Source organism: Scaptodrosophila lebanonensis, unplaced genomic scaffold, assembly GCF_003285725.1.
Source record: "Scaptodrosophila lebanonensis strain 11010-0011.00,11010-0021.00 unplaced genomic scaffold, SlebRS2 tig00000001-arrow-pilon, whole genome shotgun sequence".
NCBI lineage: Eukaryota > Metazoa > Arthropoda > Insecta > Diptera > Drosophilidae > Scaptodrosophila > Scaptodrosophila lebanonensis.
This window is the reverse complement of record NW_022060529.1, coordinates 12,881,114-13,022,359: the sequence shown is the minus strand read 5'-3', so window position 1 is coordinate 13,022,359 and position 141,246 is coordinate 12,881,114. Positions and strand designations below refer to the sequence as shown.

Sequence of the window (141,246 nt, the reverse complement as noted above, 5' to 3'; positions counted from 1 at the left end):
CTTGCCACACATGGATGCATGTTAAAAATCCATTAAAACACTTCAGCATACCAGTTAGGCAGACATGCTGATGTAGCCGCGACGCGCCGTAAGCTGCTCTCCAACAACAACAGCAGCAACAGCAGCAACAACAACAATAACAACAAAATGCATTTCCGATCCCAGTGGCTGGAATGGCGGCGGCAACTGTTGCAGATTTGAAGCAGCAGCAACACTTAGACTTTGCCTTTCTTTTGGGTGCAGCAAGCACTTTCCTACTTCTACCCTGCCCTTACCCTTACCCTTACCCCCCTTAGTTCTACGTTAAATGTTATTGATATTGAAATTTTCAACATTTTGTAATTGACGCACAAGTTTAGGGGCTGAGAAAAATCTCACATAGCCATCAATTGTCTGGCTAAAAGTCAAAAGGCACGAGAAGGACGATGATGATAACGATGGCAATGTTGTTGCTGCCAAGCAGATAACTGTCTAAATGACTTTTAAGGATGTGTTTAAACATGCTAAGCACTTGGCTCACTCGAACTATGAAGCACACACACACACACACACACACAGACAGCATAAATACACTTGCGTGTTGACAACGCAGCCGCCAAAGTTAAGGGGATTTTTAACTCAAAGCAGACGTGCCCTTTTTTCATTGACGCTGTTTTTCTTGTTGTTGTTGCTGATGTTGCTGATGTTGGTGTTGGTGTCACTGTCGATGCGTTGATAAGTCTTTGACTCAGTCTTCGCCTGAGTTTCGTTCTCGGTCTTGGTCTCGGTCTCGGTCTCGCTCTCGGTCTGGTTCTAGTTCTGGGTCTCCGTCTTGTGCTTGTCTCGAGTTGAGGTTGCATCGAAGCCAATGTTGCTTGTGAGCTCATAATTGGAATTAATTATGCATTCGCACTTTGTGGCATTCCTTGAAGAGGTTGGAGTGCCGTCTAGTGTAGAGCACAGACACACACACACACACACACACACACACGAGTATACTATAAACGAGTATGTGTGTTAGTTGTCTGTAATTGCCGAAGGGCTACTTGTGCACCACAAAGTTGGAGTGGGAGTGGATGTGGATGTGTGTGGCATTTGACTTCAGTTGAAGCCCTAAGCACACAAGACAACAATGCCTAGAGACAGAGCACGCACATGGCAAGAAAAACCGCTCGAGACCGACGAATTTTGTTGCAGTTCATTTGCACGGGTTAAGTGCAAACTGCAGTTATCGTTACTTTTTTTCTCTGGAACCCACCATCCCCAGCCAGCTTTGGTGCTCATTTGCTGTGGCACAATATCCTGCCACTTTGGCTATTCACATTTAAGCTGGCTAATTTATCTTTGTGCTTTTTTTACATCCTTTTTTTATGCTTACGCAATCTTGTTCGCCGCTTCTCATCCTCATTTTCTTTGCCATGCCCACACCTGAGGCCAATAATTACCAAGCACTTTAGAGACATGTATTTAGAATTCTATAGTGTTCGTATGCTTGCCTTCTGCTAGATACTCTAATTATTATTAGTTTACAAAAGCCAAGGTATTCCTGCAAGTGACTTCGATTTGTAAATGAAAGTGTCGGCCAATTGTTCACAGATGCTCCATAAAGGCTCAAAATTGTGACACACAGCCCTTGAAAAATACGATCAGGCAATTTGTAAACACGAACTCAATTAAAAACTTATTTATTTCTTGCAACAAATACTACTATTTTCTCAGTGGTTTTATTAGGTTTTACGCACACAGTATTCGCGAAGATATTTAACTAATCATTATCAACGCTTTATTCCTGTGTTTTGTTTTATATCTCGACCTTCTGAAATGGTTATTCCTTATATACATAACTATACCTTATTTATGTTCTTTTATTTTTCATTTTTATTAAATCAACAAAATATATGTGGACTAAAATATAAATAAGAATTATAAAGAAATGATTTGTTTTTTAATGAAACGAGGAAAATGTAACACTTTCTTCTGCCACTTTTTAATTTTTGTATTATTGCATTTTATTAATTTGTTTAATATTTAATATAATTATAATTATTTGATATTTTTTAAATATCTTTTAAATATCAATTTAATGACATGGTACTTTGTCGTAGCAGCCACTAATATAGTATGTGCGACTGCCACGATTGTCCGTCAAAGCTCTTGAAAATACAACCAGAATAAATGGAAATATTTGAATAATAATAATAACGAGCACAATGCAATTACAGAGCTTCAATTGAATTACAAGTTGGCGTGACAATGCTGTTATTACAAGCTTCATAAATGCCAAAAACCAATGATGTCGATGCCGCGACGAAGAGACGGGAACGGCTGGCAGTCGTCGCTGGCAGTCATTTCAACGCTTCATTTCGTTTGTTTTGACAAGTCAAAGAATTACGAGTAAATCACAAATGACTTGGGAAGACAAGAGAGAAAAAAGAGCAGAGACGAAGAAAAATTACAAAAACGCACAGCCAAGACAAGGCATAACCAAGCAAGCAACCAAGCAAAAGCAAAGAAATTCATTTTGCGCAAGCAAGTGAGTGAAATGCCAAAGCTGGACAATGCCGAAGCCACTAAAATGGCCAAATGGCTGACTAGATGGCTGGCTGCCTGCCTGCCTGACTAGCTGGGCGGCCATGAGGCGTGTGTCATGAGCAAACAAGGTAATGTTACAGCAGTCAGCGCAAATTGAGCAGCGCGATGGGCGATATGGGGCGGGACGCTCAACCGACGCAACTGACGCAAAACCGCATTCATTTATTTTTTTTTTTTTTTTTGCCATGGAAAGTTGCACGCCCCATGCAGCATTTTCGATTTGTACAAAATGCAAATGAAATTTCAAACGTCTCAGCTTACGCCCCGACTTGGGTTGCCCGTATGCGAGTCTGTTCTGCGAGGGGAGTGTGTCAGGGCAGTCGGGTTGGTGGAGTGTCGCTGGTGTCTGAAGACCAGCTTAATGAAATCGCCATATCCTCCACTCGAGTGTTTTTGTGTGCTGGTGCCAGCCTAGGGAAATGATTGATCACAAGCATCAATTTTCATGTTTATTGCTATGTTTTCGACAGCTCTTCGTTCTGAGCGAAGTTGGGCAAAGTTTACTTTAACTTTCCCCCATTTCAAGTAATACTCGTACGATTTTATAGTAATGGCAAGTTGTGGCCATGTGGCAATTAAATCAATTCTCAATCTCCGGCAATTTATGCTGCATTCACATCCATAGCAAAAACCTCTCCTGCCGTCGACTGCAGCTGAGCAAAAACGTTTATGAAAATGTCTGCTACATGTTTCGCTTACGCAAATAGAATGTTCGGCAATAAAATTCCATTACATGGCTCCAACAGTTTTATTTTTGCATTTGTGCAGCTTTAAAACTTAACCAAAAATTTGTTGCACACGCTCCAGGCGCAAGTGTATTAAAAGCCAGGCATCACGTGAGTGCATTTGTGTGTGAGCTGCTGCATTTTTAATGAAACTGGCTCGCTATGCCAGGCATTTAACGTTTACAGCCCACACTCACACTGCGTATGCGCAACGTAGACGTTGCAAACTCATTACTTGCTACCTGAATTTATTTTGCACTTAAACAGAATGTTTCAGGGCAGGCGCCTTATCTGCGACTCGCTCTGCTGTGTCTTGCCTCTGCAGATCCAAAACAGTTTGCCCGCACACACATCACCCATTTAAAGCTCTTCTGCCACAGCAAAGGGAAAATTGGGCTTAGTCTGTGGTTTGTAAGGCCAGATCCCGAATTTGTAAATAATCCTAAATTATCTGCAAATGATCCGAAACGAATCATATTTGTCTGCTCTGCAGTCCCTTGCTGTAAGCTGATCTCTTAATTTGAAAACTTGTTGCAGAATGTATTTGAACAGAAACGAACAACTAGGAAGACTCCTTGCTAGTAATTACCAAAATTTAATTGGTAAAATATTGAGAGATAGATTAGTACTAATTGATTTCATTTGATTTCAATTTCCCCGTTTTGCCTTTTTATTTAATAATCTAAAACCTTTAAATAAATGCATTTTGCAGCGTAACATTTCTCGGCTTCGACGTCCGTTAGGAACGACTTCGATAAGCAAATGGGGGGGCCACCTTTCCTCAAAGACGGGTACATATTAGTTTTTATGATTCTTTGGATTGGTTTGCACGAGAATGATTATAAAACTGCATATATATAAGGATACAAACTTTTAAAATGTCATACTACACAAGTACTTAATTTATTATTAAAGATTTAGGAAACAACTAGCTCCAATTTAAAGGTTTTGCGATATATCCACAAGCCAGAATAACATCCATTTTGAGGTAAGTTAATGAATGCTCAGATTAAAGCTGAAAGATGACTAACTGATGAGGCATAACGACATCGATCATGCCGCTGCGGCACGCATAGGAGCATAGGGTTATTCCCTCGTCCTGCATTAAGCAACCGCTCCTTTAAAATTTGCGAGGAAGTTGTAGTCATGGCGCTAGGAAAGTCATCATTTGGCACGAGCTGACAATTTTCTTCAAGACTGCTTGATATATCGGCATGGTGCCATCGTCTATTACAGTTTCCATTTGTATCTATCGAGCTGCAACTATACTCCAGACAAATTTCGGGTAGACATGACTTGTCTTGTGAATGTCCATAGCCACAATGTGCACATAGTTCGGCCTCGTTCTCATGAAATAGTTGTGTCTCTGAACTATCATCTGTGGGATTTCTAAAGTCCAGATTTGGTAATGATTGGCCGTAATTTGGTGGCACAGAGGCGACTTTAATGCAGCAACGCGGGCACTTTGGCAACGCCGGCTTGTTTTGCCTTTTCTTTTTGAGCCGCAAAGAGGTATTATTGTCGTCCACATGATTACAGCTTTCCAGCTCATTAAGGTACAGAATACTTTCCATACGCTTTGTCTGACGCGGAGCATAATACAATTGGTCAAGTTTTCGATGCCTATGTTTTCGCACTGTTTGCCTGCCCTCTCCCTGCTGGACTTTGCGCTTTTTCATTTCACATCTCAACTTGGCTTCTAAGACCCTTTTCTCTCTGCCTTTGAAAAACCAAGTCCAGTTGTCCACAATTTCATTTACATTACCCGTTGAGTAACGTGACTCGCAATCGAAAGTTGGCGGTTCATTTATGAAATGGGAAGAGTCGGAGAGTGCAGCATTGGAAAATCTATTTGAGGCTGAATACCCGGAAGTTAAGGTCGCCGACTCAATCGACTCGTGCTTCATAAAATTGTTGTGCTTGCAGCATTGGTCTGTCTGAAGCTCATTGTTAAATTGATTATCCTGCTTTAAGTCCCTGCCAAGTTGACTTACTAGCGTTATACCTCTCATCCGCGAAGTATAAGTAAAGTGTTTTGCTTGATTTATGACAACTTTGGCAGTTTCCAAACTTTCCGGTTGAGTGCATTTGTTTTGATGATCCCTCTTTATAACCGAACGTTTTTTAAGACCCACATAGTTTTCTGACAATGTCTTTTGCTTTCCATATTTATCAAAAGTTAGCTCCTCATCAACGTAATTTGGGTCAAAATATGTCCCTATTTGATTCATATCTGAGGTTTGTTTTGCAGGTCCCCATACCCATGTATTATGCACAGCTATTTTGGAGGTCTTCACATAGCTTTTCTCGCTATAATCCATCAGTTTACTTTTGATATTGTTGTAATCTACAAAACCATCTTCTGTCCCAAGTTGCTTTTTTGTGGAGTCATTATTGCTATAGAACGCCTCGTTGGTCTCTACAATTGGCTCTTTAAGTTGTTCCTCTAGATCCTCGCTAGTTTTGTTTTGAGCCGTTTGGGATACTTCAGAGATTTCTAGAGCTTCAATATTTTTAAAATCTTCTGCATCCAGCGCTGCATTTGCTTCGTTAATATCAACAAGTTCTGTTATTATGTTGTGGTCTTTCATGTTATCGCCTTCTTTCAAACAATTTTCTTTATCTATTTTACAATTTTGTTCCGCTCCTTCCACTGTAAAATCTCTGCTTCTCTTTAATACAACATTATTGGTTTGTGGTTTGTTTTTTTCGTTTAATTCCGAAACGCTCTTCTTTAATTTATATTTGGATGTTATATTTTTCTGCTTTATACCTTTCGTAATTTTGTTTTTATTTTTAAAAACTTTAATTTTCTCATTCGGTAGCGTTGGTTCTGACTTTGCCCTTTCCCTTCCAAGTCTTTTGCATGAAGTGGAACTTCTAATAGTTTTCAAATAATAATTACCAACCATTGGTCCAGCTGACATAGATTTTGATTTACGTGTTGCAGCTAAATTTGGGTTGTAGCTAACGCTAAGATGGTTTCCGGAGCTTTTTGGGGAAACAGCACAGTTTTCATCTATTTCATCATTTCTAAAAACAAATGAAGCCAAAGAAACTGTTTTAATTGTTTCTTTTCTAATGCCGAGCTTGCACTTTTGCGATTTTCTTAACTGTTTGGACTTTGTTTTTTCATTCAGAACTTTAGCTTTTTCCACCTTTCCTTTGGGCTCTCGCTCCACTATTTCTGGAGACGTCGATTTCATTTTTTCGCCTTTCCAAAATTGGCTTTTTGTTTTCCCTCCCTGGTCAGCAGTTTTTTTCCGAAGGCTTCTTGGCTTTATAATTTTCCTACAATGTTCCAGCTGCTTTATTTGTTCTTCCAATGCGACAGACTGACTCTCGAGCATTGTGTCCAATTTGTTCAAGACCCTGCATTGAGAGCTCTGGTGCAAAATTCGAATAGACCGGTCAAACTTTGTTGCGTACTTATCGACTATGTAGCGAGAAAGGATATGTTTGCCCTTTCGTCCTCGTTGTAATTGTTTTAGTAAAAGGCACAGTTTTTGATTTAAATGTTCCTTTTGCCGCAATTTTGCCGCTATACAATGTCGCTGTCTAGACAAGAATTTAAACCAATGTAAAAGCCATCTCTTGAACTGCAGAAGCATTTTCGCAACCGCTTTTAAATTGCGCTTATTCTTCGTTGCCTGACCTGTCTTTTCATTGGAGAATAGCCGATTTTGGATGTCCTGCAGCATCTTCTCACGCTTTTGATACATCAGTCGCAAACGTTCCAACAACTGCCATTCGTATAATTTCAGCTGCTTACAATGTTTTTTGATAATTTGTCCATGCGAAAAAATCTGCGCTAAACGATGCTCCAATGATAAACTCATTATTTTATGTACAAAAATAAAATGGAATTTCGACTGAGATTAAGAATTAATCAACGTACGATTTTTTATTACAAGTAAATGTTACTCGATGTGTGTTTTCTAATAAAAAATTGTTAAAATTGATGAAAGAGTCGTAGAGTAGTTTTTAGACAAAATTACAAACGATAAATTAAGCGAGAGTTTTCTCACTCTCTGCCAAGACCGGTTTGGCTTAAACGCAGACCGGCCAAGCGCAAACAGTCTTAGTCATATTCGAAACAGAAACAGCAGAAATAATGGGGCGAACAAACTTCATGAGGAAATCACCTGTGGGATTTTTATTCACAACACACAATTTTTAATCATTCACCGAATGCTGATAAGACAGACATTTGGGCATGAGATTGACCCAAAGATCCCGCTTTGTAAATCACTCGTCGCTTGGCACGCACGGGAACCCCAGCACAGAATCTGTTGCATTATCGCTACGGCTATATAAAACATCTGTCGAGCACGAACAGCATTATCAGTCTGCTTAGAGCTCAGAACAAGTACAATACAACATGAGGAACCTATTTGTTGCCATTATCGTTAGCATTGCTGTGCTCGGAGCCGTTGCCACGGCCATGCCACAACGTGTTACCGCCCAGCACCTAGTCTACTATCCACCACCACCGCCGCCACCAACCTATATACGTGTACGACGCCAATCGTTGGGCGGCTCATTGACTTCAAATCCTGCCGGTGGTGCCGATGCTCGAGTGGACCTGACCAAGGCTATTGGCACGGAACAGCACAATTTGGTGGGACAGGTATTTGCCGCGGGCAACACATTAGGAAAGGGACCCATTACCACCGGTGGCACTCTGGCCTACAATAAGTAAGTTGGGCAAGCACTCGATATTCCGGCCTTAGCTTAACCAGATCGATTTTTCCATATAGCAATGGCCATGGTCTGCAGCTCACCAAGACGCACACGCCCGGGGTGCGGGATAGCTTCACCCAATCGGCCAACGCCAATCTTTTCAACAATGGAGTGCATAAATTGGATGCCAAGGCGTTTGCCTCTCAAAATCAACTCGCCAACGGCCTTAAGTTTGAACGCAATGGCGCAGGCTTGGACTACTCGCACATCAATGGGCATGGAGCCAGTCTGACACACAGTAATATTCCTGGCTTTGGCAAGCAGCTGGAATTGGGTGGCCGAGCTAATCTCTGGCAATCGCAAGATCGCAATACCCGACTGGATTTAGGAGGCACCGCCTCGAAGTGGATGAGTGGCCCTCTGAGCGGACAAAAAGACTTTGGCGCCAATTTGGGCCTAACGCATTATTTTGGTTAATTTATTTATTTAAACTCGATTTATTTATACTTGTAAAAAACTGATTAACAATTATAGGATACTAAAGATATTTTGCAATTGCACTAAATAAAATATACATAAACAAACGCAAGAAGAAACATCTCAGAGCATATCCATAGGTTTCTGCTGCTGCTCCCTAAACAGTTCAGCTGTCTTGAGTAATTTGATGAACCGGGGCGAGTACTCTTCAGACAGACTGTGCTCAAATTCTGGATCGTTACGTGTCCTTAGCAGCACCTCCTGCAGCTGAGCATTGCGACGATTTCGTTCGACAGCATCTGCCATTTTTCGCAAATAGATAAGCTCCATTAGCAGCTCGTCCCGGACGCCGGCCACTGCACTCTGGTCCTCTTGAGGAAGGTCGTCGTACTGTCGCAACAACTTTTTCACAACTCGTGACTTTTGCTCGATTTTATTAGGATCCAGTGCCTGCACATCCTGATCGATATCCTCATCCAGACCACGCAATGAGTCCTCCCGCTTCTCGCGACATTTCTCTTGCTCCTCCATTGTCTTGACAATAAGATCGTAAAACTCCATGAGATCGGGTCGAAGAGGAATACAGGCACGTTGGTGCATCTGCTTGTCGATGATGTCACTGATGGCTTGCATAGTTTGTTTAATCATATCTTCGGCTTGTTGCATACGCTGCTCGTTGCTATCGCCACGTATCTGATATAGATTCTTACTTTTCTTGCGCATACACTTGCGATTCTTCTCAAGCACGCCCATCAAACGATCGAAGCTGGGATCATTGTTAACCATTTCAAAGACAGCTTCTACAATTTGGGCAGACATTTTGCCCGCTATCAATTTGTCAAAGCTGTCTGAGCAGGGCTCCTTCATGGTATCGTCGCTGCCACTTCGATGGGGAGGGCTAACAAAGATAATAAAATGAAGAGAACACTGCGCCAATGGCAATACAAATAACTTACCAGACGGCCATATACTTGTCCTCTTTAGCTGCGCTTTTCTCCTTTTCCTTAGCAATTTCTTTATCCTTATCCACCGCCTCTTGGTCTTTGACATTGCTTTTGGCTTTTTTTCCCTTATTTTTGGAATCTTTCTGTGTTGACTTTTTCGGCTTCTTTCCTCTTGCCTTTCGATCACGCTTATCAGATTTCTTGGACTTCTTAGGATCGCTTTCTGCAGCGCCTTCAGTCGCACGTGCCACTCTCTCCTCACCAGTCAGCTGGGCAAATTCCTCTGGAGTTACGTATAAATACTTACTGTCGCTGCTGTCGTCATCGCCAGAGTTCTCAAGACCCGGCTGCATGCTAATCGAGCCATTGCCAAAGAACTGTTTGGTCTTTGGATCTCCACAGACAGTGGCGTTCACGGTAACATTGAGCTTCATCATGTCCGGATTGTTGCACATATCATTATGGGGCTCAGTCGGTGCTAAACTACTGGCGGATCCGGCTGGCTTCGCAGTCGTGCTGGCATTTATTAAAGGTATGCAGTCTGGATTTATGGTAGTTGGTGATAAGGGTGAGGAAGTCATCTGTGACGGCGGCGGTGGGGATGATTGTGACGAAGGTGTCGACGCCGGCTGTACGTCTCCGGTGGCAACTGTCGATGTTGTGAGGCAAGGATCGGCTACCATATTGGGCTGAAAGGCGTTCTGAAAGGTCGAAATTGAATAGAAAGTTTGAAGATAAAGAATTTCTTAGCTACATTTCCATTATTCTGCTGCTTTCCCTGTTGCTGGGCCTTGTTGAAGAGTGGCTCAAAGTAACGATGGGAACCATACATGGTATTCTGGCGGTTGGGCAGTTGCACCTTATTCGCATTAAGATTGCCTTTATGGTTCATATTTAACTGCTGGTTATTTGGCTGTTGCTGTTGCACTTGTTGCCCCTGTTGCCCTTGCTGCCCCTGTTGCAGCTGCTGAGGCTGATGATTCTTCTGCAGCTTTGCGATCTCGTTTAGAAAGTTAGTCAAATTAAAGGTCGCCTTAAAATGCGATGGTGCTGCTTGCTGTGTTTGTTGCTGTTGTTGCTGTTGTTGCTGTTGTTGTTGCACGGGTAGTTGTTGCATTGGTTGCTGTTGCACGGGTAGTTGTTGCTGCTGTTGTTGCATTGGTTGCTGTTGCACGGGTAGTTGTTGTTGCTGCTGCTGCTGCTGTTGCTGAATCACATTGATGTTTCGATTATTTAGCATGGGGACAGCATGCTGAGCATTTACAAAATGATTCTCATCGTATCCACGGGAAAATCCATCCCAGTCATGCTCATCTTCCGTATCATCATCATAGCCTATCTGCTGTCGCTTCGGATACCCCGAATCTTCCACTTCACGGGCCACAACATCGTCTGCATGCATTGTCAGAAGCCCGTTCCCCAATGAGCCGAAAGGAACGCGATTGCCATTATGATCGTCCAATTCATCAAGTGGTCGGGCGATGCGTTTTGTTTTTGATTCACTTTCTGGACGTCTCTCATCAATGGATCGACGTTGACGTCGCCGCACCGAGGACCCACATTCTCCCTGGTTACTGTCCTGATCGCAGCTACAACGCTTTTGGCGGTGGAACTTACGTCGATATAACCGCCTGATGTGCCGTTTCCCACGCTCCTTATCGTTAAGGGAAATCTCATTTGCTAGCAACTTAACTACAGCATCAGGATTGAGCGATGTATTGGCATCCACTGACGTTTTGCCTAATAAAAGGATCTCATCCTTGTGCTCGAGTTTGGAATCCTCAACTACTGGCTTCACAACGTCCTCCTTAAGTTTTATATTTAGCTTAATAGCAGCATCAGAGTTTCCTTCGGAATCAACTTTCTCATGGTCCTCTGTCTTTGTGGCCACCTCACATGCATGAGCTTCGTCCAGAGATAAATTCTCATTCCCCGGCTTGATTTCATTTTCGATTTTGCTCATAGGCCCAGAAATTGGCTCATTGCTATTATTAAGCTCACTGCTACTTGACTTCCTTTCACCATCTATATTTTTGTCTACTGCCTTCGTTTTTTCAACCAAGTTGGCTTCGACCTGGCCACTCTCTTGTAGCTTACTTTCCGACTCCAACTTCACCGCAGAGTTACTATTGGCTATTGCTGAATCGTGTTCCACATTTTCTATCTTGATGTTACCTTCCAGCTTAATGGGCAACTCCAACTTGGCCGGATTTTCCAATTTGATGTCGTCAGTTTCTGATTTGACGTTTCTCTCGATTTCCCCCTTTATTTCCGGAGCTATTTTGCCGTGTTCTTCGAGCCCGGAAGCTGGCGCAGCTTCTTTACCTTCCTCCAATTTTAGGTCGGCTCTGGTGTTCGGCTCTCGCTTAAAACGCTCGAAGTCGGCAGCAATACGCTTAATACGAGCGTAGTCGGGAAGCTGTTGATTTGTCGGGGTCTTGAACTGTTCGTAATTTGGCATCAGAAAGTCATAGCCTTGTTGTATCTCAAAATCAGGGTTCTGCGAAGAATCCATAGAATTGTCTGGCATAGTGTCTATAGTCTGCATGTTACCCAAGCTATCGTATTGTGGCAACATTTGATCCATACCTGTATCTTCAAATTCTCCTTGCTGCTGTCTCTCATGCTGTTCTTGTTCGAGTGCCATGTTCCGTTCCCGCCTCTTAATCATATCATCGACATATTGCAGACGTCGGTTATCTATCAGCCCATTACTAGGCAGCGATGGACCCAAGCCTTTCCGCATTAGGCGATGACTGGTCTTCAACTTAATTTCGTTCATAGGGTTAAAGCCTGTACTCCGTTTGTCCAAGTTGCTTGAGGGAAAGCGGGCCATCTTTGTGCTTTGCTGCTCCGAAGCTTCCTGCTCCATTTTGGACAACTTGTAGTTGGCCTCGTGCGATAAATTGTTCTTGATTGGTTCAAAATTCTTTTGTGGCATGTGGGGATAGTTAAGTCGAGCCATTGTTTGCTCGTATACGCCATCCGGCACAACGCCATCTTCGAATGTAGGCGCATTCGATTTCTTTTCGCTTAGCTCCGTGTTAGTTCCTTTGTCAAACTTACGCGGCTTGTAATCGTCCGCATGTAGTACTTGCTGTATACGATTTAGCTTTATGTCCAAAGGGGAGGCGTTGCCATCATAGCCGCCTTTGCGATCCGTGGGCATTCGCATTACCATTGTGTCCACTGGCTGGTCCTTGTACTTTTGCTTCACCTTAGCCAGCTCTGTATTCTCCATCGCCCTGGAGTAGTCACTCATCGTATTTTTATTCTTTTTACATGCACGCTCCGACTTGTCGTTTGCACTCACGCCCGAGTCTGCAGCAGCCGCCTGAAAATTTTTAAACCAAGCATCGGCAGCGTTTTGCAACGATTTGTTCTCATCCTCTGTTCCACCTTCATTCGGCTGAGCAAAACTTGCCAGCATGTCGTCAATGGTGTTACGTCTGTGCCGAAATAGTTGATCACTTTCCCGATTCATCTGGCCATATGTGGGCTTAATACCGTGGAGCTCCAACCGCGCATCCTCAACAGCTCGCTGAAAGCTGCGTAGCTGCTCGCCATCGTCCTCTTGCGTGGGCAGCGAACTGCCTCCACTCAAAACCATCAGCGTCCACCACAATTGCAGAAAGATCATGACTAGCCAGCAAAGTTTTGTTTCGTTACAAAATAAACATATCTATATCAAAATCGATTGACTTAAAACCCTTGTACAAATTGTAACACTCTGGGGCATTGCGAAAGAAGTTAAGTTCTATACTGAGGATCATTTAAAATGCCTTCGAATTGAATGGATTTGACACCAGTGCGTTGCACAAATCCAACTCAGGTAGATAGTACGAGTACCCTTTTCGAGTCTTCTAGCACAAATCATTGTTAGCCAAATTTCTTACTTAATTCGAGATGTAAGAGAAGAGTCTATATGGATATTAATAAAAGTAATCAAATGTAGAGAAATTTGATCTGATGTGCCTCTCCGTTTGGAGATCTGTTGAAAAGACAGATATTATAGTAAGTACATACTTAGGTAGCCCACCTCTGGTTCTTGCTCACCCTGCATTCGAAGGGAAAACGGGTGTTATAAAATCCTTCTTGTTCAGCATGACCATTTTTTCCAGGCATGCTCGTCTTTTAAATTAAAAATTCTACCAATTAATAATAATATAAATGTTGGAGCGACTGACTCGCTTTTATTCTTTTTAGGGAAATAATATCTGTGTTTCTCTTTGTACATTAATGCGAGCTTAGCTGTGGAGGTGCACTTCATGTTAATAAATAGAATACATATCTGCTTTATCAACTCTGCGAAAATATCAGCACTGATTATTTCCCAATTCGAAGTATAATCAATGCAAATTATCTCATCTGCATCAAAAACAAAAACGGGCAACATGTCTTCTCTTCCATTAAAGTCGTTTCTCCTTCTGCCACCCGAAGGGTCTCCCCACAAGTTCCCTTGAATTTCATAACATTAATTTCATATTTAATTTAAACATATTGTAAATATTTCATTGTATATTTACATAGATTTAAGTGTTTCCTATAGATGTGTACCTATGGACAATATTGGTGTTCCATATTAACTTGCAACTAGCTTAAGCTGCCCTATTGATAGCAGAATACTAGTTTAATAAGTTGTAAATAATTTATTTTTTTTATAAAAAACAGTTATTTTTGCTCAAATATGAAGTATATACATACCCATTACATAATTAGTATTGAACTTCTTTTGGTATGGCAGCCAATAGTTTAATAATATGCTCTGAGTACTGTATAAGAGTATATTATATATTACATTATATATACAAGTATATTCCTCACTTTTGATTTAGCAATTTCTAGAAATTGAATTAAATTTGATCTTGGTGGCGCTTTGTTTTTGCCACCTCGAGTGCACTGATTGAGTTTTCATTGAGCAACAGGCGTCTGTATAGGATACCTGCACCTCAGACCTCAGGAAAAGTTGCGACTGACATTTTGTACGCAAAACTTTGACAAGGCGCTTTCGCTCCTGATAAGAGCGCGTTGTCTGCCTGCCAGTCTTGTTGGCTCCTAGGCCAAGCCATTGTGCAAGCTCTCCATGGGCTGCGCCGCCGACTTCCGACATGCGACGCCAACTGACAGCATTTGCTGTTGCCAGTACGAGGACGCGTATGTATTACAGTTGCTGTTGCGCATGTTTAACATGAAATGGTTTTTGTTGGCAATTCAACAACGGCCCCTGCTCCATGTGGCGCAAGTCTGGGCTGCCTGCCCCGGCATTGTTTGCGCGTGCCACGTTACATTTTCAATGTAAATCAAATTTTTGTTTTATGCGAAACTTTTGCAAAACTGTCGTAGGCGCTCCCGTACAAGGGGACGTACGTATGCGCAACGACAATAACATTTCCTATTTCCGACTGTATGTTGTTCTGTGGTGCCTGCGAGTGTGTGGGTCTGCGATAACGCACACACGCCCACACGCCCACCCACACACGAGCGACTCATTGTCAATGCAACAATGCGCTTCGCAGCATAATTGAAAATAATCAACATGCAGAGTTAACAAAACTAATGTTATTAGCTCGCTTTAGATTGAAAAGTTTTGCGGCTTAGCTGCCGTTTATATCTATAAACGATACATTGTGAACGTATAGTAGATGCTCTACAAGTACAATGCCTACAATGTATGTGGGCATTGTCTTTACCTCAAAGTTTGCAGCGCCCCAAAGTTGGTAGCTATAGTACAACAATATCTACTTTTTGCCTAATGCAGCCTTGTCACGATGTCTTCTAGCGAAAGGAAAAAAGGAATAATGAAAGGAACAAACAACTAAAAACAAAAACGATGCGACATGACAAAGAGAAAAACCTTTTCGGACAGATGTCTGTCGTCCGGCAGGGACAAACATGACAAGGCACGCGCCATTAGTTCGGGTAGTTTATACTCGTATTTCTTTCTTTTCTCCTTGCGCGTTTTCTCCTTGCGCGCTTTTGAGTAAAATATTATGTTACCACTAAACTTTTTCAGCATTTATTGTAGTTAATGCTTTTGTTGCAATTTTAGCCAGCGGCTGGACCCGAAATAAATATAAAATGATATGTAAACTTATTCAAATGCACTTCTGCTCATTTTTGCCTTTGCATATTCAAATAGATACTTGTATTTGTACGTCTAGGGTTGCCACACAAGCAATTCATTAAGCATGCTTCACCCCCAGCGCCAACCCTATCCTATCATGTGCAATGTTGCAATAGAAAATTACTGACAAAATGCCCGACAGTTTACGAGCCGCAGACGCAGACACAAAAGCGGCAACAAACGCCAGCCACCGACCATCGAGCAGCAACCACACGTTTTTTGTCGAGAGCCACACACGGTGAATGGCAGCATATTTACTACTTCAGAACATTTCATTTTATTGGTCTCGAAATGAACAAATGGCGCACACGCTTCGACAGAACACAAACTCACAAATACACAAACACACAAACACACACACACACACACACAAATAATGTACACATACAAGCAAAATGTTTCCTTGCAAATTTTTGCATAATTTATGAGCGCAACAAAACGGCAGCAGCACATGAAGCACAAGGCCACGACTCACAGTCCTGGCCAAGTGATTTAAATGCAATTGCATTGAAACTCAGAGCTGTGGTGGCAGAAAGACCAAACAATTTTCGAGCAGTCGAACCTGCTGTTCATAAAAATGGGCATTTGTGCCTAAGACGTTGCTGCATCTATCGCCGATGCCTTTTCGCTAGCTTGGTCATTTTTTCAGTGACCAAGGTGTTGAAATGTTATGTAGCATCAAATAGAAACTGAACACTGGTTTGCCTCTTATTGCCGGACTAATCCAAAATACTTTGTCGGGTCTGTCACCACCCTTTGGGTAGATTGTAAAACAAAACGCAACATCATTCAGCCATCGATACGCAATAAAAAAAATAAAAAATTAAAAAACAAGTCTCTCAGAAAATTAACATACATATGTATGTATGTATTTATTGCCTATAAACAATAGTCTTTTATGTTTCTACTACATATGTATATAATTATTTGAATCGCAAAATCTATTTGTACAATACAATACAATACAATACATTGTATTATATATGTCCACTTAAGAGACATTGCAATATTTTCTGTGGTTGTGTCAGTGTGCAGAGCATTGGTCACAAATGTCATTTATTTGTTCGCTACGTTTCCGAAAGACACTACAACTTCAGTACATTTTAAAAACGAAATTTATGTGACATGCTGCGCCACTTGATCAAATTAAATAATCATGAGCTCTAAATAAAATCGAATTTGCCTGACAAGGAGAACAAGGAAAACAGTGGACACTTTAAAGAACTTATAGTTGCAGATGCACAAGTCCAACTTCGATATCTTTATTATTAATTTTTGCACGTTGCAACAACCCTAATTAGTCAAATGATTAACGTTGGCTATAGTGCCTTCTAATAGTCTCGCACGTGCTCTTACTGCCAATTCAGTTCATCTAAAGCCCATAAACAAATCATATGCACTTGCACAACTATAAAAAAAAAGCATTTGTGCCATGCTTGTATGCACAATTTACTCCAACACAGGACAACTACAACCTTTTGCCTTCCGCTTAAGAATTTTTTGCTGCCTGTCCTGCCATTACCAACCATTGCCTTCTTTGCGCTTTCTTTGCTTGCTCTGCCTTTGAGTTTCTTTTTGGCAATTTTCCATATGCAACACGCAACAGACGTTTTTATGTTCTGTGTGCGCCGCACATAAAAAAATAAACGAGCCAACGTGAAGTCAGCCAAAAGGGCGGCAGTAAGCAGCCCAAATAGCCAGGACAACAGTCGGCATCAACAGTTGCCGCCAATGCCATGGCCAGGGGCCAAGAAGGGCGACAAAATAACGAATGCGTAAAAGTAGACGACGAAAAAATAAGCTGACCGACCAGCCAGCCAGGAGTGGAAGTCAATTATCGAATTAATTTAGTTGCTTGTGACCTGACTAGATGGCGTTAGGGTTTTTATGAGCGCATAAATGTGAATGCTCATAGAAATGGCGCATGGTGGTGTGTGGATGGTGTGGATGGTTTGGATGGCTGGCCGTCAATTCGTGCGACTAAAATGAAATTACAATTGTGTTTCAGAAGTGCCAGAGACTGGGAAACCCCTATTTACTGGTATACTCTGGTACATATGGATGTGTAAAGTGGTGAGGAGCGTGGCTGAGAAGGGGCTTCTTTCTGAATTCCCAATTAATTAAATTACTGTATAAATGACATTTTTTCCACATAAGGCATGCACTACCGCACACACACACACTCACGTATGTGTGCGCACGCAAATTAATAAACGCCCATCTGCATGACCAGCGATTGCAAAACGGCAGCAACACCCATGTTGTTGGCGTCGGCAGCTCTTGTAATTGATGCGTTAATCCGCATATTGACAGCGGTTTTTGTGGCGGCTTTATGGAATATGCCGCCGTTGACTCCCATGCCCATACCCTTACCCGGCCAGTGGCGCAGACGGCCAGTTAAAGGATTATGCACTGCGTGTTTTTGTCATGTTCGCCCCATGTTTCGCATGCAGCCAGGCTAAGTAATTTAATTACATTGCAGCCACAGAATTATTCCAATATATGCTTTATTGGCCGCCGACACTGACGCTGACGCCAACGCCGCCTCCGGCAGATGCGTCTGTTGTCAAAATTGTATTTAATTTGTGCTCGTGTTGTTGATACGTTAGATGTAAACGTGCAAGAAAATACATTTACTAGATTTTAGAAAATCGCTCTAAATCTAAAACGCAATTGAGCTTAGAACAATTTTCTGAAATACTACGCTTTGTAATAGTTTAAAATTGTTTAAAAATGAGTGCACAATAAATATAGATATAATTCTGCATCAAAATTACGATAAAAGAAAGAACTCTTCGAAACATAATTCCTAGTTTGATGGCTTTAGAGCGAAGAGCTCTTGCTTGGAATAAGATTTAGTAGCTTCTGTGCTGCCTAAAAGTATGCAGAGATTTCCTGCTCAGCTTGAACGTGTCTGTGCGGCGCATCTAACGTTTAGTTCGCGCTTCTGGAGGGTAACATTTATCTTATCGCCACACACATGCTGCACACTATGTCACGTGTACAAGTGCGTGTATGTGTGGCTGTGTGTGTGTGAGTGTGTGTGTGCTGCGCACTATTTTTCAATTTATTACGCGCACATAACAAAACTTTATTGTTAAGCTTGCCCTGCCGCAGTTCAATGCTCATAGGGAATTTGCCAATGTGACGTGCATTAGATTGCCAATGTGTGCCCCATATGAGTGGCTCCGTGTGTGTGCGTGTGTCTCTCTCTCTGTATGTGTGTGTGTGTGCGAAAGATGATGTATGTATGTATGGATATGAGTGTGGCAGAATTAGCTAAACACACACAGGCGATGCCTGGTAGTAATGTACACATCCACCTCCTGTTGTAAGCATCAGGTGCTTGTCGTTTGTTAACGGATTTATGCGGCAATAATAAAACTTGCCAACTAACTGCGTGCCAAATTGATTTATGTGAGAAAACAATGCGAAACAGACAGAGCCAAACACCCACAGCTTTGTATTGGCAAAGTTGCCTTACGGTAAAAAAAAAAAAAAAAAATAGCCGCGGAAACTTTTAATTTTCTAAATGTATCTCGCCCCTGCTCGAACCTGATACGAGTATTACGATAACTGCACACGCACATAAAAAACGTGTCCAACTGGAGAGCGCTAAAAAAGGCGCACTTTGCCGCCGGCGACTGGCCATGGCAGACAGCAGACGGCAACACTCAAGAGGAGCTGCAATTTAATGCTACACCAAACGTAAAAACGGCAAAATTATGACCAAAATGAGAATTTAATCGAAATACGTGAGCGGAAAAATGAAAATTTGACTGCAACTTGGGAACGAGATGTTGCAGCAATAGCGGCGAAAGCAACATCTTCGTCTATTCGCCAAAGCAGGCACTAGCAGGCAGCATCAGCATCAGCAGAAGCAGAAGCAGCAGCATAAAATGCGAAGTGCAACCTCATGCAATTTTCATCATGGCCACAAAGAAAGCGACGAAGAGCTGTTCTTTCATCCTCGGCATCATCAACACTGCCACCGCTGCTCATGCGTTTCTGTTACCTTGACGCCCGCTCAGTGGGCGTGGCTGACAGTCAGCAGCGACAGCAACAGCCCAGGCAATTGCACAAATTAATGTCTTTGGCGCTGACGGCGCTTACAACTCCACGGCTTTCGCACTCCTGGAGAACTGTTGCACGTTTGCCATGCGCACGGATCTACGCGGCAGGAGCAATGGTAGAGATAACACTGCAAGGAAAGTCCACAGGCCACCAACGACTTTGCAGCAGACAATTCTCAAATGAGTCAACAACAGTAAACTTGTTTATTTTATTAGCGCCGCATTCTGTTTTCTTCTTATAAGCCAAGTTCACGATATATTTCTATAAAGTGGCAGGCAGAGGCAATCATCATATTTTGCCAAAGTACAAACTTAAAATATTTAAGACACCCGAATCACTCTTGAAGTGGACGTTACATCATGATACATGCAAAGAGTGTTTTACACGTTCTTTAACTTTACAACCCTTTTTTAATTTGTTTTATTTTGTAGGTTTTATGAGCGTAAGCCTTTATGGCAAAACACATTTGCAAATAGTCATATTTTACGGCGAAACATTATACTTTCATAGATAATAAAAGCCCATCCAACTTACAGAATACAAAATCTAAGACAATTTAAATGGTTTTACAATAACTTCATTAGCACATCCAGTCGATTGGAGAAACTTTTTTAAAAATTAAATAAAATATTTTTATTTTTATCTACATATGTTATTATATACATACATGTGTAATACATTTGAGCAAATACAGGCAATTACCAAATTCTTAAAAATGTAAAATCAAGACTGAAAAGGGATATAAATGCTGATATACTGTTTTGTAGTAACTAACTGCTCCACTTTTCCAAGTTTAAGACTTGCAATTACTTATTAAACTAATTTTAAATAAAGTTGCAATTAAAAACAAAAAATGTGTGGAATCGTTTACTCCAATCCATAATATAAGTTTTGAGTATTTGTTTTATTAAAATTCACTTCATTCACTGATATTTCCATACGTGTTTTCAGCATCAGATATTATTAAAAATGTATGGCTTGTTAATATGATTTAAATAAACATGTCAAAATTGAAAACAAAATTTTCAGCCAACACATTAATGTGAGTCATTGTAATAATAACTGTAAAATTGATTCAGAAAAAAATAATTTATTTTATGTAACCCCCAAACTAATAAATCATCAGCCTGAAAATATCACTTTTACAATTTCAAAAATATATTTGTAAGGCTACGCAAAAGTTTCAAGTCGGCGGTTACTTTTGATAAAATGAATACTGCAAATCATCTGGCAACGCTTGGTTCAAAATCGAACAAGAGCGACTTGGGCGAAAAATGAGTTATAGCGAGCTGAGCGATCGATAGTTGGCGTTGACGCTGCGAGCCAACAGTCACGTTCCTTGTATAAAACATAAAGCAACTCTTGAAATGCAATCAGTTGGTTGCCGCAAGCCGTCAGGTGAACAAGAGTCCCGAGTAGAAGTCGAAAGTGAAAGAAAGCTGAAAGAAAACGCAAATAGAAACCCGAAACTCGCGTCGAATATTGACAAACAATTGCAAGTTGTTGGAGTGTGTGTGTTTAAAGTGCAGAACGAACATTGTCCAGCCCACCATGTACGCCCCTTCATTAAAAGTCTTGGGCATTGGCGGTCTATTGTTGTTGGCCCTAACCCTGCTGCTGGCGGTGCCACCAAGCCAAGCGCGTCCCATGGATCTGTATGACGATGTGAGTGACTTTTTTGACGCCATCTCACTGGACGAGGTAGCCAACACCGGTCGCAATACGCATCCCGAGCAGTTCTGTCTGATGCCAGCACGCAAGGGCGTCTGTCGGGCCCTTATACCGCGCTGGCGCTACGATCCGGAGCAGAAGAAGTGCGTCGAGTTCAAATTCGGCGGCTGTGATGGCAATGAAAACAACTTCCCCAGCTACAAGCAGTGCATGGCCACCTGCGAAGGCATGTAGGTTGTGGAGAATCCTCTGCTGATCGACCTCGTTGAGGGTCCAGCGTTGCCAAAGGCGCGTGTTTTTCCCAGACCCTTCCACTGGAGCTGGGAAGGCAGCATTTACATTTACGCCCATCACAATCATATAATTATAAATACCGATTTTTTTACAAAATAATATTTATACAGTTTTGTAATGTCATTCATCATATGGTTTAGTTTCTAAGGCGCACAGCTGTACTTACTGTGGTGTTCAAAACACACACTTAGCATTAAGTTAATGTGATAAATTTTATGCTGAAATAAAGAACTTTTATACAAGACCTTACCACTTAAAGTGATTTTGTTTTCTGATGTTTTTTTTATTTCACAATCATTCTTAAACATATATATACATATAGGACATGTAAAATATGTTAAGTTCTGCTCATTTCATTAATTCTTTCCACAGAAAGTATAATTTTTTTCTGAGTAAATCAATTTATTAAATCAAGTTATTTAATTCCAAACAAAATCATTCAAACAATATTAATTACCGGAATCATAAAAATCGACCTCTCCATGTACAATTTTATATCAAGCCTAGCTCAACACATTATAAATTTTAAAACATACGAATATGTATCGTCAATAAGGTTTTGCTGAAATAGGCTGTGAACAATTTATTTTGTAAAATAACTATAACATTTGCTTATAAGGAACAAACGAGGGATATATTTCGGTTCTGATTGCGCTTTTGGAACGGTCTAAGAATTGAATTTATATTCATTAACGGTTTTAACTGAAAAATTATCTTCAAAATAAAAGCTCTTGGTTGTGCTGTGTTTTTAAACATTATTATTTCACCTTCCCGGGAGCTGGTAAATAAAACAATAAATCAATATGAGAACCGAAACTGTTTCGGTTTTAATTAACCGTTTTCGGTCTTAGAAAATATATATTTTGGTTCCGGTTCCGTCTAAAATATTGAATTGAATTTCATTTTAAAAAAAATCATCTCTGAATAATCTGTGGACATCATGATTTATGTTTAACTGCAAGTATTCAATAAGATAATACATATGTAAATTAACTCAAATCTGAATCGTCACCTTCATTGCACATGAATGAAATAAATGTCTTGCTATGTACAAATATGTCATTGAGATTTGTATTTATTAGGCGATATTAAATATACAATTACATAGCCGCAGCCGCAGCCACAGCCAAGCCCGACAAATGCGTTTCATTCATCATCGCTCGCCCCGATGTCAAACTACAACTTTCATTATAGATTTCACTTGGAAATTGCCCAAGTATGCATCTAGAAATTTCCAGCATACATAGCAACCGATCGGCAGTAAACAGACTGCCCAATTGGCAAATCAACAAACAAATGCAAACAAGATCAGCATTTTGCAAAGGTCACTGACGATGACTACGTCAAACGGCGCCTAGTTGGGTCTAGGCAAACCACTATGACGCGAGCGGTAAAAATACGCACAAACACTTCAGGCCCACAAAAAAAAAAACCGGGCCAAAACTACATAGTATAGCCGACAAAAAAGATGAAATAATAATATAGTCAACAAGCAGGTAAACATAAACAATTGAAAGGTGCCAATTTATGTTAAATAGATATGCAGTAAAAATCACAAATTCGCGCTGGCACACAACTTAACAATATGCATAATTTTACTGCTATCTGTGTGTCTGGGTCTCTTCAAGTCGAATTGGAGACATAACGAGGGCCGCTGGGACAATAGCTGCTCAAGAGATAGGCTGGCATTTTTGCATTTTACCATTTTTGTCTTGGCTTCAGGCCAAGTCAAGTCAATTCAAAACAAAACAAATTTTTACTTAATGTGCGGGCTAACGTTTGATGTTCGCTTTTGTACGTTTGTATTTATGTACGAGCATATGTATCTATGTACTAGTGTGAGTACGTTGGATCAATGACCGGCAAGCCAATCGAAATGCGGGCCCACTAGCTGTATAACTATTGCCGTTAACAAATTGCAACATCACCATCTATGGCTACCGGCGACCGGCAGCTAATGCGCTGTTTTCTGTTGTTTTATTTTTTTGCTCTAAACACAAAATTTATGTCATAATTTTGTTGTTAGTTTTATTAATGCACAATGGGGAGGCAAACTTTGCACAATACAATTCGTAATTTGTAATTTGTAATTTAAAGATATCGAATGCGAATGCGAAAAGGCGCCAGCTTCAACATATTTGGTGCGCACGTTTTGTGCAAGCAGCCGTTAGTCTCGCATTTGGTCTTTGGCTTTGGGGCGCATGCGCAACATCGAAACAAATTCGAGGGAAGTCGAATTCGAAAACATTTTCGCACGCAAGCGCAGCGGCGCGTAATTGGGTTGCGAACTTGGCTAACCGCGATGGCGACGTTGACCGTTCTAGAGCATTCTACAGACTTGTATACTCGTACTTAGTATGCATACGTATGTGTGTATGTATGTATGTACATATATTACACATGTATGTATGCTCGTAATTTTCAAATTCATGCCATTCGACAAGCGAATGTTGTTGCAACGTCAACGCCTGATACATGCATGTATGTATGTGTGTGTATGTGTGGATGTTGTTGGGAAATACTTAGCCCAGCAAATGAAAAACAAATAGACAACAAAATGCAGGCGCTAAAAGTCAATAAACTTTTTTAACCTGCATATGCGCCGACGGCAACAACAACAGCCACAAGAACTGCAATAGTACCAACCCAGTCAGCATCGAATGCATCGAATTGCTACAAAAACAACAAATTTTGAAAAAATGTTGAGGCAAAATTAATTAAAATGCGCTAAGCGCACGCAGTCACCCAATAAAAACAACAACAACAACAGAAAAACAACAACAATAGCAACATACCGTGCGAAAATCAAATGAAAATTTTCCGCATTCACCAAAAGCAGCAACAACAACAAGCATACGCATCGTAAGCAGCTTCAATATATACATATACATACATATGTATATAAAAAAAAGAAATAAACAATAAATATAAATTAATTTTATTAGTTGGTATTGCTTTTCATTTTTGCTGCTATTTGGTTTGTTTATTTAAAGCACGTAGCACGCGCAAACTGAAAACTGCAAATTGCAATAAAACACCAACAACAACAGCAAGAGCAACAAAAAGTCAGCCAACCACAATTAAAAACCCAATGTTGTTGTTGCAGTTGTTGTGTTGATTGTGCCTCTATGTCTATTTTAAAGCCAGAGTGCTCGACTCCGCATCGAATGTCAATGAACCTCGCGTGGTAGGCAGTAAAAGTCCCTTCTTTGTCCCATTGTTGTGGGTTTGTTTTTTTTTTTGTCAGTCACCGCAACGGGGGGAAATAACACAACATACTTATACTTATTTTTGTTGTTTTTTCTGCTGCTGCTGTCCTATAGTGTGCACAGTGTAAATATCTGCCTTCATGAGCAAAGATCAATGGACGTCGCCAAATGGACACGATGACGTTTTAACTGTTCAGGAGCTGAAGACAACCTCTTGCACATATGCCATGGCATGGGCGTCGCTAGGATCTTATTTGCGAGAGTCAAGAATGTTTATATCTCTAATCTCCCTGAAATGGCGTCAAAATATGATTTGGGAAAAAGGAAACAAAACAAAAACAATTAATTGACTTCCCTTAACAATTTACCAAATTTCTTAAAAATTTATAATAAAATGATCGATATATCATATCATAACTAAATTGTAAATCACATAATCAGAAATTGTAAATCTGTTTGATAATTTTCTTCAAATCAATTTTTGCAAATCATTTAATATCTGAAATATATCCTAATAAAAATAAAATGAACATATTTATTGAATCAATTTATTTATTCAATAACTATTTTTTATAATCTGCGATCTGTTCAAATTCAGAAGAGTCTAGTCTTCAGACTATAATCGTCTAATCGTAACAGACGGAACGGTGCTTCTCCTACCCTTTAAATAAATTTTTCATTAATTTACGATATACTACTTCAAAGATAAGATAGTACGGAATCTTTACTCTATAAAGCGTCAGACTCATTATTATGAAAAATATTTTGATGTCAGATACAGTGGATGAGTATATATTCGGGGCAGCTGAAGATAATTTTATCAAGAAGTGAGGGTGTCAAGTCTCAGAAAAAAGGAGTTCTACTCTTATAGGCAGAGCTTGCATAGTTCAACATACTTGTATAATATTTTTCACGTTCCGTTCACGCAAACCTATTATACGAATAGTGTGTACTCGTTTAGCCTTTCAATAGTATTAAGAAACCACAAAGCCAACTCAATATCACGACTAGCCAGTTCTAGTAATCAATCAATAACAAAAAAGCAACTATAAATGCTGTGACTGACGATAATTAATGTTCCAAATCATCGACCATAAAATAATACTCTCCATAATGGTCCCTTATTTACTGCAGCACAACAGTCCAACTATTAAATACCCTCTACCCATCCTTTTCATCGCCTCAGCCATTTATCCAAAATAAACTTTGCTCTTCCAATCATTCCTATTGAAGACAGCATGATCGACTCAGTCATTCAGTAAAATACAAAGCCCCTGACTTGCATTCATCAGTTTTGTTAATATTTAATTTATGAATTTTCCAATTTCTAAATACAATAATAATTTATATATTAAACTAACATACACTGTGTAAATATATATATATATATAATATGTATATATATTTTGTTTATTTAATATGTTTTGTATAGTTGTTGATTATTACAATCGTTTGATAGGCGTTTGGAGCTTAACATTTTCTTCACTATATACTCGTTTGTTTGTAATTAGCGTAGCAAAATAATTATTTTGTTATTATCTTGAACATTTCCCATATGGATTTGTTTAAAACTATGATAGGTAATAAGTATTTTTTAACATGTATGTTTTTTATCGTCAACGTACAAGCTGCTTAAAGTGTGACCTTTTGGCTTCAATCAGTGTGTAATTTGAAAACAGCGCACAACTACCACGTATGCCAACTGTTAAATAAATATTTAGAATATAAAGGGCGCAGACTTAAACGAAAAGTATGTGTTTGTGTGTGCATGCTCCAGCAAAAAGCTGAACTTTTTCATATTGCAAATTAAAGTGAATCCTTCCGACCACAATCCGTGTATGGGGCCAATATTAGCAGGCAATATCTGTTGTGACACTTTTGATGCTCTCGGAGCTAAAGTGTACACAGCCGTACTTGCAGACCAACGTCCAGACATATGGAATGAAAAACTCCTCGGGTGCATCCTCCTCAACATATTTAAACTTAAGGTCGGGAAATTTCTGCAGCAAATTTTAAAATGTATTCGATTTAAAGCTATAGTACATAATGCCAGGAGCTTACTCTCAATCGATCGCTGGACCATTGGCTAGCGCCCTTTGATATCACTTCTAGCACTTCATTAACGCCAAGCTCTCCCCGTTGCTCCTGCACGCGTTGCAGTCGAGACGAGAAGAATCCAACAACCTGTAAGATATATACCACAATTTACAGATTGATCAGATTTTGGGCGCATTTCTGAGCAATGGGCTTCTACTAAGCCGCCTAACTAAGCAAAAATTCAAAACTAATGTATATATTTAGGGGAATTAATAATGCTGAGGAATCGTGCTTCTTAACAATATGGATTGGAAAATATTCTGGCTAAGTTTTCGGATTGTATTGCTTATATCTGCACTCTAAACAAATTTCTTACTTTTCCAATGTGACTTACGAGCATTTGAAACACGCAAATGGTTTTAGTAACAAATTTTTTAAAACAATAAACCATTTGGAAACGCTAAATTTACTAAGTTCTTAATCTAGGGTAACTTTTAATTGAATTCTACTCACCATGTCAATGTTCTGTATAACATCTTGAAAGGCATGATGACTGCGGAAGCCCTCGAAAACGCTGCGCTTGTACAACAATGTATAGACCAAATTGGGGCAATAGACAAGCTGGTTGGTCAGACAGGAATTTAGAATTTCCAATACCATGCGCAGCACCTCCTCCAGCACACTGAGATCCTGCATCATATCCTCAGGAGTGGTGGATACATTCACGAAGACGGCACTATCGGCAGGCTCCTTCAATTGCGCATCCAGGCGCGTATGCTTGCGTGCTAGCGTTTCAAACAGCGAAACTAGACGCTGAGCAACATACGGGTGAAGCGCTCGGAAGTGGCCGGACATGTTGGCCAAAGCGGCCAAGCAATTCGTATGCAAGTACTTGTCGCGCATTTTTAGCATGTTGTACTGTATGGTGCGTATGACGATCAAAATAAGAATGCCACCAAGCGATATTTCCGATATTGTGCGCTCTGTATACCACGTGATGTTCTTTAGCATCTGTAATGGGCAAAATGTGATAAAGAGAAGCGTATCAAATGTCGGGCAAAATTTATCACTCACAATTGTGTGCACGTTCTTGTTAAAGCCTTCGTCTTCGCTTAGAATTAGCAGTACAATGAGGGACATATAGATGTGATGCGAATTGCTGTCTGGTGCGTTGTATAGAGTTTGCAATATAGGAATAACTAACTGTTCCAGATCATTCTGCTGCATGACAAACCGATAGAAACGCTCATTGCGATGAAGCAGCAGGTAGAGCAGTAGCGTGGCCTGATCGATGGTAACAATGCGACAGAGCGTGTCATAGACTGCCGAGAAATCTATTTGGAAGGAAACAGCCTGACTGCCCTCCTTCGGCGAATCCTTGGAATCTGCACAGCTAAAAAGACTCGTGCGATAGGCATTATCTTGGGCCGTGTAGTGATTAGTGAGGACCAGGATGAGAAGCAGGCTCTGATTAGCTAACGGATAGTGTGTTCGAAACTGCTGTGAGAGCTCTGCGCCAGTAGCATTGTTCGCCTTAAGCACATCCTGCTGTTTGCGAAACGTGAACATGGACAGCAGTGACTCGGCAATGCCAAACACAAAGGAGCCTGCTGAACTGGACCCAAACATGGTGTGCGGCACCTCAACCATGCGCGACACAAAATGCAATAGCGCAGACATCAACACATTAGCATGCTGGCACTTGTAAATGGTTCGAAAGACGATGGACTTCTCCGTTGGCTGTTGTGCAAACAGATGAACCGACAGCAGTGTGATGATGGAGTTGACTGCCTCCATATGCAGGTGATAAGTGAACTCCTTGACAGGTATCACAACAATAAGATTCACTAGCGCATCAATAAAAGTCTCGAATTTCGCCCCATCTACAATAACCGGAGGCCCCAACTTTTCCGTAGCTTCAATGGCTATAGTTGCGCTTTCGGGTGGTGCAGACGGCTGTTCCTGCTCCGCCCGTAACATGTCCTCGCTGGGCATAGCCTCGAAATGCTGCAACAGTTGAAACTCCGAGCCCGTCTCATTAATATACTTCACGAGCGTCCGTATTATGAAGAGCGCATTAAAGGTCTGCCACACATGCATATTACTCTCTTGATCTGACAGTGACAACAGCTCGGTGGCCTTCTCTAGAAACACAGTAATCAACGAGCCAAAGTTTCCCGTCTTCAGATTATTGCTTATGAACGATTGACACAGCGACTCTAGCCGCGAGTCCAGATTCAGCTGATCTTGGCTGTAAAGGGCATAAATTGCGAGTCAGCCACCAACAATGCGAAATACAACTTACCTGTTTTCCGGCATGACAATGTTGTAGTTGAGCAAGCCGTTCCAATAGGGCTCGTCATCAGCAGCTATGTGCCTCCTCCCAACGAGGCGGCACAGCAAATCATTGGAAGCCAAATCGGCATTTCTGCTTACGTTGATGCCCATTTCCTACTTAAATGTGCTCGATGACGCCGACCACGAACTCTATGCACTCGGCTCCTTGCTTAGCAGATATGTATCCCGTTTACCGCATTTGTTGTGCTGTTCTACAGCGAGGACACAATTTTTTTCGGTTCAAAAACAATAACAATTCCCTGTCGGTGGCACGGGCACGTCATCCATTTGTAAGGTTTTTTTCATCATATGGTAATGTGGGTGCGTTCATCAACACTGGGCATGCGACAGGTGGCAACTCTGGACGTACCATATGATTACAATTTGTTTTGTTTTGCTTCGGAATCCTATCCATGTGAGGCGTGCGAGAATATTTAGAATAAAATGCTTTGTGCTGTTTCAGACTGTCTGAATCACTTTCAAGAGGTACCCAATTTGGGTACTTTTGAATTCCCCAAAGATCCGGAGGTGCAGGAACAATGGGTGCTTTTCTGTAATCGAGAAGTCGACACGGAAGTTGAGCGCGTATGCGAAGAGCACTTCACACCCGTCGACTTCGACCGCGATTCAAAGTGTGTTCTCCTTGCCAATGCAGTACCTAGTGTATACAAAGATGATGGTCAGGAGCATGAAGATGAGTTTTTACAGACAGGCGAATGTGATCCGGAACCTAAGATAAAACACTCGCCCAATAATGACATGGTCACTGGGATATCAGACTCTCCATTACCAGATCAATACGAAAATGGTCACGAAACTGCAATTGAAAACGAAGAATGTGGCTCAACACTTGCAGAGGAGTATGAACAGGAGCGACAGGCAATTCTTGTATCTAAAAGAAAGCAGATTGTCAATGCGCTCCTGGACGAGTACGATAGAAAGCAGGGAAAAACTCAGACTCAGAATACCTCCGGTTCCCATGAAGTCTACGACGAAGTCGAGAGTACAAAGACAGTTGTGATAGATGCAGATGCCTATCTCAGTGCACTTGAACAAGAGAAGTATGTCGAATGTGAAAAGAAGTATATCCAATTTCTCATACTAATGCTTTATTTTCAGCACTGAGCTAAAACGAATAAACTTTAAAATGAAACTCGCTGAGGAAGACAATGTAAAAGCAATGGGGAAGCTGCAAAAGAAGCTGGAGAAGGCGGAAGGACAGTATAGTCAGCTGTGTAATCGTTTGCAGACCATATTCTCATCAGCTCAGATCGATAAAATACAACACAACAAACGGATTGTTTGGCCAGAATCAGATTTGGTGGATGCTTGTGCCTTGTATGCAGCTAGCAGCAGGGTGTACGATATGTTGCTTCGCAAAAATTTTCCACTACCATCAATAAGGACGCTCCAGTTCTGGGATGCCCGACAACGAGAGCGTTTGGTTGACGACAACGATCCGGATGCCGATTGTACCATCCATCACTGGCGCTGCACACATCGTGCACAGAAGGCAGCACATCGAAAGGATTTACGCATGCAGGAGCAGCAAAAGCATCGAGACTCTCATAGTAAACCGTCATAATGATTCTTCCATAATAGATTTACATTATATGAATTAATTTATGTAGGCACAATATTTAAAGTAGGCAAGTGAGAAACAATACACAAAGTCAGGCCTTTTTATCAAGATACATGAAGATCAAGATACATTGCAGAAGACTGTCCCGGGTAAAATAGGCCTGACTTTGATATGCGAATACTTATTCATAGTCCGATTCTAAATTAAAGTAATAGCGTTTTTTCTTTCAATAAGTTTATTTTTGAATTCAACTAAAACTAAATTATTTGTTGTATACTGCGTACATTTGCTCATCGTACTCGACAGACTACCGCTCAGTTTTGTTATTGATTATGCTATTATGCTCTTTTGGATTTCCCCTTAGTCGTTTTCAGATCCTTCTCAAATGTATTTAGACTTCACATAAAATTCATAGCTAAGTATTTAGGGTTTGTTCACATTCATAGATGTACGACAAAATAAAACTAAAAAGCAATCACATCATTTTTGATTGCGCAGACAGTTGCAAATCGAAATTAATTTTGGCGTGTTCTCTTGTCACATAATACGTACACTCATGCAGAATTATCACAAATTTATTCCTTTTAGTTAAGGGCGTTGCGGAAATATGCAAAACCGATGCGTGTGTGCGTGAGTGTTTGTGGAAGTTATTAATAACTAAATATGCGTATGCAGATGGGAAACACAAATCGGTTTTCAATATTTCAAAATAAAATATAATGTTTTATATAAAACAAGCGCGGCAAGACGCAATGCTGGAGAGCTTGTGGTCACGACCCTGTAGTTGATTTTCGTAGCGTGTGTGTGTGTGTGTGTATGTGTGCGATATGCTGACCTAAACTTAAACAAATATACACTATAATGATTAAGATGAATGGATGTTATGCTACAGTTCATGACTACGCATCGACTTTTTCTGCGGATGTTGTGGCTTTGTCGTTGCTCGCCTGCATTTACCAGAGCCGCGATCAGTGCCGCTTAAAGTTTGCGGAGTGCATTGTGTTTGTTGTGCTTCTTGGCTAGCAGCTGCTTAAGACTGAACGAAGACAGTGCAATTCCAAAGAGCGCCAACATGGTAGCGGAACGCGTCACCACACGATTGGGCCTCGACGAATTTGTGGTGAAAGCATGGCTGCTGTGTGTGGAGGCCTGCGCAGCTAGGTGCGGCGTCTGAAACAGAAAAAAAAACGTTTTATTAGTTAGTGAGTAGTTATCAGATTTTCCAGTGTTTTCCATATATTAAAATCTTATATCTATTTGACCTTTTCTTTTCTTTGCTGTACACAATGATTTAGCGAGAAAAGTTCTGGGTTGTTGATAATTCATTTTAATAATCTCGTCAGACTCAATAGCCATGCTTTTTGTTAACTATACTCAGAGACCTATTCGTATAACCTCCAAAGCTCCCTCCCTACGATACTTAATTCCATTGTCTCAATGGATATGTTATGATTTATATTTGTTAATGCGCACTGAGTGTGTTTTCAACAAACGCACAACCCCAGGCAAAATATTTGTCAACAAATCAAAATATACATATGTATGTATAAACCGCATACATACATAGATGCAAACTATTATTTTCAAACTAAAAACACAAATTTAAATCAAAAACATACACTTTTCAGCACACCTAGATATGGATTGCGTTTAACTTTAGCATTCTGTTTATTTACAAGTTCTATTTTAGACGGATCGGACAAGGAAAAAACTTGGCCCACTGCCCACTTGTCGTAATTGCCGGCGACGTCAACTACGCAGCACATTTTGTGCTTAGCAACGGAAAGTGGAACACCCTCGAACCAAAGGGGTAATACTCGTACTGTCTACGTTCAACGAACTGTAGGCGATTGGAATTGATAAGATGTTATGCGAGTTCTTGCGCCACCGTCAATCATCAATTGATAGACGTACGCCTTTAATAAACGGCCTACTATACCCATAATATGGGTGTTGCATTCTTTTTAATCAAAGCATTGCCCTACGCACATAATAAAGTATGTATGTATGCACATACATATTTACATGCCATTGTCAAAGTCGCAATAAGTTTTTACGTCGGAATGTGTGACGTATCAGCGCACCGCGGTAAGCCACATTGTTGATAAGCCGAGTACGTGTGTTTTCATCCCATTGTGCATGTTTTGATATCTCATCATAACCAGGTAGATAAGGGTATTAGATCCTAGCGTATTCAATTTTTACATTAAGAGTCAATTAGTAATATAACTGTAACACCCGGGATCTATAGCTTAAATCTATTCGAACAGGTTGTCCCAACATTGATCGTGAATTGGTTTCAATGTCCAGAGCTGTCTGATAGCTTTATCTACGCAGCATTTATTTAAATCAGATCCGACATCATGCCATGGACGCGTGCCATAATGTACATATATGTATATATACATATATTATCAGTCGCAACCATTCTCTAATATATAGTACGAGAATAATAAACAGTCCAACTTCGATAACTCGAAATTCCATTCCATTCTAAGCACCATATCAAATTGCTCAGTAGATTTATTAAGTCTCCCAAGATAATCAATATAAAGCGCATTCTAAATTTGAAGGTATTTTTATTTAAGGAATGCTAACTAAACAATTGTTATGGAAAATTGCTCATTAATTTAAGTGACTCAATTTAATTAGGTTCGACTATTTTAAAATACAATTTCTATTTAATGTTCTCATTATAGAATTGTATATACTCACACACATTTAAAATGAAATGCGCGGAAATTTCTTTCTTTTAAATTAAACCTATTTTTGAACGCTCTTGGTCTGTTGGGCAGCCGCTTGTCTGGTACTTTCGATGTCATTTATCAGACTCTTTAGCGCCGCTGCGCCGACAGGATTGTTGCCTCTATTGAAGCTATGTTTGCGTCGATTGCTAATTTTACGACGGGTATTTTCAGATTGTCGATTTATGGCGGCCATAAAAGGCGTCAGATCGGTCCCAGGCATATCTGAAGGATTCGCCTTAGACGATGCCTCTGATTCATCTTTGATTAAGCTTACAGAGTCATCTCCTTCTGTTTCAGTGGGATTAGATGATTTCAACACCACGTTTATGTTTAAGTTATCTCTTGTCGGTTTTTTCTCCTTTTTTGTCAAAGTCGACGCCTTTCGCGGCTTTACGAATATGTTTGACCTAGAAGAACCGTGCCGAGGGATTATTGATGCCGGTTCTATTATAAGCTCTTTGTCGATTTCGGTTTTGGCAGGCGATGGTGGTTGTTTCAGGGGTGAGCTTGCCGTAAGCAGTTCTATTATATCTCGCAGACTTTCTTGATGATCCAGTGCGGAATTATCAGAAGACTCGGGCAAAGCGAGTATATCTTCAATGTCCAATTCTGTAATAGGAATGTCGTAATTTGAGCTGCTTTCCGGTTCCGGTTGCTTTTCGGCCGATAGGTTTGGATTTAACCATTTCAAATTATCTATTGATTGCTCCGCCACAGCCGTGTCCGCACATTCAGGTGTAGCTGATGTGGACGGCATTGCATATAAGGCTGGCAAAGATGTGGAAATGGGTTTAATTCGCTTTTCATCTTTACTTTTAGTAGAAGGAGAGGACGGCGAAACGCGTAAGTCATTTAGGGAACACTGCTTTCGTGATGGCGTCACAGGGAATGCTTTAGCAGTTTCATTGCCGGTTGCTGCAAGCAGTTCCATTATTTCTCGCAGGCTTTCTTGACGATCCAGTGAGGAATTATCAGAAGACTCGGGCAAAGCGAGTATATCTTCAATGTCAAATTCTGTAATAGGAATGTCGTAATTTGTGTTGCTTCCCGGTTCCGGTTGCTTTTCGGCCGATAGGTTTGGATTTAACCATTTAAAATTATCTATTGATTGCTCCGCCACAGAAGTGTCCGCACATTCATTTGCATAAAGGGCTGACAACGATTTGGAAATGGGTTTGATTCGCTTTTCATCTTTACTTTTAGTAGAAGGAGAGGACGGCGAAATGCGTAAGTCATTTAGGGAACACTGCTTCTCTGGTGGCGTCACAGGCAATGCATTAGCAGTTTCATTGCATGCTGGCAGAGGTGGTGAGATAAAGTTATTAAATACTGCAATCGCGGGTGATTCGTCCTCATCTGACGAGATTTCGTCGTTGTGCGGCCAAAGACAAGTTCTGGATTCGCATTTTAGAACCTGCTCCTCGAGACTGATGTAGAAGAAGCGTAGCTTGTTGTCTACACCTTGCTCCTTGCAATCCAAACATAAATCGCCGGGCTTATAATTATCTAAGCTGGATTCCATTACATTAACACGATCAAGCATATGCGTATTTTCACAAATCATTTGGAAAATTCCCAGTACTCACAAAATATCCCCAAAATTTCCCTGCATAATATTGCAGTTATGTTGTCGCTTTTTTATTTTTTGCTCACCTGACCGAAGGTTAAACGGAAAGCATACAATCCGATATTAGTTGTTTTCATGGTCCGTTCAAGCAAAAATTTACTGCAAGTAAACATATTTCGATTGATTTAAAATGTTAGCCAGCTTACATAATAAAAATTGATTATTCTTTTTCATTGTTTCATGTCAGCGGCGAGAAAGTTGATTGTGTTTTCTTATCACTTACGTTATTTGATTGGGGAAAGTGTTTGCTTTGTGTGTCTGCCGCTGCAGTTATTTATGTTCTGCGTAGAGAAATGTTACAGGTTTGCAAATAAATAAAATTAAAATATGTTCGCAAGAACGCGTGCCACACACGGACTGACAGGGCTGAAAAGAACGTTGGGCACCTATGGTTGCATGGCCACATGTTTACAAAAAAATGTTGATCTGGCAGCACTAACGTTATTTTGCCTGAACTGGCGATTTTACGAATTTATTGCTTTTAGTGTGCTGTGAAAAAGTTGGGATTTAAAACAAACCTCCCAATTGTCATAAACCTAATTTTTAAACGATTCACATATTATAAGAATCTGATATGTAAGTTTGTTTTATGCTCTGTGTTCTTGCATTTATCAACACTATCTTTTTAGTCCGTGCCGAGCATCGCTGTTGTGCATTTATTATTCCATAAAGAAATTGTCCAAGAGCACAGAATTACAATGGTTCTATCGGATGGAGTTAAGGAACGCCTTGGCGTTGTAGTAAGTGCTGTGCAAACAGTATTTCATTGGGGATTCGTGCCGATGGTGCTATACCTAGGTAAGTGTTTTCTTTTGGCAGAACATGTGCAACAGAAGAAGAAGCAGCTGCTAACTTCGTTTTTATTGATTACCCTATGTGTGTACATATGAACATGTGCGTATGTTTTATGTAATTTTAGGTTTCTCCAAAGGTGCCGAACCTGGCATGCCACCGCTTACCATTCTGAGCCTCCTATGGCAGTAAAATCTTAAGTCAATTCGTCATGTTGTGGATTCGACACTGAGACGTCGTGGGCTGCTGACTGGATGTGGTTTTGTTAATTCTTTGGCAGTTTCATAGTACCTGCAGTTATTGAAAATAAATTTCTGTCATATTAAAAAATAACGTTGTTGGCTTCAATATGATAAAAGTACAGTTCTTGAATTACGAAAGAGTCCAAGAACAGTACAGTTAGACCATATTCAAATAGATGTATTGCAAAATAATACATATAATGTGATTTGGATCACACTGAATTTAAATGTGTATATATTTATACAAATATCAAGATTGATTGAGGAATGCAGCATGTATTATTTCACTGGTGGATAAACTTCCTACTTTATATCATAATTTCGTTTAATCATCCTTAAACATATTAATAAAATTCAGTCAACGTGTCACGAGTCGAATCACGACATTCCTTAAAGTCAAATCAGGTGGCAAGCTTTCGTACGTTCGCGGCTGTTATCGAGGTATTGAGCTAGAGCGATAAGCTTTTGGTTCATTTGAGCTAAATCGTTCGCAAACTATACGCAAGTTCTGACTTATTTCGGTATGCAAAATTGCACATTTAACACAAAAATAAAGCAAAATAATACATATAAATTGGTGAAAATTGCAAATCAAAGTGCCGGGCACTATTTGAAATAAAAGTTTTTTGCCGAACAAACCGCTGAAGTCCAAATATTGCGCGATGAAAACCCTATGAAAAATTTCTGCCGTGCGTGAAGTGGGGACGAGTTTTTCCAATTGGGTGTATGATTTTATTGGTGCAAGAAGTAGCGAACAACGCGTAAAATATGTGCTAAAAGGCATAAAGTGCTCTTATTAATTAATAAAGAATGTACAAACAAAATGTAACCTTGTTGCTGCGCGAGCAGCGCGAGTCCTCAACATTAAATGCGCAATACAAAGCAAATTAGTCGTTGTTGGGAGCTCCGCCATCGCCACCACTGCCGCCGCCTCCTTTGCGTATTTTTGTTTGTGGCGTAAACGCAAGTAAATAAATTGCAACTCGTTGAGACGCCGCCGTCGTTGTCGTCTTCTCCTTTGTCGCCACTGCCACAGCTCCTAGACTTTGAACTTGTGATTGTGTGTGCGTGCGTGTGCATGGGTGTGTGTTGTTGTTATTGTAAGCGTGTGTAGTGCGGAAAATAAAAGAAAAGTCCCAAAGTAGAAGGGAGAATACGAAACGAATCAAATACATATACATACGTACATAAGTAAACAAGCGATTGCGATTACCAAAAACAATTAAAATGTCGCAGCACGTTTTAGAGCCTCTGTTGTGGCTGCTCTGCTTCAGCGTGCTCCTCAATGCTGTTTGTGGTAAGTTCATAGGCGATAAAGACGACGTGTAGCAGCTCTGGCCTAGGTGCGAAACTAACCTATTATTTTCAATTAAATTTAGGCACACCAATCGAAATAGTCATAAATACCACAAATGTGACTGGGCAAAGCTCCAAAGATGCATGGTTCCAGTCACTAAATGAAAAACCAGCTACAGTGGCAGCTGCAACAAAGAAAGCCGCCGAGATTGGCGCGCAACATGCCAACGAATCAGCTGCGGCTTATCTAACAACATCGATGTCGGCGCCACCGACTGATAACAGCAGCCATAGCACCTACAACAATAATAGTAATAAAAACAATAATAACAACAATAGCAACAATAGCAACAATAACAATAGTGCAGTTCCAATTATGTTGGCCCATTCCCAAGCGCCAGCTGCCACACAGACGCAAATGTCATCGCCCACATTTGGACCGACACATCTGAAAAAACTCGATAGTAAGTTGAAAAAAAAAAACCGCCACGAGATCAGGCCAGACGCTTAATGAATAGACAGACCAATGCTCGCGTGACTTTAACACCTCAAAGACTTTGAATGAAAACGGACTAAGCGTTGCGGCTCTTCCCGCCTCGTGTCGTCTCCTCTTGGTTGGTCTTGCCTGGTCCCGTCTTGTCGGTTCTGAGAACGTGTTAAAGTGCAGCCAGGCGGACCAGCCGGCAGCCGCAGCAGACGATGAGTGACGTCAGTGATGTCAATGTGCCAGACAACTCACAAACACACACACAAACAAAAAACGCATACACGAGTAAACATGCACCTAAATAGACACCCCCACTTGTATGCATTTTATGCACTTGTGGTTGCAAGTGCAGCTCAGACGCTGCCGCATGGTTCGACGGTCGTCTGGCAAACAAAACTGGTCTTAGTCTTATTGTCTTTACCCGCAAACGGCGCGCGCTCCGTCTGGTTTTCTGCCCTCCATCTCTATACATTTGTTTTCGTCTTTGCACTTGTTCGCTCGTCCGCTTTGTTTCTCCATGTTTTGTTTTTGCACGTTTCACACGTTGGCGGGCGCGCTTCAAAAAACCTGCCATATGCCTTGGAAAAAGCAGGGCAACATAACTTGTCAAAGACGATTTTGAAATTGGTTTTATAGATGAATGGGGATACCTTTTAAAATGACGATGTTTCTTATTGTACATTTGCATTTACTACAAACTATAGTGATAGACGATTATTAAACAACTTAAATAATGCAAATCTATGGTAAAGTTCATACAGAACAAGACTTCCGAAAGCCAGCTATTTGGCTATGTTTTTCAGGCCACACACATTTGTACGTATATTAATTAACAATCCCGAACAAATAGTTAAATATATAGGGAACATAAAAACCAAGTTTTCAGCCTTATATAAATTGATTTGAATATTAGAATGGAAGGACTTGTAGAACGTATACGTAATGTTATAAATTCACTTTAAGCTGGAATTTCATTAACTTTAACTACAGCGGTTTCATCAATAATTTTAGAACGAGAAGGCACCATATGTAATCATGTTTCGTTAAAAAATATTAAGCAAAGCGAGAAAAAAACAATTTATTTCAATGACCAAATCCTTAATTATTTTTAGGAAAAATTAAATGCCACTGCGACATTTGCAAGGATAGCAATCACATTTGCGAAACCGATGGCTATTGTTTTACGTCTGTGGAAAAGGATGTTGATAGCAAGATTCTCTTCAGTTTTAGGTAAGTTTCATAAAATATACTCTTATGTTACAATGTCCCGTTATAAGAACTCCGAACGACCAATCGATTAACAATTAACTTAATTTACGCGCACACAAAAATACCATAAAAATGTGATTTCTTTATGGTTTATGGTCGCCTTTGTGGCCTTGTGTTGTGCACACACGCAGCTGTCTCAACATGTCGCAGAGTTTTCCACCTGGTCGCTTCATTTGGTGCAACGATGGTCGCCATGGTGGGCCGACCGCAAGGCCAGCCGCCAGACGAGGTGGTCATGCCTGTTGCAATGATCGGGACTTTTGCAATCGAGAACTGCGACCCATTATTAAGTACTATGCGCTGCGCAACGCAACGTCATCATCATCGTCGTCGTCGTTCTCGTCGTCTTCATTTCCAGACCAGCAGCAGACCTACTACGAAGGTGCGCAAAAATGCACGCCAGCCCAGATCTCACTACAAAACATACATTTGTGCATACTACTACTACTACTGCCCCCTCTCTCCTCACCTATCAAATAACGCACGCCGTTGAAGTTTCTGCGTTAATTCGTTAGTTCGTTCGTTTGTTTGTTCGACTGTTTCCATGCTCGTTGAGTTGATAAAACAACAAAAGAGATCAACAATGAATTGTTTAACTTAAATGCAGAGCCTTACTAAACCCAACAACAGCTTGCAAAGTTTTTAATAATTTTGCACATGTTGATAAAAAAACAAAAAAATACCACCATATCCAACAACAATTTAAGTTTTATATATTTTTGATTGCTACTAACCAGACTGAATTTCAATTAGCGAGTAGTCAAAAAGCAGCAACAACAGAGGCTACAACAACAATAGCAACAACAACAAATTCTGTAGCAGTGTTCATGCATTTTTACTAATTTGTTTTAATTGTTATATTTTATCTCTTTCCCTCTCTCTTTCTCTCTTTTGTGCTACTCTTGCCACCCTACTTCTCGCTCTTTCGTACGTTCCAAACGATAAACGAACATATTACAAAAAAAAAAAAAAAACAAAAACCACCCACGACTTGCCCGTTCGCTCATGCGCTCTCCTTTGCTCACTGTTTCTGTATTTACCGTTACAAACGCCGCCTCTCTTTTCATAGTTGCCTCGATAAGAAATACGATTTGCATCGCGAGCCGCTCGAATGCCTCACCAGTCTCTACAAAATGCCCACGTATAGAATTAATTGTTGTAGAGATGATTTCTGCAATAAAGACGAGCTAATGAAAAGGATATTTGAAAAAGGTACCTATATCACAACATATCAATCAATCAATCAAGCAAAACAAAAACACAAAAACCCTAAAACCAAACAACCAAAAACAATCCCAAAATCAATCAGATGGACAAACTCTATGCTCCTAATCTATTAGCGCACTCTTTCACGCTCTTTAATTTTTGCTAATTATGCACTACAACAACAGCAACAAGAACACTCTTGTCTGGCCACAACAACAGCAACAACAACAAAAACAATTTCACAACTTAACATTAACTATAGCCTTTTTGGTTTTTACAGCAATTTAGTATGTGTACTATAAATTAAATATTATATTTTTAATTTTGATCTTCCCCCCACATGCACTTAGTTTGCTTTTACTTTATACATACATGCATATCTCTATATGTTTGTGCCGCCTCTTTCTGCTCTGCTCGGCCCCCTTTTGTTTGTTTGATAATCAAGGCTAATTTTATTTTAATTTAATTTTTTGCACGGCTTGCCTGCCTATTTCTGTCTTTCTAACTGCACATTTAGCTCAACAACACACAAACACATACACGTAAACACTAGTACGCAAACAATCACAATACATTTTTTGGCTATTAGTACGATAAAACAAAAAAAACAAAATTTTTTGCATGCAAATTATTTTTGCGATTTTTGGATTTGTAGTCACGAATTTTGAAGTCCATATAAGAATGTATGAGACGATATTTGGGCCTTATTGTAGATACATTTTTTCTTGTACAAAGTGTAGAAATGTGTACACTAGATGGAAAAAGTATTTTAACAAGGTATATTGATTGAATAATACTTTCTCCATATACTACATTCCGACCAGGGGTTGAATTCAGCCGTTTGATATGAAGAACAAGAATTAACAATTTTTAAAGCCATAATTGCATCAAAGGAAACTCCCAATACAAAACAAAACAAAACATTGCGCTATGGTTTTGAATTTATTGAAAATAATACTTATCTTCGATTGGTTCTAATGCTAAAGCCATCTAGTGTACAATATACGCTGAATAGTAGGGCTATTCACTCTTGTCTGGTGGAATTTACTGATTGGATTTTTATCGTTTCCTCATTTTGTGTGTAAGACTTCGTTTCTTTTAGTCGAATTTTTTGCCGAAGTCCAGTCCCCGGTCCTTGCCTCTTATGCTGATTCCCGAGGAATGTTTTTCTAAAAACTTTTTGAGAGTTGCTATAACTCGTCTCATACTCGATCTTTGGTGAAGGACAGATTAGGGAGACAATACACAGGCTGCCGAAACTGCTTTTCACTTGTAATATTGCTCGCTTATAGTCTTATACCCTCTATACACCATTCCCTGCAAATATTCCAACTTCTCGAACGAATTGTCGCCGGCTTTACAAATACACTAATACTTCCCCCGCCAACCCACTGCTCAAATAGCTGCTCAATATATAGCTACGATATTCGCTGCTTTCCAACTGCACTGATCAACAGCAAAACAACAGCAACAGCCACAATAATAGCAACAACTAGTGCGTCTTAATCTTGCTGCTATTTGTACTTTATTAATTATAACTACAACTACCAACTACTATAGTTCTACATAACATAGCTTATTATACTACCTACTCAAAATACTACTACTATTACTACCAACAAAACCAACAACAATAATTGTGTATGTAGATGCCTGCACCTAGAAAACCACTTACCACCCGAAGATCCCGCCTGGTGTCATGATAAAACACCGACCTCTTCCACAAAGTGTTGCGAAGATGATTTTTGCAATACGCGTGATAATTACAATGGTGTCATACCAGGTGAGAGTTGCTTACCACAACAAGCACAAAAACAACACCAACAACGAATACCCCACACACGCTCACACACACATCCCACATACCCATTACCTGCCACGCCCATGTCATTGCACCATTTGCATTTTGTTAAGCATTGCCAAAAAAGAAAACTTTGTAGCAAAACAAAGCCGCGCACAACACTAATGCGCACACATACGAACGCATACACACACACATACACATTCGCACACGCACAAATGCATTTGCGCAGTGCTTATCATGCTTTAACGCCCTTCCCCCTTACCATCCACTTTGGCGTTGTTCGTCCTCAAAACATTTCTCTGCCCTCCTTCGTGTTGTTTCTTGTTCTCTTTCAAAGGGTATCACACATCTACCATGATGTTTGTATCGCATGGATGGAAACAAATCCATGTTACAAGAATTGGTATTTCCGGAGAGCGCTCATACAGTTTATGAATTTGATTTATTTATCATTTTCATAATCAAACATTTGCATTACAAACACTTAAGTTCGAAGGAATGAAAAGCCATTAGTGATAATGTTTATAGGCGGTATACAGTTAAATGAATGGAATAAAATTGGCTACATTAGGCTATAAACTAAACTTGCAAAATTGCAATTTTTAAAGAGGTCAGTAATCCACTTGGCAAAGATTAATTTAGCCAATACTCACAAGCGTGAGGTACATCGAGCTTGTTCTAAGGAAGTATGGTGTATGGACTACATACATACTACTCGTATATAAACTATATATATAAAATTAGCTTGATAAAACCAGTCGAAATTGCAATGTCCATCCGTCTACTTTAATTACAATTTCTTCCAAAGCTTTAAAACTATCGCGGTTAAACATTGAACCAAGTCTTCTAGTATACGTGCGGGTATCCAACTTCTTAGCTCGTTTTTGAACTACATTTGTCAAATATTTTTCAGTACTCTTACTATGTATCATACGTAAGTGTTAAACAACTTACAAGTAAAACTTTTCAAAGTGGTCTCCCGAAAATTAATTGACAATTGATAATTAAATTTCGTTTGTAATAATATAAATTGCATTCCGTTATTAAATGCGCGATTCAGGTTTGAATTATACCCTAAATGTTTGTTTGAACCAATAACATTGCATTTCCATTAATTAATGAAAATATTATGAATGTTAAAATGAAGAGAGAAAATTAGACGTGAAAGTTTTAAAATAACGCACTGTTACAGACTGTAAATGTCTTATGTTTGTTTATACGGTAAAACGCCACAATATACGAAGAAATTGAAGAAAACTGTAACATCGTCCATCAACATTACTAACTCGCATTGTATGTTTGAATATCATATTACCAGCTAATTACGGAGCTATTTATGTTGAAATTGAACAAGTGATCGACAACATTGAGCAACAGACTAGTGTGGTATCAATGAATATTGGTCAGTTTATATTCAATATTTTTATTATAATTATTTATTTTAGTTACAATACAGTAAACGTGCATTTATGCATTTATGTATATAATTAAAATGCGATTCATTATTTTTATAGTCATGCCGAAAATATACTCGTATTTTGAATTCCTGCCATTAATTTGTAGAAAAGTTAAAGGGTACTGGATGGACTCAATAGTTATTTGTGATTTAACCCTTTATTTTGAGGATTATCCTATTTGGCGACTGCACCTAAAAAAATATCGCATTGAGAATCTAAAATCGCTCCTCCCATCGTCAACCGATCTCACCTGTCGCTCGTGCGTTTGAGTCGTCTGCTGACCTTTACCATTGACTTGTTAAAAACGCACAAAAATAAAAACGCGCAAAAACAAAGGCAGAAAAGGAAGTAGGCTCGTCTGGAACGGCACTTGAGTGCCATAGACACCAGCCCCACTTCCACCCCGCAATCTCTCGCTCCCTCCCCTCCCTCGCTCTTACAAAAAGCAGCGGGAGCACTGCAGTCAGTCAGACAGTGCAATGTATGTATGTAATTGTGTTTATAAGTAAATGTATGTGTTTATGCGTTTGTGCCTGTGTCTGTGTCTGCCTCTATTTATGCATCTCATTCATTCATGCCACTGCTGGTAGCCCCATTCATGTGCACTGCAGCGTCTCTGCCGTCAGCGCCGTCATCAACGTTTCATTCATTTATTGCGAAATTTTTGTGCTCAGTCGTCGTCATCGTCGTCGTCGCCGCTGACGCGACGTCTGAAGCATTTTTTCATATATTTTGCATTTTCATTTTTGCTTTGCTTCTTGTTTGTGCTCATTTGCATTGCACATTTTTCTATGTATTTGTGTGTGGGTGCACTTTACAGAGTGTATGAATGTATGACCATTTGGGCGCAATCAGAGATTTGTGTGTTTGTTTGTTTGCTTGCGTGTCTGTTGTCAAGTGCGTTCAAATTTGAGGCTAGGTTGTCTGGGCAGCGTTACGGCCATTGCCATTTGACTGTACTCTGTAGTATATATGTATGTATGTATGCATATTTTGTTGATTCCCTTATATAGCTATTTTGGTATTTAGTTATTGTGTCTATATATGTATGTGTAGTCCTAAGTTTATGGTGCGCTGAATGGTAAAGCGGAGTGCGCTGCAAAGTATGCTAAGGTTTGTAAATAACTACGCCGACACAACACATACCACGCCCGCACGCTTCTAGGTGCGCTGAGAGCTCATTCGGACTATTTCCAATGATTATATTTATATTCACTCTACCCGAAGCGTTTTGGATACCAACGCTACTAATTAGCAGGTAGAAAAGGATTTGGCATAGTCATGAGAGATCTTGAAGGCTATCACCAAACTTGACAAATAGACTCATCTCATCCATTCAACCAAGATTAGTTTCAAACACTGCATAGTTTAATTTTTTATATAGCTGCCATTTGAATGGTTTAATGATTCTTTTTGATTTTCAGATTAAATTGGCAGGTTTTCCGTAAAATTGAAAATCAAATTATTTTATTATATTAAGATAGAGAAACTAGTACATTTGTCAACATCTTCCATTAGTCGAAAGCTTTTCAACCACTTACGAAATTAGTTTTGAAGTAATATAAATGTTTATGCAGGTGTATTTATAGCGAATTCTTCTCAATAATATTTTCCTAAGCATAAATTTAGGATAATAGTTATTCACACAACTTAATGACAAAAAGTCTAGGTCGCGTCACGCTAATCCAAAATATCATAAGTATGTATGTACTTTTAATGAAATCTGCTTTTGCTTTTTTAAATAGACTTACACTTTTTATTACCTAGAGATAATTATGCTTAGGTTTTGTAAAGGCATAGCATTAGACTGTAATGTACATATAAATGTTCTGCACTTCAAACTAAACGCACGTAACTATATTTTAATCTTAACACCGGCTACCACTTGTTGTTATTTATGCTTTCTTTGGATGTGATTGGTTTGTGCCTTTTTATCATGATGGTTCACACATCTTGACACGCTGTATAATATTTTGCCTTGGCATGCCTCACACTCACACACCAACTAATGTTTTCGTATTCTACATTTTCAATTTTCCATTAATTTTCACTGAAATAAACACGCTCTCCAACGTCTGTAAATTAGTATTTTTCTAATGTCTCTCTTGTGTTAACGCCGCTCTAGATTTTCTGCCCAGTCATCAGCTTAATAGTTGGGTACTGGTCGCTATCATAGTGGGCGCCACTCTGATCATCTGCCTGTTGGGCACTCTCTCTTGGTACTATTGTCAGCGCAGGAAGCGTTTGGCCAGTGGTCGGCCATTTGCGAAGGAGGATTCAGTTTATGATCCCATACTCAATGGCAATACGACCATACACGACATTATTGAGATGACCACTTCAGGGTCGGGATCAGGTAAGTAATTAAGAACGTTTACGACTGCAATGGTGATTGAAATTTTATGAAAAAAGAGATTAAAACATTAAGCATTGCAAAATGTATAGTTCGAACTTTTTCGTTCGTTAATTGAAAAATACAATAATAAATACCAAAACGAAATTCATTTAGTGATATCTGAACTGTTACTGATTAAATGATAAATCTAATCCAAAATTCTGTTCTGTGTAGCTGGTCTGCCGCTCCTTGTGCAGCGTTCGATCGCCCGTCAGGTGCAGCTGTGCCATGTTATTGGTAAGGGTCGCTTTGGTGAGGTCTGGCGGGGTCGTTGGCGCGGTGAGAATGTCGCTGTTAAAATATTCTCCAGTCGCGAGGAGTGTTCGTGGTTTCGAGAGGCAGAAATCTATCAAACAGTCATGTTGCGGCACGAGAACATTTTGGGCTTCATTGCTGCGGATAATAAAGGTGGGCGAACTATTGTTAATGCCACAATTTTGGATGATAAGACTTGCAAACTACTTTTCTTTACAGACAATGGCACCTGGACACAGCTTTGGCTTGTAACAGACTACCATGAGAATGGATCCCTCTTTGATTACCTAACTACCCACACGGTGGATACGAAGACTATGCTGAATATGTCGCTGAGCATAGCCACAGGTCTGGCTCATCTGCATATGGATATTGTGGGTACACGCGGAAAACCAGCTATTGCTCATCGAGACCTGAAGTCGAAGAACATTCTGGTGAAGTCGAATCTGAGCTGCGCCATCGGGGACCTGGGCCTGGCTGTGCGTCACGTGGAGAAGGATGACTCTGTAGACATACCCTCCACTCATCGTGTGGGCACCAAACGTTATATGGCGCCCGAAGTATTGGACGAGAGCATGAATGCCCAGCACTTTGATTCGTACAAGCGCGCCGATGTTTACGCCTTTGGGCTAATATTGTGGGAGATTGCGCGTCGCTGCAATATGGGAATGATTTACGATGAGTATCAATTACCATACTATGATGTAGTCCAGCCCGATCCGAGCATTGAGGAAATGAAAAAGGTCCGGTTTAATATTTGGAAATCAACATATTTAAAAACTAATATTATGGCAGTCGTTTTCTTGAAAATATGTAGATAACATAGATCTATTTATGAGTCGTTATGTTTGTGATATCGATTGTCGGATTTTGATGGCAGAAAAAGCAATTAGTATTACGTGAAGGCACATTTTAATTCTTATATGATAAGTAATAAGAGTCTTCTAATAATATGTTGTCACTATGTTGCAGGTTGTGTGCATCGAGAAATGCCGCCCCAATATACCAAATCGCTGGCACGCCTCCGATGTGTTGCACAACATGGCCAAGGTGATGAAAGAATGCTGGTATCCAAATCCTGTGGCCCGCTTGACTGCGCTACGCATTAAGAAAACATTGGCGAGCATCAATGCCGAGGATAAGGTCAAGAACTGATTGTGACTCTAATGTGCATGCCACCTGATAGTCATCAATAAATTCAGCAGGAGGTCGAGCCTTCAGCGTTTGTTGTACATAAGTACCCTGTAACCTGGCCCCGTGTTACCTTAAACGACTTGCAACAAGCAAACCGCTAAAGAGAGCAGAAAAGAAGAAATACTGATCCCAACTATTCAAACACACACTACGAGTACTTTGTATATAACTAGCTGTAAGGTGCTCCTAAGCTTTTGACTTTGCTTCTTTTGGTTTGATTTGCGATCGGAAGCGGTCCCAAGCAGCTATCGTTAATTAGTTTAGTTTAGTTTTTGCCTTTTGTATATAACTTTCGTTGTACTTTCTTGCTGAGATTTTCCCCAATTCCCGAGCAGCCAGCGCGGGCGTGGCTTGCGTGTGCGAATGTAAACAAATAATAATATTAAAATAAAAAAATAAAAAAAAGACCGTTGCACTGCCGTTAGTGCTATCAATTAGGGTACTATACGTTTTATACATACATACTATTTTTATATCAAACTGTTCACAAATAATGGAAAACGATGAAAACGAAACGAAAATACAAAATACAGTAAAAGACTTCGACAAGACTGAGCAGCAGCAAAACAGTAAAAATAAATCTAGAAACGAAAAACTAAACTATAAAAGTAATATATTAAATAAAACGAGAATGAACGCCGCATGTAATATGCGTTGCCTTTTGACCTGTAATATCAATGTGCACCGAAAATAACAACACCAACCATATACATTAATGTACGATTAAAGAGACAAATTTTTAGGAATACACATCAATAACAAGAACTACCACATAATCCTCGACGTTTTATATGAAAACATCAACTTTTTCATTGACATGCGTCCCTTGCCACGCCCAAGCTGCTGTGTAATTGTTGTCTCCCTAGCCGAGCTATAATCTTTAATTGTATCCTAGTTATTTTTAGTTATCCTTTCGTATCGATCTGCATGAAACTCACAAATCCACACACATACACACACTGATTGCAGAAAATCGTCGTAAACTTGTCAAACACCACCCGCATAATTTCACACAAGCACACACACACACACACACACAACATATATTGCCAATACTACCTGTATTTGAAATAATATTCAGACCGCACCCCATTAACGTTCCAACTTTTGTTCTGTTATAACCAAAGCTTGTTCTTCCTATTTTACGTAGTCATAAGTGAAAGTATCTTAAATTAAAAGTCGTCTAAGGAATTACAAAGAAACAATTGTAATGAACATGGAAATTGTGTTCTTTTTAAAATAAAACATTCATTAAAAGGAATTAAAGGTTTATCAATATTTGTTATGTATGTATTGTAATAAACAAGCCAATTGACGATCAGAGCAAACCATATTCCGTATTCCATAGTTAAGCATAAAGGTTACTGTCAGTTTCCTTAAATTATTCTCTCACACACGCACACACACAACCGAGATTATCGCAATATTAAAGCAAAGCAAAACCAAAACCAAACATTCAAAACATCACACATTACAGAACGATTAAATGATGTGAGGAAGCAACTTCTAATTACAATGCCAACAACAAATGTGCGAGAGATTATCACACAATTTTCAAGCAACATTACTCATAGGTATGTTACTTTAAAGTTTAAACGCATTAACTACAAGTAAGCATTTTAAATTGCGTCGGCAAATAACGATATATATGTATATGTCTGTATGTATGTATGTGTATGCTGAATGTATTGTTATTTTAGCTTACAATCAACTAAACGTGCAATTTCGGCCTGCAAAATTGATTTTCCTATTAATTTAGGCAAACAAAACAGACAACATTAAGTTAAACCTAATTTAACGAACACGCATACGCGCCATTTCCTCTAATTTAAATATTTAAAAATATAAATTATATTCCTGTAATTGTAAACGATTGTAAATAGCATTCAATTCATTAATGTCGTACGAAAAATCTAACTGTAACGCGCTTAACGATAATGTTTTTACTTAGTTGGCCTTAGTCTCTTTGTACATCAACACGAAGCAACCTATTGGAAAAGTTTCATGAGTCAATGGAAATTTAATATTTACATAGATTCCTGAAAATTGTTTAACGGCAATACGCTTAAGCTCAATCAATATCTGAATTAATAAATGAATGTTTTATTAAGTTGCAGACTACGTTGAGATTAAAGCGCTTTTCGCATGGGCCAGCAAACTATTGATTAATTAATTAATTGATTGATTGATTTGATTGTACAACCCCAACTATAAATCGGAAATTGAATCTAATTGTTGAAAAGTGTCAGTTTCCAACCAACCATTATATTCAAAGCGCAAATGAATGAACAATGGCTATCTCCTCTCGATTAAGCTGGTGAACATATGTACGCTAAATATTGTGCTTTTTGTTTTGTGTAACGAGAAAAATATAACAGTTTAAATGGTTAAGTCATATGGCTCAAGTGTGGGAAACCTCTCTATTGGGGTCATTTTAAGATAGAAATGAGATGGACAGGCGGTAGATATATGTATACATAGATATGCCAATAAGAGAAAGGAAACAATTTTTGTATTGGGCAGTAATTGAATTTGAAAGGACGAGATGAAAACTTGGAAATGAGCATGGCAGGCAATAAGATTTGCTTTGCATGTGTTTGTATGTATGTGAGGTGTACTGTTAAAAACAAAAGCGTTGAAAGTGTAAACAGAGTCTAACTTTTAGCTTTAAGCAGCGTTTTTACTGGCACTTTAAATAAAAAAATATTTGTAAAAACATAACTTTCGGCGTTTTATTTCATAAAATTAATGGATGGATATAGGCATGCCATGAGGAGTACCTTAACTTTGGATCGTCGTTCTGATTAATCTTGTCGTTCCACGTAAAAAACATCTAATTAAGGCCAGTCTCTTGGTATAGCAGGGCCCAGACGGCCCATTTCCCGTTCATATTTTCAACTTAAGCTGCCTCTGAGCTGCGCATCTGAACAATTTAAAGAGTAGTACAGTCAAAGGATTGTGATCTTCGAATAAACATTATGGCTATAAATTCTTTTTGAAGGATCGTAGCGTTGACAGCTATCTAAAATAATACGGCTATATCGTTTGTAAGCCTAGCTGGATAAGAAGATCGCAGTGTTCATGCATAGAGGACAAGTGTCTTTGTCGATTTGTATCGAGCATTGGAAAAAATCGTTTACTGTAGAAAACAAGTAAACGTTATAATCATGTCCTCAACATATGATGAGCGGAAAAGGGCATTCAAATTAATTATTGATGGAGTCAAAATATCCTTTAACTAACTTCTTAGTTTCACATTGAGTACTAACAAGTAAACAAAATATATATTATCAAAAACGACCTTGTTATTCATGAAGATCATTAGGCTTTTTCTAACCTTCCTAATGCATGTAATGCAATAAAAAGATATCATTGGAAGCTACGTTAATTGGACGCGGTTAATCAATGATTGTTAAATCAGTTAGCTTTTTTACCTCCCCTCCAAAAATGAATGAGAATATGTTCGAATATATTTATCATCTTCATTTAAGGGAGAGGTCCATTTATTTCTTTTTTTTCCCCCAATACCTATAATTTAAGTCACTGAAAACATTTGGCACTTAAATGGACAACGATTTTGAGGTTTGAGTTTAATGTTGTTAGATTTTAACTTGAATGTTTCATATAAGATTATCATTACATGTATATTTAATGGCCTTTTATTTAATTAAATTTTTTTAGTAGTATCACATAAAAAGATTGTATACTGTTTTTTTTTTATAATTCTATGTTAGTATTCATTAAGTTTTTTTTTTATTATTTTTTTATTGTTAAAAAATACTGCGAATATGAATAAATAAAAAAAACTTGCGGGTAACATGATGCCATAAATGAAATATATTTATTTCAAAGTGCACTGCAGTTGCTTATAGTATAGTATACGTTTTGTTTAGCTGATGATTAATGTGTTTCAACAATGGCTTATTTTGTCTTACCTTTGTTTATCGCAACAAAAGAAATCCACACACTTATTGTTTGTTGTTTTGCGGGTGCTTACCCTTTGCACCTTTTTCGTGCATTATATTTTATTTATGAGTTTTAAAATGTACATTACAATAACATTAAATATCATGTTTGTCGGCTTAGCTTGACTTGACTTGATTTAACTGAAAGCAGCGCAACTCAAAGCTTACAGTTCTCTTTTGGTTATGGGCCTTGCTACATGATTGAATATTTATATATAGTACATAATACATTTAATAGATTTGCTTGTCGACAGCATTTGACATTTAGATGTGAAAAGCACATAATACTTTCTGTAGTAACATTGAATGCCTCAGTCAGTATTTAATTTTTGATTGCAATTAGTTTTCATCTTTTCTAAATAACATGTTTCTAAAAACACATGCGAGTAAAATATTAATTGAGATAAGTATTTATTGTTTAATTACCAAAATTTGATATGCACGTATATTGAAGAAAACCCATTTACTTATATTAATAATTTCTCCTTTTTCTCATTTCTAATATTGGTACAATGTTTAACTTTAAGAATGATATGTATGTTTTATTTGCACTTGAAATGTTCAAAATTTAGGTCAGTGTTCAATATTGTTGTCGAAATAAGTTTTTATTTTTTTATATATTTTTTTAGGTCGCTTGTGTTGCTTTCATTCGCAATTCGAGATTCTGGAGTCTCTGCCGGCCCTTAGTTTCGACGATGTTTAAAGACTTCCTGAAGGTGCTGGCCAACAAACCAAGTGGAATCTATTAGATCAAAAGGACTTCAATTTCTTACCTCCACACCCACCTCCAACATGTCAATGCAGTCAAAGGCATCGCGAAAATATGCGCAGCTAAACTTTGCTCTGACTCGATGATGAATTCGTTGCTGCTGGCAACACATGCCCCTGAAAGTTTGAAGAACGCATAACTAAGCTCTCGATGTCAACAATTTCACACTTACTTTGCGACTTGACACTCAGCCGAGCTACTGCAATCGCCGCCCAGTGGTCTCTTTAGCCCAAAAACGTCCTGCAGGAAGGATGGTGGTGCGGCAGAAGTGGCCTGACAACGCCAGGAGCTTCCATCTGGCATGCAGGCGCTACCAGGCGCGCAGTCCGCATTGTGCTGGCACTCATCTCGTTTGCGTCCGTACACGTAGATGCACTTCCCCTCTGCAATGGAAATAAGTGTTTTCAATTGGCAATCAACAAGTATTTGACCGTAAGGGTTAACGCACCACCATACGTATTGACGCAGACGCCCGTGGGGCAGCAATCATCGTTCACAAGGCAGGCTCGATTGGCACAGGGCGTGTCCTCAATCAGCGGCTCTACAATTCCGTACACTTCGGGCTGCTCCTGCAGCTGCGGCTGAAAAAGGGGGCAGAATACTATGCGTATGAGTATTATGTTGACGGAGCTCTTATTGACTGTTAGCTGGGCTTTCTGACTCCCTCTAAAAACCACACGTAATCAAACGTCTATTGTTAAAACGCTACGCGCAAACTTTGAACTTTAGCTGGCTTTGCGAAATTAATTGAAAACAAATGGCGACCCGGACACAACGCACGAGTTCATGGCACTTCCAATTTGCGCTCACAGCATGTGGACAGAAGTGTGTGCCTTTATATATGGCTCACATATACATACATACATACATACATACATATACATATACATATACATATACATATACATATACATATACATATATATGTATGGTTTGGATAATTGCAACTCGTTGGTATGCAAATGACACATTAAAAATGAAATGCCATTTGACAAAGTATTCATTAAGTGAAAACAAAATGCAAATGCTCTTAAAATTTGTATTATTCCTTTGAAGATAGCAAACAGCTCATTAAAAAAAGGACTCTGACAATTTGTTATTTCAGTCTAATTTAAGCATTACAATTTTTTCGTCGCTAAATGAAAATGATATTCACTTTTTTGTAGCATCGTTAGTGATAACAACATCGTGCAGTTTCTCGAGGCAAGCAGCCACAACGACATCAGCAACTTTATATGAAAAGTCGGGCGTATGAAAGTATTACCCTTTTCCGATTCATTACCCCACCATATCTATTCCACATTACTATCAGTAATCAAAAAGAGAAGCACAGTTTATGTGGAAATACTTCGGGAATAGCTTTCAATTGAATTGCATAAATATAGAGCAACTTTTTCTTACCTGCTTTTCCACTGCATATGGCTCAAAGAGCTCGGTATATCCATTGTTTTTCAAATTATCAGCGATTACTTCGTAGGCGCCCACATTGCCAGTCTCATCAGCATCGAACCCGCCAGCCACCTTTCCTGCCAAACTATGTTGTCCCAGAAAGTTCCGTGAATTGCGATTGAACAAGGCCCGAGGCCAGCTTGACGTTGAGTCACCCGGCTGTGCTGCAAGGCCGAGGAGCAAAGCAGCCCAAACCAAAATGGTTTTCATAATTGCAATGTTGCCAATCTAGGACTTCAGTACGTCATCGGGGGAGGGTCTGTGTGAGCTATACAAGAAAGCATAGCCTTTAATTAAAGTGCATTAAAAGGTAAAGCTCACGATGCCACAGCTGGAAGCTGCTTTAATAGCCTCATTTAAATTAAGCGTAAAACGCGTAAAATATTGTTTGATGCTTCATTAAAACGCGGTCGTATAGTCATCTTTATTACCACTGTGAGTTCACTTGTTATATATGAACGTAAGTGAATATTGCACTTTGCAGGAAATCGCCATTAAAAGTGCTGGCATAGTGTAAAGTGTAGCATACATTTTAGGGCACTTCTCTGTATGTATCAGAGAAGAGCAAGTGTCGACTCGTATTCGTTATGATTATACCATTTTGGTTGACGCACAAGGTTGGTCGTTTGAGAATGAGATCAAAACGAGGTAGAAGTTCGATTCACTACTTCCAAAATCATATATGATCGTTAATTATTGTGAGTTTTTTTACAGGTATTCATAAACATACATACAAACATACTCGCACATGATAAAAATGTTTGCTAGAGCTCGAGTCGGTCATGACACCAGAGCCAAGATCTACTCTGACCAGAATAGCTTGCTTCGTAAATTTGGTTTATAGAAATGGACATTTATAAGTCAGATATATCTACATACATTTAAAAAATATTTTGTAATTTGTTTAGTGGAGGGAATTTTGAAATGCACGGAAATGAATTATATAAGATATTTTCTTTAAGAAAAGGATTATGTAATTTAGTAAACAAAATTTGGAATTGTTAGAAAAAAATTAATAAATATATACTTTTAATTCTGAGCCTCTCTCTATACATTTAAAATACTTAAAAAGCTATACATATGTATTACATGTGTTTGCATTGCAAGCAAATCATGCACTCATAAATATGTATGTACTGTTCATATTGATACGAACAGACTCGAATACATACATAGAATCGAGTAGTATTCGATTTTGGTACTTTCTCCAACATTTTGGATTTTGTCACAGTAACTGATGCATCCATATCGCGATGTTTGCCAGCCTGCTTCAATAACAATTCCTCCCAAAATTTGAATGCGTTGTCCAGACCCATCGTGACGGATCAGTGCACCATTAAGCTGTCATTGACACAATGTGATTGAAAAATAAGATTTGGATAAAAAGCAAAATCAAAATCTTATTTATTTGTACAACAATTTCAAGCTAATGTCATATTGAAAGTGTTGTTGTCACACTTAACGAAGTTATTGTTTTGGTTTGAGTTTTTCCAAATGCTTTAATCGTTCTCTAAAGCGTCAACTAATTTTCGTTCTTCGATTACAGTTGACGTATCTAATGGATATTTTTATTCCAACCAACTAATTATTTTAAAAGCCTGTTTTGTCTTCATCAATGTCGGACAGGAAGTTAGTTAAAAATAATAATAATGGGAGTGCTTCGTACTATAAATGGTACCACGTTTGCCACATACTACAACTATAAATAGTAGCACGTTCGGTGGGCTGGCCAGCGACACGTATACCTACATCTTTATTTATAGAATGTTGACAAAGTGGTAAACAGTGCTGTAATAACGTCCCTTGTAGCTTAAAGTGTGCGTTGTACACACAACCACAATCTGCACTTCCGCGTCAAAATCCTGCCCATCACGTGCCTTCTGGCAAAGAAAATTACATTCATGCTGTGTATGTGTAGTACACGCCAAGAATATATTACTTGTGAGTACAAATTAGGATAATTAAATCTAAGCTGCAGTGATTTTGTCGACATTTTTTTTACTAGAATTTAATGCATACAAGTATAGTATTCGTTTAAGATATAACACTATGTAGGCTTTATACGAAATTTAATTTTTATTCTTCTATCGATTTAGTAAAAAGGAACACATTTATTTTAAAACTCTTCATAGGTAAATGTTGACGGCTAAACATTTCCAGTGAACTTAATTTTGATTATAAAAACTATTTTGAAAACATATCGTATCAATGACTACATTGTTATATCAGAGCAGAAAGTCTCTTTTTATACCATGTACCCAAAGGATCTCAGAATGTATAAGAGCTAGAATAAACAAACTTGGTATCCAGATTGTCCTGAGCTCGAAAAAGGACGAGTTTGTTAATTTTTTCTGATCTCACGCATAGACACGATTCTGCTGTAAATGTAAATGTATGTATGGTATATTTTATATTGAATTTAATTAATTAATTAAATTAATTTCATTTTTTTAATACATTTTTTTGTTGTGGGGTGGTACAGGGTATTGAAGAGTTGAGTCTGCTCGACTTTAGCATTGCATTCTTGTTCATACTTCGATTTTTGTTGCTATAGGACTGTGAAAAAGTTGTAAATCAAACAGAGAGAGACAGATAGGTCCATAAGGGCTTATTTAGGGTACTTTTTTCATTTCTACAGCATCTACAATATTTTTCTTGGTATGAAACGAATCGTAGTGTAGGCAGTCTTTTAAAGTAAAAAGTTAATTTGTTGAGTGCTCTTCGAAATGGATTATGATTAATAATAATAATGTTGCGAGAAAACATTCTCATTGCTTGGCCAATTATAAAATGTCAATTAATTACAATTTAAAATGAAACAGTGGCTTAGAACGCAATCAATTTCTTTGAACTCAACCAGTTACAGCCAACCTGAAGTCTTTTTTTTTTCTTTTTGGGTTTTTGGTATGCCGTTCAACTGTTGCTGCCTATTCTGGGACCCTTTGAACCCAAGCGTAATGAACAGGTCGTGCGGAAAATGTGATTTCTCTAATTTCGGTGGACGCCTGTTAAATATAAATGAATAAAAACTTCGCAATACTCTTATTTGTCTGCCGAAAGCGCCACTATTGCCATTTTATTGTGGCTTTTTATTATTTTTGCGTTTGCTTTTGAATATTAACAGTCTGTACTTAGACATCTCCTTTTGCTAGCTTTTAACTGTTTGTCGCATAACTTTTCCAATTAGGAAGTTTCTGTTTTCATGTTGCCCGCTAGCACAATTAAAATTGTTTGTGCCATGCACACTGCACCATTTTTAGTTTTTTTTTTCTTTTTTGTTTTGTACATAAAGCCCTAAATCGAAGCATGGTTATTATTCTGTATGTGTTAGTTAAGGGAATGCTGAAAAGTATACCTTTTTCATTTACCTTTCACATTTGACAACCTTCAATTGAAAAATGTCCGTCAATTATGCCTACCCGTCAAATATTGCTTTATGTAGAGTGCTTTTGATTTAATTAATATAGTTCTTGTTAGGAACATGCGAAACATATTGGAGAAATAGATTCGTGACTCAGAACTACCTTTTTTTTATGCCGAACTAATGCCGAATCGTGGACTAGCCAAATATCTATTAAGAGCTTTAACAGTGAAAGTTATATAATTTTCCAACAATCTTTAACATAATTAGCAAAGAAGTTATCTCTGTGTAGACGCATCAGACTCTAATTTTGCATAGCTTCTCAAAAACGAAATAAGTAGATTATTGCATATTATAAAACAAAAATAGTTATTGTACTCGTACACTACAACCACTATAACAATAACTTTCCTAATTTACATAAAAACAGACTTATATACTTACTATATCAATTGGTTTGATCACTTTTGTACATTTATCTTAGGCGCCCCATTTGGACGCTTTAACTATCAAATAAAACGATATGTATCCGTTGCAAGGGCTTAATAAGACATTAATAAAATACAAGTAGGACGTTCAAATTCATAGCCATAAAATGCAAGTATTTTCCTACGACATAATTAAATGCCAGACCTTCAAAGCTACTTTGATGGTGGCTTCTTTGGTTCCAGTCTAAGAAAGATAAAGTTGTGAGAAGTAGACCCCTCTCGCCACCATAGTCGTGGAAATACTTTTATTGCACTAATGGTTTTTTTTTGGCAGCAATACTTGTATAATAAAATCAAATACAAAAAATAGTATCATATGAGATACGTTATCGTAGTAAGCAAATAATTTGTTCAACTAACTGTGATTTTTTAAATGATCGTTCCTATAGCAGCTGAATCAATTGTTGAAACTTGGCAACAAAGTTATTACTTATTGAAATGAAAAACCACAAACATTTTCAATAGGCAACAAAAATGTATCTAAAGCTTTAGAGAACAGTAAGATGAAAAAATCAACAAAAATGTCATTTAATATTTACACCGCGTCATCGCAGATAACACCAATGATAGAATAAATGAATGTTAAATTTTATTTGTTTTCATCATTCTATGTGATGGTCCTTTTCTCTTCTCTTATTATAATTAGACTGTACAAGTATAAATTGCCATATTTGTGAGATAATGGCCAAATATCTATTGCAATGATGACTCGTTTTCACCTTAAGGGGCTTAAAGTTTCAAGGTACTAGAATGGGAGAACAAGTGTTGCAAGCTCAGTTGCCTTTTTTGGTAGCAGCTCTTAAGCAGCTCATTAACGCGGTTTCAGCTTTCAACGCTGGCAGTGTAATGGACAACTTAGCCATCACAATGCGAGCCTTAATATACCCGGCAAATGACTATGAGGCGAAGAAGGCGCTAACTGCATGAGAGCAACAGAAACATAAGGCCACACAGGCACTTCAATATTAAGAAATTGGATAAGTTTTTAAAAATACCTCGCAACTGTGGGCTGTTCATAAAATATGTATGTATGTATATGTGTATGTGTATGTGTATGTAGGCGTTTGGGTGCGTTTGTTCACACGCCCACATTGCCACATGTTGTGGGAAAAGCGACAGGAGGAAGGTTGCTGTCCACAAATGAGTTTTCAGTTGCGTCCTTCTGACGGGCTGTCGAATGAGTTTTCATTTGCAAAAGTTAATTGAGGCGGCTTTAATTATGAGGCCATAAGTACTCGTGTACTGCCTGACAGGTATTTGTGGCCATTGCTGCTGGTGTCGCATAAATTGAAGTGCTGGCTCTAGAGCGCATAGGCGTGGCATCGCCTGCAGCGACATACCCATCCACCACAAACAGCGTCCGCTGTCAGGCAGATGCAACACAGTGCTTGTTTTATGCATAATTATGCAAATGGATGTGTAATTAGGAACTAAATATGCGCACGTCAGCACTGCACGTGCATCCTGCGCGCACATACATTTAGCAGCAGAATAACTATATGGAGGGGGAGAGGGGCTGGGATACTCAATGAACGCCACATTCACTTACATGCTCGGCTAACTGTGCTAGGACAATAGCTTCCAATTTCACAAGCTGCACCCTTTTGATTGCTACACACAGTTTGTTCGCGTTGCGCGGCGCCGTCGGCACAACGGGTCAGAGTTCGAGCGTCAACACGTACCTTGCGCGTGCTCGTCCTTTCCGCAACTGCCACAGAGCACAACTGCGAGGAGCCAAACAGGCATACAGGCGGAATTTCGCAGGCAACACCTGTCGGCTGGCTATGCAAAAAGCTTTCGCGGCCAAGCTTTTTGCGCCGAACATTTTTATGAATTAAAAGCTTTACGCTTCTTCCTAATCTCTAACTCTTGCATTCCGTTTTCGGCCCACAATGATGTCTAAGTGTTTGTGTGTGTGTGTGTGTATGTGTGAGAAGTGTCGTCTGTGAATCAATTTAAAAAGGCACAAAATTTATGTACAAGTACTATATACATACATATACGAACCTATACTGGCTACTTTCTGGCTGACGTCACGCGGATTGCGGTTCGCGGTCGTTGGTTCTGTTGTTGCCGTCGCTGTTTTTATCCTTGAAGCAACAATAATATCAACAAAGTAAAACAAACTCGTGCTGAATACGCACATAAGGCATCTGTATATAAAATGAACATGCAGACAGAGCTAGTTCGACTCGTCTTGTCATGCTGATCAAGAATATACGTGTATATACTTTGTGGGTTCGGCTTTTTCTGCCTGTTACATTTTTGACTTTCCGCAAACCTAATGAACTCTTTCAGGTACAGGGTATAATGACAACAAATTAATATAATTATTTTGTAAGTTTGAGTTGTTTATCAAATATTTATATTTATATTATACTACTAGTTCAGTAGAACAAAATAATTCCAATTAAGTAAAAGCTGCAATGGCGAAGAAGGAATATTAAATGAATCTGCAGGGTTAATATTAACTCGTCGCCTAAGCGATAAATTGCGTTCATCAAACTAGTAAAGCCATTCGACATTCGTCTCAACTAATAGTACGCATTGTACAGCAATATCTTCTGAAAATGTTTAAAGGTTATTTCGATTAGATTAACCCCTTTTCGCCTTTTCAGCAGCAATTGCTACTATCAATTGAGACCGTTTGTTTAGCATTGAATGGGAAATATTCATAAAACAGATAGAATGGGGGTTTTAATGGCAATTCTATGACAATTGTCTACTGATAACGACCAATGATAAATTTATAATAATATACATATATAGATTACGATTTTTTCCAAAGGGTAGTGGGTTGTAGAAAATCCTGTAATACGCATAAAGTTGCTTGCATTCACCTGAGCTTATATCCTGTTAACCAAACTCCATTTCTCCCCACGGCGCATCTGTTTGTCAAACAATAACTGACCAAAGCGAAGCTACCTTGGCACGGCACTAACTAAAAACTTTTTTAATATGAGATGTAGTTGAAACTTTATTGTTGCAACTTTACATGCGCATTTTCAAAAGTTTATGTTGCTGTTGCATGTATACATACGTTGTATATATACGTATGCATAAAAGACATTGCAAACGACAGTGCCGGCATTTGCAAACCATGCAGAACATATTTATGAGCTTTTCTCCTGGTCGCCCAGCTGCGGAAACGTTGTCAGGGGATGCTTTATGAGCTGAAAAGTTGGCTGTTCGTGGAAACTGTTGCCCCAAGCCCATAAAAGTCGAAGCGATTAGTGCAGTGTAGCGCTCAAGGTTGTGCTTCAATGTCTAAAACTTTGATGAGGTATGTGTAAATAATAAGAGGTTTTTAAAGTTGTTTCTGCGCAATTTTTGCAAAACTAGCCATTTGATAGACATAACGCATACGCAACGTTGCCCAAGCAGAACAATGCAGCTAAAATCCGCACCTGTGCGTGTAGGGAACTACTTCCCTTATTATGACGCAGAAGTGAAGGTCGGAAAAACTGTAGCGCAGCGCATAGAAAATGCACGCTGTAGATGAGTTTCAGTGCTTGAGCTGGGGGGTCAGGAAGCTGCAAGAATGCAATTTTCCTGCTAACTAACGGATATTTTGACATTGGGAAAAGAGTTTGTATGAGACAAGCGGAAATTGTATAAAGTAGCTGGTGGGAAATTGCTGCCATGATACAAAACGCGAATTCCCCGACGCGTCGATATAACGTGCAGCGCGTGAGTACTTTATATTGATTTTAAGTTTTTGTTGCAAATGGCAATGAAAGATTTATGGTCCGACCACCCGCAGACCACCCGCAGACCACCCGCAGGCCACCCGCAGACCAACCTTGCAAATGAAATCCAACTCTATTTGTACATTGCCACAGAAGCAAAAATTGGCTGTATGCAATACATTGAAATTATCCTTTTACAATTTTGATTGTTCGTGTTGGACTGCCAGGCCATTTCAAATGCATGGCATGTACAATATGCAATGCAATCATATACTCGTAGTATAGATTTTGTTTGATTAACGTTGAGCACAATGTATTCTCCTTGTTTGATATCCTGTGCCCCAGTTACATACACTTATAAGTATATATAGATAAATAGAGGTTTAGATAGTTTACTAATTTACGTACATTTATTTCGGTTTCGTTGCTTATTCGCATTTTGATCGTTGCACTTCAATTCTATACATAGATAAATAATTACAACTAACAATAAATTCAATAATCAGTAAATTCAATTGAACTAAAAACATTTTCTCTTTAATTTAATATAACAACAATTTGCCTATGACAGAAAATTAACAATTTTTCATGCCTGAAGCATTACTCGCATTAATATTCGTGTGTAGTTTTTAGTCGAATTAAAAGTGAGGGGCGCACAAAACAGTTACAAATAAATCAATAATAAATTAATAAATAGCCTTAGCACTAAAATAAATATGCCTTAAATTAATTTACATTCAGACTACATACTTAGGCACGCATACGAAAAAAACATATGTTATAGTTAAGAAAACGCCCGTAATCAGTCAGGCGATCGAATTTTCCTTAATTCTATCATCAGACAAGTTATGTGACAAACTTGACGATGTAGCTTTGTGTGGGCGTGTGGGCGTGTGGGCGTGTGGATGCGGGTCGGATTAAGCTAAATGTTTGAGTGCCTGAAAGGAAAGGGAAGGTGCCAGTATGGAGGAGAAGGGATTGCTTTGAAATGCAAGGAAATGTGATGTAAAAGAAAAGTGACAAGGCTTTGCTCCCATCTTGCTCACTTCGATGTATCCGTTGCCATGACCATTCCTAGCTCTACGTATTTACAATTGGGTTCCGTGAATGTGCCTACTCATCTATTTCACACCCGTTATGCTTCGCAGCCAGGGCTTGTAGAATGTGGTGCGCATGTAAACGCCAGGAAGATAGGGCGCCGCGCATTTAATGCCATGAGAAACGGTGCCGGCAAGCTCGTACCGCCCGTCCGGACGTTGTAATACCAAGGGACCACCGCTGTCGCCCTATATCGGACGCAAAAGTTTGATTAGTTGAGTCGTTACATTAGAGAAAAAATAAAACTAAGTACCTCGCACGAGTCCTTCTGTCCGTTGGCGTAGCCGGCGCACAGGAAGGAGTTGAGTATTTTCTTATTATGACCAGCGGTGTGGAACATTTCCTGGCAGACGCTATTTTCGATAATTGGCACCTGTTGCGTGACACATCAAGTTTTAATTAACTAAGTGTGCGACTGCTGATTGCTTGCTTAGACTCACCTGCACCTCCTGCAAAACGGAGGGCACGCCGCCGCCGTACTTCAGACGACCCCATCCTGTTACTGTGGCCATTCGGCCCGTGAAGTCCGCGTGATCGTTGGGCATGCAAATGGGCACTAAAGTAAAACGGAAGCCATCAAATGTGAGTGTCAGTTTTATTTTTATAAAATGCAAAAATAAACCAGAATTTTTAAGGTATTTTAAATATGCTCAGCGACGCCTCCTGAAATATTCAGACTTCAATGGAAGCCTTCTGCTCAACTAATCATAAAAAATCCCGCAACATGAATTTGTGTAGCTGTGTGCCTAAATCGTTTTCCCATATGATTTATGCGCGACAGGAGCTCTGAGCACACGTTTCGCGTAGGCAGCGATTTGCCAGGACCAGGAGCTGAGCTGCTCCTGCCAAGTGCCTGTTGTCAAGTCATGTGTATTTGCAAAGCTAGATAAAATGTACGCTCTTTAAATCAATGCTGAGTAAATACTTGAATCTTTACCGCAAAGTGCGTTGAACTTTTGTAAAATTCTAGAATAGGAAGCTTTAATACAAGTATATACTTTATTTTGGTTTTGTGTGCTTATGTCCTTCAAGATTATATACGCAGTTACATTTAAAATGATTTATTATTATTGATTTTCTCATTTTCAATAAATAGTTTTATGAACTTAAACTAGAATGCGTTTTTCTTTTAACTAAACAAAACCTGTTATACAATGTCTGGGAAAATCAAGGGAATGGATCCAAAACATCGCAGCCGCCTTTACAATAATTGGAAGGTGCAAAATGGCATCGTCACTATAAATTGACCTTTACAGACCCCGAATGCCACTCCAATTGAAAATGTTTGGGCAATAGGCTTCAGGGAAAACGAATATTTACTCTTCAGAAACTTTTCTGTCAAAATTAGCAAATTTAGGAGTCGCTTCCAATCGAATATGCTGAAGATTTGGTGGAAAGCATGCCAAGCGATTATTGACTCTGGGTGTGAATCAATAATTATTAGAATTATGTGCAAAAAGTTGTTTAAAAAGCACAATTACTCGTATATATATTATAATACTAAGAAGAAGATACTTAATTACTTAATGCACTTTTTTTCCATAAAGCTTTAATTTAAGTTTATGCTATTTTAATTTGTTTGCAAATCGAAATTGAGCGTGTTAAATATTTGCTGAATTTTAACCGGAAAGAAATTCACCAAAAATGGATTTTGTATATAGATATACTCTATAGTTATTATAGTATTATATAAGTCTACAAGTATATTATTATCGAAGCTAATTATATAGACTTACCTATATGTGTGTCGAATTGCACTGGACTGTCCAGCTCGAGTAGAGCCAAATCGTTTTCGAAGGTGGCCGGATTGTATTGAATATGAACAATGACGCTTTTGACATTTTTCGTAATTGGACGTTTACTCTCCAAATCACCGGAAATATCAAACTCGCCCATAACAGCCACCAGTGAGGCCAGAAAACTAAATTAAATATTACATGTTATGGATTGCGAAATACTCAAGGATGGCGCGTACTTACCCCGGTTGGCAATGCGCGGCTGTTATGACATAGCGACTGGTGATCAGGACGCCGCCACATTTGTTCTTCGTAAAGAGTCCGAGCCAAGTGGACTCGCGCACCAGCACTTGCCAGGGAAAGGCGCCAAAAGTTGAGCCTTTGCCCCCGACAATACGGCCGGACTTGACATGTGGACGTACGCCGCATTCTGCAGATGGGGAGTGAAATGTGAGGTTAGGAGTAGGGAGTGTTTAGAGAGAGAGAGAGAGAGAAAGATAGAAAGCGAGTGAGAGACAAGAAGAGTGAGCGGCAGCGTGAGGGCTTAAGCATTATAGAGCCATTTGTGTGTGAGAGATTTGCGTGTTGGTTCTTCGGGGTGGGTGGTTGATTCAAGGATTGATGACTAGGGCTGGGTGACGATAAGGGTTCAATGACTACGCTAGGGAATGGATGTAAGGAATTTGGATGACATGTGCTATTATTGGTGCCTGTGCGCAGGTCTCTTGCGACGTCGCGCTACATTTTTGTTGAACAATTGGGAAGAATTGGGATTTGGATACGTTTTGTAATGTGCATGAAGGGTTAAGAACAAGAGAAAACAAGAGAGAGAGAGAGAGAGAGAGTGAGAGAGACAGTTGTTTCGGGTCTATGCTTGTCTATGCTTCATTCACTCAACACTTACGGATTTTACGTCCGTTGGCACCGCCATACGAGCTGAGTGTGGCACCCTGATCGATTTCATTTTCCTGAGGATTAGGATTGACATCCTCTTCATCCTCCTCGTCCACAATTTCATCATCAGCGGGTCGCGCGGAGCTTATAGTTGTCGAGCTAACGCGGCGCGTAGGTTTTCGAGAAGCGGGTCTGCGAGTAGTGGAAGGTACGACGGTGGTTCGACGTGTTGCAGGCTTGCGGGTTGTCACTGTTGTCTTCTTGTTGGGCGCTTTAGTCGACACTCGTGTCACAGGTTTTTTGGTTGTTGCTTTGGGCCTACTTGTCGATGCCACGCGCACCGGCTTACGGGTGGGCTTGCGTGTACCGGTCGTGCTACCGCCTCCTGCCTGGTACGTAGAGGCCGTGTTGTTTGCATCGTCAATCATATCAGCCAGAGCTTCGAAGTTGCCCTGCAAAGAGGCAACCAGTTTGTGCACCAGGGTGTTCATTTTATCCTTCAGCACAATATCCTCGACAAAAGCGGGCGTGGATAGCTCAAGGTCGCTAGTCACAGCGCTTGATACTGCGGACATGTTTAGATTTGGATTGCGCACGGGCGGGAAGTTGACGAAGTCGTTGGGTGAGGTGTAGGTTTCTTCTTCAATGTTTGCACCGATCTTTTCACCGGGCACAGAGAATGCCGGATAGGTGGGTGTGGGCCCGTAGTAGCCAGGGAAGGCGGGTTTGTCATCGGCAGGCACCGCAAATACCGCTTCTGTGGTGGATTGTGTAAAGGCCGGGTGTACGTTGCTTTGCATGCCAAAGTAGCCCGGATCCTCGAAATCGTTGGAGCTTACCGGCTGCTGTTGGGTGTACGATACTGAACTGACACCACCGTTGCCTGGTCGTCCTGTCGCCATAGAGCTGTATATATAGGATGTGCTACCATACGCTGGAATAGGAGTGGTCGATGGGTATCCATTATTGGAATCAATCTTGCTGCCTCCGATTCCGTGTATCTGGGTCCAGGAGCTGGACGTGACTAGATTTATAGCTGTAGGCTTGGGAGTAATGAGCACAGTGGGCCTGGGTGGCTTTGGTGTGCCATTTATTTGCACAAAACCGGGCTTCTTGTGCGCACTGTAGTTATTGGTGGGGCGCTGGACATGAATTGGTGTCGAGGCGGTGGCATATATTGGAGGCTGGTAATTAGCCGGCGTGGAACCAATAATGTTCTCTGCTGTACTTTGAATGAAGGCGTCCATCTTATCATCAGCCATGAATAGAGGTGGCACTTTATCGTAGTGATAGTCGACGGTAGGTGCTGGACGCGGCGTACTAGGACCAGTAACATAGCTTGTGGATACTGGCTTTTTACCTCCCGGTTTTTTCGTACTGGTGCGACGAGTGGGAGAGCTAGCGATTTCCTGATTATAGCTGAGAGAGGGTTGCACACCTGTGTCCTCGTTATAGCTCAGGGCGGGTTGTGCAAGCTTTTGTGGTTTGTTATAAGTTGCGACTGGCGCTGTTGGCGGTTCCTGGTAAACCTGTTGATCCTCAGGTTCATCGTTATAATTGGCAGCAGGCTGGTTAAAGACATCTCCCACATTAAAGTTATTGGCCGGCTGCGTCGCAGGTCGCCTCGTTATATTTTCTGTCGTGCTATAGGAAGCAGTTGATTGAGCTTCTTGATTGTAGTTATTACTTGGTTGCTTAGCGACCTGTGGCTTGGGTGTTTTTTTCTTCGTATTACTATTGTTAGAGGGTCTCTTAACACCTGGCCGCTTGGTACTCGGCCTTGGGCGTGGCTTCGGGCTTGCAGTCACCAGTACAGGGCGCGCAGATGAAGTTTCGTACACCACGTTGTCGTATTGAGGTTGAGATACCGGAAACGCTGCAGTCGAAGGAAGGTAACTAGCCGTTGAGGCAGGTCGTGTATATGCAGGAACTGGTGTGGTCTCAGAACCTACACCGTAACTAGCCAATTTGTCCGGCTGCTGTGGTGAAGTCTGCTGCTGGTAGCTATCTGAAGTTCCATCGGCATACTGTTCCTGGACTTTTGTCGTATGCGAGGACACAGAAACCTCTGCGGGCACCTGGCTGTATTGGCTGGATGGTTGCTTGTTGTAGTTCTGCATTGTGATCATGCCTATGTAGGATGCTACAGGTCTATTCGGCTTGTTTGCGTTGGTAGTTGGCCGCAGGTATACAGGTGGAGATTGAGGTTCTTCAGGGTATGATGGTGTTGAAATCTTCTGATAGGTGGCCTCGGTGCTGGCAGGGGCAGCGGATTCCAATGAACTGACAGACTGTTGACCATATGCCGCAGGTTCGCTAGACTCTTCTTCAACGTAGGAAATGTCAACGGGGTATGCTATGCCTACAGCCGGCATTTTGTTGAATTGCGAGGTTTGTGGAGCCACTTCAGCAGCTGCGTCATTGTAACCATTTGAGGGAATTGTATGCTCATCCAGTACCAACGACGAATCTTCGCTATAGCTGGGCCGGGCTGTAGGCTGTTCAGCAGCTTGTAGCGCTGCGTATTCGCTAGATTGGGCCGACGTTTCCAAAGCCTCTTGTTCTTCCGAATGTTTATTGTACACCGCATTCGAATTAACGCTGGTCGTATAGTCGCTAGATTCTTGCGTCTTATCAGCTTCGGAATTATAGTAGTTGTCCATTGGACGATTGGTATCGCTTTCCTGATAGTAACTGGCTGTCGATGCTGGTGGGGCAGGCCTTAAAGTAGTGGTGTCTTCTGCGTATGCGTTTTGTGGTGCAGTCTGACTGACTAAATTGTAGCTGGGTCCATGGCTGGTATTGTTCAGTTGCAGTATGATGGACTCAATTGAATCTACGTGCGTGGTAATTGAAGACACAGTTGTTGGGCTGCTCTGGACATTAGATGGACGCTTTTCACTGGTAAAAGTCTGCACCAATACATATTTGTCCTCGGCGGAGGAAGCGGGAGAGGAAGAGGAGACGTAGCTTTGTTCGGAAGGGTGTTTAGGTGGGTCCGCGAATACCGGTTGCGGCCCATAGCCAGTGGAGAACTGCAGATCCTCTACAAGGTCGGCATCAGCGCCTGGATGTGTTATGTCGCTGTGTGTGAATTCGCCGCCGTCTAGTATCAAATGGTTATGGTGGTGCATATTCGTGTGCTCCGACTGATGAGTGGGGGCTGGTGATACCGGCTTAGGCTTCTGTTGATGAACTGGGCGTTTCATGGTTTCGGCTAGCTTCTGTGTCTCAGGCAGTAAAGGCTTTGGCTTTGAAGGCGCTTGTGTTGCTGGTGGCTCTTCTTCAAACGAACTCGACTCGGAGCTGGTTTGTTCGACAATACTGCTGGCAATCTTGGTGGGTACCTCTGTCGTAAACACGATATGGTCGTTCTCATGCTCTGGAGGCAGAGTGCTCAGTACTTGCATGACAAAATCATCGTTGTGCGGCGGTGACGATGGTGATGAGATCTTCACCGAATGCTTGTGCACATGAATGGCGGGCGGTTGCTTCTTTTGGGTGTCTACGGCATTGGAACTCGACGCTTCGTTGTCCGTATTTAGAGTCGCCTCGTTCTCCAGCTCGGCAGTGGTGCCAGCCTGAGTGACACCGTAAGAATCTTGCTGCGACTGACTGGCGTGCTCCACCACATATCCATTGCTCGTTGTGCTGCTGCTTAGTTGCTGATAGACCTTGTCAATGTTCTGCTTATCGTAGATGCTATCCTGTTGCGGTTGCTGTGCCGATGCCGACGGATACTTTTGTTCCTGGGACTGGCTCTCACTCAACTGCTGCTGCTCCCCATAGCTCTCATAGGACTGTGAGACGGCTGCAGCAGAATTTTGCATATGGAGCTTCTGTTGCTGCTGCTGTTGGAAGTACGAGTTCTGCGCATCGTTGATTAGCGTGCTGGCCAGTTCGTTTGTCTGTGGTATTTGGCAGCAAGCCCCGAACAAAAAGCCATCCATACAGGCTCCGACCACTTCGCCACCGCGTTGGGCGCATTCGTGATTGAACATGCAGATTGTGGGTCCATTGGATCGGGGGTCCGAGCTGGGTAGTGTCTTCGTAGCGCGACAATGCTTTGGTGTTATTCGATAGCCGCCAAACAGTTTGCGTCCACCTGCAACACAGACGGGAAATTTCCGTTAATTAGTTAGTCGGTCATTAAAAAACGCAAAGATAAAGGCAAAGAGAGTTAACTGGGGTAAGTTCGATTTAAACGCATCTTAATTACGATGTCACTCAACTTCAGCATGGCACAGTCAAGTGGTCTTAATTGGCTTTTCCCTTGAAGCAGGTGAAAATGTGCAAAGTGCATAAAATTCTTGAAACGAAAGTGACACTTTTGGCCAGCAGTGACAGTTTGAAGTTACCTTTTTGTATACTATGTATTGTTTTTTGCCGCTTCTTTTATTACTTTGTGCGATGTTTTATATTTTTTCTGCGTTTGACATTTTAATTGTGCATTTCAATGTTAATTATGACAACAGAGACAACCAAAGACAGCCAACAGCCACAACAAGATTCAATTTACATACTCGCACTGGAGGCAACGTTCGTTGCTCTGCGAGCCCACAAAAAACTGCGGAGGGCACTTGAAAAGGCAGTCAAGTGAAAGTGCCCTCCAACTGGCAGAGCTTGCTGTTGTTGCCACTCGTACTGCCATGGCTGATGTCAAAGTTCACGGCAGCTAGTGGCATTGCTTGCGTCGCAGTGCAGTTTCCTAGGCAACCGTAAACGGCTAAATTTGACTTGGTTGCATTTCTGCTTTCCAGTTCAATTAACAATTTCCCAACAGGAGGAGAAAAGGTAGCAGCACAGCTTGCAATTGAATTTACTTGGCATTCATTTAGTTGGCTCGAATAGATTTTCGGCTCAATTAACGAGGCATCTTGCACGACCACCACAGCCAACTGGCTGTAGTGTGTAAAATCCAGAGTCAGTGAGCTAGCTAAGCAATCGACCAGATACAAGTATTTTAGCCAGAATCGACCACATCTACAATTTCGGCTAATAGCCAAGAGTTTATGCTGACAATTAACACTTCAGGCGCTCTGTGCTCCACTTTGACGGCCGTGCGTGCCCCCATTTGTTGTGGTCAAGGCGTCTCGAGGCTGTGTCAATGTTTGTATGTTTTAAGAAATGCCAGAAATTGGAGCAGAGAACACGCACACATTTTTCTGTCGATTTGCTATTTGCTGAGCTCTCTATGGACGGCGAAATCAATTAACTGCACGTTAATTAAATGAAAATCGAGCGATATCGAAAATGAAATGCGTGTATGCTGAGCAACTTACTTAAAATAAATATGAAAAATCAAATGATTCATTTTTACTTATAAAACACTACAGTCCACAATCATTTAATTCAGAAAGCGCAGAAATCATAAAAAGAATCAAGTGAAAGTAAATATCGGCAACTTTGAAAGCGAGCAGAAAACAAAATAGTATCTGAAGCACCAATTAGAAGGTCTGCTTCAACACTCGGACACTTTTAAACAATACTATAAAACGTAACGCATAATTGAGAAAAGTGACAGTGTTTGTATTTATTGCGGCACTTTTCGATTTTACCTGCTCGGTCGCACGCACTTTTTTCCTGTTCTTGCTTAATAAATATATATGTTGTCTCATTATTTTAGAGAGTTCGCATTTTAATGCTTAGACAGTCAAGTGCTCTCAAGTGTTCTTCCGCAAATCGTTAAAGCCGTGTAAACAAAAGAAAGACAGCCATTCACAAAGCACTGAGCAGATAACATGAGAAAATGACCGAGGCTGCTCTTTTGGAGGCAACCGCTCTGTTAAGATAACAGCGACTTAACAGTCGTATGTATTAGCTCTGCGCAGCGCCATGTGAGCGTTGCTGTTGTTACTGTAAACGCCTTCGGGCACTAATTATAGAGTTTACCATAATTTGTTTCCTTAATACAAACAAATTGGTATAGGCTCTCATTAAAATCTTAGGGCATTTGAATTGAGGTTGGAGTGAAGTAAGCCATCGCTCCCCTGTTCACAAAATAATCATAGCATTTTATTGTATTACAGAAAAGCAAGCATTTTACATTAATATTTTTCACATCATATTTTTTTTTACCATTTTTTGAAAAGGTAATGCGGGAAGTAAGTACTTGCAACATCCGCTGTAATAATTTGACCTTCACAGCTTATTAAAAAAAATTCCTTAATCCGAACATTCAGCTACTTGGCTGAATAAGGTTCATTAAATATGCTAAGAATGTTCATGTGCACTTCGGCACGAGCAGTTTGTAAGAGATTTGGGGGAACACCTGCTTGTTCAGCATTATAAATAACAACATCAGCTATAGCGTGAATAACCTACCAATGTAGCTGACGCAGACGCAGCTATGTGTGTATGGAGGAGACCATGCACGTGACTTTTTTATTTTCATACTCTACATCCATACGTTAGGGTGAGTATCTTTATTTTCTAATCATGCACCTATCATCGAAATATGAATCTAGAAAAGCATTGAATCAGTCAACTATAAGACAATTAACTTCGCGCGGGCATTCCACAGACGTCTAAGCATATTAGGCTTGTTTCCAATTTCCGTTATATTCAATCCTATAAAGCACCAAGATATGTTTTTAAGAAGCATTGTTATTATTTAGAGAAAGGCCAGGTATTATACAGAGTATCCCATGGTCAGGGCAGCTCAGCTTCAACGTTCTTTTTTATCATAAATGCTTATGACTTCATTTTGTTTCTATCTGCCTATAGCCGCCCGCAGGTATTTTCTAATTCAAATCAATTTCTTAAAGCGGTAAGCAATCAGTGGCAAAGAGTAGTAGCAGTTTTCGGATTTTATCACAGGTTAATACCTCGTGTCTTTGACCCTAATTAAGGTAGAGCAAGCAACGAGAAATTCAAGTCAATGTAATAATCACCAAATCGCATGCAAAATAGGTTACAGCATCGCATACGAAGCACACATACATACATATGTAACATACAAGCACAGATGCGGAGATACAAAGATACATATGCAAATACAAAAACAACAAGACGGCACGCACTCATATCCACATCCATACAGATGCTCAGGTGAACGAAAGTGTGTCAAACGCCTGAATAAATTCGCACAGCGTTAAAGATTTTTTGGTATTTATTGGAGGAAAAAGTGCTGCAAAGTGGCTAAGAAATGAGATAACAAGTTTGTCTCCAAAAAATATTTGCAACAAAAACAACAGCCATGCAAAATTGTAAGCCAGTGGTCGTTGGCGTCGTCTCGATAGGTCGGAACATCATTAATCATGCTTGGAAATTGGCTCAATAGCCAAATATGGTATGTTGCATGCTGCGTTTGCAGCCGCTTATTTGCTGGTTGGTGGCAATTGACTCATCAACAAAATACATAATTTATGTGTCCGCATAAGAGAATCTCCAAGACAGGGCATCTACTGGTCCACTGTGGAACCCTTGGGGCAATGTTTGGTCAAGGCATTTAACAGTTATAAACAGTTTGCGTTGAAATTGCAGTGAAATTCATGAAACGAGAAATGGAAATTAATTATAAATATGAAACATGCTGCACACCATACAGAGTGGAGAGCTGCTGAGCACAGTTTTTAAGATCTTTACAGAACTTGTTTTCATGCCGTGCTCCCAAAATCTCAGACACACACACACACACACACACACACACACACACACACACGGGCACAAATGAGAGCGCTTAAGAGCGCACACATGCCAACACTTGAGCTGCTCGCGCTCTCTACAAGAATGTAAACAAACGAGGCGGTTTAACGGTAAATTGGAAAATATTATCGATCAATTAGCTCAATGCTGCAAAAATACATACACACACACACACTCACACATATATATACTCGTACAAGCATGCAACGTCTCATGTATGAAGTAGGCTCGCGATGTATTCACGTGCGTGCTCGTGTGTTTGTGCCAAGCACGAAGTGCTCGAAAACGTTCTGGCCAGTTTGCATTTTAAGAAATCTTGCTCAGATTGCATTGTGAAAGTGTTAAATGTTTCACGGCATACATACTTATTTATGGCCAATTATAATTAACGGAAATGTTCAGCATTTTTGTATGTTAGTGTTTAAGAAAAACCATTTAATAAACTGGGCCATTTGTTATAACTTCATTAGGTTTTTAAAGTATACTCATATTTTGTGGAAAATATATACCAACGTTTTTTAATACATTTCCATATGCAATATTTACATTCTGTTGTAAATACCCTTTATTAAATTAAAATGTTATAGGTAAATACTATATGTATACATATGTATATGATCAGTATGACAATATAAAACGATAGAAACAAATACAACTGCCCGCCTGTATGAAATGCGATAACTTTTGAATCCAAACAGCTAGTTGCTATAGGATCGATCGGTACACAAAATCTTTATTAGAAGGATAACTTTCGTTTATGGGGATATCTTAAGCAAATCTAGTTTTCAGAGGTTTTTATAATGCCTCGTAGTATCTTGAATGGGTGACAAAGGGTCGAAAAACTTTAGTGCTTTTAAAAATATTTCAAAAAAATATGGTTCAACTGGTAGGACTTTATCGTTCTACGGGTTCTTCATTATTTTATAGAAATAGTACATGCATACATTTATTATTCTGAAAGCTAAAACATAATTTATTATTATGCTTTTATGTTTTTTTATCTCCCAAGCCTATTTCCTAATATATCGAAATAGTTTCCCTTATTGTTTTACGAAATTTTTGACCATTTCTTCTATGACAGGAAGTAGGTTCACGCTTCTCTTGCGCTAAGAAGGTTTCGTTGTAGCTCAATTCATCAATCTAACTAAGCAGAGAGGCAAAGTTATATGCTTTTTCTAACTTCTTTGTAAACTCTTGCATTAAAGTTGAATTTTCTCATTAGTTTGCTTTTCTACAGAAATACAGGCTTCTCAGAATTAAAAAAAGATAGTCAGAGTCTTGGTGGTTGCATTTAAATAATTACATGTATTCTTCATTTTTATTCAGTAAATATTTTAACAATTTGCAATAATAAGCATGTTAGCATTTTTATTACAATGCATTAACATATCTTTTGCTCATTAAATTGAATTGTGAATTTTCACACACCAATTTTCCTGCCACATTAGTAAAGTCATGCATGGAAAATGAATGTGAATCTGGTACGGGTAGTGTGAGTGACTGTTGACTTGTGGCTCATAAATCGTTGAGGGAAATCGTCGAAGTCGATACAACAATCAGGTGTATAAAAGAACTTGTCGCTTGACTTTGAATTAACATAAATCATTTGCGTACAAAAAGCCAAATACAGGTAATTTCACTTTTCATAGAAAAACTGTTTAGCCCATTGTCTTTGCGATGAATCGCTTGATTTAAGCCACTAATTATGAGCCGTAAGCGAGAGTGCTCAGTTTTTCAGGTGCTTGTCTTGCCAGTTGTTCGTTGTTTTTCATCTATCGTGCGCAAGATAATTTCAATTTGTTTGTATTTTTTGTTATTCATTTGGCTTTTTATTAATTTTAATGGGAAGTCGTCGCATTTGTTCGCTTTTCTTTGTGAGCAGAAGTTTTTCCCTCTCGCATCATATGTTTGTTGTTTGTGTGGCTGTAACTGCGTGACAGAAATGGAAAGTTTCTCGACTTCTCTGTGCAACAAAATGAATGTGACCTTTGTTGTTGTTTCATGTTTTGTTTCGGCAGCATCGCTTATACTGTTTAGCATTGGTGCTTCTACTACATGGTATTTAATAAAGGCAACCATATGTATGCTCATAATGTGGTCCGAGCGATAGAGCAAATAGAGTGCAACGCTCCAATGCTGCAGCTGAGGCGCAACAAAACATTTTTATTAATCATGTAATAGAAATGTTCAGCATGATGCATAACTGGCTATAGAGCTGTTGCACGCTCTACTACGCGCTCTGCGAATTGGACTGTGGCATGTTTGGACTATATAGTGATGTGCATAGGCGAGCTGCACTTGAATTACATAAAATTGCATTTGAAAGTCGCTGCATACTCGTCGTACACGCACATACTTCCTGTCGTTGATTCCAATTGCAATTGGTCTGGGACTGTTTTGCTGGCTGACTTTTCTTGGCTTGCTGTCGCCGGCAAATTGGCACACAGCGCCAGCACCAGCACCAGCGTCAGCATCGGCATCGGCAGCAGAGACGCCAGTGCCGGCAGCGACGTTGGCGTCGATTTGGACATGGCCTACAGCATCGTCAGCATCTTGTCCATTGGCTCGACATTGCTATTTGTGCTTTGTCGCCATTTACTGAACAACGTCGTCGTCGCCGTCGTCGTCGTCGTCGTCAGTGTAAATTGTAACAGTGACCCAAATAAAAAGTGGCAACCAAAAAGACCGGTAAAGTAACAGTAACAGTGAATGTGCAAGTGCCGCGGCAGTCTGGCCAACTCGGAGGCGATCTTGTGCGTTCGCTGGGTGTATATTTTATACACATTCCTATACAGACACACACACACACATACATATCTGCACTTAAGCTTTTACGCATGTATGTATGATCGAGCATAGTATCGTATGTACACGGGCAATTGTAATAAGAACTGTAATTTTTGTTGCTGCCAAACCAGAACTCCGCACGAGAGCCATGAGAATGGTAATCATAGTGTCAACTAAAGTAGTAGCCACAAAACCAGCAGCAACAACAATAACATGTGCCGAGAACGTTTTATTACAAGTTACATATAAGACATACATAGTATACAAGTATATGAATATGTACCTCTGCCGTTTTCTTTGTATAACATGCGGTCCAAATTTTCTCGCTTTTTATTATTGTTATTATTTTCTGTAGACTTTTACCAAGTCATGTGTTTGGGAGCACTTGAATTCGCTTTGAATGCATGGTGAGAGCTCTTCTTTTGTACGCATAGCTACCAACATGATTGTAATTTGTTGTTTCTATAGAGTTTATTGTGAATTGCATAAAGAGGTGGAGGTGTAATTGAAGTAATTGAAAAAAGGACAAGGAAACTCTTCAACTCTCAAAATTATTTTGATTAATTCATTAATGATTAAAAAACTAAAAACTAAAACTAAACTAATCCTTTTATAGATTTCTGGAGATCGGGGCTCTATATTGTCTATATACAGGTTGTGTACTTACGATTAGTTAGCGAAAACTCATTTTAGTTAATGGGAACGGGAACAGTATATTTCTTATATTTATTTTCATTAAACACGAATAGTGGTTTTTATTTTCAATTCCATTCGATTTTGAAACGCAAACCCTATGGCGTAATGGAAGAAAAAATTAAATCCTCATATCAAAGAGCTCAGTAAAAGAGATTGCATACTTCCAACAAGAACCAAAATTATTTTTTAAAACTTGTTTTTTAATAACAACTAAGACTGAGAAAGATGATGTCTTGGAAAAAGGTCTTTTTTCCTTTTCTAAGATTATCTCTATGATGGAATATTTGGAATAAAGCATGTGGTCTTTAATTTATAGCTAAATAGTTAGCGTTATAAATGATCGCTTTATAATGTATATAAAAATTGCTTTTGCCATTGTAAAATGTAAATAGCTTGAAACAAAAGAAAGTGAATCTATGTCGGTTGAAGCTTTTAACTAGTTAAATAGATTGCATTGGAATTAAAACTGACAAAACAATAGTGTTATTGATTGAAGTTAAGCGATGGTCACATTTTTTGACTGAATTTTAGCATTTATTTATGGGACTTTTACTGTCACTCGTTTCTTTCAATTTAAGTGACAGTTTAGTTGTTGTGCTAATATCAAAAGCAATTAAAAACAAATAAAAATATCATCAAAATATCAATTGATTGAAAATCCAACGATGCTCATCGCTACTCAACGCACAAATTGTGCAAACGAGCAGTGAAAGTTGTGCGGCCGCAATAAATGACATCATTTTGGCAATAGCCCCGATTCCAATCGATTCCAATACGCGCTCCACTCACAAAAACCAAACACACACAACGAGCATTTAACGATGAGAATGTGGCCGGCCGTAAAGGAAGTCGCTGCACAATGAAATCAAATGAAATGAATGAAAAGTCTAGAAATGCACATGAAAATAAACACGAACGCGAATCCGAATTCGAATGCGAATGCTGTGTCCGCTCAGAGAGGGAAGATAAACAGCCAATAATGTGTACATATGTATGTATTTATGTATGTAAACTAGCATTCACATGCGAAAACAAAAGCCAAAGAATGTGTGGAGTCATGCAGCGGAAGCGACGGCGGCAGCAGCAGCAGCAGCCGCAGAGGCAGCGGCAGCGGCAGCGGCGCTTACTGAAAACAGAATTTCACTTTCACCGCCAAACATGTCAAAACAAATTTGACGTTTGCTATGTATTTCCTGTTAGATGTTGCCATAACAAAACGCATAGGCGCGCTGCTCTTAACTCTTTCTAATGGGTTTCTGTGCCGCCGCCATCGTCGATGTGTTGACAGCCGATAATTTGTAACTGCCACAAGTGTAGCTGCCACTGCTGCTGCTGTCGATAAAAGGAAGCAGTAGAAAAGCACAAGAGCCAACAAGCTACCAAAGCGGACAAGCAAGCCGTAATAATAGCACTTGAAACAATGCTGATGAGCTTAAAAGATAAACTTACAGACAACACAAGATCCACACACACATTACACATGTCTGCGTTCTCATGCACTAATAGTTTCAACTTCAAAACCGACACCAAATCGAGTTAAATCGAGTCGAGTCGAGTCGAGTCGGCTCGGGTCGGATCTTAATCACGAGCTTAAGTCAATGCCTGTGAGTGTAGGAAGTGCAGTTGCAACAATTGGTGGCGTGGATTATTTTGTCGAAGGTGAAATGTCGCCTTGTCGCGACAATTATATCTTTGCTGTTGTCTCTTTCGGCGCTGGTGTTGTTGATGGCGGCACTTGATGTTCATGATCTGCCACTTTTGTTACAGTTTTAATGTGATTGAATTAAGTTTATGAAGTGTAAAACGACCTGTGAGAAAAATGTACAAGTACCAGCCGCTCAAAGTGAGCCGAAAATGAAATTAAAGAAAGTAAAGAAATGTAGCTTTCACATTAATTTTGTTTGTGTTTGTAGAAATGTTATGTGGCTCTTATGAAATAAAACATCAGTGCGAAACCTAGCAAATGATTTAAATTCTATTTTGAAAAAGCTATGGTTGTACACCACAGTTTAGGCGTGTCAATCGATTAGTTTTAATAATATACATTCTGACGAATTTTTGAAGACCAACGAATATGACCATGGAAGAATAGCTTTTGTTATTCAATCTAATGGTTGCGCTACAAACTTTAAATCCTAATACCTGTTACTTTTTGATAAGCATTTAAACAACAATTCAATTTAAAAAGCACTGAATTGCAAAAAAAAAATAGAAAGGTATAAGAGAAGGAACTGTCATCAGTGTGATTATTATTGATTGAATTCTGTAATGCTTTTTCTTTAACAAATTTATCGTTTATTGATTAATATTTACACATGCATGTAAAGCTAAGGAACATTGTGCGTACTCGTATTTCAATATCAATACATGGCTCTTTAAATCGGGATAAGCTCTAAACAGACAAATATACTACATACGAGCATATTTCATTCTTCTCATTAACATTTTAAATCGGTAATATATGAGTATATTTCATTTTTCTCATAAATATTTCAACAAATAGGAGGCGTCAGTATGTCTGAGTAAACAAGAGACTTGTGCAGATGACTTGAACAAGCATTTCATTTGAAACATTGCTTTTTAACTAAGGAAAATCGGTAAATTGCACAACAATTTGCCAACAGCTATAGATAGCAGTGCTTAAATATGCATACAAAATGCAAGACAGTTGGCTGAAGCATTGGTAACAGCAACAACAACAACAAGAAGAAGAGTATTTGCTCTAATGACAAGCAACTGCAACTGCAGCAGCGTTCAGCTGGAAGAGCGGTAAAAACGTGATTTAGAAATTATATTGACGCCGCGCAGAAATGCTGACAGACTATCTGACCGAGCGCCTGACTGGCATAAGCTTCCTCTGGCCAAATTACCGCAAAGTCAGCCCAGTCAGCCAGTCAGCCAGCCAAGCAACCGGCCATTCAGCCATTCAGGCATTCAGGCGGGCAGCCGACAAGTGCAAGACATGGCCACAAACTGGCACACGCTTCTTGCCCAGAACTTGTTCGCTCTTTGCCAAGTCTCTTGTTTATTTGGTATATCATAGTGCCAGCGCTACTGGCCAAGACATTTTCATTTCGCAGGCAGGCAAGCAGCCAACGGCCCTCGGCCAACTCAGCGCTCTGAAGGTGCAACGTGCCAAGTTTTTTCAAATCGAATAGAAATTGAAAATTGTTGTTCGTGGCACATTGTACTTTGCCTGGTGCCTGTGTTGTTGCTGCTTTTGTTGCATTTTGTATTTACGATTAATGAAGCTGCCTGCGTATGCGATGATTGCCATTTGTGGCACTGCCAGTTTGTATCGCTGACACAGCAACTTGCAAAGCAAACGGAAGCTGTCATTTTTCCTTACCGAACCAACCTAGTAAAGTGTTTGTTATACTACTATATATAGAATGTTTTGATTTTATCTGGTGGTACGTTTTTATAGGCTAAGATCTACAAATAAAACTAAAGGATAATATTGAATCGAAAATTAGAATCTCATTCGAATACTCGCAAACGAAAAGAAACGGTTCAACTTCATATTTTCTACACAAAGTTCAAAACTGTCTAACACGATTCAAATATTTGTTGACATACATTTGACATAAAATAAATATGGAATTTTGGAAGTCTGCTCTTTGTTTTAGTAATGTAAAACAAATAACGTATTCATTAATTGATTAATTTAGAATGTTGGTTAGGTATTTAAAGACATTCTTTAATGAAGAGTCTTGCTCACAATACCATTTAAAAAATTACATTTGTATTCGATTTGTCTCTAAATCAAGCACTGAATTTGCTGAACTGAAGAGAAATTTAATTTGTTTTCTATTGCACTTTTGCAAATAGAATGGCATTTGAACAAGTGATTAAGGCATTGTTGTTGAAATTTAAAATACTCAAAATATTTTTAAATTCAAATTAATATGTTAAAATGAATGAAGTGATTTGTCAGCCCGATGTGTACAACTTCTAATCATACAATTATATAACAATTTTGGCAACCTTTCTATATTACTTTATCAAATTTGCACACATATAAGTAATACATTTTCTTTTTAAATAATTCCCATGCAAAGTTACTGGCTTATTACTCTCATGCGAGGTATTATTTTATTTTGTTTTAGATGCGCTAACTCATCCCATCATCATTAAAAGCATAATCGTTACTTGTCGTCGTTATTTTTTCTTTCTGTACAAGTATCAGGCGCGTGTGTGCCAGTGCCTTTGATTTGAACTAATAACCTGGCACATTAAAAATTTGTTTCACTTTTTAAATCGTGGACGGCGACAATTAGTACGAAAGCAGCACATCATCTGCAAACAAACAAATAAGCGAACGAGCGAACAAAAAAAAGTGTCACAAGAAAGCGTGTGTGGCTGTGCTTAGACTTATCTTTTTGCCAATTTCATAAAGTTTCTACTTTTCTGCTGCTCTTGCTGTTGTTAGTAGTGTTGTTATTGTTGTTATTATTGAAGGTAAAAATGGCATAAAAGATGTGCCATAAAGAAAGGCAGCCTCACAAATGTAGCATAAAATGAACTAAATAATTGCCAAGTGCGTACAGGTGTGTGTGTGTGTGTCGGTGAGGAAAGCGAAAAAAATTTCCTAACGATATGTTTTTGCACCTAAGATTTTCATGAGTACACTATACGTGGTTGTAGTTGTTGTTGGTGGTGTTGATGATGCTGGCTTATTTGTTCATTTATTGACACAAAGGCACAATTTATGTTTTTGCTTTTTGCTATTTGTGAATATGCGTATGTGTGTGTGTGTTTGTGGTGGTGTGTGCGTTGGGCTTTCACTCATGCCAAGAATCAAGTGCGGCACACACACGCACACACACACACAGCACAGCACCTGACATGATTTGAGCCGCCAATGAGAACGAGCCGTAACATGAGCTTGCAATTTGCCAAATTGATTTTCTTTCATCGAGCGACAAATGTGCGCGCAGTCTATAATTCTACATTTTTCAATTATTGTGCCCCATGACTTTCCTCGACCAGCTTTGCCTTGAATTGATGGAAATCAATGGAACAATGTCTGCCATTGTCGTCGCACACTTACCGCCACTCGTTTCAATTGATCTAAATCCACTTGTTGTCTGCACAAATAATGCGCCTATTATTATTAAAGTTGTTAAAGCGATGGAAAGTAGTTGACGTTGTGGTCTTCGTAGCGCACTTCTTTTTGCTGCTGCTGTTGTTGTTGTTGCTGTTATTGTGGTAGTTGTTGTCACCAAGAATAAATGCGACCGCGACAGCGACGTCGACGTCGACACCGACGCTAACGTCGACGTAACCCACTTAAACATGTTTTCAGTTATTTCAATGTACACACTGGATACACTCACAGCTAGACCGAATGGCAGCAATAATTGTTGTTGTTGAAATTGCTGTTTCTTGTTGTTGCTGTTGTCGTTTTATGGCCTTCTTAAAATTCGGTTGTTTTAATTTGTTGTAAATATGTTTCGTAAAAGACCCGACTAGTTGACAGATTAGTGCAAAATGTTGTTGTAGTGGCGAGGGTTGCGCGCGCTTTAGTTTTACCGCTATGCTCAACTTGGTTAAGCACAAAACGAAAGACTTAGGCAACGAACGCGTCTGGCTTAGCGCGCAACAATTGAAATGTTACTATATTTTTCAAGAAACAATTCTTGAAATCTTTTCTAGTCTTCAGACTGGCCGAACTTTAAGGCCAAGCTGTAACACGCGCACTTAATTACGTAGAATTGGAATTTTGTTTATTGAAAATAATAACAATAAAGTGATTTGTTTGGTGCACTTCATAAATCTTTTGTTTTTGTTTTAGTTTCTTTTGTGGACTTGACGAATTTACAGTTGCTCATCGTCCGTTGTGTTGTGAAAAGTCTATCAAGCTAACGCGCTAGCCAGCCAGTTAATAAAAATCCGCGCATGCGTCCGGTCAGCTGAACGCTCAACGTTTGTCTGATTGTGGACAAGCGTCGCCAACTGCGGCAAAGATAACGGACCTTCGCCACTGCCACTTTTGTACGAAAACTTTCACTTTAGCGCACAACGGTCGTCACTCTAGCTAGCCCGTGATAGCTCGTGAGCGCGTCGAGCACACGATTGTGTGAAGTGGCGCTGGTGAGAGAATTTGTGGTGAGTGACTGGAGAGTGCGCTCACTGTACAGTACGTGTGAGTATTTCTATGACGCGCTTAAATGGTAAACATTTCTATTTCTACTTCTTGTGCCACCGAAAACCGATCACCGATTCCTGTTTTCTTACAGCTTTCTTTCTGTTCTGTTCTGCACCACACACTGGCTCGCACACTCAGCTCGCAACGACCGCACGCGTGCACATTTCAAACTCAACTGAAACGGTTGGCAGCCTGGCGTTGCGGTTAAGAGCTGTTGTCCGCTAACATACGCCCGCTGTTAATGTTACGCTCATGTTACGATCATGTTAATGGGATGTAGTAATTGTTGTGATGTTGCTGTCATTTGATGCAGTGACATGCGTTTATTTGCTTGTTTGCTAGAGTTATGTGCGAATATGTCTTGCCAAAACAATAAGCCAGATTATGTACAAAGTGTACAATTATTGCAACTGTCGCCATACTACCAACTATAACAATGCTGGCTAGCCAAAGCGTAGCTTTCTTAACTTACTTTCGCTTGGTCAAAGATAACAATATCGCCAACTACAATAATCTGCTCATATAAATGTACATTGACACAGCGCCATCATCAACGTCAAGTTCCCAAAAACAAATAAACATACACATGGCGTATGCGCGATTTACGTGCTCGATATGTGCGGCATATTAAGCAAGGTTATCAGAAACACAGATCCACCGGCTCACTGCACCGGCATTTTTGTTTTGTCGCAGAGCACACATTTCGATGGTGCACTTACACTGTACAAAAACTGTTGGCGATTCTTATCAGAAATGTTGCATGTTTATCACTCATTTAATATTATTATTTTAGAATTAAAAAAAATATCAAATTTCCGCTTTTATTACTCCTTTTATGCTTTTATACAAAATATAATTTAATGAGGAACTGATTTCACACACAGAATTGCATTTTTATATACTGATACTTAGTTATATTTAATTTTAAGTTGAATATTTTAGTAACAGATTAGCTTTTCTATATACTGATAGTTATATTTACGACATTTGTAATATATTTTAACGTTGCTACATTTTTGCTTCTGTTTATTTAATTTTAAGGTGAATATTTTAGTAATAGGTTGGTCTTAGATCGCAGATTATAGGTTTAAAATAAATAAATATGCAGTATAAATTTATATTTGTTAAATGATGAAACATTATACAAAATTTAACTTAATGAAGAAACTGATTTTACACACAGAATATATTATATGGTTATATTTACGACATTTGTAATATATTTTAACTTTGCTACATTTTTGTTTCTGTTTATTAAATTATAATGTGAATATTTTAGTTATAGGTTGGTCTTAGATCGCAGGATTACTTTCTTTGATATAGGTTTAAAATAAATAAATATGCAGTATAAATGTCTATTTGGTAAATGATGAAACATTGCGGGCATGGTATTATTAAACAGTAAGAGTGTTCCAGTGGTATCGCATCAAGATCTCTAGCATGAAAAAAGCAAGAGTTGCAACAACCACACATTAAAATCTGTCCGTGGCAGGCGACATGGGACAGCCAACCTGTCGTTAGCATTTGCTATTTCCTTGACCCAAATTTCACTAGTGTGTGGCTTTGCTTGCCACTGCCATTAGTTGTCACGCGGCGCCTTTGCGCCGTAGAAAATTTGCGGGAAGGCAGCCAGTTTGGGCTTGGCCTGCTCTTGGTGTGGACATGCGCGAAAAAACATTAACTTAAACGGCTTTTGTGCGCTTGGTCAAGCGTGGCGAGCTGTTGGCTGGCTCCGTTCGTTCCCTACCAAGCCAGCCAAGCCGCTGCGCCTCGCTGCTCACTCTACCTAGAGTAGACAACAATGTACTCGTATGTGTGTGTGGAAGAATTTCACTTTCGATATTGTCGTGGTTGTGATTGTTTTCTTTTCGTGTTTGCCTTTTGGGTTTTGTCTTGTGGCCGTTCAATGACAGTATCGACCGCCACAGTGGCAACTATGTATTGAAATGGAAACCGTTTAGAGTGCTGGAAAACAGTTGTAGTGGACACGTGTGTGGCAACAGGCTCTCGCTGTTCGCTGCTTAGAGAACACTCCGTCATTTTCATCTTTCTAATCTCTGCCGACACTTTATGGTGCACCTTTTTATGGGCTCGAGAGTCGGTGCATTTGTAAAAGTTTTTTCACACCTGGGCTGCTATAAAAAATGAAATTAAACCGACACATGCTTCTAATGGCGTTTTAGTGCACATAATGAGCCGACAATGTGCCATGCAATATTCCCATGACATTTCGTATAAATGTGCGTGGGATGATTGAATTAGACTCGCTTGAGCGCTGGATTAGAAAGAAGAAAAATGTGTATTATAATTTGAATGATTTTGCCTAAAACAGAGCCCTGCCCAAAACGACAAATCGCATGTTAAATGAAATGCCGAAACACTTTCACTTGACCAGTTGACCAGTTGGCCAGTTAGCCAGTTAGGCAGTGAGGTGTGCACATTTACAGCGAAGCTCGCACAAACTCCATAGTCGGCTGCTCTACTGCCTGCCTGCAAAGAAGATGCCAAAAACTCGGACTCGACCCATAATCAAAGCTGAAATAATGAAAAATGCTGCGCCATTCTTCGCATAAAAATCTTTGCTTGGCCAGTCGTGTGGTTTTGTGAAATTACGTAAGCAAAACCATATAAGGTGCATAATAATGCCGCCTCGATCCGCTGACAATTTGAATATATGGCATCAAAGTGAAAAAAGAAAACAAACCACATTCGAATCAATAAAAGAGCTACAGTTTCTACTTTGAACTCCAATATGCAGACGTAGACCGATCGGCATTTTAATTAATCTATTGAATTAGCATAGCATTTAGTAACGAACATGTTCGCTGCGGACTCTAGCCTAAGAGAAAATGCACCCGAGTTCAATTGTTATTATTGCCTTTGTTTTCCTCCGCACACACGATCGAGTATCGAACTTAAATCTCACACAAATCATGTTGGTGATCCATCAAAATGTGATTGAATGAAACTTTTATTTAACACATCTGTACAAATATTTTGCGCATAAGTAGCGGGGGGCCGTCGAAACGATAAAATCATCAACAAAATTAACGACGAGTGAGCGACAAGTGTGTAAAATTGGCTTTCTTAGGCTTTGCCGCCTGTTGGGATTGCCGCACACCATATTATCATTCACACCAGATCGGCTAAAATTGAAAGGGAGAAGCCAAGTTGTAACTGACTTACGAAATTTGTATTTCTAATTTTGACTTAGTTTGACTTTATCAATATTACACAACAAATAAAAATAACTAATTAATTAAATATGAATGGATAAGTATTATTGTGTAGCTGAAGGATTAATGGATTGTAAATGATATTGCTATTGATTCTGAGTGTTTAATACCCATTGGATGACTATACTTTACTGAAAAACGAAACCACCTTTTAATACTTTAAATATTTCTTTGTCTCATTGTAAATAATTTTTAGATATATAGTACTAAGTAAAAAAAAAATTTTAATTATATATGATTTAATTTGAAGATCTATACATATGTATTAAGTCTTAATATTAAGACTTATTAATAATTAGGACCGAATTTTTGCTGGTTTATAAGTGCGGGTAAATATTACGTGTGCCTGATAAGAAATCAGTGGTTGGCTTTATTTGAACACGACGGCAATAAAATGTGTATAAGGCGCCATTAAAATTAAAACCTCAAACACAGCCAACAAATTTGCATTTAAATAAATACAGCGTTACATGATTTAATCGAAATTCGTTTGTTTTATTGCGCCCCTGCCTGTTGAACAAATTTCGCAGCTTAGGCATTATTAGTTCGATTAATTTGTTTTCGTCGGTCTAGCCGCCTTTCACACTCTTTGGTGCTTTTGCGTCGCCATTCGTTGAAAACGAAAGTTCATTACGTTGAATGGCCGACTCGGACTTAATCTAGACCTGGGTCTGCCCTGCGATCGTGGCATATAATTTTTTGCTCGCTCACGACTTTCGTGCCATCGAACGTTGGTCGGCGAACCTTGTAGTTGCACATGGTGTGCAGACCTGCTGGCTAATCAATCATATTGATGAGCCGAGTTTTGATTTATTGGTTTCAAATTAGGGATTAATTTTTTTTATTTTTTTGAGCATGTGTGCGTAGTGTTTTTGATTAATTAAGACAGTTTAACGGCGAATGCCTGGCGAGTAAGTAATTTGAAATATTTCTTTCAACTTATTGCGATTTAGACAGGCCCATTATCTATTGAGCTTTCCATTTGCATGCAGAGTTCAGTTGCCGGAGCTACGATTGGTAAGCCGAAGGCCTTCACATTGGCTATGACTATTTCAAATACAGTTTGATCTACAGAAGTTACTAAGAGTTCACACACACCTAAGTAAAACAGCAATAATTTCACTTTTAGCAAGTGGCCATGTTTACATTAACAAGAGCAGCAGCAACAATAAAGAAAAGAAATTTCAGCAGCACATTAGAAATGAAAGTGACCAACAACAAGTACATACTTGTATGTATGTATGTCTACGTACACACGCACATGAAGCGCCAAACAACCGTTAACTAAATAATGTATGACACGTTAACGAAATGCAAACACAACAGCCCGCCTTACAGTGGTCCCAAATTCCAAACTATCTCAACAATAGATGACAATGCTGGCCACTTGTCAAGCAGTGTAAAAATATCATAGAACTTGTAGATACACCTATTGGTGTCCAAATTGTTCAATTAAATTGAATAAATATTATTGAGGGGACAACAAAGGCGTTTAAAATTGAATTCGTGCATCGGTTTGCACTTCTTATTGACTTAAAAGTTGATTTATACTTTATTCCTTTATTCACGTAAACTCTGCATGAACAATACTTGAAAATGGTCTAAAACAACGAAAGAAATGTAAACTATTTCACTCAAAGAAATTTTCTTTTACCACTAAAAGTAATTTTCGTTCTGAACTCTTTCGAAATGAACCATGTTTTCGGCTTACTTGTTGCTTAGCATATGTCAAAAATCCGTTGCCTAGTTAAACCAATTTGTGTCAAGTAAGTATATTTTGCTATAATGAACATGTAGATTTAGCAGAAACTGCAAAATGTAATTTTTGTATTTCAGTTGGCGTAAATGGCCTAAAATTGTTATTACCTGAAAAAAGTTCACAATGACTTGAAACTATGGACTAGGACAGATCTGCTAAGATGGGTTAGCATAAAAAAAAATCATTAACAATGTTGTTATACCTCATACTCAATGAATAGTAGACAATTTAAAGTTTTTATTTTATTTATGTTGTTCTGAAAAATTTCAAAGGGCCTATGTTCAATGAACAAGTAATTTAATTCAATTTAAGGACATTATAGTATAAGGTTTGACTTTTCTCTATTGAATTCAATTTAAGGACATTATAGTATAAGGTTTTACTTTTCTCTACGACGCAGTCAAGTCAAAAATGGATGACAACACCAAAAAGAAACTATCAATACTACTTCTATTTAAAAGAAAATACAATGCTTAGCAATAGTTATGATAACTTCACAGCCTTTAAATTATTGTTTTTTGCTCTATAGCTTTTTACTGCAAAAACATTATTTATAACATAAAATTTTTGACTTTGAAACATATATCCTTTTTGAACAGATTGTATAATTTAAATAATGTGACTAACATTCCAGATCAATGCAGTTTAAGTTGAAATCATGTATGCACCTATTTTGTTTATTAATTTGAAACCACTGTGCTAGCGTCTGAAAGTTCAAACCTAACAGCAGCCTTCGTTGGTATCGTAGTGGAAATTATTTAAAAAAAAAAACGCGCTTATGCCTTGTCGTTGCTCATTGATGTCTTACACTTCCAATTAGCACATGTCATTGGCCGTTGGGGTTTTCATGTCACGCAGAGGACCGACCAAGTTGTAACCGCATAATTTAGTTTGCTCCCCTGACATCCAAACGTTATTTAATTACGCAAAAGTTATACAATAGAGCGTACAGAGGCAAGCCATTAAATGGGCGAAATTTTCAACGGTGCGCCATTAGATGGTGTTTTGCTGTTGATATTTGTCGGGGGCTCTGCTTTTAACTAATTGCACTATGATTTCATTTTTAAGCCATTTCAATGTAATTTTATTTTGCGCAACGACTTTCATCTTCATTGGCCAGCGAGGTGTTCGCACATACATATTTTTACACCTTTCCCTGGCCAGCAGAATACACATCTTGGCGTTTTCTTTACTTTGGCAACTACTTCCTCCTTCTCGGCAATTTACAGGTATAGTGTACTCGTAGTTGGTATTTACACAGCAATCATCGTTTTATTGTGCGGTTGTTTGGGATGCCGCCTTCCGCTTAATTGGCGAAAATTAAAAGGGAAAATATTTTTATTATGCAGCTCGTTTTCCTCTTCTTCTTTTTGCCATTTATCTGCGACTCGATGACGTTCACTTTGTGTAGGTGGGCCATGCAATTAATTAGAAAATAGAAAGTGAAATTGCATTTAGAAAAATATATATCTAGTTATTCAAAAAGAAGAGGGCATAAACGTTCATATTTTTCACTGGGAACCTGTGCAATTATTTCTGGTTTTCGCTTTACAATTTCAAACACTCATTTTTTCAGGGCGTCATCCAGCTGCAGGCTACAAATACTAATTGCGGATTGTTTATCTGCTTGTTTGTTAGTGCGCCAATAGATGGATTATAATTGCGCTCCAAGCGAGATGATCGAATATAAGAACTTATCGGCGACGCATCGATGTTCCTCAATCTTCTATAATGACTTTCTAAGTACCTTTTTAATAGACCCGAACACTAGTGGCACTTCATCATCAATAAAATTATAAATCTGACGCACATATTAACAACATTAGATGCACCTGTAGACAATGAGAAATCCATCGCCCGCTTTGGCCGGGGGCATTGAAAAAAAAGCTGGCGGCTTATAAAGGTTGTCTAGACAAACCTAAGAGGTAGCGATGATCGACTTACTTGGCCGAAAACTTCATCGCCTCAATAATTACCGGATGAAGTGTAATTCATTGTGGCACATTTTCGAGCGATGCGATCAAATTAATGATCTATTAGGCCAAGGGGGCTGCCCTTAACTAACTGTTTTGTGTTGTTTACTATGTGTTTTTTTTTAAAATCGGTGCGATTTCATCAAACGATACGACTATTGATGCCATTGGGCAGCGCCAGTTAGTTAGTTAGTTGCTTGGCTGCGGGTGCTGGTGATGGTGATGGTGCAGACCTGCAGAAGAATGGCTATGGCGTCTATGGTGGAAACGACGACGGTTGCTTTTCAGGCTGCAGATGACTTTTCCCTTCAAAAGCTGGACAAGAGTACTTTTCGATTGTTTTTGTACACATTTTATTTATTCGGAGAGAGAAAATAATGTTGATCTGGCCCAGCTGGACGGGCACTTGCAATGCTGAACTTGTTATGGAACTTTCGTTTCTTTTTCTTTGCTGGGTTTTTGGTTTTCTCAAGTGGACGGTGCGGCACTTCCTATAAATCTTTGGCTTGCACAAAATCTGGCTAGAAAATAAATAATTGTAAGAGCAGCAGTCCCCCTCCAAATAGAAAAAAAAAACATTTCCATTGTACTTGGTACTTGGGAAAGTCTGTTCAAATTGTTGTGCATTCGGAGCACATGGCCCAGCGCCAGCGCCATCGCCATCGCCATCGCCATGCTTAAATGACCGAACGGCTGGAAGGGAGACATAGCTGACATTTTTCAGTAACTCTTCGCCTACTTTGTTTTTGTTGCTGACTCTTGTAGTGGCCGTGAAGTGCAGAGCTATTAATAATTCTTTGTAATGCTGCTTTAAAGGTTTTAATTGTGCAACTTCTCTGTAGAAATTAATTCCACCCCAGAGGCTTTGGTTACTTCATCGCTTTCGTTTTTCACACAATTTCTGTGGGAAGTTGCCTACATACTAGTATTGTCTGCTGGCATTTTGTATTGTAAGCGTGACGCTATTGTTGCTTGCTTATCGGGGTGTCTTTTATGGCATTTCACTGCACATGATCTTACTCTAAATAATCCTGTTACTAGACTATAGCAAAAATGATGTAATAGCCAATAAAATTTCACCTTTCCCAAACACATACCTGCATTGCATAAAATTATATTTAAAAAACCGATCCAACACAATAATGACATCGAAGTCATAAATCGCCCAAATTGGCAAATTGCTTGCATGCCCGACAATAAACCGATTGACAAAAGAAAAACGATGTATATCATATTTCGATTGAACTGAAAGCGCAAACACTGAACGAAAAACTTGCTTCCCGAAGCTACAAGTTTTTATTTAAGTTTACATATTTAAACTCTTTTACACTTTTTTAATACCTTAGAAGAAAACCGAAGAACATTTCTAAAAACTTAACTGATTTGACGGCAGTCAAGAAAATAAATATAAACATTTATAACATTTATAATAACATTTATAATAATAACATATATAATCATTCATCTTTCCGTCTGTGGAATAAAGTCGGCTTTTATTTTCTGATTTGCCATAAACAAACAGCATTCATGCCTTGTAGTCCATTTTGCTTTTCCAAGCAACACAAAACTGTTTCTTTTCAAATATATAATATAAATAATTTTTTTTAATAGATAGCTAAGTAATACACAAAATAAAAATTTCACTCAGAAATTTGGTTTAAAAATAACTTTTAATTTCAACTTGTCCTGCTTGGTATTTGTGAGCTTAGAGTCCTTGGCAACATTTTTTTTTTTGATTTTCTTGGTATTTGTGTACTTTGAGTCTGTAGTAATTTTTTTTCTTCCAGATTATTTCTTAGTCTAGTCAATAGTTGAGTTGTTCTGAAACAAATTCGGATTAGTTTTTAAAGCTAAAGCTTCGATCATCCAATAGGAATTGTTCATCACACACATTTCAATTTTTGTTTAGTGTAGTAAAGGCACTTGATTGAGTTGGAAACAACGGCTTTCGCTAGTTGTATTATACTAGTATGAATATGTAGCAAAATCATGATGGTAGATTAGGCGCTGTAAGCTGTGATCTCTGGCAATCGTTAGCATATTGTTTGCATGCACATTAGCGGCACGTTTCAATTTGCCAAATCTCATAATCTGCACCTGCCCATTGGCTATCATTTGGTACTAAACTCGGCTCATTAGGCACACGAAGGCATGTGAAAGTGCATGCATGGGGCATGGATGCCACAATTGATGTTCGGCTATTCAAGAAACATCTGTCAAGTGGTGGCTAGGGAAAGGTAACCCGCTTCTCCTCAAGAGCGCACTCTTCATGATTGTAGCCGTTGATAATCTTTAACTGGCAGCGAACGAACGACATATGAACCCCCCGTGAGCAGCCTTCAAAAACGCAAAGCTAAACGTGAACGCCATACAAAATTATGATATCGCCGCAAAAGAAACAAAAAGCATGTTTTTATTTTTTTGTTGCTTATGTTGTTTGTTATAATCTTCAGTGCATGGCACGACATGCACTTCTGTTGCATTCGAGTGGCCGAAAACCCACCAAAGCGCTGCTCCCACACGCCGCCAACCAAACGTCTCCGAAATCTTCCTCCACACTTCTTTGTCTCACGAAAACGCCGTCTGTCATGGGCTTCTCTCTATGTAGATAGTATGTACATGTAAATGGTCAGAAATTACTGCCGGACAAGCGACACCGAAAGCGAAAGCTGTTGGCAATGCGCAGGCCGGCAATAATTAAAGGTTGTCCACAGACCGGAGACGGCGTTATGCATTTTTCTTTTCCACATTATCATGACAAATAACTGCATCATGCAGAACCCAAGACTCCAGCACTCGAGTGAGTGAGAAAAGAAATGCCAACAGCCCAACATTTTAAATATCCCAGCCCACTGTCCAGTGCGATGAGTCGTCGAGTTTGGTGTTTCGTGTTTGCTACATGCTCGGCATATATAATAATTGTCGCTTATGCGAAATATACGTGCATTTGGGAATTTGTTTATGTATTTGTTTTTCGTTTGCGCAAGTCGCAAAGAAAGTTTTTACTTTTGTCGCAGCACCTCGAATGTTGGACACCGTCGGTCAATACACGTCGTTGCCTGCAGATAATCTGTGGCACCTGCCAAATAATGTTGGGTTGGAATAGTTGCGACGTGTTGATCATGCATTATGCATATAAATGTGCCATTTGAAGGGTCCATGCGCCAGCTTGTATATGCAGTTGAGTGTTTATTGTTGAGTTGCCTGGTACGCGGATGTCTGGCGAGCTTTATTTATGGCTGTGACTTTGCAACATTGCATATTTTACTGACTCCATTAATACAAGTACAAGAGCATGAAGTTCAGTTTTAGTTTTAAGATACCTGAAGAGACTGCCTTTTTAGTTGACAGAGTGCTGCATGCTTTTAGGATTCCATGTGGTGAGTTTTTAAGACCATGTGGTGAGTTTCCATTTCAGAAAGGTACCCCTGTAAGTATGCTAATGATTACGCACTTTGTAACTAGGAGTAACCATTTAATAAAACCTACATCCAAATCGATGGGTTATTCAGGTAAAATTATTTTGATTTCAAAAAGGAATAATGGCTGGCTTGTAATTCCATCAACGGTTCGTAAGACTCGAATTGTACGAGTATCATCATCCACTATTTACTAGTAATACCGACGATTATACCCTAATGAGGCACATTCATACCCTTCACTAAAAAGTGTAAGGGTATATTGTTTGCACACTTCTGCAACTTATGGAGAAAAGTATGGTAAGCAACAGCCCTCATACTTGTATCATTCGTCCAACTATGCTGATCAACCATATACTTGTATGTATGGCCAGAGATGATTCCTTCTCCTTACTACATACATTCTTTTGCAAAAACATAATATTTTTACTGAGCTGGTAAGTGTATGAGCAGTTTTATATGAATAAAAAGAGATGGAAGTGTACATATAAGTATATTTCCCATCTATTTTCCCAAGATGTGTGAAGATCTTACTTGTCTATATAAATACTTGAATAAGTAATCTGCTGCATATTCCTTTGCCGTTTGTTGTTATAACAAAATATGTTTTGTGTTCTTTAATCCATAGCTGATTTTCAATCAAATACGCAATCAATTCAAGAAGAATAAATAAATAAAATGGTTGGGTACTGTCCACTTGGATTCGGGATAAAAAAAAAGTATGTTATTTATGTCATGTTTTTTGTAATACAAGTAAGTAGTCCATCAATATTTATTTCACGAAACCTTCAATTTGTATCAAATAAACGATCTCGTTCACTAAAATGCATTGAGCTGCATTCTCAGAGTTTCCAATATAAGAGCTCTTGTTTTAAACATTTTTATTTTATTACTTTTGTGTATTTTCGTTTTTTTTGTTGTTTTTAAATAAATAATTACAATACGTTTTTAATTTAATTACAATAGCTTCATTGAATAGAAGCGCTTAGTGCCTACATACACGAAGATGACATTTTCGGATTTCACTTAAACGTACCTATAACTAGAAATATTATGCAATAATTTAGAAAATTATTTACAGCAAAATTGAAATAAATTAAAATAAAATTGATAAATACGTTACATGCTTCTTCTCTTTTAGTGTGTTTGTTAATCACATTCACTAACTAGCTTAAGGCATTTAAGCTACGCACTTTAAAATTAAAATTATGACGATGGAGTGGTGTTTGTTTTTAATATCTTCTTATTGGGAAATTGCATTTGTTATTGCTCGAGCGTATGAAGGTAGCTGAAATCGTTGCTCGGGTTATGGCCGACTTCAGCCATCCGGTCATCAGCCAGTCATAACCGAAGCACGAGTCGAGTACCGAGGCATAAGGGTAACATGGAATGCTCTAGACATTCACTGAGCCGGCGGTATGGACGAGCGCGCAGCATTAAGATTAGTATTAAGCATAATACACAGGCGACGCCGTCGCTTGAACTAAAACTGTAAAATCTGATTGATCCAGTCTCGAAATTCGGAGATACGTGTGTACACGCCCGGCTGATTGGCCTCTGCGCAGCCAATGCCCCACGAAATAACGCCGCCGAGTTGAAACCGCTTGTCCTTCTCGCGCTGCAGCACCATCGGACCACCCGAGTCACCTGCACAGATAAAAAAGCAAAACAAATCAGTCCCAAATGTTCCGATATGGTCGGTATTCGGTTTCACAACACACACCTTCGCACGAATCGTAGCCGCCCTTCTTCCAGCCAGCACAGATGAATATGTGTGGTATGTGCTCGATATAGCCAGCGACACGATACATGGACTCGCAAATGGTGTTGTTGATGACGGGCACTGCGACCTCCTGCAGCACACTGGGCAGTGGCCCATCCTCGTACAGGCGTCCCCAGCCGGTGACAAAGGCCGTCTGTCCAATAAAGTTTTCATCGTTTTCTGGCACGCAAACAGGAATAATGTTCGGCTGGAAGACCACTGGCTCGTAGAACCTGCAAGGGGTCAATGGCACGTGAGGTCACAACTTTAACTGTCAATAATCGCAAACACACACCTCAGCAGCGCTAAATCGTATTCGAAGGTTCGTGGGTCGAATTGCGGATGGGAAGCCACGATTTGCACACGTCGCTCCTGATACCCGTAGGGCTCCTCCTCCTCTGCCAGATCGTACTCGCCCAAACGCAGCAACAGATCCGATGGCGGAACACTGGAAAGCACAAGTTATAGTTCAGTTGGCAGTCCACATCGACGCGGATCGTCACTTACTTGTCAACACAATGCGCCGCGGTTATTGCCCAATTCTCGTTGAGGAGCGCTGCGCCGCATTTGTGCAGATAGGTGGAGGTGCGCCATTGCCGCAGCGAGATCTGCCAGGGCCAGCGGCCGAAGGCTGCATTCGCCCCGCCAACGATGCGCGGCTCGGGGAACATGCGCCGGCCACAGACTGCAAAAGACGTAAAAATACAATAAGTGTCGAGTTAATAGACGATCCGCCAAGAGGATCACCACTGCACTATGGGCCAGAACTGAAATAATTAACTAGGACACTACTTGCGTTTCTTAGCCTAACAACTGAACTGAACAACTAAATATATTTTCAATATGATCAATAGACTTCAAGTTAAATAAAGCAAATAAAACTTGTGAAAATATAATTAAAAAATTAAACAAAATATTTTCAAATGAAATAATTAACTGGGACAAATTCATTGTTTATATATTAAAACTAAATAAGAGCAAACCAAAGAATATATTTGAAAGGGAAACTTCGTTATTCAAGCTGGCGTTGAATTCACCAAGTTTTGGAGCATTTGAATGTCAAATTTCTCCCATTCTCGAACTCTTTTAGAATTCCAAATTGCCTTCAGTTGGCTTAAACCCGTTTAGGCAAGACATTGTATCGGATTTAAGTTGGGGCCGGGTGCTGGCCACCTTAAAAGGGGAAATTTTGAATCTCAAAAAATCTTAAAAGCCTTATGTTGCTAACAATTGGCTACAAACAATTAAAAAATATAAGGGTTTTTTATTGTAGCTAAATAACTTGGTATTATTATTTGAAAGGAAATCTTTAAATTTCTTTAAATTCTGTAATATATGTATATATTACTAATACTATAAAATTGTTTTTCATTTCATATGTTTTCATTTATAATATTCAATATATTTTGTTTTATTTAATAGATTAAATGTTTGGAAAGAATGTGTAAAAATGATAATAATTTGAAAATAAATAAAATAAAATAAAATATAATTATGCAGTATTCGGGAATAGTGGCACAAATTATAAGATTGGAATACAAATATTTCTTGAATATGCAATTTTGTTGGTAAAATTGTTGGCAACTCTTGTTAATTGCTGTTAAAACGTTGAACTTAGCTGACTGCACAGCATATTCTATATTCTATATTTTCAGATCGGCCCACTGTCTGTGGCTCAATTAAAATAATGGGCCCAAAAGGCTTTTAAACATTTTAATCACTGCGCCGGCCACTCAGTCATGTGGCAAATGTAATATGATTTGGCCTATTGGACGGAGACACGGACAAACCTTGACTTTGGCCAACCAGCGCATGCTCACGAGCATAAAAATTGCCTGGAAGTCAACGGCCTACTTTACGAGCCGCCACATGCAGCCACAGCCTCGGCTGCATCCACAGCACATGAGCGCGCAAATTGTTGAGCAGCATCGTCGTCGACTCGTTTCGTGCATCAAGATTTTAACCTGAAAACACAAATCGGTCAACAGGCGTGCGCTGCGCCTGCGCGACTGCTTGCCTGTCTTCCTTGGAGCTGAGTCTGGCTGCCTGACTCATTTGTTGCAGATAAGCGCAGACGTGACCCAAGCGGCACAATGACCATGCTGCATGGTGCATGCTGCATGCCGCACGTTGTAGTCATTATTGTAAATTATTGCTGTAAAAATTATGCTGGACATGGGGCAAGGGGCATTCGTCGGCGCAGTAAAAGCTTTGGCAAACTTTCTAAAGCTGCTGGCGAAATGCAGTCAATGATGGGGCTGTGCATGCCTCTCCCTTTTTATGGCCCTGCCGCCGACCGTTAATGACGCGTACACCATTAACACAAAGTTGGATTCAAGGCCAACATTTAGCCTTCAAATTGAATTTAATGGCCACATGGCATCTTTGTCTTGTGGCCAAAGTCTGGTGTATTAATAGAATTCTGCACGAGGAACAAGTTTTTCTCACTCACCTTCTCTGTAATCGACGCCCTCCAGTGCATTGGAGGGCGCTACGGTTGTGGACCCCGCCTCTGCGGTTGTATTGTAGTCCTCGCTGCTTCCAGTGCCGCTATAATCCACAGTACTGGACCCGGTACCGCTGCCGGTGTCGGTGTCGGTGTCAGTGTCAGTGCCAGTGCCGCTGTCGGTGCTGATGTAGCTCTCTGTGCTCATCTCAGGGTATGATAACGTGGAGGACTCTAATTCTTCAATGCTGCCACTGGTCGATGCAACTCCTGCTGCTGCTGATGCTGCGGCTGTTGTTGTTGTTGTTGCTTTCGTGGTTGTTGTGGTCTTTCTGGTAGTTGTTGTAGCTGCTTTCGCTGTGGTGCTCGTTGGCGCTCGCGTGGTTGTTGTTGTTGTTGTTGTTATTCTTGATGTCGAGCTGTCTGGCGTTGATGTTATTGTCGCTGCTTTCGTTGGCTTTGTGGTTCTATGCGGCTTGGTGGTTGTTGTGGAATTGCTCGCGCCTGGCTTTGATTCGCTGGTACTTACGCTTGTAGCCACCGAGATAATCACCTTATCTGTGGCATTAGCCATAGAGTTGTTGCTGGCTGTAAGTTAAATATTACAAGGTCATTCCGAGCTACAAATTTACCGGCAGCGACTCACCTGCTGTGGTTGTTGTTGTTGTTGTCGTTTTGTTCGCCACATGTGGCACTAGGGTGGGCAGAGGTATCCAATCGGCGGGTTGCCAGGCACTGGGCACGGTGGCATTCGTGTGCGGCTCAGCATCCACGTCGGTCCAGGTGATTAGACCTGGCTTTTTGGTAGAAGACACCTCGGTGGTGGTTAGTGTGTGCGTTTGTGTGGTAGTGGGGGTGGAGGTGGTACTCCTAGGTGGTGCTGCGGTGCTAACGGTTGTGGTGTGGCGACGCGTTGGTTTGGTCGTTGTAGTTGTTCCAGAGCTGCTGCTCGGTTGCTTTTTCGTCTCCACCGTGGTGGTGGTGGTTGTGGTGCTTGGTGTTTTTGTTGGCCGGCGCGTAGCTTTCGTTGTTGCTGGAGTTGTTGCTGCATCGGCCAGTACAGCAGGCACTTTTACGATATCGGCCGTTGGCTGCGGACGCGGACGTGGCGCATGGGTAGGCCGCTGTGGTTGCTTCGTTTCCGTGAAGGTGGTGCTTGTATCATCGCTAGTAGCTGTCGCTACTGCTGGCGCCGGGCGGCGTGCAGGTGCAGCTATCGTTGTTGCCGTTTCTGTGGCTGTGGCATTTGAAGAGGTTCCGCCGCTTTCTATGGGCCTACGCGTAGGCCTGCTATGCGTTGGCAGTGGCTGCTTGCTATTCATTGTGGCGGTGCTGATAGGAGCTGTTGTTGTTGTTGTTGTTATTGGCGCTGGTTTCTTTGCAGGCGTGGGTCGCCTGCTAGAGTGCGTCTTTTGTGGCTTTGTTGTTGTGGTGGTGCGCAGCGGTGGTGTCGGTCGCGTTGTGCTAGAAGCGACTGTTGTTAATGTTGCCGTTGTTGGCCTTCTGGTTGTGGTTGTTGTTATTTTGGCGGCGGTCGTGTTCATTGATGTCGCTGTTGTTATAGGAACGCGTTGTCTCGTCGGCTTTGTGTGCCTCCTGGTGGTGGTCTCAAACGAGCTACTGGGTTCCGTCACTGGTGGAGTGGTTGTCTCCACAATTTGGAAGGTCACAAACTTGGTCGGTGCTGTGGTGGTCTCAATGCGCTGTTCGATCGCTGGCGCTGTGGTGTGCACAGGCCTGGGGCTGGTGGTGGTGCGTCGTCGCGGCGGCTTGACAGTGGTTGGTGCTGTGGTAGGTTTTCCGGCAGCTCCAAGGACGGCCGCATTGAGGACCGGCTTCACTGTGGTGCGCACCACAAAGTGCGATGGCTTATGTGTGGTTTGTGCAGGCGTAGTGCGGTGGATGGTTGTCGTAGATGCACTAATCATCGGCTTCGAGGTGCTCAGATAACTTTGTGTTACATTTTTGAGCAGCTCGTTGGCATGATTCTGCTGCTGCTGTTGTTGCTGGTGGTGCTGCTGCTGGTGGTGCTTTGAGGTGCTGCTCTCAGTGGTGAGCTTGAAAAGCGCACTAGTGGGCAACGTGGTGGACTCGTGGGAGAAATGGGATATGGTATTCTGATCGATGCTGTTGTCGTTAATGTCTGGCGCAAATAGCGATGCCTCGTCCTGAAAAATAAAGTAGGTACTGAAAATACACTGAAAGGAAATGTGCGACTTACCTTTAAAGCACAGCAAGATCCAAAGTAGAAGCGGTCTATGCAAGTACCCAAATGCGTTCCATTCTGTTTGATGCAGTCGATGGCAAACATGCACACACCTGAGCGGCCAGATTTACGCACAATACAGGGCAAATGTCGGATATTGCGGCCAGACTGAACTATAAGCGAATAGAATGAGAATAAGATTGTATTATTTACATTTCAAACTACTGCGAATCTATGTACATACATATATTTTATGTGTTTATTTTGTAGTAATCCATCATTTTTGAATTATTCATATGAGTACGATAATTTAAATACACAAACCCGCTCTTAGCTTAATAATATTTTAATAATACCTTCAATGACTCCCACAATCAGTTATAATGCAATCAATTGCAATTCGGTACTAAAGAATATAACGCCTGTCTACGCCGTATACTTGAACTCGAGAATATTGAATGACAGACAAACTTGGTCATCATATTTTCCCAGGAGACGCCTGATGGTTTTTACATTTCATAAGTGCTTATGCCATGCTAGGTCTAAAACCTCCTAAACGAAATTATAGACATAAGTAAATGTGAACTCTGTACATGCTATGCCAGCAGCTTGCTTTCGTGGAACACTATACTGTATAAAAAATTTAAAAATGATATTCAAAACAATCATACAAATTCTTTTGAGATAAGTACATGATTTTAGAAGATGAAGAAATGGGGCTAAAATCGGGATTACAATTATTTCAAAAACTACAATCTTTGTACTGTCTTAGAGATTAATATATATATATATATATATATATATATATATACAACTAACTGAATCGGATGGTTCAATAATGGAGGTTCTGCTTGACTAAACCATTTCTACAGTTTCCGTTTGTTACCGCGACTATTTCTGTTGTGCGTGTTCTAGCTAGGTGTTCCATGCCGTTGCCTTCGCAGCGATTATCGCCTTCAATTTGAACGCCAATTTGAACAGAGTTGTACCGTTAGGCAAACAGTTAACATAAGTGAAAATGAAGTGGCACCAAAATGGGTTGCGACAAAAGCCGCGTCGCTGAAGGGCAACAGCGGCAGCAAGTTTAACAACGGCTTCGCCAACGGCAGAGCAAGTCCGATGAGGCAACAGTAGCGGCGCACTTGTTTGTTGTTCTCTCTATTTATTTATTTTTTCTCGTTTTGCCTTTTTCAAGAATCATCGCGGAGTTTTGTAATCGAGCCGCCGGTCGTTAAGCATTAGCACTTGTCGCTGCTTCTGTCTGGCATTCATTTTGGTGCTTGTAAAGTTATGTAATTGCATCTAAAAACGAGAGACTTAGGCAACGAACTCGCCCGAAACGTGTTACTTATCACGCCATGCTGCACAGAATGAGACCGTGTGTCAGACTGTGGTAACTGGCCTGGTGGCTGCACGCTATGCCGGCGTATACCGAAGACTAATGTTAGCTTGGCAGAGAGTACTGTCCCCGGCCAAATCCAGGGCAGGGCATATCCTTTGTTTACTGATCGTGCACAAACAGGGAGCCATAAAACAATGGTTCGTCTTCATAAATTCAATATTTACATTGTCTATATGAGGTTTTCCATGCCTACTATATTTTAGATTTTTACAAATATTATGCAATTTATAGTAGTGTTATCTTTCGGATAATAAAGGTTTACCATTATTATGGCACAAAAATGATTGTTTATTTAATGTATTTATTTTCAATGTATTTATATAATAATATATTATTTTTTATAAATTGGATATTGTTTTTATTGATAATAAATTATTTGTAATAAATTATTCGTATTTGTTTTATTATTTATATAATAATATATTATTTTTTATAAATTGGATATTGTTTTTATTGATAATAAATTATTCGTATTTGTTTAATTATTTATTATTATTTCAATTTGTATACTAAATAATATTGAAAATGTATTAAATGTTTCTCATTATTCATTAAATTTGAATTTAATAAATTATACAGAAGTGCTCTATATGTACCTATTTATATATTGACCTATATAATATGATAGCGAATTTATTTCGTTGTGCAATTCCCTTTTTTTAAGAATATCCCTCAGAATCGTAAGTAAAATAGAGTTGTTGATATTTTACATACTCGTTGGTACGCCACTTTTGATCAGTATTATTTTCAATGTATGATGTGCAGTATTTGCAAAAATAATAAAAAAAAGTTCATTATTTTATTGTGAATTTCTGTTATAGCCCTCGCAACTTTGAATACTGCCTGAGTGTGTTTCTGTTGATGTTGGTGTCCACTCTGCGTGTTTCGCGTTTATTGAACCTTTCGTGATGTTTAACGGTTTCTGCGTTATGTAATTAATACGACAATCCTGACAACTCGCAAATTGTCACGTTCTCATAAACTAATTTGATGGCGTCGCTTTTCGTAAGCATTTTCTAGTGAAAGAGGCAGCCCAAATCGAAAGACTTAAGGCACAAACTTGCTCTTAGCTGTGCCTTCTGCAATGCTGACAACTAAAACCGAAACATAAATAAATAACAACAAGCGTGAGAGTGCCAGAGAGAAGCAAACAAACTCACATAAGTTATATTTAAGGCTAAACGTTGTCACGTTTCATAAAAGGCAGCGACGCCAGCGTCGGCACGACGTCGGCTTGGACGGTGACGGTGGCGGTGGCGCAGACGCAGACGACGACTGCGGCAGACTGAACTGGCAGCTTTTTCTCTTTCTGCTTCTTCTATTGCTTTTATTGTTGCTGTTGACGAAGCGGGTGGATCGTTGGTGCTGGTGCTTGTATTTGTATTTGTGGTGCTATCGTCAGCGTAGTTGTCGCTCTGTTTGCATTTCGTGTTGTGGTTTTTGGGTCAACCTCTTAGCATACTCGTATGTATGTATGTATGTATGTTTCGCTAGCCAACAACACTTGCAGAGCCCGGACAAGCGCCCGGCCCGCACATTCGGCGCATTGCATGTACATACATATTTACATACTCGTATGTAGGAAATTCGTTTTTGGCATCCAAATGCGCGGCTCGCTCTTCTTCATCCGTCCGACATTCTGTTTGACAATTTTAAGTTGTGGGTGAAGAACAAAAAGTGGGTCGCTGGGTCCGCAACGACCTCAAGCATTATATTAGACTGACCACGCGGGCAGCTCCTGAGAATGAGTTCAGCGTCAGGCTACAATTCATTTCTTATTGTTGCTGCAACAACAACGACAGCAGCAACAATAACATTTGTTGATGTGCCATGTTTGCGCAGTCGTTGGTGTTGTTTTTATTTATTTCCCTTTCACTTGGCGTCAATTTACTTTCCGCTTTCTGCAGCCGCCTGGCTGCTTCTTCCCATCATCACAGCCATGTATGTACGGGTATACTTTGTGCCTTTTTTGTTTTTGGTCGGTCCAGTCATAAAAATGAAATTCTCGCCACCGCAGCCGCAGCCACCGCCACGCCACGGCACGGCACGGCACGCTTTCTTGTTGCTGCCTAGCCAGGCAGCCGACTGACTTGGCCAGCGATTGCTTGCTTGCTCATTTTATGGCAACATTCTTTGACGGTTGACCTCAATTGCTTTTGCTCGCTTACACTGACAACGCGTCTGATGTTGGGTTGTTTGACGCTTCGGCTCATTGACGATCTGACGGTTAGACTGTTTGACGGTGCGGCTTGGCTGGCTTTTATAAGAAAGTTTTGTAGTTTTATTTTCATCTCTCACTCGCATATGCCCATTGTTGCCATTGTCGCCGTTGCCATGGCTTTTATTTCTGTTGTTGTTGTTATAATACTCCTTAAATGGTATTTCTACAAAAATATTCTGGGTTTTTTTGTGTGTCTTCAGTGTCCGTGCTTGGCTTTTTTCACAGACAAATTGGCAGCTGAGATGAGTGCAAGTGTGAGAGTTTGTCTTTGGTGCTGGTGTCATAAGCGGTAGGAAGTTGTAATCGCGTATAAATTTGATTCTTAATGACTGTGACCCAATTAATCTATGAACGGTGCACCGACAGGCTGCTTCTATTCATTATTTTTGATTACTTTCATTAGAAACGCACGGGGGATGTGCGTGTGTGTGTTTGTTCAAGTTGTATCGAATGGGAAGCTTGTGCAATGCTTAAATGGACTTATAATCGAATTGAATTCGTCGTAAGGGTTATGACTTTAAAATGAATTCTTAATTAAAACAATTATTTGTAGATTTTTGATATTGAAGTGATCTAATAATAAAGGTAATTAATGCACTTTAACTTTAGATTTGAAAATAGGACTAAATATTAATTGGGACAGGTAGATAATTTCACAAATACAATTTAAAATGTGCGTCTTCAGTTTTATAGTCATGTATTAGCATTTAAAATGTATCTTCAAATTGAAGTTAATAATAATTAATTGAACTTTAGAATATTCTTAGGCTTAAGACAAACTGTATTATTATTTCTAGCAAGTAAGGTAAAAATATTGAACCAACTTGAAGATTTTACACTCATTTCTAAAAATATATATGAAGACTCAAGTGTTGCTTTGAATTTACAAGTAAAATAGAATCCTTAGCCAATTCGAAGATTTTCTAAAGTATGAATTTTTTTGGTGTAGACTTTTCCTTATCGTTGTCTGTTAAAGGTTTCGAGATCGAGCCTAACTTGTATACCTTACTCAAAGGCTAAGGCTTTGATTTCTTTTTGTATTTTTACTTAACTAATTTTGAAATAAAATCCAATATTATCTTCATAATATCTAGTTTTTCTGAAGCTGGACTTATAATTTGTATAGGTAAACTGAAAACCTGAGATATTAATCTACTTCAATATTTCAATTATATTTTTTTAGGTGAAAACTTCTATTCAGAGTTTCTTACAGAATTCATCTTAAATATAAGCACGAACTGCCTCAACCACTTTTAATAGCGTACGTGAGAGAAAGTGCAGTGATTCTAAGGAAAAATCTTTTTATAGCAGTGCTGGCGTTGATGAGATGTCAGATTTACTGCGCAATATGCAGACAGATATGAAAGCGCGCTCTAAACTAAAATTATCTTTTGTAGATTTCCAGCAATTTACCCATTGCTAGTTGGCCTATAACCGAACACTTGAAAGCATCAGAGTGGAATAAACAAACTGTTTGGTGGAAAGAAGTGCTTAATACTTACACTGAGCTAGGCTAGGATTATCCACAAATACCGGATTGGCGAGCGTGGCTGTCAGCAGCAGGCTGGTGACCACCAACAGGCCAATTTGAAGAGTGTGGGAAGCCGTCATTTGTGGGGCGGAGGAGCAGCTCCGTGCTCTACTTTTGTGCGGTGTTTGACTTCTGTGAGGCTGTGGCGACCTGTCCATCTGCAAAGGTATGGAAACTGCCAAGTGAGTCATCGAATGTAAAACGTTTTACGGCAAATGCAAATTAAACTAATATCTCGGCCACTTAAATAATATCACGGAATTTCTACAACAACAGACAGAAAATTGAAATTTGGATATGGGCATGGGCATGGCAATAACAACAACAAAAGCAATTCACAGCAAGTGCGTCGTAGTTTTGGGTGAGTGTGTCGCTCGAGACCGACATCGACGCCGTCGCCAATGACTCAAGTGGGTGAAAGTCAAAAGTGGATTTTTCGGTTTGTGCCAAGATATGAGTATATGATGGCGATGCCGCTTGAGTGACTTGCATATGCAAAAATAAAGATACATAAACAATTTGTAGTTGGGTTCACCAGTGCGTATGTGTAATATGTTTGTGTGTGTTAGTCATGCCTAAAATGCTTATAGAAAGCAAAAGTAACCCAAACAGGCAATAGAAAGCTGCAGTTCGGTGCTTGTCTTAAGCCCAACATGCTAACGACTCACACGGTTGTATAACTTTAAATCCGTTTACATAACTGTTTGAAAATGCATCGATATGCATGTGTATGTGTGTGTGTGTGTGTGTGTGTGTGTGTGTGTGTGTTGTTCTCAGCTAGCCAAAGTTCAATACACGCCTAATTGATGAATGAAGAAAGTTGAAAATGTACAGATATGATGATGACATAAACTGTAACAATGAAAGAAAGCGCAGCGACAAAAAGTAGGCGTTGCTAATGCCCAGCTGGGAAGCAACAATAACATAACAACAACAACGGCAATTACTTAAAGAACTACAATCTCACTAAAAAGCCAGCGAGTCCGGGTAAGGCACAGTGGATGAAGTTTTCACTATAGCTATAAAAATGGCTTTGAAATAGTCCAAATTCAAAGTACATCGAAATTCAAGTTTCAATATTTTGTGTATTAAAATTTCCCTAACTCTATTTAAAAAATAGCCTTTAAATTAAAACTTTTTGATTTCAGTTGGTTTTGTAGCCAATGGGATGTAGAAATGAGTGGGCAAGCAATTAAGAATTAGTATGTAAATGTTTATTATAAAAATAAATTGCATATACATATTTAGTTGATATAGGAACGGCAGTTATTGTGATTGCTGTTATAAATCGTTTTTACGAGCTGCTTAATATGCATGTATATTATTTTAATTCTCACTTCCAACAAAAATGTTTTAAAAACAATAAACTTTGTAGACTACTAAAACTAGCAGTAAGGTTAAGAAAAAGTTTGAGGTCCACCTAATTTATCCCACTGTGCAGGGCCATGTTGTTTAGTCGCTCCGCGCTCTACGCTGATGACAGTGCGACTATATAACGCATACTTATTTTTATCACATTTTTTGTTACCTACACTTGGCATGTATATGTGTATATGCGTGTGTGTGTGTGAGACGTTTTCATTGATCCATTGGCTCGGAGCTGGAGCTGGAGCTGACAAATGAGGCAGATTACTGAAAGCGGTAGAGGAAACGCTATCTGTTCTTCTTGGGGAAGCTTGCGATGCTCTGTGATCTGCAGCGTTGAGAAATTTGCTGCGTTTAGAGTTTCTTTCTTAGAGTCTGAGAATATGTGATCATACATATAGAACCGTGCGTGTTCGTGTCTGTGTGACGAGAGTGAAGCCCAACTGTTGCGTGCGTTGCGTAATACGGTCATTGACATTGGACTTGTCGGCGTTGAGTTGGTCGCTATCGTCGGACCGTTGCTTGTGGTCGGCGTTAGAACGGTTCCAGGCATTTTAATGCTGCGCTTTGCAAAAAAAAAAAAGTACTAACTTGTACATATAGTATGTATATAAGAAGAAGGCACAGCCTCCGTTGCTATTAAAATAATTTTAATTAATTTCAAGCGACCGTAAACTGTATTTTCTTAAGTGGCCCGGCTCTTTTGACTCTCTAATGGGTGTTGCGTTCTTTGTAACTCATTCGAAGCCACTCCAATCTCATGCTGTGCAATTAAATGTTATTTATGTGGCAGTCATTTGGCCGGAATCTGATGCGGAGCACAAAAACCAGAACGGAAGCAATAAAATATTTCCGCAGCTTTGAGTTGATTGCTTTAATTAAGTGTTAGAATCGAACACTAATTGTCGGCTCTTAATTTTGATCGTGTTCATTGCTGCTGCTACAGAAGCTGCTACTACCAGTATTCTATTCAAGTCTTTCTCAACCCAAAAAAATGGGGTACGAGTATTGTCATTTGCGTATTTAGGTCACGTTCTGGCCAAATATATAATTGTGTTGCCGCATTCCATTTTACTGCTGTTACTGCTGCTTACTGGGAGCCTCATTTCTCGTTTAATATGTGCAAATTAACACGATTGTTCAGCTTCTGGCCCGCAAGATAACTTGACATGGCCAAATGGCGAGTAGAGCGGCAAATGAGCGGACGGGAGATCGGCACGTGAGTCGCAGAATTTCGAGAGTGGGCAAAAGTGGGTCACAAACAAATGATTTGCATATTAAGGCATGATATTGCGACTCAGCATGCTGTGCGGTTCGTATTGCGGCCATGTATGGAAAACTTCTGAGCTTCTCGCCCAGTCGCGTCGACAATTAAGTAATTTCTCGCGCAATTTCAAATGTCATACAAATCACAAATGGCAATGAAGTTGCCACTTGCTTGTTAAAAGTGAAATTAATAGTCTCGTTTTTATTTGTCGCTTATTAAAAATACCTTTTGTGTATGAGTATTGTAAGTGTGCGAGTGTGTGCTTATTTGAGCTTCAATAAAAGCGAAAGCCCCACACCGCAGCTAAATGCAAGCCCTTTTGTAGTTTTACGCATCAAGTTTAATATTTATTTAAATGAAAAGTGAAATGCGGTGCAGAAAGTAAAATACCTTTATTTAAAATTAGCCAAAAAGAGACGAGAGCTCAAATGCCGGTCGAACAATAGAATTATGCCATTTGCGAGCAGTCGAAAATGTATTCGAGTATACGATAATAATAAACAAGACCATTTTGGACTTGAATCGCGGACATTAAGAAAAAGTATAAGAAGAAGCACTAGCAGTAGCAACAGTTCGAGGCTGTTGCGCATCAAGTTGCTCGCCTTTTCGAAGTCTTGCTTTCATTTCTGCTTACCAAAAACGGCTTGGAGAAATTTCATGTTTATTGTTGCTGCTAAAATTGTCGCCACAGCTGCTGCCGTTATTACCATTATTATTATTGTTGTTGTTGTTGCTGTCCGAGAGCGAGCTCACTAGATCAAAACGAATTCAAGTAGCTCCGACTAATTAGATGCGTACTTAGAAAGCACATGCATGTACATACATTTAAAATGTGCAGCCACAAAACAATGAGCAGCTCGTTAATTACACAAGCCTCAAGCTTCAGCTGAATTTCATTTCAAACAAAAGACTTAAGGCACAAACTTGAGCAGCAATTATGCTTGTACACAGAGAAAAAAGCTTACGGATTTGTTTGGAATCATAATTTTGCGCTCTCTAAACTTGAGAAGACGCAAATATTTTAAAGATCATTCTAAAATGATTTTATATTACAAGTATTTATACATTACTTGTAGATATTAAAATAAATTAAATTTTAATGTTGATAGCATCCTCATCCGATTACATGAGACTTTGTTTTTTATGGCTTATGTACTCTTTTTTCGCATAGATAAATATTAAAACGAACTCTTTTTATACTGCCCCTGTAACACCCAAAAGAAAGCTTTTAACCAATTCTGTCTGATTATTTCCAAATTATAGAGTTCACTAGATGCACAGGGGCACCCCACAAGCATACGTATCATTAGTATTCTTGAATTCCAATTATAAATAGAATTTGAATGAATTTGAATTGATTTTAAAATAGATTTAAATAAATTTTATAAAAATTAAAATACCTTTAAAGCCGTTTCATACTATATTTGAAGAGTTTTAAGCAAATAATATGACATGTCCATTGGATTGGACTTTGATAATATTTTATCAAATTGAATTAAGCTTGTTTTTCTGTGTGTATCTAAGTATCACAAAGCACAAACAGAGGAAACGAACAATTTGTGAGCATTAAACACAATGGCAGCTCATAATGATAATGAAAGATAGGCGCACGGCATGTCGAGGGTCAGCTAATTGATGATTTCACGTCTCGTGTTCGAGTGTTCGAAGAGCTGAGGTGAAGTGTAAACAAATGAGTGTTAAAGAGATATACGTTCGTGTCACAAAGCTGCAGAAACCTCAATACACCTCCAATAGAGCAGAGAGCAGCAGCAGAGATTATACAAATTATAATAATTATCGTGAATTTAAACGCTACCATGTCGTTGCCTGTCGCTCCAGAGGCATTGCCACGCCAGATTGGAATAATGATGGCAAACCTGTAGTCTTGTGTGCTACAAATAAGCGGCAGCAGCAACCAAAACATGAAATGCAAATAATGCAAGGCGCGGTTCCCGTCAGCTAAATGCGCCGACTTTGACTTTGGCTGCAACTGCAACAGCTTGCGTTTTAGACCAAAGCTCGTCAGCAAGTACAACACACACACACACACACACTACTCACGACTCACCACACATACACACACACACACACGCACACAGAGAGAGAAAGACACACACAGACGCACACATGCAGACGGACCAGTTCTGCTCAAGCCCAAAAGCAAAATCTTTGCCATGGACATGGAAGACATGGAAGAAGTTGGCTGTTGTGGCTGCTGCGGCAGCCGCAATTGAAACACTTGTACTAAGCTGCCTCTCTTATTGTAGTTGTAGTTGTTGTTGTTGTTGTTGTTGCTCCTTCTGCTGCTGCAAGAATTTCAATAAATTTGCAGCAGCAGGCAGCAGCAACTTTTGCTGCTGGTTTGACTTTGATTTGGACTTGTTTGACTTTGGCTGATGCGGCTGTTGATAAAAATCGAGGCGCTTGAACTTGTTGCTCTTGTTTTTCCAACCACTGCTATTCTTGTAGCTGTTGTTGTTGTTGTTGCTTTTGCTGTTGGATTTGTTGTGGTTCTTGTTGCACTGCCAGCGCAGTTAGTTGCAGTTATGTGCATGTGTGCATGTGTGTGTGTGTGTATTTTTGCGCTCATTTGGCTTTGCGTGTGCCAGGCTTAATTGACTTGTACGATGATGGTGCGGGTAGAAAGTGCGCCAGCTACTAAAATACAAACGCACACACGCATACGAGTACACACGCAAACACACACACACACACACTTTTTGATGCCGGCATAGCTTACGGATGCTCGTATCTTTCGAATCTGCTTGCGGTAGCAGATAGTATTTGGTTACATCCGAAGTTCTTTTCTAAGTTGTTATTGCACTGCTTCTGTGTTTGAATGTATCTCACTGGGGAATATTTTGGGTCATTTCTTTTAATTTGCTTGCCGCGTCTGTTTTCTTTTTCTCCTTTTTTAATGCTACACTGTTATTATTATGTTTATTGTTTTGTGCTTACTGTGCTCTTGTACTTTTTTGTGTTGCTGCAAGAATAGTGTTTATTAATTTTTTTTTATGGGTTTCTTAACTTTTGTTTGTCACTCTTTTGCGTCGATTCTCTGTTGTTGCTTTGTTATGAATGTGTGTATCTGTACATAAATATATTTGTTAATGGCATCCCAAGGTTTTTTTTTTTATAACTATTGTTTGCATTCGTTTGTGCATTGAATGTTTATGCAAATCGTTTATTTGATTTTTCCTGCGTCACTTACACTTGATTTTCCGATTCCTACCAATAATGGGCACACGAAAAAAATTGCACTTGTAATAAATTATGAACACATTGACTTCAGCTGTTGGCCAATTTAAGAGAAATAACTAAGGTTCTACAAACGCACACACACGCACACGCACACACGGGGAAACAAACGCACCAAAGCGTGCTGGTGCTGGGAGCTCTGGCAAAGATCGAGCCAAAGAACGAACAACCGAAGCGGACGACCAGTTAGCGAGCAAGCGAATAAGCGAGCGAGCGAGTGAGGTGCGCACGTCTGGACAGAAACGCGCATACAAAAGATCCACACACCAGGCGATGGCTGGCGAGGCCAAAGACAAAGCCACGCTGCTGAGATTTCGCCAAAGCGTCACCGTCGACGTCGGCTGCGGTGGCGACGCAGCTAAAGAACCACAAAGCAAAATTGGTAGAAGACAACAAGCCACTGGGAGGCAGACAGGCAACAAAAATTATTACATGCACACACACACACACGTACTACACTCACATGCATGTTCACACTAATGCACGCGCGAAGCTTCCACATGTGCGCATGCGTGCTGGTGCTGAGGCTGAGGCTGCCACTGCCGCTGCCACTGTCGCCGTCGCCGTCGCCGTCGCTGTTGACGCCGACGCTAGTTAACAGCTTGGTTGGCCGGCCATAACGTTTGAATGCTACGACCAACGCTGCTACGCGCATAACGGTTTCCATTAAGGCCAACACATTGCCGAGCAATAGCGGCGAGAACAGCAACAGCAACAGCAACAACAAAGCTCTAGCTCTGGTTATTCAAATGAATACACACTAACATATACGCACACACACACACACACACACACACTCGCATATGGACTTGGACACTCTCTCACGACGCGTCGCCACAGCTGATTGGCGGCATTTGTGAGCGAGCGCGGTCATAACATTTGGTGGCGGGGAACGGGGCCCGTAGTTTGGGGTTTGGGGTTAACAGCGCTTTCACATTAAAATAGCAAGAAGCAGAAGCCAAAGTCGCGCTAGCTTTTTCTTTAATGCTTTTTTATTTTTGTTGTTTTTTTTTTTTGTGGTGCAAATGAGTTAGTCGGCAGCTTGTTCGACGTTGTTGTCGCTCCTCCGTGCCATTCTTGGTTAGTAGATATACACACACACACACACGCACACACTCGAGCTCGCATTCACACAATATGCATATGCATATGTAAGTAAGTAAGCTTGGCTTTTGTTTGTGTTTTAATTTATGCACGTCTTCAGGTTAAGAAAGTCAATCTTTACTATCGCTTCGCTGAATGTCTGCGCTAGCGTGTGGTACCTGTTGTATCAAATTAATTTTTTTTTGTTTCACATTTAACCAGATTTGTGATAAGAATTGCATAAATTGTTACAACGCACAACAAAACTTAATTGCATTGATTAAGAGTAAACCGTTCATTTGACTAGTTAAGGGCATGTCTCCTGGGCTGATAATTTATTTACAAGCTCTGAATTCGAATGGCAAATTATACATTTTCTGGATTTAAGCTATTTATGAATTTCTACATGATTCTCAAAATACATTCGAATAGTCAATCGTATTGAGGGGCATTCAATATAGACCAAATCAATTTAAATTGCAGATTCTTTTATTATTATACTCGCATTACATCACACGGTCAGCTCAACCGTCTTTGTTGAATTTAATTGTGGTCCCCCAATGAAGCAATTTTTGTCTCTAACCATATTAGAGCACTTATTATACAATTTTTAATATTTCTTAAAAGTTCTTCATACTGTTATCATGCGTACAAGCTTTCGGATTCTTGAATTTATTTTTAATCAAATACACACTGCACTTTCTTTTTTGAAAAATCGCAGCTTTGCATTGCATTTCTTGTTTACTTCCAACTGAGATTAATCGGATACAATTTACTTATTATTAATAAAACAGTTCTTCTTTGTTGATTGTTTTTTATACACACTTTACGTCGCTGACTTTCAACAAGAGGCAAACAAGAAGTCGCACAGATAGGTACAAGTAATCAACAAATCATTCAAATCAACAAACCATTAAATGTCAGATAACTAAAAATGAGTTATGATCTATGCACAGAGATATTAAAAAAACGCGGCTCTCATAGCATTTCCAGTATCGATAGCTTTGTTTCAAAAACGTTACGAAGACAGCGAGCAAAAGGGGACCAAGCAAACAGATTCGATTAGCGATACCGACTATATAACGCGTTTCGATGTGGTGGCGTCTTAAGCCGTTTCTTGAACTTGAGAGACCTTGACACTGGCGCTGCTCCACACCAACTGAGACCAAACGACAAGTTGTAGCAAGTTCTTTGGTCAATTACAACTGAAAGCAGAAGCGGCCAAGTGTGCAGGAAGTGGATGGTAGTTGCCAATTGTGGATGCTAAGAGATAAGAGCGTGTGTTTGGTCACAGAGAGAGGAAAAAACAGAGACACACAATCGCACATAATGATGCTGCTGTTTGTTGATAGCCATCTCGGCTGATAAGCCCAACGAAAGCGCTTAATTAAGTGTTTGGTCTTTAAAAGGCTGCCACTTTGTTTACATTTAGGGCTCTATTTGTTTCGGGCTCTGATGCAATCCACACAAATTTATTTATGGCTGATGTTGTATTTGGTTTTTGTGTGCAGCCACTATGAGGAGCGGAAATGAAGTCATTAGAGATTCTGAACAGGCACCATGCACTTGTTCCCTCGGCCCGTTGTGTTAAGGATCAAGACATGGGGAGCAAATAACGCTGCATAGGTAAAGAGCTCTTTCGTTCACATTTTCATTTTCACTTTCCCTTTATTCTTATCATTGTTTGTTTACTCTTTTCTGTTGACATCTTGTGGATGCCTATCCAGCGCTTACATTGTTTACAAAGAAATATTTGCTTGAACCTGTTGTTGCTGGAATTTGAGCTCGCGCAGTGCTGCCAGCCTAACAAAAAAATATTTCAATGAGTGCGCAGCTGGTTTTTCTGCACGCTGATAAGTATGCAATAGATTTTGTTTAGTTCATTTGAAACAAGTTTGTGGCTTAAGTCTTTCGTTGAAATCTGTTGCCACGCAAAGGGAATGTTTGCTTCATTAAGGGATTAAAATAAAGAACTGCTTCTGATAAATGTACATGTAGGTAATGGACTATATGGGTCTAATAATTGATTAACATAAAAATTCAACAAATAATATATAACACACACATTGACATCTACAAGTAGTACGGACTCGATCCAGAGCAACAACAACAATGACAAAACGATGCATCATCACCAAGCATGTATTTAAAAAATCTATGATAATCATATCATTTCTATGAGAGCTATAATATTTTGTTTCTGCTGAATTGGCCTGCTGATTAGACCATCACACAACAAATTGACATTTATTAGATATAAGACCACTCCTACAGAATTTTTGTGTAATTTTGTAATCATGCTTTACTATATGCATGATGGTAGTAATTCAAACCAAGTCACACTCCAGAAACGAACTCACATTATGGGATTCCTGTTATAACATATAGTCGTCTGATCTAAACGGTGTCTAAATATCGTCTGGATGCAACTAATTATAGTAGAAGCTACGGCGTTTCAAGTCAACTTGTTTTCAAAAGTAGATCCTGCATACACTTGAGTTGAATTAAAATATTCCTTTAATATTATTATTAATATATTTTTGTTTTTTATTTCGTTGTTAAAAAATAATGAGAGCTATTTATAGAATAAAAATTTTTTTTTTTTTAAATAATACAATAAATATCAATGGGAGACGTTCTACACGCTAGAATCGGTTGGAACAACTCAATCGAACTGAAACACAATAAATACAAGATAAGTACATGCAATTACGTTTATGCGTCTTAGTGCAAGTACTACTTATAGGCTTAAACACTAGCAACCCCGAGTGGTAGAGGAATCACATGGCCAGGCAACGGACTGTGATGCCAATTGCAATTGCAGCCGGAACAGGCCGACATGCACATTTGTAACTGCAGAACTACTCGAGCGGTGACTGCAGTCTTCCAATTTGTTGGAGTATAGACCCCCACAGGTCTGCTCCTCACTACGTATTGTTGTCATTGGCCATGACCTTGTTGATCCAAGGCACGAAGCGCTGAATATTCGTGTAGACGCCGGGCAAGTGCTCGCGCCCGCATCCAATACCCCAGGAGACAAGGCCGATCAGCGTTTTTCGCCCCTCCAGCGTCAACGTGAGAGGGCCGCCTGAATCCCCTTGACAGGAATCACGTCCACCCTCCTTATAGCCAGCGCAGAGGAAGACATCATGGATCGCCTCTCGTCTGCCGGCTGCACGAAACCAGCGCTGGCACCGATCATTCGATATGACCTCAACATCGACTTCCTGCAACACCGAAGGAACTGTGCTCTGGCCATGCCGCGTGCGTCCCCAGCCCGCTACTGTTGCCATTTTTCCAGTTAACTTTGTGCTTGGTGGGGGCAGGCAGACGGGTATGATATGCTGCTTGTACACCACATTGCGATCCAAGCGTATGAGCGCCACATCGTTCTTGAAATCTGCTGGATTATAGTGTGGATGCACCTCCTTGCGCTCAATGCCGTACTCCTCGTGATTCAGACGCTCCTCTTGACCGCGCACATCCCACTCTCCCAAACGTATCTTCATGTTGGAATTTGTGGTGCTGTAATGCAAGAAGAATTTATAATTCACTGAAAGAATTGTGCTCAAAAAACAGAATCGGAGCATAGATAGAAACAAACAGAAAATAAAAACTCAAAGATAGAAAAGACCCGAAACTTCGAGATGCAAATAAATGTTCACAATTAAAACGAGAACATTGGTTTTTGAAAACATTGTAATTTCTCGATTGTTATAAATATAAAGTGTTCCACTAATTGTATTTTATAAGAATCGCAAGGCTTAATTTCAATTTGACTTTCTGGTTCCGATTCAATAAAGGATCGTTTACTTACGTGGCTACGCAATGGGCCGCTGTAACCACCCAGCGATTGGATATCAGTGCACCACCGCAGCTCAGCTTGCGCGTGAGAAATCCACTCTTAATGAGCGCCACCTGCCAGGGATGTGAGCCAAAGCCCGTTGAGTGACCGCCCACGATGCGATTGGAACGCGCAAAGACCTCGCCGCAGCCTGTTGATAGAAGAAGAGCGCGCCATTAGTTGAGATTATGGTGAAATGCAAATGGAAAAAGAGCAACTCATAAATCAAAGTGCGCCAGACAATAAAAAGAAAAACAAAACATGCCAAAATGCTACAAGAAAGTGAGTGTGCGTGTGTGTGTCAGAGTAGATGTTTGCGTGATTGCTGTGCAGTACAATATTTACAAAATATAAAAAATAAACAAATTATCTGCTTATATAGTAGTGCTGTTGAGAAAGATATAAAGAGAATGAGAGAGAGAGAGAAAGACAGGAGTATATGTTTATAGAAATCATGTGATTGGTAGTACCCGGGACTGGACGATAGGCGCTGCTCGTGTACTCATCGGCTGCCTCGCCCGCATTTAAATCGAGCACATTGCCCACGGCGAAGGGCTGTGGTGCATCGTGAGCAGATGACGGTGGTGCTGGAGGTGGTAGACCGTTCTCGGCTGGCCCATCGACATCGAAGAAACCATCCACATGATTCGTTATGCCATTAATACCACCCAAGCCCAAATGATTCGAATCATGCTCCCAGCTATTCAGACTCGACGATGGAGGTCTGTGCGCAGATGGAATGGGCTTGTAGGGATTTCCGGTTCCACTATAATGGGGTCGCTTCGTGGTGTATAGTGACGAGCCATGTGTGTAGGCATGATTGTTGTAGTGCGAGGGCGCTGGCCGAGCAGAAGAGGACACGGACGATGCTGCCGACAGACCGATGTGCTGTTGCTGCTGCGATTGCTGATGTTGTTGTTGATGATGATGATGATGATGCTTGTTGGCATTCGGCGCCAAGTCGGGATAAATGTCATGCAAGTGTATTATGTCACCTGTGTGAGAATTTTCGTTCATGATTTGGCACTTTTTGTTATTTACAGCAATGGGTTTAGCGTGCATTTGGAAGCATATGTGTGACCCTTGGCTGGGGTTAAACTTTCGCTGTGAAACTTTTCACTTAGTCACAGTGGAGTGAACAATTTTATTAGCAAACCTTAACGGCGACAAAAATAAGAGTATACAAAGTAATATGCAATAATAAACAAACGACCAAGGTGTAATTAAGCCACCAGCACGACTTTATTATGTCACAAAACAGTGGCTGGACAGTTGAGCCGCTATTTTGGTGACGAGACGTGACGACAAACGCCCAAGAAAATACTAGTAAAGACAATGCCGAACCAGCGGCTATGAGATAACTTTTCGCACGTTATTCAAACAAATCAAATATAACAACGATAACAAAAGTGAGACACCGTCGTGCAGGCAACAAGAGCACCCAGAAAATTTAATCTTCATTAACACTTTCCATTGGTTGTCCGAGTTTCGTTGCTCGTCTCTGGGCACTCACGAAAATGCTGTAACTTTTACGCTGTGATTTTTCCCACATTTTGTGGGGCGCATTGCATGCAACAGAAACAAATAAATTAAAAAACAAACCAAAACCAAATAAAAGCTGAAGTTTGCAGGGGCAAATCTCGATTTGAGACAAAGGAAATTTCACTTTTAAATGCAAAAAACGTTCACCTTCGTTTATTTCCGCAAGCGCCCACTTCAGACTGCTTTTTCTTGGGAACCTTGGAAGTCTGGTAGTCTCGCAGTCCGACAGTCTGGATGTCGTGGCAAGAAATTTTACACTTGAGCGAGAAGTAGCCGAAAAAGAGTACGACATTGCGCAAAAGAAAGTGAACTCTGAGCTGCCTACTAACCAGAATAGGTCTGCTAAGCACATCGCAAAGAAAACGACTTCTGCTGGGGCCTACGCCTTCAAAATAATGTGCGTGTGTTTTCTTTTTTGGCCGCCGAAATGTACCATGTTTTCTGTTTTTCTTCAAGAATTATGTTGTAATGTTGTTGTTTTGTTGCTCTTGTTGTTACATGCATAGTGAGCCAGGCTAGTAAGGAGGTCTAGAAAAATAAACAGAGCACATCAAAATGCCAGAGCGCACACAAGACTGCTGCGCGGTTACTAAAAAAAGACTGCCTAATTCATGTGTGTATATAAATGTGTGTGTGTGTGTGTGTGTAGATAAGTGGCATACAACTATATATATAGTAAATGCTTTGATTTACTTAATTGAATTTACAATACCAATTGCGGAACTTTTCACACCAAATGCACTTCAAGGTAAATGAATGCCCAAAAACATTAACTGAGCGCTCGAAACTGAAGCTAACAAGAAAATACTTACGAGTATAACTAAAACTACAGAGGAAGACTCAGAGAGTTGTAAAACTCATCTGTTAACAATAACTCTGTAGATTGATTAAAAAGAGGTTATTCGCGATTTCTTTGAAGTTAAAATACATGTCTTAGATATAAACTTAATTTGTCAGCTTAATCAAAAAACTAATCACTTGAAATGTGTTATCTTGAACTAAAAGTTTAAAATTTGTATTGCAATATCTAATTAAGCTGGATTGAAAGGAAATATTATAACATATTTTCAACAATTCTCTTGAATTGAAAAATTGGTATGCCACTGGAAATGCATTTAATTGTTTTGTAATATGTGGTGATATTTGTCACTCGTATTTATACATATTTGAAATACTTGAACAAATACAAATGGATACTATTAGGAAAATTGCGAAAAAGGGGCAATGGTGTAGTAATTCTTTTAACTTAATATGTAATTACACAGCAGATAGTGTGAGAAGCTAGATCATTTACTTATTCAAATTTAATTTTTCTCTTTAAATGTATTTATTTGCTAATATAGACAACTCGGGCATAAATAGTCTTTAAAGAATAGCTAATATTTATTTTTAAGCACTTTACTCTCAAGAGAATAATCTACATTACCGAACTTTGCAACGATGTTTGAAGTTTAATTTTTAGTGAATAACTTTCAATATTTTATGTGTTGGTGCGTATTTTTCTGGCTAATTCCATATATTTTTCAGTATTTTGATCTACATTTGACTGACAAAAAACTCTTCTCTCTTATAGTAAAGCAGTCGCTTTACGCCTGCCTAATAAATTGGCACCCACAAATTTGCGCATGCGCGGCTTTGGCACACGAACCGAATTGTTGTATGTCTTAAGCAGCCTTTGGGGCACTACAACTCTGTTTATCTGTGTGTGTTTGTTTTGGGCCGGCGAAGCAATTGTTTGTCATTTTCGAAATGCGAACTAATTTATTGCGCTATTATACACGAATTACATAACAGAAAGCGCAGCAATTTGCAATTTCGAGGAGAAGCAGAAACAAATGCAAGCCCATGCTCGCAAGTTGCAGTGAAAGGGGTAGGAAAGGGCAACGGAATGGTAAAGAAGTTGGCAATGGGTATGACAATGGCTATAGCTTTTATAAAAGGCAAAGGCGAAATGCTTTTTACAAGTAGAATTGGCACTGCATTGTGTTTGGCCCTCGTTTTGTTTGCTTCACCAATGGGCTGAGTTGGCTCGATACTTACTTGTATTGTTCACCGGCGCCGCATGCCCTGCATTGTCCTCTGCGTCGAGGTCTTTGTCCACGCAGCATGACCAAATCATGCCGCCGGAGCAGAGATCAAGCGGCTTGCCGCCGCCCAAGACGCAGGAGATGGACAGCCCGCACTCGAATTTGTGGCCACGAAAGCGGCACGATTGTGGGATCACTGTAAAAGACCAAGAAAATTGCGTTAATTTCGTTTAGAAAATTACATAAACAGCGCGATGGGAAAGGTTTAGATTGTTCTATTTTATTTATACTTCTCGATAGCATCTCCATGACGGAGTTCTCGCCATAGTAGCCCGTGCCACTGCGACGCGACAGCGCGTCCAGGATGAGCATGTCATGTTCTTGCTGGGCGCTGGGATAATTCAGGGCTAGGGAGTAGGGCGCCAGCGCAAACACTAGATATAACACCTGACCTATTCTCAGCCAGGTGTCCTTTTTGCACGAATGTCTTCTTCTGCCACGCAACAATGACATTATTGTGGTTACTTTGACAGTATATGTGAGTGTGTGTGTGTGTGTGTGTTGAACACACGATAGAGCAAGGTGAGTGGCGATGATGGCTACGTTGAACGACCGACTGACTCCTGACGAGGAGCGGACTTTCACTTTCCGCACTGCTCTTATTGTTTTCGCTTGCTAATACAGAGCACTTTCTTTTTTTTTTTTTTTGTTGTGGTATTTATTGAGTTGAGTTGACTTGAAGAATTTATTGAGCACAATTATTAGCACAATCCTTGCATTAAATTAAATCATATTTCGCCATGCCCAAGGATTTCACTTTTAATTTCAGCCGCTGGCTTTCGTTTGAGTTACGCATGCGCAACGACAACAGCAACGGTAACAATTTTCACGGCACTTGGCGCACGAAAAGAAAATTTTTAATTTTTATTTCATATAATGAAGCTTGCTCATTTCTACGCCTCGCAATGCAGACGCGTAACAAGAGCGACCGCACGTCGGGAAATTCAACTCAGAACTAAGCCAATATTTCGTGGCCAACTTGTGTTCAAGCTGCGACGAGCAAACAAAAGCCACCGTCGCGGCTCTGCCGATGTCTTGGCCGAGAGCGAAGACGAAGAGCGCCTGAAAGTGTAAAGAGCAGAGAGATTTGGCATTTCAGTCGAAAGCCACCGGGAGAGAGACTCAACTTTTGGCTTAAGCATTGGAAATGTTTCTGCTCTGGCATTTGATTTTTTTAATTCAAGAGTGTGGCAGTAGCTTTGCAAATTGACCTTAAGTGTGGCTCAAACACCAAATTTACTGCCAATTCCAGCCACTTCAGTGCTTTAACAACATGTTGCCAGCAAATTGGCGCGAAATATTTTGAAACATTCCCACTGAATCTAAATAATTGCAAATAATTACATGCTTAGCAATATAATTTATCGGATATATAAAACAATTTAAAACATTCTGGTCTCTTTGAAGTCACATTAGGTTGTGCCAGGTTAGACGTAAAACTTTCATAGAAACAATATGATTAAAAATATCACAATTGATAAAACTAAATTGTATTTTGGGAATGATAAGATAGTATGCATACAGAGTATATCTTCGGCATAGGAAGATTAATTTCAAGGCTACATTGGTTTGCAGATTTTTGTGAATAACAAAAGAAAATGTATTTACTTGCTGTAGAATTTTAGCAAGTATTACAAATACTATAGATTTTAGCTGAAAAGTATTGCTTTTGGTGTGCTTTAGCTATATTCCTAATAAAGATCAGACGATGTCAAACCCTCAGAATTTTATATTTAACAAACACAGATAACACACAAACAATTGGACCTAGAAAACGTTTTTGTATGAAATGTTTGCTGTTTATAAGATAAAGGAAGCAAATTGTAAATTGAAAATTATGTTGGCATACCTCGTGGAATGACCAAATGCAAAGTTATAAAAAGCTTTGTGATGATGTTTTTTGTAAGACACAGTAAAGCTTATATATAAGCGCAGTTAGAAGAGACTTCTAAAAAGTTGAGCAGATGCTGCCGGCTTCAAACAATTGAACTTTCAGCTTCTTCGTTAAAATGGGTATGGAAGGACCAATAAAGTGCAAAAGTAAGCGTGGTGATCATAAATGTTATAAAAGCGTAAATACTCTGCATTATTAGGAATTTGTGTGCTTCAAGTTAATGGAAGATTTGATGCCCAATAATGCAGTAATTTATTTTTATTGTAATTTCGAATTTGTTTTAATGATATATTGATATTAAGTTTAACAATGTACATACATGAAACAGCCAGTAAAACTTCTGGAAAAGCCCTCATATTACTAATATACAAAACAATCCAATACTGGAATCGGCTGATTTGGTATGTTTTTTATTTTGTCCAATGCCCTCACCACTCTCTGTAATTATTGCTTATTATTTCTGATGCTATTTATATATATGTATGTATATTTGTGTATTCCCAAGTCAAGTTTCAGGGAGTATAATTTTTGGTGTTGCTATTAGGTTGGCAAAGCATACATACATACAAAAGCATATACATGAATATATTTTTATACACTGCCAAAAAAATCAAGTTATTAAATTCTTTTCATCATAAATATGTTCGACTTGTATTTAGATAACGTGTTAGCTCGACTTTTTGAAATCTTTGCTCTTATATAAGCAGACACCAGTCATGTTTCTATCCACTGATCAAGAATATCGAATACCTATATCCCACAATTTCATACATTTAATAAATTGTGAACAGTTTTTCACTGAATATTTTGGTTTACAACTATATCGCTGTTGATGTTCCAGGTGATTTAAATTGATACAAAATATTATAGTGATGCTCACACGATTCTGATATGGAAAATATACTTGTAAAAGTGCATGCAAATACGTATGTTGATAAACTTTAAGCTGCACCCTTTGCCACCGATAACTTGCTGTTAAAGATAATTACAGCTTTTTTTCTGAGTTTCCAGCAAATGTGTCGTACTCCATCTCGCTTGGGGGTTTTTGTCGGTATATTTGTGAGTGCGAGAGTGCACCCTTATACGTATGAATGTATGTATTTATATGTGTATGTCTATCACTTTTGCTTTTTTGCTTGCTTTAAGCTGCTGTTGTTGTTTTTGTTGATTTTTCAAACATGTGTTGCATGCCATTGAACTTGTGCAGCAATTTGCGCTCGTTTTGTGTTGCCACCAACAGCAGCATGTGGTTGCTAGAGATGTGGACTTGTTGCTGTTGCTGTTATTGGTGGCTGCTGGCCGGATTTGTGGCTGTGTGTGTAATTTGTAATAATTTTTGGGGTTTGCTTTTAATCATTAATTACTTTAATGGCCGCACAAAATTTTCCATGATGACGATGGGCGACCTGTGCCTTAACAGCTTTCTTTTGTTCAGCAATGCAGTCGAGAAAAAAAATGTAAAAATCTTTGAGTTTTGCGCGTCAGTTGGTTGCCCAATTTCGGCAGAATACGCGTATGTTAATAGCTTGTTGGTTGGCTGCTGTCTGGGTTACCGCTATCTAAAGAAGTTGTTAACATATCCAGCGTTTATTGGTGTGTTTTCGTGTTTGAGCCGACAACCAGCATTAGCGCGTGCAACTCTTCTTTTTTGCTGTTACTACTTCATTTCGAAAGTCCAATTTTATTGCGCCGGACCACATTAACAAGATAAATGGGCTTGATGGGCGCTAAGAACATGTACAGAAACACAAAAGGGTTAATAAAAGATCGCGCGATTTGCACACTTTCGCTGCATTTAGTCTGAAATAAGTCGCGAATAGAAAGCCAAAGTCATGCGTGACTCACAACCAGCCGAACCTAATGAACTTGACACCAAATACAAATACACTATTCGATATTCAAGGTTGCAGCAAAGACGGGTATGCATATACGTGGAAGTATGCAAATTGCATAACACACGCAATTTTGCTGACTCATACGAAAGACTTAGGCAACAAACTGGCAGAAACTCGTACTTACAGTCTAGTTCGTCGAAGAATTTGGCCTGCTTAGGCAAGTCCTTGCTAATGGCCTGCTTTAGCTCGGGCGTTATCGCATCGTTATATACCGAATTGTAATTGGAGCTGGCCAGGCTAAAGCGCAGGCAGATGACGACAAACAGCGACGCCAGTGACGACAGAGACGACAATGCAACTGCGCGTGTAGCCCGCATCTTGCAATACACTTTCGTTTTCAGAGCGTCGCGTTTTTGGTTTTCTTTTAACTTTTGCACTTTGTTTTGCCGATTGCTGCAATCACTTTGCTCACTTCACGTACCAGCGCGGGTTTCGATTGAATAATCGTCGGTGGGCTCGTTTGCATAGCCGTCGAGCAAATTGAATTAAATATAAGAAAAACAGGCAGCAACAGCAGCACGATTAGCGTGCAACGAGGCGCGTCGCGACAGTTGTTTTAAAATTTTGGGCAATTTGAATGTGAATATTTTGCACTCATAATTGCGTTGGCTGACATTTTCTTCGGCCTGCTCTGCTCCAGTATATAGTACTTGTATGTACTCGTATACTACTTGTATATATTTGTAACCTTATGCTATACTTTTCTCTGTTGTGTTTTGTCACACTTTTCCTTTTACGTTTACGCTTTACTCGTTGTTGCACTCGCCCGTCTGAAGCGGCCGCGGTGTTCACGAAACGATGGCGGACTGTTGTCGCCGATTTTTGCGTGGCGCGAACAGTTGGCGGTAACGACAAGACACTTAATAAACAGTTGGCTGACAAATTCAAAATCAAAAGCCCATAAACACGCTCACTAACACGCACGCATGTGCAGAGCAGAGCAGCGCTGCGCCGTACAGCTCAGTCCGCTATTGAGTAATAAGCGCCAAAGCGTCTGTCTATTCAAAACGTATGTGTGTGCGTGTGTGAGTGTGTGTGTGTGTGTGTGAGCCCATTGGGGAGAGGCACAACTTGCTATGCTCGCATGAAATCGAAAGTGAAAAGTGCGACTGGGACTGCGCCCGCGACCGCGACCGCGACTGTGTGTGCATACGCAGAGGCTTTGAGAGCAGCTGCTGGGCAACAAATGTGGAAATTGCATGTTGTTGTGACTAATGTCGAGTTTTGCCAAATACAACAACACTACATATTACATGGAGGAAGACTTCCTAACTGCGATTTCTGCTGCAAATGCTGGTATGCAGCTGCAGCGCCAACTCAAGACGACAAATTTGTTATTGTTGATTATTTATGTTGCCAGCTTTGTTTTATTAAACATACATACATATATGTACACAAAGAGCGCTAACTTTGTTTTTTCTTCATTAAACAATGCGCACAGTAACAATTTTAGCGTTTTAAGCAAATTGCAACAGGAAAAACCAGGTGAGCAGTCAAGCGAAAGCCAAGCAAATAAAACATCTTATTTCGAGTTTTTCTGATGCGTGAAAAGCTCACAAAGCTAGCTACACCCAGAGAAAAGAGCATCTTAAATTTAACTAATTACTTGCACACTTAATCAATTCTATTCACCAATGCCTTGGCACCCAATCAAAATGTTTAACGCTTGGTTATTCTTAGTCGCACAATGTGTTCGTTAATACACGCTTCAATAATACAGTCGCTCAAATAATATGCAACATGGACACCAGGTGGAAAAAAAATATTTGTTTACATTGCAGAGCATGAATTAACATAAATAAATAGGGGATGCATTTTGTTCTTTATGATTAAATTTAAAAAATCAAAAGGGTACAGATGCATGGATTTCTACGTTCATGACAAAACACCTGACATTCGAAATATTGTTTCAGTTTTTTATTTTTCTCTGGGTGTATCTTGAAAGCATGCGTGTGTAGCTAAAAACTATAGCTATTGATATTTCATTGCCAGTTCATGGAAACTATTGAAGGCAGCATCTGCCCACATGCAATTAATAGACATTGATTTAATAAACAATAGACTCTGGCACTTCAATTGACACTAGCCACAGTTCAAGCAAAAATTGTGACTGAGGCAACAAACTCTGAATACAAGAAAATTGTGTCACAGCATGCGAAGCTTAAGAAACTAAAAATAACAAACGAGGCTTACGCCAATTTTGATAGCTGGGAACAAAAATTGAACAATTGCGAGGGCTAAAAAGGTAAACAACAACAATGAGAGTAATCAAAACAAAGTGCACAGCGTAACAAATTTAAAATTGAAGATATTGCACAATTCGAGTGCTTTTTACCAACGGCTTTATGTGTTTAATGAACAAATTATGATTAATGTGTTAGCTTTGCCGTCTCCGCTGCCAAGTTGAATGCAGTTGCTTGTGCCATTTACGCTCGAGCCAAAGCCGTCAACGGTAAATAGGCTAAAACGCAATGACATAACAATTCCAAAACAAAGCTTGCCGGCTCCGAAAGCGCGAGCTAGTACGTGTGATTTCGCCGACGTTTCTAGCCACATTCGAATTGCTAAAGTGCGTAACTTTAGCATTGGCATGTGCGTTGGCAGCCAAATGTGCAACCCGATTTGGTAAAGCTTCCGAACTTAGCAAACAGCAATAGCAATAGCAATGCGTTCAAGGTCGGGCACCCACATCGACATCGACATCGTCATCGACATCGACGCCGATGTCAAAATAAATAGCAGTCTTTATCATTTTTAATTTAATTGTCTATATTAAATGTAAATGTAATAATGGGTATTGCACATGGCTATCGCTTAATACTAGTTACGAGTCATAAACTAATGAGATTGCTGACTGCAGTGCTAGACATTTAAGATAAAGGTGCTTCATAACTCCCTATAATTGCAGCTCGTTGTGTGCCACCACGTCCTGTATCCATTTGACAGTCTTTTGTATATTGTGATAGATGCCCGGCTGATGGTCGACTCCACAGCCGAAGCCGGCGCTGGTTATTCCCACGAGTACGAACCGACCGCGCTCCTTGATCACCAGCGGGCCGCCCGAGTCCCCTGCAACACACCAATGGAAATCAATCATCGCAGGGTTTAACAGAGAAACCTTAACAGTGCAATATCAATGACAGCCTAAAAGTATGCTATAAATATAATATACATGCGTATTTTGCTAAGACTGTTATTTCAAACCAAAAATGTAAAACCTAAAGTAAATCTGTAGTTAATAAACAAAGTGTTTATTAATTTTTTATTTTTGATCTTTCTTAAATCTTTTAACGAACCAAAAAATTGTATCATTTACCCTCGCAACGGATTTAAGCATTACTTTTGCTTTGTTATTTGCGGCCGGTATGGACTTATGTATTTGTTTATTACGTCAACGTAGCTTCAAAATGTTAAAAGGTGTGACCAACGAAAGATGCACTTATTTTCGAATTGAAAGCAATACGTAAATATCGAACATTCCGATGTTTGCCGCTATCGCATTTTTTTTTTTTTTTTTGCAGAAAACCGTACCGGCTTATTTATTGTATACTTGGTACTTGATTAAATGCTTAGTGATATTACTTTTTTTCTACATACATCACTATTATAACACGCAAGTAGCTTACCCAAGCACGCATCCTGATGGCCATCCGAGTGGCCCGCACAGAAATGATCTGCCAAGAAAATTTCCACATTGATCTGCTTGCTTTCGTGCCAACGGATGCAGTCTAAGGTGGCTGTAGTCGAAAAAAAATTATAACTATATTAATTAAGTACTATATTAGATTTCAATCTCATTAAAGCAAGCATGAGATATCCATATTTGTTTCAACTGTGGCAAATATTTCCACCATCAAATGTATGTGCAGACGTTGTTTTATGGAATTTCTGTTCTAATACTGGTATCTAATATTTGCTTGCGAAGAGGCTGCTAACCCCTGCTACTCACATATGATTGGCACACTGGCTACCTGGAGCATATTGGTACCAGCGTGTCCCTGATGGGCCTCTGTCTTGCCCCACCCAGCTATCAGACCCTTGCGTCCAACCAATCGAATGGGATATTGAGGCAAGCATATCGGCAAAATGTGTTCGCTATAACGAGCAATTAATGATACATTATGTTTTGGATAAACAAACTCACTCACCTAAAGCTCGTTGGTCTGGCTAGTTTGAGGAGAGCCAAGTCATAGCGATCTGGCTGTGTCATGCGAAACTGGAAGCGCGGGTGAATAATCTTTTGCAGCACACTGTGCTTTTCCACTGGCAGTGGTTCGTGAATGTGGCCCAAGTTCTGCGTATCGAGTTCTCCCAGATACACTGTGATGTCCTGGAGGCGCGCCTGCTGAATGCAATGAGCAGCCGTGGCGACCATGTTCGCTGATATGAGCACGCCGCCGCATTGGTACTCGGCAATTCGAATGTGCGCTTGCCAAGGATACTCCGCGAATTGAGCCGGCCGGCCGCCAATGATGCGCTTTTGCAGCGTATTCTGCTGTGTACGTGACAGTCCGCATTCCGGCTGTACATAAAGATAAAATCTATAATGTTGTAAATATTTTCAGCTTATGTACCAACCTTAGCAAACAACTCATTGTCATCGCGACGGCGCAACATGACGCGCTTTGGTAAACTGTTGAGGCTCAGCTTTAGCTTGCCATACTCGTTGAAAGCACTGCCAACAAAATTGTCCAATGGCGACGCATGTTGCGGCTCACTTATGCAGCAGGAGAAGAGCCACTTGTTGCTGCCACAGCCCTTGGCATGCTTTCCGCCCTGCAACCAGCAGGAGAACGACAACTTACATGGCCAGACGCCACTCTGATGGACGCACTCGGCTGGTACGCCCAGCAAGGAGTTAAGTAAGCCTATAAAGCCAGAGAAAGCATGTGATTTATTTTACTACAACTATGCTTATAACTTCTACTAAAAAGCTTATAACTAACACTAAAAAAATAATCTACCAAAAATACAATAGGGGAATTTCTAAAACAACAGGGGATTGTGTGTAGAACGCCATTAAAGAAAGTGGAAAGCGGGTAAAGACAACACCAACGACAGATTTACAAATTGCTTACGAAGATTTATAAGCAGAAGCCGTTCTAAGTACAATGGCATATAAAGGTTGAGGTAGCAGCTGTTCTTAAATTTATGAAAAACTTAGTAACTGAAGGTTTGAGTATTTCCGTACGTAGTACTAAGCTAGAAAGAAACGAACTAAAAATAAAACAAATATTCCCAGAGATTTATTGCAATTATAATTAATTTTTGTGTGCTTTGCTTAAAACGCGACAGTTTGACATTTTTAATAAGAGACCACACAGGCAGAGCGTACTCTGGAACTGAGGCTTCCAAAGATTGATATTTTGAGTATGTAATAAGTAAACCTTAATCCAACATACAGAGGTAAACGACAATTATTATTATGGAAGTGGGTAAGCTTTGTATGCAGTTGTATTCTCTTGCATTAACCAAGCACTTATTTTAATAACAAATAGGTTTTATCAAAAACAAGAACTCAGAACGTGCATTTGGAATTTTATATCATATCAAAATATACAAGTATATTGTGAATTAAGTATGTCTATAAATTCAATGAAATGCTTATTAACGTGAAGCCACAGAGATTATTTCAAGATTGTAAGCCAAACGTGTTTACACATTAATTTAATTTATATTTGTCACTCTATCCTCAGATCAATCACAATTCCACAAAAAAGAAGTGAAGCTAGAACTTAGGAATTAAAAACTGTGCACGAATATAAATAAAAAAGATAACTTAAACTGACAGGTGGCTGCATTTACTTGCTTGTGTGGTGTCCAGCTGGCAGAGCAGGCAGAGACCGAGACAGATCAGGGAGAGGAGATCGCATGATGGATGCTGCATTTTTCTCAGGAGGTGTCACTCACTCAAGCGCTGTCAGAGTCGGCACATGGCTGCAAGGGAGTTGATGTTGATGTGTTTAATACGTAATTATGAATTTACTGGGTGCTTAAATTTGTTGGGGACAAAGCAAATGGCGACATCTGTTGTCATTGCTATTGTTGTTGCTATTGTTGCTGTTGTTGTTGGTGTGCCAATGAAAGCATGACAGTTTCTTATTCACTTTTATGTCGTCTTTGGCGCTGTGTTTTTTGTGCCTGGTATCTTCTGCTTTTCCATTTTAAGTCTCGGCGTCTTCTACTTAGATTTCTTATTATTGCTGCTCTACTTTTACTGTCGTCACTCGTATTGTGGCGCGTCTTTAAGTGCTTGGCTCGGTGGCTTGGGGCTTTGGTGTGGGGCGTAAGGTGGCTTTGGCGCATGAGTAAAAGTTTTGGCACCGTTAGATGGTCGGACATGTCCTTGGCATTAAGAACATGTTGGGGCACTGGCACTGGTGCCCCACCTGACAGTTTCACTTTGCGATTGTCGCTGCTTATTGGGCACATTGCGTCGCAACTAAATGGGTTAACAGCACACACAAATAGAAACCCCAGACAGACACGTTCCGTGCTCATGCCTACTAATCATTTTTATATAATAACTGTGCCAACAATTCTGCAACAGTTGCAACTGCAGACGAACCGTTGAACCTGCAGCTGGCAGTGCCATGGCACAGATTCTTAATATTGCCACACGTACCAGCTCGCAAAGAGTTTCACACATTTTAAGCACGCCTCTGCCACTGCAGCATTTATGACATCTACAATTTCCACAACGCGACTTTGGTGGCTCCCGGACGACGACGCGTAGTTTAAAAATGGTTAGATGGTTAGAGGGGCGATATTATTGCTACTGCCGCCGATATTACAAGTACTGTGGTTGCCGCCGCCTTCAAGCAACAACCGCACACGCCGATCGTCAGAATCACACTGCGTCTGAGCTTCGCTTGGTGCCATTAACTAGGCGCTGTCGTGGATCTGAGAGATCTCGCAATTAGCGGCAACTGGTTGGGCTCTCCGCAGCTCTGGTGGCGGCATCTTCTCGACGCTGTTCTTGTTTCCGAGGTCTCAGAAGACGCGCTGCTCTTTGTGTTGCTGCTGCTCGAGTTCACTAATTATTACGAAATGGCGCCGCGTGTTTGTTTGCTCAGGAAATGTTTCCCAACTCTGGCTTAATTGTTTGCGAGCGACATAATTGCAAGATCTGCAGCTTGCACTCAACTATTTGGAGCCGTGCGAAGAGCTATGCGTTCCGAAAACACAAATCTACAAATAATAAACAATGCTTAAATATACTGTTAAAAAGTTAACTTCACACATCTTAAGTTATTGTAATGATACTGTTTGGAAATTGCGATTCTCTCTCTCTACATTAGACACACAACACAATAAATAACAATTAGTCAATTGTCATTTTCCTAGCAGTCTTCTGTTTATGGATATAATCGATATATAATGGATTCGATATCAAATAACTTCTTGATCTGAGTAACTGCAAATCTTTTGCGTGTTATTTTCATTTATGAGAAGTCAAGTGTAGTGTTAATTTTATTGCGAAAACGTGTGCGATCGATCAGGCAAGAAATAAAGAATTTTTACACCGTTTCTTATGGCTAGCAGATCACTGAAGTGTATAATAACGAAAAATGCTGCTATCGACGTTCAATTAAATAAATGGAACTACCTTTTTGGGATTTCATTGAGACACCGGATCTAAGAAGTATAAAAACAATCAATCGGTAAATGTATTCTGTTCTATACATAGTATGTGTCGTTTGTAGAAGACATAGAGAGCTTGTCAGAAAGCCTCCTTTTACCTTGATAAATTATATAAAAGAAATAAATTGTATGCACTTATTTTCTAATCACAATCGGCTAACCTATCAATTAACGAAAATAAAAACAAACATACCTTAAACACCAGCTACGACGTAGTACTTTTTGTATGCATCGTTTCCCTTAAAGCTATAAACTAGATCTCTCGAATGGGCGTGCACATGTGTGCGTGAATGGGGCTTCATATTTGGGTTAGAAGACCTATTCAATAAGAAAAAGTTAATCTGCCCTTTCATTTGTGCGACTTTCTAAATATTTTGTTCTTTATTATTGCTGAATGCGCATTAGCATATCAGAAAGTGGCTAAAAGTGTGGGCTATTTTTTCGGAATAAGAAAAAGAAACAACAACAAATTGTGTTCTAGACAATTGTTTGTTATGTCGAAGCTAACATTGATGTGAATGTCAGTTTCAAAGACACTTCACAACACAAACAGTTGTTCATTCCTCGTTGCTTGTTGCCTTTATTTTTTGTTTGGATTACACAAACAGCTGGAAGAGAGACTCCCTCTTCAGAACATTGTTAGCAAGTGAACGCGACTATAAACACAGGCAACTATGACACCGAATGCAACGTCACCTGCCAACGCAGCCACTGTAGTCTCGGCCCTAAGCCATTCCACAAACATTTCCTACGTTCAATGCCAGAACCTCAAGTACAACGTCATCATTGTGGGTTGGCTGGGCGTCATCATATCGACCGTAGTCCTCTGCAGCTCCATGCTCACCATGCACATGCAGACCGACATTGAGGAGCTGGTGAGCGCTTGGCTACTCAAGGGCGCTCACAGCAATGAGCAGCAGTATCTGATGACTTGTAAGTACTCTTAATAATGAACTAATGATTTGAACTTTTCGGACCTTTCGTTCGCTCAGTGTTGGGCATCTTCAGCACTATTGCGTATGGACTGTCGTTGATCAATACGGGCGTCAGCCTATTGTTGCTCATTGGTGTGGCCAGAGTGAGTTCGGGCGTCAACTTCTATTTGGGGTGGGATGGGAGTTCAGTTCATTTTCTGTTCCTTGCAGGACTCCAGTGCGCTGCTCTATCCCTGGCTAATATACCATGGCGTCGTCTTCGGCTTTGGACTCTATTTGGGCGTGTTCTACGCCACAGCTGGCCTCTTCATAGACTTGTCCCATTTCCTGCTATGCTTGCTGGTGTTCGCCCTAGTTTTGGGTAAATACTATATGAGTACAACATGGAATCTTTTCACTAAGAAATCCCCCCCGTTTCTCAGTGATTTTCTACAAGATCTACCACGAGGTCTTCACTCTGTTCCGTGTCATGGAGCAGCAGGCGCGTTATGGCGGAGCCTATTATGCAGATGCTGAGCATGCTGCTTGGGCCAATGTTCCCTATCAGGCTGTCTATATGCCGCGAGTGCCGATGAAGCAGTAAAAACAATCCAATCAGAAAGAGTTTTCACGCAATAAAGGTCAACTACGTTACTGAATAGCATTTTAACATTTACATAATTTATTTACACGAATTAGTTCATAAATAGTTTAAAATTACATAACAGCGCATATGACTAATTATACATTAACATTAAATTGAAAATCGTGTGTACTGTGTATTGCAGAAGTACATAAGCAGCCTATGCTTGCAGATACAAATAGATTTCGTAGATACTAAAGAGCTTGGCGCGCACATTGTACATTGTACTTGTTGCAGCCTCGTGCCTTAAGAACACAACGCTGCGCTAATTTGTTAGAGATTACAATATATAGTATACATATACATATATAGTACATATACAGATATATAGTTTAATACATACAAATATAAATACAATACAAAACGAAGAAGATATTAAGAGCTTTGAAATATATAGAAGATATTTACAAAACGTGGCTCGTTTAGCATCCAGGTGCAAACTACTATATAGTACTTGTGAGTGAGTGACGTGAAAATAAATAAATGGGCGATAGGGGAGAGTAGCGGCAGTGGTGAGCTTAAATATTTGCCGTCAGACCGACGACATAGGATATCCAGTCCACGGTGTAGGGCACTCGATGATAGATGCCTGGCTGGCCGCGTGAGGCGCACGAATAGCCCGCGGAAACGACACCTGACATATTAGAGTTAGAGTTGTGAGCACAAGTTTTGGACATATGTAGGCGAAGGGAAGACTCACCTATCAAGTACCACCGTCCATTCTTCTCATGCATCAGCGGCCCACCGCTGTCGCCCTGGCATGAGTCCTTGCCGCCATTTCGATAGCCGGCGCACATCATTTCCTGATAGATGACCACATTGATGCCATTCTGGCGATGCCAGCGCTCACAAATGCGATTCTCAATCACGGGCACATCGACAGCCTGCAGCGTCTTGGGGCGCAGACGTGAGCCGGGATTGAGGGCGCCCCAACCAGCGGCCCAGCCAAATTTTCCCAGAAAGTCTTCGTTTTTCTCGGGCAAACAAATGGGCGCTGCAAATGTGAGAGCCTAAGCACCGATGCTTTATCCGAATCCAAATCAAATCACCTACCTATATGTGGCATAAAGTGCACTGTACGCTCCAGAGTCAGCACGGAAACATCGAAGCGGTCCGCCTGCGGTGTAAACTTGAAGTACGGATGCACATCTATACGACGCACACCAAATGTGTAGGCGGACAGCGGCTCCACGGCCGAGTTGATGACGTAGTCTCCCAATGTTACGTGCACCTGACGGGGCGTGGCACGTGCCACACAATGGCCAGCGGTGACAACGTGGCGACGAGAGATTAAGGAACCGCCGCATCTGGAAAACGTACTTTTTAATACACTGCAATAGAAGGTAACTTTGTGACGTACCTGGAGGAGCCAATGCGTATATAGGCCTGCCATGGGAACGAACCAAAACCTGCATCATCACCACCCACGATGCGCCGCTGAGCGGTTTGTTTGGCCAGCGAGATGCCGCAACCTAAAAATGAACGATTGGCGAGAGCGGGTTTAGATACAATTACATGCATATAAGGCATAAAGCGATTAGTATCAAGACGACATAAAATAAGATACGGCTACAAATGCAAAATAGAGACAAAGGCAAGCATTAACAAAAACGAATTCACAGAAATTCCCTGTTTAAAGGTTGTCTTGAGAAATATTCCAACGCAAATTCAAATAACATAGTAAGGTTTTGAAAAACTATTTTCGCATGCTTCGAAACGGAATTTAACACAAGTCGAATTTCAAATCAAATCCACTTAAATACCACAAAAATGAAGGAGCATATAAACAGATTGAAATTGAAATATCTTTTTTTAAACACTTTAGCACCATTATACAAGTACTTTCGCTCTTTTTATGATAATCGAATATAGATTACTTCGCATACCCTGTTCCATTGAAAGCGAAATTTTCGAATCATTTTATTATTTATTTTGCGAAAAAGTGTTATCATATCATTTTTTACTTTTTAAAGAAGTGTGTACTAAGTTGTTATAAATTTTTAAGTCCTGAAAGCCACATAAAATAAAAGTTAAAAATGAAATGATAGTCTTGGTAACACCGCTGGCTGATCTTCCGCAATTCGTTTAGTCTGCAGCCTCACTACAAGTAGTTCTCTGAGCTTGGATCTCAGTTTAAGTCATGGTCTGATCTGTGTTCGTTCAGGCACCTTTGCCAAGAGTTCCGGTAATATGTCTTAATTATCATTATGGAGTTGTAGTAATTAACATGCACATGCTTGGCTATGAATTTTTTTATATTTTTATCATTCCATTGTCACTTGCTTCTCTCTTTATCTCTTGTTTAGTACCATGCACGATATCGGGTTATTTTATTGTTTTTTGTTTTTGTGATGTTTGTGAAATAATTACAAGAAATTGCAATTTATTAAAGCACTGTTAGAAGTACTAAGCAATTGGTGCAGAACTACGAACTACAAATGTTAAGTTAAAGGCATGCAAATTAATTAGCTCTCCAGGCCGACTCTTTACACCCGCCTCCGGGCCAACTGGGAGCACCAACCGGTTCAGTTTTTAGTGTGCACGTGCTTGGACTGATTTGCTTTTTTTTTGTATTTTTCTTGGTTTGGCCGCCACTCGGCTCGGCTCAGACACTCACTGGGTTCGTTGTTCACCGGTCCGAAGTTCTTTTGCGGAAGATCAGTCAGATCGATCGTATTGCCGATATAGTCCGAGCTGCGCAGATTCGCCGACTTGGCTGTGCGATGGCAACAGCCACGCAGCAGTCCGTTGCAGGTTCCCTGTATCAGACCCCCGGATAGCCAACAGCCTAAAAAGAACTCACAAGTGCCGCCGCGATGTTGACACTCCATGTCCGATGTGATGTCGACTGCCGGTGGGTCGAGGAATGGAATGAGCAACAATGTGTGAGTATGTGGGTAAGTGTATCAGCCTATCTGTTTGTCTTTCTGTATGGGTGTGAGTGAGAGAGTGTGTGTGTGTGTGTGTGTGTGTGTGTTTGGGGGGTTATGGTTATGCATAAAGTGCAAGAAGAGATGCCCGCGACCGCACCAAGCAAACACACTGTTCGGGGCACATCACCTCAGGATGTGCCATGCTTACAATCTAGCAGAGTTGCAGTAAATGGGACTTACCCTTCTCCTTGAACGTGCTCGCCGATTGCGGACTGCTGGTTGCCTCAGAGGCGCTGTCCAGATCCTGTAGACTGAAGTCATTGCGCACATCCTGTACAGCAGCTAGTTCGTTAATTCCAAAATTCTGGTCTCTGTGGAGCACAAAATGGGAGAAATTAATACTGCTTAACAATTATTTCTCTCGGAAAATTTTTGAGGGGATTAGTATTGGATTACTGTTTGCTTCTTAGGTGCCAGTATTTATGGGAGCCTCACTTTTTTTATGGCAGTTTCATACAAAATTCAATTTATATACTCGTTGTATATCGATTTAAATCAACAAAAGGCATACGTAAATATGCTGATATACTTTGTATTTTGAAACTGGTTTTTAAAACTGATGCTAAGAATACTGTTGGGTACTTAGTTCTTTTTGGAAATCTTTAATCTTTATTTAATATCTGTCCTAGGCTGGACAGTTATTCAATTTCAGGATAATTTTGACATTTTTTAATCATTCATTTAATGATTCGAGCTAAGTGCCTACTCAAGGAACGAACTCACATTGTGGGATTGTTATGTCAGGCCCGTTTAATATAGTGAGCTTGAATACATTCTCTAGTTAATAATTTAATTAATTTTGACTCACCTGAAGGCAATATTGTCGCTGAAGTAAACTCCGTTGCCGGAGGGCCCGCTGCCGCTACTCGGACCTGTCGTGCCCACATTGTCATTGCTGGGAAAGACGACTCGCGGACTGCGGGACGACTTGTAGGGATAGTAACGGCTCTTGCGCGATCCCTGGTAGTCGCTGGGGCCCACGTACTCGTTGAAGTTCTTCTGTGGGCCAAACTGACGCATGGGACCCGTACGGAAGTCCGTATCGCTGAAGTACAGACCACGCTGAGGCCGCTGTGGCAGGGCTGTAATCGGTCCGTTTATGTCTCCGAACTTTGTGACCTCATCACGATAGATCTTGCCCCCCGCTACGGCAGAGTTAAGCGTGTGCGGCTTCGTGTTGGCCACCAAGCCGGGGAACTCAAAGGTCGTGGGCGTCACATCTGGATCGTAGAAAAGCTGACGCGTGTGGCGTGTCTCATGAGTCTCGTAATGCGTGGGTGTGGCATCTTCGCTGTACGGCTGCTCGAAGGCACTAGTCTCGGCGAAGATCGGGTTATCTTCGCGATAGGACTGCGGATGAAAGAGACTGGGACTGGCGGGCTTGAGGCTATAGCTGGGAAATTGAAAGCCCACACGTCGGCTTGTGTTCTCAGGCTCAGCGAGCTCCAGCTGTTGCTTGTCGGTGGAGCTGGCAGCAGCCACCAGCACATCACTGCGTTCTGTGCGATCCCGCTGCTGCGTCCGATCGGCCACCAGGTCGGAGCCAAACTCATGGGCAATGGCTGCAACGCCATCGGCCGGCGGTCCCAGCTGCCCGAGTGTGGCATTCCGACTGGGTCGCAGTTGCAGCAATGCTGGTGACTCACTCGCCTCCTGCTGCAGTGGAATGTACACGTAGTTGCGCTTACGACCCGTACGCGTCACATTTTCCGGCGTAGTGGGCACCAGCTGCTTTGGTATGGTGATGAGCTCGCTCTGCGGCAGTTCCACTGATGGCGCCGGTATCACCTCCACAGCTACATCGGCTCGACGCTGCGCCGTCGGCGATTGACGTGCCGTACGATAGGAACCAAAGGACTGCACAATGCTGCCGTCCGTGCGCTGACGCACATCCTTAAAGCTGATGTCGTCCTGCTGACTGAAGCTCTGATAGGGCGCATACAAATTGCGGGCGGTGCGCGGCGGTGCTGGAGCCGAGGTTACGCCTCCTGTCGATTTTGTGGCTGCTGTCAGCCAGGGCGGCAGCTGCTGGCCTGTGAGCAGCGCCGTCGAGACTGTGGAGGGTGCAGCCGCTTGTGCGCAAGGCAGACTCGCTAGCGAGACGATGCTGATGGTGAGGCTGATGCTGATGGTGATGATGATGGTGAACGTAAGCGTCAATTGACTCCATCTGTTGGCCACTAACATTTTACATTGAGCGTGAGGCAGGATGCACGGTTTTCTGCAACGCTCTGAGGCGGTGATAATGACACTGCGACCAATTAAGGTGCAGTCGTGCAACTTCCTGCTTGACGATGTTATTTTTTGTAGCTTGTGACTTGTTGCTTGTTGCTTGTTGCTATTGCTGTTGCAGTGGTTGTTGCAGCGATTTTGGACTGTGCCTGATTGGTGCTTGAACTTGCACCAAAGCCAAGTCAAGTCAAGCCGATCCAAGCCAAATAATGTTTGCCTCTTTCGCTTTTCGTATTATTTTCTGCTTCGATGTTGGCAGCTGCGTGTCGCGTTCATTGATCCCCACTGGTTGTTGTTGTTGTTGCTGTTGCTGCTGCTGCTGCTATTGGGATTTTCCGTTGCGTTCGGGCTGTTACAATTCAGCTGGAGCTGAAGCTGAATCCGAAACGATACGCTTCGATTTGTACCTGCCGCGGATATCTCGTACGACTTGGCGAGTTTCTTTTGCAAGTTAAGGAACTCGACCGAACACACTCTATATGGTGGGAGATACCTCTGTGTGTGTGTGTGCGTGTGTGTGTGTGTGTGTGTGTGTATGTCTGTGTGTATGTGTGTGTATTATAAGTAAGCTTTTTAAGCTCTTGGTGAATGAGCGGTTATTGGACTCCTTGATAGCTAAATGACTGGCTACTGATGTGCGAGTAACTTGCTTTCTATGTATATTTATATATATATGTGTGTGTTGGAGTAAGTGTGTTTTATTTTATGTGTGTGTGTGTGTGTTGTTGTGCGGGGTGTGTTGGCTTTGGTCCAATGGCAATTATGGCAATTGCTTTTGATGCTTTAGCAGCGAAGTTTCATGTTGTTACTGTTGTTGTTGTTGTTGTTTCCGCTCTTCACTCTGGCGCCTTGCTGATGATTTTGCCAAACGAATGCTAGTAAATGTTACTGTTGTTGTTGTTGTTGTTGTTGGTGCTCTTGCTGTTGCTATGCCGGTTGTCAGCAGCAGTGGCAACATCCACAACAACTTTGGCCACAAATTACTTCCTTAATTGCCTGCAAAAGATAAAATGAAAAACGAGTTTTGTATTTAAAGGCACATTTGGAAAATAAAATAATAGGCGCGTAGGCGTTTAGTCATTTAACCGATCCAACCCCTTCCAGCTGCTTATCCAACCCCAGACCAGACCCCAACTGATAATTGCGCAAACGAGCTTTCATTTCACAGACGCTGCCTTTTGAATGCGCATGCGTGCGAAATGCGCTTTAAGACATTAAATGTACATTACGGGTAAGCCGCAAACAAATTAATTATAAATCGTCAATTTGCACTGCAAATGAAAACGAGCTGTGCCTGCCACAACATTTCCTCGCTCACATTGCGGATTGTGGATTGCGGATTGCAAAATGCCCCAACCGCAAATAATTTTGAAACGGGCGCCAACCAACCAGTTGCAACTTGCAACAAATGCGTTTAAGTGGACGAAATACTGCAAGCTGTCAAATAAAAGCGTGGCACAGCAGCTAAGTATACGAAAATTTATATAAGGACACACTCATACATATATGAACATGCTATTCAATCGAGATACTTCTGAAGCCACATTACTAGATGGCTGCGGCTGATCTTGACCTTGAGCATTGATTTTGGTCCGTTTAAGAAACTTCCTTAAAGTTTGTGACTGTCATACTTGTATGCTGTGAGAAGTCGTTTAGATAATCCATTTGATTTTTGTGTTAAAATTAATTAAATAAAGAACATGACATTTTAAAGTTGATGCTACGTTTTGAACCAATCTTTGTTAATCACATCGAACAATGAAAAACAATCTAGTTGAGACTGGTTAAAATTTGTCATTATATGACTCCATTAAAATATTTTATATTATAAGAACCGCCCCACTCAATAAGATTTTGTTTTATATTTTGTCCTTTCCGCCCTCTTTTAAATTCAAATAAAAAGTAGAGCTATCAAATTACACTATTAATTCGCAATCATAAGTCTAATTATGCAAGATACTTACTTTACATAATTTTCGGTTTGGTTTTTTATTTTGTCTAGAAAATTTCCCCTTTTTGAATTCTATTTGGCAAAATTAATCTCTAGTTTTGTCTACTTAATAAAAACTACTAAAGGTATTTCCCCAGCAGAGTTCATGAAAAAGTTGGCTACGGAACATGCGACAACATTCTTGGGAACAAAGACAACTGAATAACAGTAGTGCTATAGGTCAAAGGGTCCTAAGACAGTACAAGCTTGATCTTGACTCTATAGAGGCACAGGAAGAGTCAACTTCAAATGCCGGAAGGTACATATATGGCCTGGACTCAGGCATTAAACTTGGAAAGCGCATGCTCGGTAAAATATGACTCCACTCTTAAGTAATACCAAAGCAGTCCTAGAGTGGAATGCAGTCCTGGGAGCAGGGGTGTTAGTGGGTGCGAGTCCCACATATCTCTCTGCGACGGCAGATCTAGAGATGCACCAAAAAAAATGGTATTCCCCATTTTGAAAGCAACATATTCTATAAACTCCTTATTTGATCGCACAGGGCGCGCTCTTCTTCAGTGTCAGCATTAAACAAAAATCTCGCCAAAAAAGGAATCAATTGCAACGAACGTTAAAAATAATGAAAGAGCATTTTATTTAGGTTTCAAAAAAGCGCCTAAGATAATAGTGTGTTTATTTTGCTTGGATTTCTTCAGTAGTAGCATAATGTTTGAACATAAAATGCAATGTGTATTTGGTTTGCAATTTCAATGCGTCTTTTTATCATTTCGCTTTAACGATAGAAGGAAATGAATGACTGCAATGAAAAACTGCAATAAAAACAGCAGCACTTTGTTGTTGCAGTGGAAGTTGTTATTGTTGTTGTTGTTATTGTTGTTGTGGCATGGTCAAACAACAAACACGAAACAACTTTACAAAAGTAAGAGTTGGCAAGCGGGCTCAGCTGTTGGCGTTGCTTCGAAGCCGAAGCCGAAGCTGAAGCTGAAGCTGCGCAGTCAGTCGTACATTTTCACTTTCATTTCGAGTTCAAGCACCACCATCAAGCAGGCGGACTTCGAGCTGACAACAACGTTGTTGTTTTGTTGATGCCTGGTTGTGTGTACATACATACATACATACATACATACATACATACTCGTATGCTGTAATGGCAGCGCTGGCCCTCACTTCGCTTCGATGTTGCTTCCTTAAGCAGACGCATAGTTGCTCGTGCTGTTTGGATTTTCGACTCTTTGAACTTGATTTGCGAGCCGTGGACAATAATTTTTTGTTTTTGTTTTTGTTTTTGGTTTTACTCGTAAGGAGCGTGCACCAGGAAGTTTGTTTGGTAAACGTGACTATAGTATTTACACTTCCTTCTACATATCTCATGGCTATCTGTTTTTTGTCATTTGCCAATTCGCAAAACATGGTTAACACTTTTTTTTCTTTTAGCGCATATCTTCATGCACTGCCAATTAATCAATTGGATTTATTTAAATAATTTAGCAAGTTGCCGTGGGCTCTACCTGATTGACAACTGATCGGTCAGAGCTTGTCGTGTGACGTAACTCTGGCAAGCAATTAGCACGCTTTGAAAATGCATAATAAAATAAATGTGCAAAAATATGCAAATTGTGAAGAAAAGGCGAAAATTCGCGGCTTAAATTACATAAATTTACTCTCAACTCTTTTAAGCAGACGTCAATCATCGTCATGAGGAGCAGCAGCAGCAGCAGCAGCGGCAATAACAACAACAACAACAACAGCAGCAACAGCAGCATCCACAATGAAGCGCCATTATTGTTTGTGTTTTGCTTTACGCTCTCATTGTGGCTGTTGTTGTTGACTTTGTTGTTGTTTCAGCCGCCATGCAATGGCCTTGAGTGAAGGACGCCGGAAACTGGCTTTGCTTCTTTCATTTTCTGTCTTGTGTGCGTCTCTTTCTTTAACGTACATATTTATATACACACATACATATATACAAATTAATGAATATGTACGGATGCCGCTTCTTTCCACACTTCTGTTGCACGAATAATTTATAGCATTTTATTTTTGTTGGTTTGCTATTTTATTTGTTTTAATTAACAATAAACCCTTTTTCGCCCTCCTTCTCACTGCCGCTCGCACTTCTGCACTCTTGTTTATTTGCCTTTCCTTTTTGTTTTTTGCGTTCCAGTGAAAGTTTTGTTTTGTTGCAAACAATGTGTTGTAGGCAAGCGATTTTTGTTTTCTTGCTCTCCGTAATTGAGATAAATGCATTTAAATGCACAGCAAAGCAACAACAACAACAGCAACAGCAGATGGAAAAAACCTTTGAATTTGGCCCATGTACCACTGCCATAAGACACGGCGCATTGCGTATAAGAAACCCGGCAACAAAACAAAACATTAACGACACCAATTCAACAACAACAACAACAACAACTGTCGCATCCAAGCTTTATGCATCGTAAATTTGTTGATCCCTGCCATTGTGCGGTTATTTTTCTGCTCTACGCATAATTCAATGCGAATTAAAATGCATT

The 141,246-nt window shown here is 40.0% G+C and overlaps 17 protein-coding genes across 23 annotated transcripts; 6 read left to right on the top strand and 11 right to left on the bottom strand.

Moving 5' to 3' along the window:
• Positions 1–4,154: 4,154 nt before the first annotated feature.
• LOC115628750 lies at positions 4,155–7,906 on the bottom strand. Its single transcript, XM_030524963.1, has 2 exons — positions 7,902–7,906; positions 4,155–5,749 (listed from the first exon to the last, which is right to left on the bottom strand). Exon 2 carries the CDS (start codon positions 5,615–5,617, stop codon positions 4,301–4,303), a length of 1,317 nt encoding a protein of 438 aa, XP_030380823.1. The 5' UTR covers positions 5,618–5,749; positions 7,902–7,906; the 3' UTR covers positions 4,155–4,300.
• Positions 7,666–8,575, top strand: LOC115628757 (attacin-C). The gene is made up of 2 exons (XM_030524976.1): positions 7,666–7,994; positions 8,057–8,575. Exons 1-2 carry the CDS (start codon positions 7,678–7,680, stop codon positions 8,454–8,456), a joined length of 717 nt encoding a protein of 238 aa, XP_030380836.1. The 5' UTR covers positions 7,666–7,677; the 3' UTR covers positions 8,457–8,575.
• On the bottom strand, positions 8,480–13,094 carry LOC115628742 (inner centromere protein A). The gene is made up of 3 exons (XM_030524950.1): positions 10,155–13,094; positions 9,413–10,101; positions 8,480–9,354 (listed from the first exon to the last, which is right to left on the bottom strand). Exons 1-3 carry the CDS (start codon positions 13,038–13,040, stop codon positions 8,580–8,582), a joined length of 4,350 nt encoding a protein of 1,449 aa, XP_030380810.1. The 5' UTR covers positions 13,041–13,094; the 3' UTR covers positions 8,480–8,579.
• A 7,896-nt stretch (positions 13,095–20,990) lies between these two features.
• LOC115634149 (kunitz-type serine protease inhibitor textilinin-3) lies at positions 20,991–21,738 on the top strand. The gene has a single exon (XM_030531722.1). It carries the CDS (start codon positions 21,150–21,152, stop codon positions 21,501–21,503), a length of 354 nt encoding a protein of 117 aa, XP_030387582.1. The 5' UTR covers positions 20,991–21,149; the 3' UTR covers positions 21,504–21,738.
• Positions 21,739–26,115: 4,377 nt separating this feature from the next.
• LOC115626110 (dymeclin) lies at positions 26,116–29,417 on the bottom strand. The gene is made up of 5 exons (XM_030521368.1): positions 29,115–29,417; positions 27,884–29,060; positions 27,323–27,820; positions 26,834–26,956; positions 26,116–26,772 (listed from the first exon to the last, which is right to left on the bottom strand). The coding sequence occupies exons 1-5, from the start codon at positions 29,255–29,257 to the stop codon at positions 26,623–26,625; spliced, it is 2,091 nt and encodes a 696-aa protein (XP_030377228.1). The 5' UTR covers positions 29,258–29,417; the 3' UTR covers positions 26,116–26,622.
• A 142-nt stretch (positions 29,418–29,559) lies between these two features.
• On the top strand, positions 29,560–30,958 carry LOC115634115. The gene is made up of 2 exons (XM_030531679.1): positions 29,560–30,207; positions 30,266–30,958. Exons 1-2 carry the CDS (start codon positions 29,591–29,593, stop codon positions 30,729–30,731), a joined length of 1,083 nt encoding a protein of 360 aa, XP_030387539.1. The 5' UTR covers positions 29,560–29,590; the 3' UTR covers positions 30,732–30,958.
• Positions 30,953–35,473, bottom strand: LOC115634116. Its single transcript, XM_030531680.1, has 3 exons — positions 35,326–35,473; positions 35,129–35,201; positions 30,953–31,898 (listed from the first exon to the last, which is right to left on the bottom strand). The coding sequence occupies exons 2-3, from the start codon at positions 35,177–35,179 to the stop codon at positions 31,707–31,709; spliced, it is 243 nt and encodes an 80-aa protein (XP_030387540.1). The 5' UTR covers positions 35,180–35,201; positions 35,326–35,473; the 3' UTR covers positions 30,953–31,706.
• LOC115634114 lies at positions 33,291–35,111 on the bottom strand. Its single transcript, XM_030531678.1, has one exon. The coding sequence runs from the start codon at positions 35,037–35,039 to the stop codon at positions 33,492–33,494; it is 1,548 nt and encodes a 515-aa protein (XP_030387538.1). The 5' UTR covers positions 35,040–35,111; the 3' UTR covers positions 33,291–33,491.
• An 81-nt stretch (positions 35,474–35,554) lies between the features above and the next one.
• Positions 35,555–36,227, top strand: LOC115634117 (mitochondrial import receptor subunit TOM7 homolog). Its single transcript, XM_030531681.1, has 3 exons — positions 35,555–35,678; positions 35,732–35,900; positions 36,022–36,227. The coding sequence occupies exons 2-3, from the start codon at positions 35,801–35,803 to the stop codon at positions 36,084–36,086; spliced, it is 165 nt and encodes a 54-aa protein (XP_030387541.1). The 5' UTR covers positions 35,555–35,678; positions 35,732–35,800; the 3' UTR covers positions 36,087–36,227.
• Positions 36,228–36,661: 434 nt separating this feature from the next.
• Positions 36,662–49,890, top strand: LOC115634113 (TGF-beta receptor type-1). Of its 6 annotated transcripts, none has more exons than XM_030531675.1 (9): positions 36,662–37,433; positions 37,516–37,896; positions 39,032–39,149; positions 42,044–42,177; positions 45,781–46,011; positions 46,225–46,458; positions 46,525–47,048; positions 47,278–47,448; positions 47,511–49,890. In XM_030531675.1, exons 1-9 carry the CDS (start codon positions 37,364–37,366, stop codon positions 47,598–47,600), a joined length of 1,953 nt encoding a protein of 650 aa, XP_030387535.1. In that variant the 5' UTR covers positions 36,662–37,363; the 3' UTR covers positions 47,601–49,890. The 6 variants fall into 6 exon arrangements, with proteins under 6 accessions (XP_030387535.1, XP_030387533.1, XP_030387531.1 ...); XM_030531673.1 differs by lacking the exon at positions 42,044–42,177 and adding an exon at positions 40,258–40,400; XM_030531671.1 differs by lacking the exon at positions 42,044–42,177 and adding an exon at positions 39,320–39,570.
• Positions 49,891–51,734: 1,844 nt separating this feature from the next.
• On the bottom strand, positions 51,735–59,209 carry LOC115634069 (ITG-like peptide). 2 transcript variants are annotated; one of them, XM_030531615.1, is made up of 6 exons: positions 59,081–59,209; positions 53,635–53,950; positions 52,682–52,814; positions 52,406–52,616; positions 52,238–52,349; positions 51,735–52,183 (listed from the first exon to the last, which is right to left on the bottom strand). In XM_030531615.1, exons 2-6 carry the CDS (start codon positions 53,890–53,892, stop codon positions 52,148–52,150), a joined length of 750 nt encoding a protein of 249 aa, XP_030387475.1. In that variant the 5' UTR covers positions 53,893–53,950; positions 59,081–59,209; the 3' UTR covers positions 51,735–52,147. The 2 variants fall into 2 exon arrangements, with proteins under 2 accessions (XP_030387475.1, XP_030387476.1); XM_030531616.1 differs by having other exon boundaries at positions 51,781–52,183; positions 52,250–52,349.
• A 3,132-nt stretch (positions 59,210–62,341) lies between these two features.
• LOC115619969 (serine protease lint) lies at positions 62,342–81,912 on the bottom strand. The gene is made up of 8 exons (XM_030513005.1): positions 81,903–81,912; positions 81,132–81,263; positions 64,959–69,053; positions 64,298–64,484; positions 64,055–64,239; positions 62,759–62,874; positions 62,572–62,691; positions 62,342–62,506 (listed from the first exon to the last, which is right to left on the bottom strand). The coding sequence occupies exons 1-8, from the start codon at positions 81,910–81,912 to the stop codon at positions 62,342–62,344; spliced, it is 5,010 nt and encodes a 1,669-aa protein (XP_030368865.1).
• Positions 81,913–94,099: 12,187 nt separating this feature from the next.
• On the bottom strand, positions 94,100–104,264 carry LOC115619968 (serine proteinase stubble). The gene is made up of 10 exons (XM_030513004.1): positions 104,156–104,264; positions 99,046–99,203; positions 97,718–98,992; positions 97,471–97,639; positions 97,273–97,412; positions 96,831–97,152; positions 94,886–95,063; positions 94,674–94,826; positions 94,340–94,611; positions 94,100–94,263 (listed from the first exon to the last, which is right to left on the bottom strand). The coding sequence occupies exons 1-10, from the start codon at positions 104,262–104,264 to the stop codon at positions 94,100–94,102; spliced, it is 2,940 nt and encodes a 979-aa protein (XP_030368864.1).
• Positions 104,265–114,084: 9,820 nt separating this feature from the next.
• LOC115619967 (serine proteinase stubble) lies at positions 114,085–122,736 on the bottom strand. The gene is made up of 5 exons (XM_030513003.1): positions 122,544–122,736; positions 118,584–118,766; positions 115,472–115,996; positions 114,975–115,152; positions 114,085–114,682 (listed from the first exon to the last, which is right to left on the bottom strand). The coding sequence occupies exons 1-5, from the start codon at positions 122,734–122,736 to the stop codon at positions 114,085–114,087; spliced, it is 1,677 nt and encodes a 558-aa protein (XP_030368863.1).
• A 2,579-nt stretch (positions 122,737–125,315) lies between these two features.
• LOC115619966 (serine protease 33) lies at positions 125,316–128,258 on the bottom strand (the record flags this gene model as incomplete). The annotated part of the gene is made up of 6 exons (XM_030513002.1): positions 125,316–125,488; positions 126,046–126,156; positions 126,369–126,514; positions 126,568–126,941; positions 126,998–127,287; positions 128,225–128,258. Coding segments are annotated over 6 exons (1,128 nt in total), but the record flags the coding sequence as incomplete, so codon positions are not given.
• Positions 128,259–130,620: 2,362 nt separating this feature from the next.
• On the top strand, positions 130,621–131,641 carry LOC115634205. The gene is made up of 4 exons (XM_030531791.1): positions 130,621–130,996; positions 131,056–131,141; positions 131,209–131,359; positions 131,421–131,641. Exons 1-4 carry the CDS (start codon positions 130,738–130,740, stop codon positions 131,579–131,581), a joined length of 657 nt encoding a protein of 218 aa, XP_030387651.1. The 5' UTR covers positions 130,621–130,737; the 3' UTR covers positions 131,582–131,641.
• Positions 131,642–132,138: 497 nt separating this feature from the next.
• LOC115619961 lies at positions 132,139–136,740 on the bottom strand. The gene is made up of 7 exons (XM_030512992.1): positions 135,362–136,740; positions 134,734–134,864; positions 134,238–134,468; positions 132,981–133,092; positions 132,674–132,927; positions 132,321–132,614; positions 132,139–132,254 (listed from the first exon to the last, which is right to left on the bottom strand). Exons 1-7 carry the CDS (start codon positions 136,738–136,740, stop codon positions 132,139–132,141), a joined length of 2,517 nt encoding a protein of 838 aa, XP_030368852.1.
• Positions 136,741–141,246: the final 4,506 nt, after the last annotated feature.

Bases quoted from the DNA above. Each gene is read 5' to 3' on its own strand.
- LOC115628750 (XM_030524963.1), bottom strand. From the start codon at position 5,617: ATGGATTATAGCGAGAAAAGCTATGTGAAGACCTCCAAAATAGCTGTG.
- LOC115628757 (XM_030524976.1), top strand. From the start codon at position 7,678: ATGAGGAACCTATTTGTTGCCATTATCGTTAGCATTGCTGTGCTCGGA. The intron at 7,995-8,056 runs GTAAGTTGGGCA...TTTTCCATATAG, and splicing joins GGCACTCTGGCCTACAATAA to CAATGGCCATGGTCTGCAGC.
- LOC115628742 (XM_030524950.1), bottom strand. From the start codon at position 13,040: ATGATCTTTCTGCAATTGTGGTGGACGCTGATGGTTTTGAGTGGAGGC. The intron at 10,102-10,154 runs GTAGCTAAGAAA...TCGACCTTTCAG, and splicing joins AGCAGCAGAATAATGGAAAT to AACGCCTTTCAGCCCAATAT. The intron at 9,355-9,412 runs GTAAGTTATTTG...TATCTTTGTTAG, and splicing joins GACAAGTATATGGCCGTCTG to CCCTCCCCATCGAAGTGGCA.
- LOC115634149 (XM_030531722.1), top strand. From the start codon at position 21,150: ATGTACGCCCCTTCATTAAAAGTCTTGGGCATTGGCGGTCTATTGTTG.
- LOC115626110 (XM_030521368.1), bottom strand. From the start codon at position 29,257: ATGGGCATCAACGTAAGCAGAAATGCCGATTTGGCTTCCAATGATTTG. The intron at 27,821-27,883 runs GTGAGTGATAAA...TGCCCATTACAG, and splicing joins ACAAGAACGTGCACACAATT to ATGCTAAAGAACATCACGTG. The intron at 26,773-26,833 runs GTAAGCTCCTGG...AATTTGCTGCAG, and splicing joins GGTCCAGCGATCGATTGAGA to AAATTTCCCGACCTTAAGTT.
- LOC115634115 (XM_030531679.1), top strand. From the start codon at position 29,591: ATGCTTTGTGCTGTTTCAGACTGTCTGAATCACTTTCAAGAGGTACCC. The intron at 30,208-30,265 runs GTATGTCGAATG...CTTTATTTTCAG, and splicing joins AGTGCACTTGAACAAGAGAA to CACTGAGCTAAAACGAATAA.
- LOC115634114 (XM_030531678.1), bottom strand. From the start codon at position 35,039: ATGATTTGTGAAAATACGCATATGCTTGATCGTGTTAATGTAATGGAA.
- LOC115634116 (XM_030531680.1), bottom strand. From the start codon at position 35,179: ATGAAAACAACTAATATCGGATTGTATGCTTTCCGTTTAACCTTCGGT. The intron at 31,899-35,128 runs GTGAGCAAAAAA...TTTCTGTTTCAG, and splicing joins TCCGTTTAACCTTCGGTCAG to ACGCCGCACCTAGCTGCGCA.
- LOC115634117 (XM_030531681.1), top strand. From the start codon at position 35,801: ATGGTTCTATCGGATGGAGTTAAGGAACGCCTTGGCGTTGTAGTAAGT. The intron at 35,901-36,021 runs GTAAGTGTTTTC...ATGTAATTTTAG, and splicing joins GCCGATGGTGCTATACCTAG to GTTTCTCCAAAGGTGCCGAA.
- LOC115634113 (XM_030531671.1), top strand. From the start codon at position 37,364: ATGTCGCAGCACGTTTTAGAGCCTCTGTTGTGGCTGCTCTGCTTCAGC. The intron at 37,434-37,515 runs GTAAGTTCATAG...AATTAAATTTAG, and splicing joins GCTCCTCAATGCTGTTTGTG to GCACACCAATCGAAATAGTC. The intron at 39,571-45,780 runs GTGCGCAAAAAT...ACGCCGCTCTAG, and splicing joins GCAGCAGACCTACTACGAAG to ATTTTCTGCCCAGTCATCAG.
- LOC115634069 (XM_030531615.1), bottom strand. From the start codon at position 53,892: ATGAAAACCATTTTGGTTTGGGCTGCTTTGCTCCTCGGCCTTGCAGCA. The intron at 52,815-53,634 runs GTAAGAAAAAGT...CCCCTTTTTCAG, and splicing joins CATATGCAGTGGAAAAGCAG to CCGCAGCTGCAGGAGCAGCC. The intron at 52,617-52,681 runs GTGCGTTAACCC...TTTCCATTGCAG, and splicing joins CTGCGTCAATACGTATGGTG to AGGGGAAGTGCATCTACGTG.
- LOC115619969 (XM_030513005.1), bottom strand. The intron at 62,875-64,054 runs GTAAGTCTATAT...GTTTTACTTTAG, and splicing joins GCAATTCGACACACATATAG to TGCCCATTTGCATGCCCAAC. The intron at 62,507-62,571 runs GTACTTAGTTTT...CGTCCGATATAG, and splicing joins GACAGAAGGACTCGTGCGAG to GGCGACAGCGGTGGTCCCTT.
- LOC115619968 (XM_030513004.1), bottom strand. From the start codon at position 104,264: ATGACGGCTTCCCACACTCTTCAAATTGGCCTGTTGGTGGTCACCAGC. The intron at 99,204-104,155 runs GTAAGTATTAAG...ATTCGCTTATAG, and splicing joins TAATCCTAGCCTAGCTCAGT to TTCAGTCTGGCCGCAATATC. The intron at 97,640-97,717 runs GTTAGCACCGCA...ACCACCACCGAG, and splicing joins CGCGTCGCCACACCACAACC to GTGTCTTCTACCAAAAAGCC.
- LOC115619967 (XM_030513003.1), bottom strand. From the start codon at position 122,736: ATGCGGGCTACACGCGCAGTTGCATTGTCGTCTCTGTCGTCACTGGCG. The intron at 115,153-115,471 runs GTACTACCAATC...TTCTATCAACAG, and splicing joins CGCCTATCGTCCAGTCCCGG to GCTGCGGCGAGGTCTTTGCG. The intron at 114,683-114,974 runs GTAAGTAAACGA...CTTGCATTACAG, and splicing joins GCGGCCCATTGCGTAGCCAC to CACCACAAATTCCAACATGA.
- LOC115634205 (XM_030531791.1), top strand. From the start codon at position 130,738: ATGACACCGAATGCAACGTCACCTGCCAACGCAGCCACTGTAGTCTCG. The intron at 130,997-131,055 runs GTAAGTACTCTT...TCGTTCGCTCAG, and splicing joins GCAGCAGTATCTGATGACTT to TGTTGGGCATCTTCAGCACT. The intron at 131,142-131,208 runs GTGAGTTCGGGC...TGTTCCTTGCAG, and splicing joins TGCTCATTGGTGTGGCCAGA to GACTCCAGTGCGCTGCTCTA.
- LOC115619961 (XM_030512992.1), bottom strand. From the start codon at position 136,740: ATGTTAGTGGCCAACAGATGGAGTCAATTGACGCTTACGTTCACCATC. The intron at 134,469-134,733 runs GTAAGTCCCATT...ACCCACCGGCAG, and splicing joins GAGCACGTTCAAGGAGAAGG to TCGACATCACATCGGACATG. The intron at 133,093-134,237 runs GTGAGTGTCTGA...GTTCATTTTTAG, and splicing joins ACCGGTGAACAACGAACCCA to GTTGCGGCATCTCGCTGGCC.